General features: G+C 37.3%; 3 protein-coding genes across 5 annotated transcripts; 2 read left to right on the top strand and 1 right to left on the bottom strand.

The window, feature by feature from the left end:
* Nucleotides 33,976-43,831, top strand: TTC14 (tetratricopeptide repeat domain 14). Of its 3 annotated transcripts, none has more exons than XR_001918010.1 (12): nt 33,976-34,296; nt 34,756-34,880; nt 34,980-35,179; nt 36,090-36,174; nt 36,274-36,403; nt 36,730-36,885; nt 37,310-37,381; nt 37,792-37,911; nt 38,016-38,138; nt 40,357-40,938; nt 41,376-41,485; nt 42,293-42,702. XR_001918010.1 is itself a non-coding variant. In XM_018047524.1 (12 exons), the coding sequence occupies exons 1-12, from the start codon at nt 34,136-34,138 to the stop codon at nt 43,209-43,211; spliced, it is 2,319 nt and encodes a 772-aa protein (XP_017903013.1). In that variant the 5' UTR covers nt 33,976-34,135; the 3' UTR covers nt 43,212-43,831. The 3 variants fall into 3 exon arrangements, 2 of the variants coding, with proteins under 2 accessions (XP_017903013.1, XP_013819727.1); XM_018047524.1 differs by having other exon boundaries at nt 40,357-40,474; nt 42,293-43,831; XM_013964273.2 differs by lacking the exon at nt 33,976-34,296 and adding an exon at nt 34,309-34,409 and having other exon boundaries at nt 40,357-40,474; nt 42,293-43,831.
* Nucleotides 46,083-103,220, bottom strand: CCDC39 (coiled-coil domain containing 39). Its single transcript, XM_005675228.3, has 20 exons — nt 102,819-103,220; nt 93,768-93,887; nt 90,256-90,402; nt 88,803-88,961; nt 87,862-87,954; nt 87,637-87,765; nt 84,894-85,085; nt 82,068-82,171; nt 81,615-81,747; nt 78,965-79,159; nt 77,966-78,130; nt 74,866-75,003; nt 70,433-70,641; nt 66,055-66,178; nt 52,977-53,136; nt 52,423-52,529; nt 51,395-51,535; nt 51,075-51,254; nt 50,848-50,933; nt 46,083-46,997 (listed from the first exon to the last, which is right to left on the bottom strand). The coding sequence occupies exons 1-20, from the start codon at nt 102,906-102,908 to the stop codon at nt 46,844-46,846; spliced, it is 2,826 nt and encodes a 941-aa protein (XP_005675285.2). The 5' UTR covers nt 102,909-103,220; the 3' UTR covers nt 46,083-46,843.
* On the top strand, nt 120,674-121,645 carry LOC102174738 (S-phase kinase-associated protein 1). The gene has a single exon (XM_018047520.1). It carries the CDS (start codon nt 120,774-120,776, stop codon nt 121,263-121,265), a length of 492 nt encoding a protein of 163 aa, XP_017903009.1. The 5' UTR covers nt 120,674-120,773; the 3' UTR covers nt 121,266-121,645.

Raw genomic sequence — 144,179 nt, 5'->3', positions numbered from 1 at the left:
CAGCATGGGGTTCAATCTCATAGAGGCAGATGGCAAATGCCTTTGTTGTTCAGTCACTGGCAAGGCTCTTGGTAAGTGCCAATTTATAGTTGACAGCTCTAAAATGAGTCATTCACACTTCTGTTGTTAAAATGTGAAAGTGAAAGTGAAGTCGACTCTTTGTGACCCCATGGACTGTAGCCTATCAGGCTCCTCAGTCCATGGAATTTTGCAGCCAAGAGTACTGGAGTGGGTTGCAAAATTCACTCCTGGGGACACAGGGTGAAGGATAGAGGAGGGAAGGTTAACAAGAACATTATTATTATAAGTTACAAGTCTTATTCCAAAGGAAAAGGGTCAAAAGTTTTTAAAATCTTTTTATTTGCAAGAAATATACTCTGTGGATAATAGGGCCATATCTCTTTTAGTTGACACCCTTTGGTTCAGGGATATTTAATTTCTTGATATTCTTGCTTCTTTAGCTCAAGGCTAGACTTTCAGAACAGTTCTGCTAAGCCTCACCTCAGTTCCACTTGGGGCAATACAACTTTTACTAGCTTGTTTCCAAGACAAGATGCGAAAAGGAAGGAGTTCTCCCAACTGACAGTAATGCTTCCAGGTCATTAGCCCTCTGTGTACTTTGTTTTTATAAATACACAGGTAAAAACAGAACCCCAGGGATTTCCATGATAGTGCCAACATCAAGGTCTTAAAATCCAGGCCTAATGTGAGATATAAGACTTCCTTGGAAAATAAATAGGACCACTGATCTGTACTCAATAGCTTCAGAAACAGTTTTGGTCTATTTAAGAAAGATCCAATTCTTACGACTCTTATTTTAAACTGTTTTACTAAAGGCAGCATTACAGGTAATTTAGGTAAAAACAAAGTTTAAACAAAGCAATGAAAAAGAATGCTAATTACTTTAGGGAAATGTGTAAATTTCCTATTCATTGAATGCTCAATGGTTATTTGTTCTAATTGCTCTTTAGTGAGTATTTATTGTGTACACTGGCAAGCTGCTCATTAGAATTGCTGATTCAAAGATAAGAGGAAAACTGCAAAACTACCAATAAGTTCACCGGATCCTGAAATCCTTTAAGTCCTTAACTCTTCTGGCAGCACAAAGTTATCAAGGAACTTAAAGACCCAGTTCTGCCAATCCCAACCTGAAACTCTGATATGTACTCAGAACTTAACTTGCAAGTTTTATACAGATTGACCCAGCTTGCAAAGTTGAAAATGGTGGCTAAATTGTTTCTGACACTACAACAAGTCCTTGAAAAAGAGGTAATCTTGTCAAGCTGTGATGTTAGTTATGTCAGGGAAAAAAAAAAAATTAAGGAAAGAAAACTTTTTAAAATAAATGTGGAAGTGCTCATAAAGGAGAGAGCTGCTGCTTAAATTTAAACTGTCCTTTCTTTCTTTCTTTCTTTCTTTCTTCTTTCTTTTTTAGAGAAAAAAACACTCTAGTACTGGCAAAAAAAAAAAAAATTGTTTTGCCCTTTGGCCTAACTTACACAAGTTAACAAGGGGGGCTCTCAGAGGGCCCCCTTTCCATCTCTTCAGATTCTCCTGTTCTTCCAATTGCAGTGGAAGTCCTTCCCCTCCCAAATTCTGCCTGAGTAAGCTTCCAAAAGCTTCAGCCTATTTCTTTTCTTTCCTTTTTCACTAAAGCATCATTGTTTCTGCTGCTCATTATAGTTCTTGTTTCTTGGTTGCTTTACTGCTATTGAACTGTTCCTCTTCTCCATTATCAGAGTACAAACTCCAGGAGAGCTCGAAGAGTGCTTTATCTCCTTTCAAACTAGGAGAGGATGTTATGAGGAGCTACTGGTAGGGTGTTGTGACAGCACTAACACAGACTGGGGGCTTTGGAAAGACTGTCCAGAGGAGATACCCCAGTGCAACATTCCCTCATTTCTTAGGCCTCTGCTTAACCTAATGATCCAGCCGGAGCTCTGGTTTTATCTTCCTTCTGACTATATTTACCTCTCTTTTTGAAAGCACATCCACTTTATACTCAATCTTTTTGATTCTGCTTCAATTTTAAGTCTTTCTTCATTTCTTTTTCATAGAGGCTGAAAAGGCTGAGCTAGAAACAAGCTTGCTTCAGGTTTAATTGGGTACTCTGATTTATTTTTATTTTTCTCTTATACCTCTGTATTATGTATGCTCTGGTGCTACTACATGTGGATAGGTTCCAGGTCACTAGTTGGCAAACCTGTACTCCAGTTGCAGAGTGGCAATTCACTTGCAGACTGCACTGTCTGTTGAGCAAGCATGTTATTTGTGTCAGAACAGAAGATAAATAACATTGCAGCAGATTTTCCACCCCTGAATTTTTGTGTTCTGCAAGCAAGTGGTAGTATTATATCCACTCTATGAGTAGGTGTCTGAGGACAGAGAAAGTTTATGTATTTAAAAAGCATAGGAATAAACTCAGAAGTTCTTTTTCTAAGTTATAAAGGGGGTTTTTCCTTCAAAAACATATTTGTATAACAATGCTCATAGCAGCATTATTTAAAAGAGCCAAAATGTGGATGCACTCCAAATATCCATCAACAAATGAATGGTTAAACAAAATGTGGCATATACATATAGTGAATTACTGGAAGAAATGAAAGTCACTAAGTCGTTTCCGACTCTTTGCAATCCCATGGACTATACAGTCCATGAATTCTCCAGGCCAGAACACTGGAGTAGGTAGCCTTTCCCTTCTCCAGGGGATCTTCCCTTCTCCTGGGATCCAACCCAGGAATTGAACTCAGGTCTCCCGATTGTAGGTAGATTCTTTACCAGCTGAGCCATAAGGAAAGCCCAATGAAATATTATTCAGCCTTAAAAAGAAAAGAAATTCTGGCACATGCCACAACATAGATGAATCTTCAAGATATTATACCAAGCAAAATAAGCAATTCACTAAAGGACATATATTGTATGATTCCACTTATAGGTGGTACCTAGGGTAGTCAAATTCATAGAGAAAGAAAGTAGAATGGTGGTTGCCAAGGGGTAGGGGGAGCACAAGTGGGGTGTTAGTATTATTATCAATGGATACACAGTTTTGGTTGGGAAGCATAAAAAAGTTTCCAATATGGAAGGTGATGGTAACTGCACAACAGTGTGAATGTACCTAATGCCACAGAACTGTACACTTAAAAATGGTTAAAATGGTAAATTTTATATTATGCATATTTTGTGCTTGCGCTTAATCTCTGTTGTGTCTGGCCCTTTGCGACCCCATGGACTGTAGCCCACCAGGCTCCTCTATCCATGGGGATTCTCCAGGCAGGAATACTGGAGTGGGTTGCCTGCCCTCCTCCAGGTGATCTTCCCAGCGCAAGTCTCCTGCATTGCAGGAGGATTGTTTGCCATCTGAGCCACCAGGGAAGCCTTTTGGAATACTATTTCTCTCTTCCTTGAAAGTAACAAAACAATGAAAGAAACTAAAAATGGGATTCTGCCCATTTCTTCACTGGATTAACCCCAGTCTAGTGGTTTCAATAATGAGTTATACAAATAAGACTAACCTGACTGTTCTCTTTTAAAGATGTTTTATTAAAAAAAAGATATCTAGGGGAAATACATATTTTAAAACCATTTAAAAACTTTTCTTTAAATCACTTATCTTTCACATACCAGGTAGATTTTATTTATTCTGCCCCTAGATATTTCCCATACCTGAAATTCAATGTATAGGGACATAAAAATTGCATTCTACAATAGAAAATAGGAATTAATATGCACAGGTAACTTAGGAAAGGGAACACATTTTCTTAAATTAATTAAGCCAGTATTGCTGACAGTATGATCTTACAGCTCCTTGCATTACAATTAGAGAACCTATTAAAATTCTTATTCTAGATGTACTGAATCAGCATCTTTGGGACTGGTGACTTCTAACCTGCATTTTCAATTAGCTCCTCTAAGTTAAATTAATGTACACTGAAGTCTGAGAACCAGTAAACTAAAACAAAAGTAAATAATACCAATATCAGGAGTGTATCTCCTTAGACAAGCAGGCGTGAATCTGATCAGAGGGTAGAAATATGAGACTCTGTATACTGAAATCAAAATTACAATATCTTTATCTGTATTCACTGATTCTTCAACTATGATAGACATTAGAGTGATGTCACAGATTTAAATAACAAAACAACAAAGAAGCAAAGACTTTCATAGGGAGTTACAAGGAAAGGAACAGTTTGTTTTTGTGAAGTGTTTTATAGAACTTAAAAGAAAAGCCTAGTGTGTCATGTGTGTAAAAATAAATAAAACAGAAACTGCAACTAAGAGTCAGGAAGCCAGAAGGGGGAGCTCTCACAATCTATGACAACAGAGCCCAAAAGAAAGATGACTCTCATCTTGCCTGACAAGAGTTCAGCAAATGAGTTACTGCCACAGCTCAATTAAAAGCCACTATACTTTGAACTTTCAGTTCCTCTGATGGACTCACTTTATTATAGCCCTCCCAACTTCAATTATCCTCTCTTTGAGAGGGTTATCTCTTTGTTGTGCAGAGATTTGCACTGTGGTTCCCCATGGATGTAGATCCAAAATTGCAGTTCTTTGTTGATCCCAAATAAACCCATTTCGCTGAAAAAATATCTGGCAGTCTATTTGGGCACAGTCCCTTGGCATTTCCATCTTTGATCAGTCAGCCTGAACTCAGATATAACTTTGCATTATTATACAGCGCTGATATTTAATTTGAATTTCTAAGTAACTTCTAACCAGGGCCACCCAAGATATATATGCTTTTCTTCCCTGAAGATGTTTGTCTTATGTCTTTGAGAATGTAGAGTGTCTTCCTATGGACAAAAAAAAATGCTATATATGTAGAAAGTGTCAAAAGAATTAAAAGAATGCATGAAATGATTTTTGTCTCTCTAGGAACTATACTTCTGTCAAAAAATAAAAAGGAGAGGAGGAAAGAAGGCTTAAAATTGAAAGCAACAAAATATTAAATAGTTTAAAATATTTGTTAGTAATTCAAAAGGCTTGGTATTTACAAAGTCTTTTCCACAGTCCCAATATATATCCTATAAAAAGTACTTAATAACACTATGATTCGGATATGTTTCATAGTCAATGTGGCTTGAGTGATAAGGGTCATCTCTCTCCTCTTCCACTTCTCTAATGTCTATACTGTGCTTTCATCCTGTCTTTTCTGCCTGTATGTCTACATTTAACTCTTTACATCCAAATAAAGAACGCTGATTCTGATTGGAACTAATAAGAACAGTTCCTTTTTCAAAAACATTCTAGTTTCATAGATAAACTATATAATGATATCTGTTAGCACTTTTTTAAGTACTGTGAATAAATCTCTTTGAAATAATTATCTAGGAAATGGTCATTATCACTCCCCACCCCAGCCCTGGGTGTTTCATATCCATGCCATATTCCCAGGTGCTCTGGGTTCAGAAAGAAGCAGCTGCCTGAGAAGTATGGGAGTACATTCATCTGTAGCACCAGATGGAAAGAATGGATACAAGAAAATCCATGAGGGTAAAAGAGCTTTCTGGTCTTCCTGGATGAATGGACAGGAGAGGCTAGGGAGAGGTGGAAGAGTACAACTTGAATCAGAGGTTTCAAGCTGGATGATAAAGAAAATCATGACACCACCAGCAGAAATAGAAAAAATAAGAATTTTCGTTTTGAGAGAAAAATATTGCATTTCACTTGAGACAGAATCTTAAAACTGATGACTGGATATTCATATAGAAATGTCTAGCAGAAAACTGCTGATACAATAACACAGTTAAACAGAGGGCAGACCCAGAGAGGGTGATTTATCACTTTCATTTATGCAGTGGTTATGACATTTAAATGGATGAAACATCTCAAGAGAAGGAATAAAGAAACAAAGCAAAGCACATGGATGGAACTTTATGAAGAAGAAGAGAAGTCAGTGAAAGGGACAAAAGAATAGTAAACAAGGAAACTGGATAAGAATTTTAGTGACTCAGAGTTATAGAGGTCAAGGAAGGAAGAAAAGCAAGAAAGTGGGGATCTCAGTTTTGTGATACACAAGAAAAAGGACCAATGACCATAGAAAGATAATATGCACATATATAATTCAAAATTTTCTAGTAGCCACATTTTTAAAAAGTAAAAAGAAATAAATGAAATTAATTTTAAGAATACATTGTTTATCCTAATTTCAAAAGTAAATTTTAAAATGTCAATACATGATATAAAAATTAGTGAGAATTTAACACTCTTCTTATCTTTTGCCATCTTTTAAATTTATTGTGTATTTTACACTTACAACACATCTCAATCTGGTTGCTATATTTCAAGTGCTTAATAGCCATACATGAATACTGGCTTCCTTACTGGACAACTCAGGGTCAGAGAATGTAAATAGGCCCTAGGAAACACAGTGAAGACAGGAATGGGTTATGGAAGCCAATAACCAAAAGTGCAAGTGGAGATAAGATAACCAGATGGATTATCTGAACCTCAGATAAAAACTGGGATGAGAGTGGCAGTTAAAGGTCCTAGAAATGACACTGGGGAGTAAGGAGCACATCTCCGTCATGTCTAATACACTAGGAGGAAAATGAAAAATGAGGATGAGGTCACTATGAGACAGTCAAGGGGAAGGTAGTCCTATTGGGAGAGTTATATTTGAGTCATGTTGAAGGAAATATTTGATTATGAGGAACAGTGCTGCTGCTGCTGCTGCTGCTAAGTCACTTCAGTCGTGTCCAACTCTGTGCGACCCCACAGACAGCAGCCTACCAGGCTCCCCCGTCCCTGGGATTCTCCAGGCAAGAACACTGGAGTGGGTTGCCATTTCCTTCTCCAATGCATGAAAGTGAAAAGTGAAAGTGAAGTCACTCAGTCGTGTCTGACTCTTCACAACCCCGTGGGCTGCAGCCCACCAGGCTCCTCCATCCATGGGATTCTCCAGGCAAGAATACTGGAGTGGGGTTCCATTGCTTGCTGCTGCTAAGTCACTTCAGTCATGTCCGACTCTGTGCAACCCCATAGATGGCAGCCCAGCAGGATTCTCCAGGCAAGAATACTGGAGTGGGTTCCCATTTCCTTCTCCAATGAGGAAGAGTAGTGTGGAAATAAAGATCAACCAAATTAAAACAAGCAAAGCCTATTTATGCAGAACTTGCTATAAAAGAGTTAGCCACTATCACTTGCATTTTGGCAGAAACTCAAAGCAGGCAAAGGAATGGGGAAAGCTTTTCAGTGGAAAAAAGAAAAGGTTTCAGGTATTCCTTGAATGGAGGCTGTTAGTGTGGAGAAATTCCAGACTGGCTAACTAGAAGTGGGACATCCTATGCAATTAGTTAGAGGTACATATTTGGCTTTTTCTGGTTGGTCCTAAATAGGAATCTGGGACAAAAATTAGGGAAGCTGTTAATTATTAATTAAATCCTAATTTGGAGCAAATTGTAATAGGGTTATTATTTGGTTGAGTTTTTTTTTTTTTTAATTGTTACGTGAGGTAGACCCCTGACTTCCTACCAGTCAGATTTATAGCAAGCTGGACTCCTCAGCTGCTTACTATAGGCAATGAGTCAGTTTCCTGGGCAAGTTGCTACAAATTGTGGGCCAGAATTCTATTCATATACATGGTCTGGCCATTATCCATTTGTATATTTTGTCTCTCACTAGCCTTGCTTCTGTTATTCATTGTAAAACTGTACTTTTGAATTTAGTGTAGCTCAGGAATGTCACATGTTAGATGTCAAAAGACCTGAGTCATTATCTCCATTCTTTCACAATTAGTAGTAGAGAAGACAATGGCACCCCACTCCAGTACTCTTGCTTGGAAAATCCCATGGACTGAGGAGCCTGGTAGGCTACAGTCCATGGGGTTGCTAGGAGTTGGACATGACTGAGCGACTTCACTTTCACTTTCATGCATTGGAGAAGGAAATGGCAACCCACTCCAGTACTCTTGCCTGGAGAATCCCAGGGACGGCAGAGCCTGGTGGGCTGCTGTCTATGGGGTCGCACAGAGATGGACAAGACTGAAGTGACTTAGCAGCAGCAGTGTGACCCTAAACTCATCATTAAACTTTTCTGTACCTTAAATTTTCTCGTCCACAATCGAAGAGAAATCAAAAGTTTTAAGCTGCAAAAAATACAAAGAGAAGACAGAAAGGAAAATATGAAGGAAGATGGCAACCGCAGAACAGAGAAAATTAACAATGCTTCCATATAAATAAAATGTAATTAGACAATAAATTATAAATATAAAAATATTAAAACTCAATCTAGAAGTGAACAAGGAACAGAGAAATGAGAAGTCATAGTTAGCCAAACAATGGGAGAAATTAGAAAAAAATGTATGTCAACAATTAAGACTAAATTACAAAATGTCTATGTACCAACACAGGCAATAGGTGAGAATCAAACAGTGTCATCTGAAAGTCATAGACTAAACAAAGGCCTAAGTAAGAAAAAGTGGTACTGAAGGATATATGTAAAGAAAATTATTAGAATTAGTATAAAATAAAATACACTGGAATAAAAATACAAACCTTTCTAAACCAATATAAAAAAGAACAAAGGAAACATAATAAATGTGAATGACAAACACCAAAACATCAATAATATTAACTAGTTCAAACTCATATATTATAAGTACAACCCCCCTCTATACCATATATAAGAGAAATCCCTAAAACAAATTTATTCAGAAAATTTAAATATAAAGAGATGGACAAAGGTATACCAAAATAAAAGCAAACAAAAAAGAAGGAAGGAATAGTGATCTCAATACCTGACAAACTAGAGTTCAGTACCTTAAGCAATAAAATAAATGACAATAAATGACAATAAATGGCATGCCATTAGCAAAAGAATATATAATAGTTTTGAATACTTATGTGCTATCACCTCATAAAGCAAAAACTATAAGAAATATAGGGGCTTCCCTGGTGGCCCAGACAGTAAAGAATCTGCCTGCAATGCAGGAGACCAGGGTTCAATCCCTGGATCTGGAAGATCCCCTGAAGAAGGGAATGGCTACCCACTCCCTTGCCTGGAGAAGTATTCTTGCCTGGAGAAGTCCATGGACTGAGGAGCCTGGCAGGCTACAGTCCATGCGGTCGCAAAGAGTCAGACACAACTGAGCAACACAAGAAATGTAAGGAAAAATAGCCAGAAACACACAGTAATGCACAATTTTAATATTCTACTCTCAGTCCAAGACACTTGACAAAAAATAAAGATATAGAAATCCTAAACAACATAAGCAATAAAGTAAATTATATGAATATATATCAAACTTTGCATGCCAAATATATCTTCAAGATCCCATAAACATTCATGAAGACAGTCAATATATCATGGTTCAAAGAAAATCTCAATGAGCATAATAACAAAGTAGAACTGATACAAAAATAATTCTCTCATATTAAAAACACAGAAATCAATAACAAAATTAAAACATAAATAGACCTTTCCATACAAAGTTAAGTAATGATTAAACAACTCAAGGCAAAGGGGAACTGAAATTTCAGAATTATTTATCAATAAAAATAATGGAAATGAAGTATTATTTATCAGTATCAATGAGATACAATCAAAGTGAAGATCAGAGAAAAAAATCATAGCCTTAAATGGTTATACAGAAAAAAATGAAAGGATGGCAATAAATAAATATCCACTTGAATTGACAGACATTTCTTGTTCTTAAATAGGACTTATTTAATACAGAGATGTCAATTCTTCACCAGTATATAAAATTTCACTTGGGAGTAATTAAAAATAAACAGAAAATGAAAAAAGGCAATATTAAAAATAATGGCAAAATAATGAGTTATAAATATAAAAAAGAATAAATTAAAATGTTCAGTGTTGGAAAATATTAGCAAAATAAGAATCAGCTAGCTAATTAATCAAGCAAAAAAGGAACACAAATATATAAAAGTAACCATTAAACAGGAACTTTTTTAAAAAAATCATAAGACATTGCATGGTACAACTTTGCTAATAAACTGTAAAACCTAGATGAAATATATACATTCAGATATTGACCCTAGTGTATATAAAATGTCCAACAAACTAATTTTCATAAAAGAACTAAATATACTTTTTCACAACAGTAGCCCACAGAAGGCACAAGGCCAAAATGGTTTCATGAGGGAATTCTAGCAAACGTCCAAAAATCTGTCTATCCTCCTCCTAAATACCTCTTTAATTATGATCCATACCCAGAACCATTCATTGCCTGAGCTCAGAGCTTCATAATCTTTTGCCTGGATGGTCCATTCTTTTTCCTCTATTTTTTTCCTATAATCTGATGCTGGAGTGCTATTTTGAAAATGAAAATATGATCACAATTTTATTTACTTTTTCAACTTTAATGTACTGGTAATTGAAGTCATAGGAGTGAAAATTACAATGGGGCAAATTCTGCCATCATCTTAAACACACTCTAGGAAAAGAAAGGAAAGTGAAGTCGCTCAGTCGTGTCCAACTTTTTGGGACCCCATGGACTGTAGCCTACCAACCTCCTCTGTCCAGGGGACTGGAGTGGATTGCCATTTCCTTCTCCAGGGAATCTTCCCGACCCAGGGATCGAACCCAGGTCTCCCGCGTTGTAGACAGACACTTTATCTTCTGAGCCTCCGGGGAAGTCCTTAAACACACTGTAATAAATCTTATTATCAATATACTTTCTGAGTATGTGGACTTAAGGTACCTTTGGTATATTCAGACTGTTTCTTTGGAAGACATTAATAGTAAAGAATCCACCTGCAATGCAGAAGATGCAGGAGATGTGGGTTCAACCCCTGGCCTGAGAAGATCCCCTGGAGGAAAACAAGGCAACCCACTCCAGTATTCTCGCCTGGAGAATCCCATGGACAGAGGAGCCTGGTGGCTACAGTCCACAGGGTCGCAAAGAGTCGTACACAACTGAGCGACCGAGCACACTCACAGAATTGAAATCACAGGTAAAGATGGAGTTCTAGATAATATATCAAAGGAAACTAAAGGGAAAAAAAAAAAAGAGGATTTAGTAGGGAAAAGATGAGGGCATAAGACACATCTTTCCAGTGATTTTATGGCATAGTCAGGTAAGTAACCATTTCAATCTTAAGAACCTTGTCTCAGGATAGTCAGGGTCATATAACTAGCATGTGCTATAGCCAGGACTAAAGCCCAGATTGCAGCCATAGCCAGCATTCTGTAAATAACTGTCTTTCTTCATCTAACAGTCCTCCACATATCTATTCTTTGAAATGTCAAGACTTTTTATACTACCTGTATAAAAAGTATACTTTTTATACTTTTGATAACTCACTTCTCTTAAATTTTATTCTCCTTAAAAGCAAGAAACATATTTTATGGTACCCTTTAATCAACAAGGGTGCCTAGCATAGTGAAGCACCAATTCATGCTGCTTAACTCTTGTATATTAGTAACTATTATTCTAAAACATATTTTCTTAAATCTATTAGATTTCTGTGAAGACTGGTACATATTTTTAATACAGTTTTGAAAATGTCAAACAATAATCAGTATTGATGCTGCAAAAAACAAAGAGCTTTATTCGGGGGCCTTAGGAATTGCAATTTGGGGACTTCCCTTGTTGTGCAGTGGGGAAGAATTCTGCCAGTGCAGAGGACATGGCTCAATCCCTAGTCTGGGAAGATTCCACATGCTATGGAGCAACTAAAGCCCACGCACTGTAACTACTGAGTCTGAACTCTAGAGCCCATGAGGTGCAACTACTGAACCTGTGTGCCACAACTATTAAAGCCCGAACACCATAGAGCCTGAGCTTTGCAATGAGAAGCCATCACAACAAACCTGTGCACCGCTATGAAAAACAGCCTCTGCTTGTCACAAGTAGAGAAAGCCCATGCAAAACAACAGCAACAAAGACTCAGCACAGCCAAAAATAGATTAATTTTTAAAAAAAATTTAAAGAATTGCAATTTGGGACACACAGATTCAGGTGAAACCAAAAGACTGTTCTGAAGAAGAGAAAGAGGAGTTTAAAAAGACAAAAACCACAAGGATGTTAAATTGTGAGAGAATTGTGATAGATTCTGATGCAAATAGATGGGGAAACGATGAAAACAGTGAGAGACTTTATTTTATTGGGCTCCAAAATCATTGCAGATGGTGACTGCAGCCATGAAATTAAAAGACACTTACTCCTTGAAAGAAAAGCTATGACCAAACTAGATAGCATATTAAAAAGCAGAGACATTACTTTGCCAACAAAGGTCCATCTAGTCAAAGCTTTGGTTTTTCCAGTAGTTATGTATGGATGTGAGAGTTGGACTATGAAGGAAGCTGGGTGCCAAAGAATTGATGCTTTTGAACTGTGGTATTGGAGAAGATGTCTTCTGCAAGGAGATCCAACTACAAGGAGATCCAACCAGTCTATCCTAAAGGAAATCAGTCCTGATTATTCATTGGAAGGACTGATGCTGAAGCTGAAACTCGAATACACCTGATGTGAAGAACTGACTCATTGAAAAAGACCTTGATGCTGGGAAAGATTGAAGGCGGGAGAAAAAGGGGACAACAGAGGATGAGATGGTTGGATGGCATCACCGACTCCTTGCACATGAGTTTGAGTAAGCTCTGGGAGTTGGTGATGGACAAGGAAGCCTGGTGTGCTGCAGTCTATGGGGGTTGCAAAGAATGGACACGACTAAATGACTGAACTGAACTGATCTGACGCAAGTCAGGGGATATTTGTCCTTAAGGAATCACGAGTTGTTTTAGGGTAAGGATTCAGTAAGTAGATAGGCTGTCACAAATTTATATTAGGGTACATGATGGATAAGTATCTTGAGTAGGATGATAAGTGTTCAAAAGGTCAGATTCCATCTGGACTGAGAGGTACATAAGTCACATTTCCTCAGTAGCTTCTCAGTCTCCATTTTAGAAAGCTCTCTTAGCAATACTGACTCTACTTTGATTTTCACAAAAGAGATTAAGAGGAAATGTGTCATGCATAAAACCTGTACACATAGCAATCTTATGGCTTAGATATTTTTTCCTTAAACCAGAGACAATTTCAAATATTTTGGTCCATTATCACCATAAAAAGTTCTAAAAATTATAGCAGCCATATATTTATTATTAGTTTGAACTGCTGTTGCATGTAAAAATTGTGCTGTAAATGAAGTCAGGAAAATCTAATGACGTGGAAAAATATCTTGACTGATTTAATAAAGTATTCGCAACCTAACGTGTAAATAATACTCTGCTTAATCTTGACTACTGGATATACTTCACACCCTCAGGCTAATACTGAATATCTGAAAGAAGTATGAAAGTATTAGTCACTCAGTCATGTCCAACTCTTTGCAATCCCACGGACTATAGCCCACAAGGCTCCTCTCTGCATGAGATTTTCCAGGCAAGAATACTGGAGGGGGTTGCCATTTTCTTTTCCAGGGGATCTTCCCGATCAAGGGATTGAATTTAAGTCTCCCACATTGCAGGCTGAGCCACTAGCTGTTAATCCATTATGTACATTCAAAGGTTAATTTTTTAATATTATATCAGGAAAAATGCTCATCAGTGCTCATCATTCAGACTAACTGAAGTAAAGGCTAATGTGGTAAAAAGTTTGAAAGATGTATTAAAGTAAACTTACTACTTAAAATATACACAATAAATACATGATACTTAGTTAACTGCTTCAGTGAATAATTGGAAATTAGCATTTTACAACTATGTCTTTCTGAAGTATATAAAGACCCATGGAAAGTTTGCTCTCTTAAGTAGTTTTTAACATAAACATGCAAATTTTATTAACATTGTTAATTTTCTTAGGAAACCCTTTTTACATAGATGGACAAAAAAATTTTAAGCAAATTATCAGAGTGTAAATTCAGCAACTGAACTGAACTGAACTGAAATTCAATAGATGTAAATGAATATTTATGTGCATATAGATTGCTGCCATTTAATTTGGTGTGCATTTCTAAATTATTTATTCATTTTTATTCAAAGAAATTCAAGTCGCCTTCTTTTTACAACCTAAAGAAGTGAAAATGTAAGTTTGTAAGAGTATTGTGACTCTTACTTAGAGCTACTATGGATAACAAAGAAGATTCCCATCATGGTGGCACTAAAAGGTAGTTTCTAGAAGTGACAGACTAGAAAAGAATCCAAAAAATCTTAAATAAGCCCCAGCTCATATAGATGCCAACAGGCCTCAGTTCCCCTCACCAAAGACTTCCTAAAATTCTATGCATTGCAAAAAGTCTGAAGCCTTGTCTTGATACTCAATTGAGCATTCAATACCAAGCAATAAATTATTCAAATGGAAAGACTGATTGTCTTTAAACTACCACATATTTATGTGGTTTATGTTTTTTTTTTCCTTTATATTGAAAGTGAAAGTGTTACTCAGTAGTGTCTGACTCTTTGTGATCCTCTGTCCATGGTATTCTCCAGGCAAGAATATTGGAGTGGGTTGCAATTTCCTTCTCCAGGGGACCTTCCTGACCACAGGAAGCCAAGTCGAAGCCAGGTCTCCCGCATTGCAGGTGGATTCTTTACCATCCGAGCCACCTGGGAAGCCGAAATAAACAGAGTAGGAACCACTCAGGTCCTGACACAAAGAGATAACTCTGGATTAGCCTGAAATTGGATGACTGAGGATAATTTAATAGACTATAAAAGCATGGGAAGGGTTACAGGAAATCAATTAAGCACAATGCTTTAATCCAGGGCTAGCAGTTGTAGGGTGGTACTATTCCCCTACATCTGAGGGTATGAAGGGAGAAAATGGCTATTCAAACCTGGAGAGAGAAGGACACGACAGGATCTACATCTGCTGCAAGAAAGAGTAAGAACCCCTAAGAATAATAGGGAGTAACTGCCCTGACTTAAGCTTCCAGAGAGATTTCCATTGGCTGAACATAACCAGAAGCCAGAGAGTAATAGAACTCTCTGATGAAGTCCAGATAGGTTAGCCCTCTGGGGCATAGACAGAACGGAGAAGAGTAGGGAGTAAAGTTGGAGGGCAAATGGAACATATCTACTATAGTACTCTTTTGCAGATAACATAAAATCTAACTCAAGCTTATCTAAGTAAACAAGGGTATATATTCACCTAAGTATCGGAAAACTATAAAGGTAGCTCTATCTTCAGGCCCTTCTTCACTCAGCATTTCAAAGGATATCATGAGATTCAGTATCTTTCCATCTCTTAGCTGTGCTCCCTTCTGTGTAGATTTTATTCAAAGCTGCAAGATATTTGATAGCAGCTTCAGGTCGAAATTTTGAATTTCAAAAATTCTTTTTGAAAAATGTAAAAGAATAATATAATAAAAATAATAAAGTAAAAAAAACAAACAAACAAAAAAACACAAGATCCTTTCAACAAGTTTAAAGAGAGTTCCTGGGCTTAACTCGCAGTGGCCTAAGTCAAGTCATCTGCTCATTCCTAAAACAATCAGTTTAAACAGGAATGAAACATGACGGCCTATAATGAATCACATGCCTATTCTTAGACTCAATAGCATAAGCCACACAAAGCCCAAGTACAGAGGGTGGGGAAAAGGTGGGTAGTGTTACCAAAACTAGTAAAAAGATAGGCATCCGAAAGACAGCGAATGACCACAGAAGCCTATTTGGTAATCTAGTTCACATCTCAGCTCTAATTATCATGACCTTCAGGAATATATGAATTCACCAGTTTAGGCTGACCATGGAGCATTAGAAAAATATGGTAAAAACTTTCACTTTTCTTTTACTTCTACATTTGATGCCAATAAACCCATGGCACACTTATTAATATGTATATATTTATATGTACATATATGTAGATATCGCTATATATAAATATGTATATAAAACTTTTCATCTTGGAAATAATTTGATTTGATGTTGTATTAAACATTTATATTAGCTTTCTAGATCTAAAAGCAGTGTGCACATATAAGCATTCTCTTTAGGACACCAATTCGTGAAAAAAAAGGAGGCATTTCTTTTTTAGTTAGTGTCACTTCTTTCCAAACTATTGGCATAGAAAGATGAATTAGTGAGTCAATTTGGGGCTAATAATAATAAAATTACACTTTGGGATATTTTTCTCTGAAAAGGAAACATCTTTACTTTCAAACATAAAGGACACTGTCACAGAAATTTAAAGCCGGAAAGGCCTGGATTATTTCTCAGCTTCTAGCTGAGAACCAAACAAGTTCAAGTGACCTAAAAACTAGGTAACATTTTAAAATCAAATCCTGAAGAAAGGAAAGTCTGTGTCCCATATAAATTAGCCAGGGACACTATATGAACTTGCAGTCCACAGTAAATTAAACCATGTGAGTGGCAAGTGACTATAAAGGCTGAGCCTGGATGTATACTCCCCTTAAATCAACCCGTTAAAGAAAGAAAAGCTCAAAACAGGTAGACACAGAATTTAGTTCTCTCAGATCACATTTATAGGGTAAATGGAGTTTTTTTAACTGCAGCTGTGTATTTGCTGATAAGACAAAGAATGCAAGTACTTAATCATCACATCTCAAAAATGATACAGAAATTAATCTATTTTTAGCTGTATACTGTGCTTTTTTTACCCTTTCCTCTTAATAACGTACCTACATATTGTTTTGAAATTGCTTACCTACACAAAGCACATAGCTTCTCATAGGTTTATAGGCTGCTGCTGTTTATAGGCTGGCTTCATGTTTATTCCTCTACAGAAAGATCACATCTCTAAAATTATCCAGTAACAAATATAAAGCTAGATGATTAGAAAAGCAACTGGAGAGCAGGAAATCATTTTCTTTTAGACTGTTTAACAATAAACAAACTAAGATGTATCAAAATGAAGACTCATTCCTATTTAAGATTGCTTTCCCTTTCTCCTCTTCCTCCTCCCTGTTGAGCTGGGGGACTTAAATATGCCATAATGATATCCGGATACAAGAGCTATCCATTTTGCATTTTAATCAGTCTCATTTTTGGAAAATGGTATCCTTGGAGATCATGTTTCACCATTGCGTTGTTGATAATCCATTGAGATGTGGCAGCATCCTCTTACCTTCTCCCATCTCCCTAGGGTTCTTCTTACCCAGGCTGAGAGACTGGTAAACCTCCTGCCAAGTCTGCTGAGTCTTTCTTTCTCACTTATATTCTGGGCCCTTTCTTGTGAACACAGAGAAATGTTAACTGTTTGTTCATACATCTCTTGGACCACAAAGGTTCCATGGTTGCAGCAGGCACTTGCTGTGACATACCATCTCTAGAGAACACTCTGTTCCGTAATGTTCTCTTGTTGTCATAGTGTGGTAAACCTCAGCAAGTCTACCAAAGTCCCAGACAGAAACAGTGATACATAGAGAGCAAACCCATCAGAGCAAGAGGGGAAGGATTCACAACCATTCTCTCCTCTACCTATATGTGCTCCAGAATTTATTTCAAGGGTATTAGTTTCATTTACATAGAAAATAACAAAGTTATCTTTTCTCTATCTCCATTACCATTCTAAATCTTTATATATATTTATAATCACTGCTTTAAAAGTCCTTGTCTATTAATTCCATCATCTCTTCATTTCTTGGTCTATTTCTATTGATGGATTTTTTTTTCACCTGGCTATGGGTCACAGTTTCATGATTCTCCATATGTCTAGCAATTTTTTAATGAATGTTTAATATGAAGAATTTTATTGTTGAATGACTTTTGTGTTTCATTAAAGGGAGCTGAGTTTTGTTCTGGTAAGTAATTAATTTACAGGCATACGTTGTTTTACAGCATCTCACTTTATAGTGCTTCATAGATACTGTAGTTTGTTACCATTTGCATTGTCAGATGATGGTAAACATTTTTTCAGGAATATTTTTAATTAAGGTATGTAATTTTTAAGGGTTTTTTAGATTGCATTCTTTATAACAGACTCCAATATAGTATAAACATAACTTTCACATGCACTGGAAAACCCCAAAATGCATGTGACTCAATTTATTGTGATATTCACTTTAGTGCTGGGGTCTAGAATGGAACCCACAATATCTCTGAGGTATGCCTACACCTGAAGTATAACATGATCATTTTGAAGTTTCTATTTTAACTTTATTAAGGTTAGTCTAGAACAGATTTTACTCTAGAGATAGTTTTAGCCCTTCTTCTTAGAAGTAAAATGAATGGCATATCCATTTGGTATCTCTATTGAATTCCCTGAGCATGAACAAGCCTTTCCATCCAATTGGTCAGAACTCAAACATCTACCAACCCTGTGAAACTCTGATGGTTTTTCAGTTTATAGCTTTCTTATAGTTGCTCCTTTGCTGGTAGTCATTTGTCTTGTGGAGTCTCACCTCATATATATACAACTTGTGGAGTTCTTGTGGAGTCTCACCTCATATATGTACAGCGTAGTATTCAGTCAAAATGCTCAAAGGGACATCCATACAAATTTCTGGAGATCTTTCCCTACCTCCCTCCCTTGTTTTTGGCCCTCTGCCCCATAAATTACAGTTTCCTAAGCCTCTCTGTATGCAGGTCAGGAAGCAACAGTTAGAACTGGACATGGAACAACAGACTGGTTCCAAATAGGAAAAGGAGAATGTCAAGGCTGTATATTGTCACCCTGCTTATTTAACTTCTATGCAGAGTACATCATGAGAAACACTGGGCTGGAAGAAGCACAAGCTGGAATCAAGACTGCCGGGAGAAATATCAATCACCTCAGATATGCAGATGACACTACTCTTATGGCAGAAAGTGAAGAGGAGCTAAAAATCCTCTTAATGAAAGTAAAAGTGGAGACTGAAAAAATTGACTTAAAGCTCAACATTCAGAAAACTAAGATCATGGCATCCAGTTCCATAACTTCATGGGAAATAGATGGGGAAACAGTGGAAACAGTGTCAGACTTTATTTTTGGGGGGCTCCAAAATCACTGCAGATGCTGACTGCAGCCATGAAATTAAAACACGCTTACTCCTTGGAAGAAAAGTTATGACCAACCTAGATAGTATATTAAAAAGCAGAGACACTACTTTGCCGACTAAGGTCCATCTAGTCAAGGCTATGGTTTTTCCTGTAGTCATGTATGGATGTGAGAGTTGGACTGTGAAGAAGGCTGAGCACTGAAGAATTGATGCTTTTGAACTGTGGTGTTGAAGAAGACTGTTGAGAGTCCCTTGGACTGCAAGAAGATCCAACCAGTCCATTCTGAAGGAGATCAGCCCTGGGTGTTCTTTGGAAGGACTGATGCTGAAGCTGAAATGCCAGTACTTTGGCCACCTCATGTGAAGAGTTGACTCATTGGAAAAGACTCTGATGCTGGGAGGGATTAGGGGCAGGAGGAGAATAGGACGACAGAGGATGAGATAGCTGGATGGCATCACTGACTCGATGAATGTGAGTCTGAGTGAACTCTGGGAGTTGGTGATGGACAGGGTGGCCTGGCGTGCTGCAATTCATGGGGTCGCAAAGAGTCGGACATGACTGAGCAACTGAACTGAACTGAACTGAAGCCTCTCTGACTCTGTTATTTGTCTCCTCAGTTTAGAAAGCCTGCCATGTTTTGTCTGGGTCCCACATCTCTTCACAACTGTCTGTCTGTGAAGTGCCTCCAGCCAGAAAACTGGGAATCGTAGGACTAATCTAGCTTGATTCCCTTCTTTCAGACACTGTAGTTTTGCACTGCCCATTGTACGATCTCTGAAAACAGCTGTTTCATATACGTTGCCCAGTTTTATTTATTTATTTATTGTGGAAGGGTGAGTCAAGGCTTTTGATCATCTCATTTATACAAATATTATTGACAACCCCTAAAATAATGGATATCCTTTTATGTAGGTGCCAACTGAGAAGAGGATCACCATTTAATCATTTATGCTAGGAAAAAAATCAATTAATAATTCATAAATCACACTATCAAAACCCACCCTAAATTTCAATAGGTATATAAAATAGATTGTATAGTCAAAATTTATTACAACTGCAATAACTATAATTCAGATACACCATGTAGAGATATCAGCTAGTAGATTTATTCATAAAACAGAACAAAAGAAGTTATTGGAAGAGAAGAATATGGGAATTAAAAATGACTTCCTGGAGAACAAAGGAAAAGCAATTTCCTAGAGAACAAAGAAGGGATTAAGTTCTCCTCTTTCCTAATAAAATTGAAAAGTTTCAGAATTTAATAATATGAGTTTGCAGTAAATGACAGGATAGGGAACGGGTGTTTGTTCACTGCAAGGCCTTAGGATAACAAACCCATTAGAAGAGGACAAATAGGGATTTAAGTAAGGAATATCTAAGAGGATTTTCATGGTTCCCTCAAAAACTGAAAATGTGATAAGTTCAGACTATCCTTAGAGAAGACATTTTTAGAAAACTGAGAGAGTGTATGACCTAAATAGGACAAGCATGCCAAAAAGACATGTATCCCAATGTTCATCTCAGCACTGTTTATAATAGCCAGGACATGGAAGCAACCTAGACGTCCATCAGCAAAGGAATGGATAAGAAAGCTGTGGTACATATACACAATGGAATATTACTTGGCCATTAAAAAGGATACATTTAAATCAGTTCTAATGAGGTGGATGAAACTGGAGCCGATTATACAGAGTGAAATAAGCCAGAAAGAAAAACACCAATACAGTATACTAACACATATATATGGATTTTAGAAAGAAGGTAACAATAACCCTGTATGCGAGAGAGCAAAAGAGATACAGATGTATTGAACAGTCTCTTGGACTCTGTGGGAGAGGGCAAGAGCGGGATGATATGGGAGAATGGCATTGAAACATGTAAAATATCATATGTGAAACGAATCGCCAGTCCAGGTTTGATGCATGATACAGGGTGCTCAGGGCTGGTGCACTGGAATGACCCAGAGGGATGTGATGGGGAGAAAGGTGGGAGGGGGGTTCAGGATAGGGAACACATGTACACTCATGGCAGATTCAAGTCAATGTATGGCAAAACCAATACAACATTGTAAAGTTAAATTAATTAATTAATTAAAAAAATAAAAATAAAAAAAGAAGAGCTAAGGCATCAATGTTTGGAAAAAAAGTTGGCTTGTAAATAATGAGATTGCCCAGAAAATTTCAGCATTTATATGCTGTTAATTCACTTTGTATTTCTTATACAAAATGCATTTGCGTTTAATCATTTTAAATAGAATCTGTCATAAGAATACTTGCTCACAATTCAACATTCTCTATCTCCATGAATGCTGGGAAAGGGGATTATGTTAATTCAGAATATTCCATAAAACAAATTTCCTAGTAAATGGTATAAAAAATTCAATTCCAATAATTCAGTTCTTATCCACTAATTCCAAGGATCCTACAGATACTCTTTTGCTATATAATACAGGAAATGAATTATCCTTAATTTAATAAGAGCCAATGACAAAGACTTGGAAATATTTTAATTATACAGAAATAATCAATGTAATGACATGTTACTTTGAAATGATACTATACTATTGTGAGGTTTATTCATCTCTAAATCTTTAAATTTTAACAAGAGTGCTAGTCCTTTTATTCTGTATAACTGATAAAACCTATGGAAATAATTCACTTTTGTATCCAGAGCCATAGGTTTAGAATTAAGGAAGATTCATCAGGATGAAAGCAAAATACTAGCAATAACCATTCATGCTATCTTTTTCAAATGTGATGTTTCTATGACTTGTTCATCATTGAATTCCCAGCACCTCAAGATGCTTGGCACAAGTGGATATTCAGTAAACACTAGGTGAATGAATGAATAAGTTACAACTCTTACACCCATACTACTCACGATGATGCCAATAATGAGTATGACAAATTCATTCAATACAAAAAATGAATACAATAAATTCTGGACCAACAGCTAATGAAAGGTCTGTCACAGAAAAACAACAAAAAAACCCAAAATCAAAGACTTTTCCTAACATGATGGTTCTTGGTTTTGTTTGTTATTTCTGGGGATGGGGTTGAAATGTGCCCACAGAAATGAGCATGAGACAGTTTACAGTTAAGGCTATTACCATAAGAAGAGATGTTTTATTCCTGCAACGGGAATCACCTGGGGTCAATGATTCCCAGGCAGGGAATCAAAAGGCAGAAACACGTTTATGCAAAAGGCAGAAAATGTATTACTCAAGGCTCAACATGGAAGTTACTTTGCAGAAATCAGAAGACTGAATAAGAAATCTTCTTAAGTTCTAAATCTTGGAAATAGCAAAATAAAAAACTACAAGCGTAGAAATTTTGTTGATAAAGGCACTTAACTGAAATCAAAGTAATTTCAAGCCAAAGAACAGTGAAATGTCTACAGCTCATACTATAACTCTGACATAAGATGTGATGATTCAACTCAGAAAGATACTGGGTATAAACAAGTGTGGAACCCAGTAGGCCAAACAATGCAGAATTTCTAAACAACCCTGTCCCTTCAGTTGTTCTTCACATGACATTGTCTCTAGCTGCTTTGCCATCATGGGGTTGCACAGCTCCAAATAAGCATCATTGTCTTAAAATGTGGCATTGAAGTACAACACAAATGTGATAGTTAACTTTATGTGTCACTTTGGCTGGGACACGGTGCCTGGATATGTAGCCAAACATTCTGGGTATTTCTGTGAGGGTGCTTTGAGATAAAATTAATATTTAAGTTGGTGGATTCTAAATAAAGCAAAATGCACTCCATTATGTGGGTAGGTCTCATCCAATCAGTTGAAAGGCAGAATAGCACAATAGACTGACTTCCCTCAAGCAAGAGAAAATTCTGCATTTATACTTGAACTGCAACATCAGCACTTCCTGGATCTCCAGCCTGATGGCCTTCAGACTTGAACCGTAGCATCAGCTCTTTCTGCCTGCCCACCCTGCAGATCTTAGACTTTTCAGACTCTATAATCACATGAAGCAATTGCTTAAAATAAATCTCTTTATAAATATTTATTTATTTATAAATATATATATATATATGTTACACACAGAATACTGCAAAGAGATTATTCCTAGTCACACCTCAGAGAGGACAACCCTTAATCACAGATAAAATGAAATCAACAAAGATTAATGCAAGATAAAGAACAACCACCAAATGTAAACCAGGAGGAAGAGAAAAAATTACATTTGCTTTTTCAGTTATCAAACCATTTAACTCATAATTGAGCTAAAGGGGAAAAAAAAAACTCCTTTTAAGTGTTTTTAAAATAAGTCAATCCATCTGCTTTGGAGTATCCAGTTACCATGCTCCTCTTACCTGTCCAGAAAGCACTTTTATTCCACATTGAATAAATAATGTGAATCACTTTTTTGAAATACCACCTTTTCTTTGTTGCTATAACTCTGAGATGACATGTTTTGTTTGCCATGACTACCTTGCAAGGCAAGAGGTGGCATCACAGCCCAGAAGATGAAATTATGTCCAGGTCCTCTACATGGTTAATTAAGCCTCAGTTCAGTTCGGTCACTCAGTCGTGTCCAACTCTTTGCGCCTCCATGAATCGCAGCACACCAGGCCTCCCTGTCCATCACCAGCTCCCGGAGTTCATTCAGACTCACATTCATCAAGTCAGTGATGCCATCCAGCCATCTCATCCTCGGTCGTCCCCTTCTCCTCCTGCCACCAATCCCTCCCAGCATCAGTCTTTTCCAATGAGTCAAATCTTCGCATGAGGTGACCAAAGTACTGGAGTTTCAGCTTTAGCATCATTTCTTCCACAGAAATCCCAGGTCTGATCTCCTTCAGAATGGACTGGTTGGATCTCCTTGCAGTCCAAGGGACTCTCAAGAGTCTTCTCCAACACCGCAGTTCAAAAGCATCAATTCTTCGGCGTTCAGCCTTCTTCACAGTCCAACTCTCACATCCATACATGACCACAGGAAAAACCATAGCCTTGACTAGACGGACCTTAGTCGGCAAAGTAATGTCTCTGCTTTTGAATATGCTATCTAGGTTGGTCATAACTTTTCTTCCAAGGAGTAAGCATCTTTTAATCAAGCCTAGCTCAACCATGTATGTGACATGCTACATATATATGACATGCTACATCCTATCCCTTACTCTGAGTGGCTGTGATATCTACATGTAAATATTTCTTCATTGTTATTCATTCACTCTTGAGAAATCTATATGCAGGTCCGGAAGCAACAGTTAGAACTGGACATGGAACAAGAGACTGCTTCCAAATAGGAAAAGGAGTACGTCAAGTCTGTATATCATCACCCTGCTTATTTAACTTATATAACGAGCACATCATAAGAAATGCTGGGCTGGAAGAAGCACAAGCTGGAATCAAGATTTCCAGGAGAAATATCAATGACCTCAGATATGCAGATGACACCAACTTTATGGCAGAAAATGAAGAACTAAAGAGCCTCTAAATGAAAATGAAAGAAGAGAGTGAAAAAGTTGGCTTAAAGCTCAACATTCAGAAAACTAAGATCATGGCATCCAGTCCCATCACTTCATGGCAAATAGATGGGGATGCACCTGATGCAAAGAGCTGACTCATTTGAAAAGACCCTGATGTTGGGAAAGATTGAAGGCAGGAGAAGAAGGATACAACAGAGGATGAGATCGTTAGATGGCATCACTGACTCAATGGACATGAGTGGGTAGACTCCAGGAGTTGGTGATGGATAGGAGGACTGGCATGGTGCAGTTCATGGAGTCGCAAAGAGTCGGACACAACTGAGCAACTGAACTGAACTGAAGTGAACTACCACCTTCTATCATCTTACATTATTTACTGATTATGTTTATTGTTCTGTCTCCCTTCATCAGAATGTGAGCTCCATGAAAGCAGGAATCTTGGTGTATCTTTCCACTATTATATCCCTAATATCTGAAACACTGCCTAATTCTCAACAAATATCTGATGGATGAATTAAATCATTCATTCAATTAACTGTATTTGGAAAATTGACCACTTGATGTCTACCAATAATCAAATGTCACATTTAAAGTGAATAGGATCAAAGTTGAATCTTTACCAAGATATGCTGGCTCTTCCAACAGATTCCATTAAGAAGGGAATATCCTAAAGCAATAATACATTTCTAGTCTCTGAAATTATTCTGTAGTGTTGCCATTAATAAAATAAAAAAGGGTTGCTATTTAAAAATTAAAAGATGATCATCTCAAGGATTTACTGTATAGCACAAGGAACTATATTCAATATTTTGTAAAACTCTATTCAATATAATAGAAATGAATATGGCACTATACACCTGAAACTAACACAATATTGTAAATGAAATACAGTTAATGTTTTTTAGAAAGATGATAAATTACTTTTTTTCAAAGATGTCAAAATTGCATTAAAAATGAGTATCGAACCAACCCAAAATGTATTGACAAGAAATACTATTTCTTTAGCTTCAATTAAACTGTCAATTTTTCTTGGTTATAACCATGTTCTCTTGCATAACATTCTCAGAAACTGCCACAAAATGAGATTCCGAGAAGTGTATGTGTGTGTGTGTTGGTATCTTTATAAACAGTCATGACAAATTACACAAAGCTAAGCATACTGATATGTCCATTGCATGTAAGTATTGCACACATCTTTCAACTGGTTTGTTTTTTCAACAGTCATACTAGATTTGTTCTTAAATATCCTCATTCTATTTCCAAGCATTTTTTGTAAACAAACATGGATAAATGGCTAACTGAGAACAGCCCTGCAGGTGGCCACTGTGTGTGGTCAAGCATTACACATCTCTGGGAGTGCCATGTATATCATACATGGACTATGATCCTAATGTGTTACCACCACCCTTCTGGAGTCGCACAGTATTTACCCATGGGTCTGTTCAGTCTAACCAGCCCAGAGTGGATCTAAACTCAATGACCTTTTCTCTCATTGCTGTTCAGTCACTCAGTCATGTCCAACTCTTTGCCACACCATTGACAGCAGCACACCAGGCTTCCCTGTCCTTCACCATCTCCCAGAGCTTGCTCAAACTCATGTCAGAAAAAGTAATTCAAAATTACTGAGTTAATCAATCCTAGACAATGAGATATGAACTGATTTACATTAAAATAATATCCTCAAAACATTTATCAGTAAGTAAAAAAGAGAAGGTGTTAGAGACACAACTATCTTAAAATGACTTTATGTGACAGGTCAGTTTCCCATTCCTGAATTTTCATTTAATGGCAGTTGGTTTTCTGGCAAAGGATAGAGAATTTGATACTCATGATGATCTTATAGCACCCTCAAGTGGCAATGTTTTTCTTAGATGTTTTAGCTTTGATAGAAAATAAAATGAAAAAAGAAAGTGGTAGAAACAAATAATCCTGAATGAATGAAGATGTATGAACCCTTATCACAAGGGCTTGTAGCCATCAGCAGCTTATGCAGCTCAATACCAGAAAAACAAACAAATCAAAAAGTGGCCATAAGACTGAAATAGGCACTTCTCCAAAGAAGACATACAGATGGCTAACAAATATATGAAAAGATGCTCAACATCACCAGTCCATCCTAAAGGAGATTAGTCCTGGGTGTTCATTGGAAGGACTGATGTTGAAGCTGAAACTCCAATACTTTGGCCACCTGATGTGGAGAGCTGACTCATGTGAAAAGACCCTGATGCTGGGAAAGATTGAGGGCAGGAGGAGAAGGGGACAACAGAGGATGAGATGGTTGGATAGCATCACCGACACAATGGACATGGGTTTGGGTGGACTCTGGGAGTTGGTGATGGACAGGGAGGCCTGGCGTGCTGTGGTGGACAGGGGTCACAGAGTCGGACATGACTGAGCGACTCAACTGAACTGATCACTCATTATTAGAGAAATGCAAATCAAAATATGACGTATTACCTCACACTGGTTAGAATGGCGATCATCAAAAAATCCACAAAAAACAAATACTGGAGAGGGTGTGGAGAAAAGGGAGCCCTCCTGCACCATTGGTAGAGTCAGGGGAGTTTGCAGTTTCCTCGGTTCTGTCTCGTCACAACAAAAATTTGAAGCAATGGACAGACCAGTGTTACAGCCCTCAGACAGACCAGTGTTACAACCCTCAAATGGACCAGTGTTACAGCTCCATGTTATAGCTCAGTTTTTTTTTTTAATTAATTAATTTATTTCAATTGGAGGCTAATTACTTTATAATACTGTAGTGGTTTTTGCCATACATTGACATGAATCAGCCATGGGTGTACATGTGTCCCCCATCCTGAACACTCCTCCCACCTCCCCTGCCATCCCATCCCTTGGGGTCATCCCAGTGCACCAGCCCTGAGCACCCTGTCTCATGCATTGAACCTGGACTGGAGATCTGTTTCACATATGGTAATATACATGTTTCAATGCTATTCTCTCAAATCATCCCACCCTCAACTTCTCCCACAGAGTCCAAAAGACTGTTTTATACATCTGTGTCTCTTTTGCTGTCTCTCATATAGGGTCATTGTTACCATGTATATGCGCTAATATACTGTATTGGTGTTTTTCTTTCTGACTTACTTCACTCGGTATAATAGGCACCAGTTTCATCCACCTCATTAGAACTGATTCAAATCCATTCTTTTTAATAGCTGAGTAATATTCCATTATGTATATGTACCACAGCCTTCTTAGTTTTATTTAGAAAGTAAAGGAAAATACATCCTCGAGGCATGAGGGCATGCCAACTCAAAAGACGTCAAGAGAAGAGAGGCACCCCACCCCTGGCCCAATTTTGGCTCCTCTTTTTATATGTTTTTTCTCCTCCCCCTGGACCTGCCCTATGTAAACTGGGCTAGCTAGGAGTGCTGTTTGTTTTACCTGAGGTCCTCACTTAAGTCCTCAGACCTTCCTTTGTTCTATTTTCATGGGCTTTTCCCTTCCTTGTCTTTTAGCCACTGCCATTCTAGACTCCTTTTTCCTATTCTAACTGCCTAACAGTAGGAATCTAAACTGATACAGCCACTATGTAAGACAGTATGGAGATTCCTTTAAAAACTAGGAATAAAACTACAAAACGACCCAGGAATCCTACTACTAGGTATATACCCTGAGCAAACCAAAACGGAAAAGACACATGTACCCCAACGTTCACTGTAGGACAATTTACAGTAGCTAGGACATGGAATCAACCTACATATTCATCGACAATTGAATGCATAAAGAAGTTATGGTACATATATACAATGGAATATTACTCAGCCATAAAAAGGAATGAATTTGAGTCAGTTCTATGAGGTGGATGAACCTAGAGCCAATTATTATACAGGGTGAAGTAAGTCAAAAAAACAAATATTGTATATTAATGTATATATATATGAAATCTAGAAAGATGATACTGATGAACCAATTGCTAGGGCAGTCGGACACAACTACAGTGACTTAGCATGCAATGGAGATGCAGACATAGAGAAAAGACTTATGGACATGGGAGTGGGGAGGAAGGAGAGGGTGGCACAAATGAAGAGAGTAGCATGGAAATATATATACTACCATATGTAAAATAGATAGCCAATGGGAATTTGCTGTATAATTCAGGGAACTCAAACCAGGCTCTGTGACAACCTAGAGGGGGAGTTGGGGTGGAAGGTGGGAGGGTGGTTCAAGAGGGAGTGGACATATGTATATCTATGGCTTATTTATGTTGATATATGGCAGAAACCAACACAATATTGTGAAGCAATTATCCTCCAACTAAAAATAAATAAATAAATAAACAGCTTGTAGTTTGAATTATTTCTTTAATAATGAGGATGGATTTTGGCTGGTCTAAGCATACTTTCCATTTAATATTCTTCATTTTTTCTTGAGTCAATTTAGGAGGACTTTGAATAGAACTCTGAATAGACCAAAGCTACCCTACATGCAGAGTACATCATGAGAAATGCTGGACTGGAAGAAATACAAGCTGGAATCAAGATTGCTGGGAGAAATATCAATAACCTCAGATATGCAGATGACACCACCCTTATGGCAGGAAGTGAAGAGGAGCTAAAAAGCCTCTTGATGAAAGTGAAAGAGGAGAGCGAAAAAGTTGGCTTAAAGCTCAACATTCAGAAAACGAAGATCATGGCATCTGGTCCCATCACTTCATGGGAAATAGATGGGGAAACAGTGACTTTATTTTTGGGGGTTCCAAAATCACTGCAGATGGTGACTGCAGCCATGAAATTAAAAGACGCTTACTCCTTGGAAGAAAAGTTATGACCAACCTAGATAGCATATTCAAAAGCAGAGACATTACTTTGCCAACTAAGGTCTGTCTAGTCAAGGCTATGGTTTTTCCTGTGGTCATGTATGGATGTGAGAGTTGGACTGTGAAGAAGGCTGAGCACTGAAGAATTGATGCTTTTGAACTGTGGTGTTGGAGAAGACTCTTGAGAGTCCCTTGGACTGCAAGGAGATCCAACCAGTCCATTCTGAAGGAGATCAACCCTGGGATTTGTTTGGAAGGAATGATGCTAAAGCTGAAGCTCCAGTATTTTGTCCACCTCATGCGAAGAGTTGATTCACTGGAAAAGACTTTGATGCTGGGAGGGATTGGGGGCAGGAGGAGAAGGGGACGACAGAGGATGAGATGGCTGAATGGCATCACTGACTTGATGGATGTGAATCTGAGTGAACTCCGGGAGTTGGTGATGGACAGGGAGGCCGGGCGTGCTGTGATTCATGGGGTCGCAAAGAGTCGGACACGACTGAGCGACTGAACTGAACTGAACCCTATATGGTAAAGCGTTAGTCACTCAGTCACGTCTGACTCTTTGTGACCCCATCGACTGTAGCCCACCAGGCTCCTCTGTCCACGGAATCTTACAGGCAAAAATACTGGAGTGGGTTGCCATTCCCTTCTCCAGGGGATCTCCCTGACCCAGGGATCGAATCCAGGTCTCCTGCATTGCAGGCAGATTCTTTACCGTCTGAGCCACCAGGGAAGCCCATAAGGTAGCAAGTCATAATCTAAACCTCTTGTACCACATGCTTTTGAATGAAACCAAGTGTCCTCGTTACAGGAAAAAGTGTTCAAGATTATCTTTAGATGTTAAGATACAAGACCTGCTTTAAATAAGTTTGATATATATATACTTATAAATTACATCCTTAAGGAGCATAATTTCAGTCGACCCTATAAACGATACAGCATGGTAGAAAGAGCACCAGATATACAGTAAAATAATGTGTATTCTAAAATTATTTTTGAACAAATTATTAACCTCTCTGTATCTGTTTCTTCACACACACACACACAATTAGAGTAGAAACCAGAGCAGAGAGTAGTTGGTGGCTTCTTCATGTATTAGTCAAAGTTCTTCTGGTTCCAAACCCTAAATTTACTCAAGCTGGCTTAGGCAATAAAAAAGAACTTTTTTAACCAAAAAAAAAAAAAAGAGAGAGAGAGAGAGATGCTGAAAAATTAAAGGGAGGAGTAGTAACACATCACTAGGATGTTTTCAGTTCTATTCACTCTTTTCTGATATACACATCCCAACCTTGACCCCAGATGAGGAATGGGCTTTGCTGAAATAGTTTATATCAGTTCAAGAACCAGAAAGAACCTGTCTACAAATATTTCTTATAAAAGTCATAGATTAATCTGTGTAAATCTTTTCCAAATGGTAATATACAACTTTCTGAGATCCAGACAGACCTTATCCGCGGCATACAGTGTTACCAGTAACCACACATGTTATTTTGGGAAAATTGGGAGATCTAAGAAAAGCTACTTTGAAATATGCTGTTTCTTCCCCTACTTCATGTGGCTACCTTTTTTCAGCTAAGTTTTTGTGTTCTTTGCTAAATAAATCAGGAACTTAATCTGTGAGTTTGTGTGTGTGTGTGCATTCACACAGAGACAGAGGATCTCTTACCACCAATCTATAATTTGCCTGAAAACACTTAAATAATCAAAATGTCCATTCTTAAAATAAAAATAAAATATCCCTAATTCAATTTCAATCTTGCAATCGCCAGAAAGTATCTTGCTTTCATACATCTCTACTCCTTTAATTACGTTGTTCCTCATCCTAAAATACACATACTTGCCCCTCATCCTAAAATACACATACTTGCCCCCTCCTCTCCTCTCTTACCTTCATCAATTCCCACTACCTCATCCCCCAGAAACAAAAGGGGAAAGCAGATGCATAGCAGGTGTTCACAACAATAGTACTTACCATTGTGCCATATTTGTTTCTTTTTGTGTTTATTCTTTTGTTGAATGGTGTGCCAGAAAAGAGCCAGATGTATTTTTTTCATATTTAAATATCCAGAGCCTAGAGAGCATTTATTAAAAGCTGTAAATATGTATTTATTTAGAAATGGAATTTGACATAAAAATATGCCCAGGATTAAGACACCAAAGATCTAGTTGTCTTTAATGCTCTGCCCTCTCTTACCTCCCATATATTCACGCAATCACTCATACTGCTTAGTGTGGAAAAATTGCTTTGAAAATATTTTTAATGGTCAAGCAAACAACCAAACAAATTAAATCAAGAAATGAAAAAAAGGGTCAGCTTTCTATGCCCAACTCAAAAAGCCCCATATGTAGGACTAGTTTCTCCTAGAAGCAAAACTAGTTTCCCCATTTTCTCTCAGTTCCTCCAGTCCTACTTCAAAGATCCAGTACTTGGTCCCCTTCAAAGCCAAAAGCAGCCATCCCAGCAGAAAATGACTAGTTTCTCCTAGAAGCAAAACTAGTTTCCCCATTTTCTCTCAGTTCCTCCAGTCCTACTTCAAAGATCCAGTACTTGGTCCCCTTCAAAGCCAAAAGCAGCCATCCCAGCAGAAAATGACTAGTTTCTCCTAGAAGCAAAACTAGTTTCCCCATTTTCTTTCCTCACTCCCTCCAGTCCTGCTTCAAAGATCCAGTACTTGGTCCCCTTCAAAGCCAAAAGCATCCATCCCAGCAGAAAATGAATTGAAATACACTTGGAACTGTAAAAGGCTCAAACTCCTGCTGTAGGAGTGTTATTTGGAAAGTGAAGAACAATGTTGCCTCTACACTTAACTATCACTACTCCATTCAAGGCACTAACCAAAGATGGAAAACCCCAGCCTAAGCTTTGATTACCCCTGCTTGAAATTTATTAGCATTTGATAAATGTCACTTGACAACAATGTTTATCCTCTAAAAGCAGCTACTTTTTCCTATTTTCATGGCCATATCACAGCAGTTTTAGATGTTCAAAATATGGGGTAGTAACTCTGATGTTGGAATTAGGAAAAGGAGTGTTGCTGTTTAGTTGCTAAGTCCTATCCAACTCTTCTGCAAACCCATGGACTGTAGCACCCCTGGCTCCTCTGTCCATGGAATCTCCCAGGCAACAATACTGGAGTGGGTTGTTTCATCCTTCTCCAGGAGATCTTCCCCAACCAGGGATCCAACCCATGTGTCCTGCACTGGCAGGCCGATTATTTTACCGCTGAGCCACCAGGGAAGCCCAAGAAGAGTAGCCAGATCCAATAGCAATGTTACTCAAGAACGGCTTTATAAGGGGACATTCTCAGAGTAGGTGCCACATCTGCTTCTCAGCCACTAGCTTCTCAGTCTCTCCAGAGATAATTAGATCCTTAATAACAGATCAACTCTAACTAAAATCACATACCTTATTTATCAGAAGGTCCATATAGTTTCTTTTTAGAAATCGGTTTTCCTTTTCAGTGACAGCACCCTCTTTCCTAAAAATAGCTATTGTCTGAAGCTATCGCTTAACACAAGTCAGTCTGTACCACTGATTAAACTTTCCTGATGTGCTCCTCGTGCCTTGAAAGTTATTATCTTTTAAAGTTACACTCATTGTTTCATTTTCTGGAGTCTCAATAAACTGTTTACCTATTTGCCTGGGTTTTTCCCAAAATAGTGTGGAGGCATTCACTATATTCTGACTGGATCTTCTATCCAGGTGGTGAGAGGGCAAACTAAATTCCCCAATATACATAACTGAAGATGTGACAGAATAACCACCGCTATTTATTTTTGTTCAAGAGGACGATTCTAAACTACACGATTTAAGTAGTACAGATGTTTGATATATTTTAATAAAATAAAGTCACATTATTTTAATATTAAAGACAAGCCTTCTAAATGATAAAAAATACTTTCTCCAGCAACTCTGCCGGTGAAGATCTATTCAGTGGTAGGTTGAAATTCTAACTCTAGCATTTTGCCAGCTGGTGATATTGAGCAATATACTGAGAGTCTCTGGGCTTGTTTCCTCAGTAGAGCGGTTAGGATCCCAAGTCAGTAAGTGTGGGGGAGGAGGTGAGAGCCTGTCATAATTATCTTCGAAAAATCACTTGAATTACACAGTAAACCTTACGGGCACTAAATTTTGAGAAAACACTTAAACTAAAACAAATAAAAAGGAATGTATATATACATTTGGGGCTTTCTAGGTAGCTAGTGGGTAAAAAATCCGCCTGCCAACACAGGAGAGGGGGTTCGATCCCTGTGTGGGGAAGATCCCTGAAGAAGGAAATCGCAACCCACTCCAATATTCTTGCCTGGAAAATTCCATGTCCAGAGAAGCCCGGAGGGCTACCAGTCCCTTGGGTGGCAAAAAAAGTCCGACACGACTTAGCGACTAAAGAACAAAACAAAATATGCATATGTCTAGGCATTAAAGTCATTCTGGTTTTAACACTAAAATCACTAACAGTGAACAGGGTACGGCTAGAAAACACAGTTCCAGTGTTTAATAAATGTTAATGTTCTTCCTTTCTTCTGCCCTAAAGCCTAACAGAAAGTCTCCCAGAGCAGTCGTTTTAATGCGGTTATGCCTGAGGCATAGATACTTATCCAGCGATAAGGTAAGAAACTTTGTAACAGTTCAGGGTTCTTTTCCTGACACTGGCACTTAGAAGCGCCTCGCTAAACACAAGGATGAATTATTATTTACCACAGATTAGAACTTGGGCCATTTCAATGTAATAACACCTCAGAAATTTTAAAACGAAAACTTGTTACACACCTCACTACCTCAGAGCCACAACCGGCCCTAAACCGGCCCTGAAAAATCTTGCCCCAATCCTCCCGGCTTCCGTAATCTCGCTCAATTTCGCGATACCAAAACTGCGCTCCGCAGCACCACCGCTGGGGGCGGTTCCAGAACACTTCCGGGAGGCCACTCTGGAGGTGTCTGGGATGTGTGCTTCTGGCGGCTTCCAGGCCGCTTCCTCAGCCTCCTCGACCACGGCCTGAAGTAGTGGGCACCGAACCGGGGGCTAGCAGCCCACTGGCCTTTGGTCACGACAGTCTCTAGCCATGGACCGAGACCTCTTGCGGCAGTCACTAAATTTCCACGGCCCGTCTTTGCTCTCCCTGCTCCGGAGCGAACAGCAGGACAACCCGCACTTCCGGAGCCTCCTGGGGTCGGTGGCCGACCCTGCCCGGGGCCCGCCGGGCCAGCAGCAGTTCCCGGGCAGGTAATGGCACGGCGGCGCCGCTGCGAGACTGGAGAGGGGAAGCAGCTCCGGGCTTCATTACCGCAGTCCGGCTGCTGAGCCGAGGCTGTGAGCACGTGAGGACTGCGGCGCAGGTTTCGAGGGCAGGGTGCAGGAGGGTACCTTCTCCCTAATGTGGGCAACGCGGGATGTGGGTTGAACTTTTAAATCTAGTACTGCCACCAGAGGCGCGGATTCTTTAGCTAAAATCTTTGGGGCTTGTGTATATCTGGAACAGCACGGCTGTGTTTTTAAGTTTCCGCGCCCTCCATCTACAGACTGGCGTATGAGGGGATCCCTGGTTAAAACTTTTTCGGAGGATGTGTGGCCAACAGCTTAGGATGGTCACGATTGGGCGATGAAAGCAGAGAGCAGAAGCTTGTACGTACTAAAAAGTTATGCAGAAAAACCAGTTTTCATAAATTTTGTTTTCTTTTTAAGAAAAGAGAGGAGAGTTGACAACATTGAAATACAAAAATTCATTTCCAAAAAAGCGGATCTGCTTTTTGCACTTTCCTGGAAATCAGATGCACCTACAACTGCTGAAGTTAGTGAAGACAATGATGGTGTGTTTAGTCTTAAAATCGTTGCGTTTTGGTTTAACAGCACTTTGATGAAGCAGAACACAGAGCTGTTGTTAGTAATTTTGTTACTTATTTTTTCAGATTATTATGCAGTCATGCCACCGTTAGAGCAATTCATGGAGATACCTACTATGGACCGGAGAGAGCTGTTTTTCCGAGATATTGAACGTGGTGATATAGTGATTGGAAGAATTAGTTCCATTCGGGAATTTGGGTTTTTCATGGTGTTAATTTGTTTAGGCAGTGGCATTATGAGAGATATATCCCATTTAGAAATCACAGTAAGTTACTCACCTTTTAGTTATTTGATTGTTTTTGTTTTTGATAAAAATGTCATCTCAGTGCAAAAATTATATCTTTTCATCCAGCTGTAATTAAGTGTACTCTGCAGACCTAGTTTTGAGAATTAAATAAGTATTAATAGAAAAATTAAGTACTTTTTTACTTTTAAAAAAATTATTAGCTGTAATAGAATTACAGTTTCTGCCACTGTTTCTAGTTGGGGGATTTGGTCCTTTGGCTGGCAGAAGTGGGGTCCTGTTTTAAGTGCTCAGATATTACTGGACCTGGTGAGATTCATTAGTAGCCTGGGTTATCTCTTCTAGCTGAAAAGTCTTTAATTATTTAGTATTCAGCATTAGATACTTGCATGTGGATAATTTAGAAACAAATTCCTGTCTTTTCTGTATATTTCCAATAATTAAGTGATTTGTACATCATGATACTTTGCCCAGGGTGAATAGATCTAAATTTGAAATACACTATGTCGCTTTAATTTGAAAGGTTTGTTATTAAGACAGATAGGGAAGAAAACAGAAGATACCGCAAACTCAATAACACCGAAACCTAGAAGAATTCACGTTTCATATTCTTGGAAGTCTCCTACTTTCTGGACACATTTTAATTTTATATTTAAGAAGCACAAAATATCTTTTTGTTTCATCATACATACTTATACTCCGTTTCTAAAACTAATTGCAAGTTTCATGAGAGTTTAGCTTTGACCTGAACCAGAAAACTTTTTTTACTTATGTTTGGGCACAGAAATTTAAATTTAGACTCTAGGGTGCTAGTTGTTTTCTTAATGTTCCTTCCAAGTCTTAGCTATTTATACTGAACTGCTAGAATAAAAGAAGACAATTCTCTCTGAAGAATAGAATGTCTAGTGTTTTACAGTGCTTCTTGTTGCAGGCTCTATGTCCACTAAGAGACGTGCCTTCAATCAGTAACCATGGGGATCCTTTATCATATTACCAAACTGGCGACATCATTCGAGGTGATCAGTTTCCTCATATTAGTAAAAAAAGTAGCTGTGGTTATGTTTATGTTAGTTTGCATTGCTTTGCTAATCAACTTAATTTTCTTATTTTTTAAGCTGGAATCAAGGATATTGACAGATACCATGAAAAGCTTGCAGTGTCTCTATATAGCTCATCTCTTCCACCACACCTATCTGGTATTAAGTTAGGTGTAATTAGTTCTGAAGAACTTCCTTTGTACTACAGGTAATTTTATCCACATTGTCTCAAGTTAATTACAAAACAGTTTCTTGGCTAAAAAATTGCAAATTTTGCCCAACTTCTAACAAGAAGGTAGAATTCTAATTTCTCTTATTTCAAAATATGCTAATTTTATTTTTATAACCCATAAATCGGTTCAAACTTGGCAAAAGGAACCAAATCACAGTTGCCACACTTTCATGTACAAAAATAGACTGAGTATTTAAATCCCATATGTTATTTCCATAATTAAAATGGGATATGCTATTTAATTGTCTTAATCATCTTAATCATCTTTATATTTTGTGATTTTTTTTTTTTTTTTTTTTAAGGAAAAGCGTTGAACTAAATAGCAATTCTTTGGAATCCTATGAGAATATCATGCAGAGTTCTTTGGGATTTGTTAATCCAGGAGTAGTTGAATTCCTTTTAGGAAAACTAGGAATAGATGAATCTAATCCACCATCTTTAATGAGAGGCCTTCAAAGGTATAGTAAATCAGTATTTGTTCTGTTATGTGGTGAGGTCTGTGGTGCTGATGTGAGAAGCTGCATAACTGAAGAACATAATTGATTATCCTAAGCCTGGTGGCAGCAGTATGCCAAAGTTTGAATGAACTAGGTTATCCTTTCTCCTTCTGGAGTGGAGTCTTATCGGTGATTGATATGTGCCGTGTGACCAGGTACATGCAGAAAAAATTTATAAGATGCAGAAAATTTACAAGAATTTCATGTATATGCTAATGGAAAATACTTCCTAATAATAATAGTCATTCCTGAGAGTTCAAAAATTTCGCATTATAAATGGGAATACAAGTTTCTTGCTTGAGATTCAGTTTTTAATCTGTCAGGTAAAGTGAGATGTAGTTACCCAAAAAAGTATTTGCATTTTGACTTTTATTTTCTTTAATAGCAAAAATTTCTCTGAGGATGATTTTGCTTCTGCGTTAAGAAAGAAGCAGTCTGCATCATGGGCTTTAAAATGGTATGAAGATTTTGTCATTCAACAATTGCATTATTTAACCTAACAGGTTAAGTTAAGGCAAGCATGCGTATGTCATCTTTAAGACAAAATTTGTTTATAAATGAATTTAAATGATACCTTTTTGAGATTAGCTTTTTTATAGATATAAATGCTAGTATGTTGTAAACTTTAAAGATTTACATTTTAGCCAATATTTTTTTAATTCTGTTAAAAAGGAATTAGTATATTGATATCTGGATTTCATAAATATTTGTTACAAAATTATCTAAAGACTGTTTCTTAGTTATACTGAGAATATTAAAGACTAATAACTAATAAATTTGGTTTGCTTTAAAATTTTATTTACGCTAACATTTTGTTTGGATATTCTGTGAAATATTTGTTATATATGCTTTAAAATACATTTTTAGTGTGAAGATTGGAGTGGATTATTTTAAGGTTGGACGCCATGTGGATGCTATGAATGAATACAATAAGGCTCTGGAAATAGACAAACAAAATGTGGAAGCTTTGGTAGCTCGTGGTGCATTGTAAGTGGATCATGGGTTTTGAGGAATATTTACAAGATAAATGTATATAAGATTTATGAATAGCTCACAAGATAAATTCCTCTAATTTTGTCTCATATCTATAGATATGCAACAAAAGGAAGTCTAAACAAAGCAATAGAAGATTTTGAACTTGCACTGGAAAACTGTCCAACTCACAGAAATGCAAGAAAATACCTCTGCCAGACACTTGTAGAAAGAGGAGGGCAGTAAGTGTCAGATTTGCTTAATAGTAGAGATCTAATATTTAATAGCCAACTACTATAAAATCTTGAACTTAAATAACATCTTTGACTTAGTTCAGATACTCTTAGTTTCAGTTTTGATTGAAAATGTTTTTTAAATATAGTTCTTTTTACATTCTCTGGTCCTTTTAGTCTTCCTTATTAGTTACTTTCTTCATGATTGGAGATATTTTAGTGTCTTGAGTTCACTGTTCTGAGTATGTATTATAATACATAGAAAGTTAATAGGTAAATCTTATCCTGGACACACACCAAAAGCTTTTGTTTAATAGAGAGAAATTTCTAACTCATTTCATCATTCTAGTAATTATAATGCCAAAAATATAAATTGAGAACTCTGTAGTTCATTGTACATAAGATTTCACTGTTGTAGTCAACTTATTGCTCTACTTTGTCTAATAAAATCCATGAACTTAGATTAAATGAAGAGGAAAACATTAAGAACAAACCCTGTAACGTAACCTATATTATACTGTCCTGAAATACTGGCATAGTACTTGGCATAATGACTAACAGACTAGTCTAACTTATAAAATATTTTGAAGAAATATAGTACTTTTAACATAAATAATTTGGTAACATCCTGCTTTAATAATTAAGGGCCAGCATCTTCTTTGCTATCATTTTTTCTTAAATAGAATCATCCCCTTTCTGCCTCATGAATTTGCCAGATCATAACAGTTTGTATGATCATTTCAGAACTCCATATAAATGAAATTTTGCAATGTTTGTTTTTAACTGATAAGAACTTCTACTTGGACCCAAGTGATTGGAGCAGCTTTTTTCTTTCTTACATAGCTTACATAACTGTGCTTAGTCGTTCAGTTGTGTCTGACTCTTTGCGACCCAATGGACTGTAGCCTGCTAGGCTCCTCTGTCCATGGGGATTCTCCAGGCAAGAATACTGGTGTGGGTTGCCATGCCCTGCTCCAGGAGATCTTCCCAACCCAGGGATCAGACCCAGGTCTCCCGCATTGCTGGCAGATTCTTTACCGTCTGAGCCACCAGGGAAGCCCCTAGGTACATAGGTAGTGCCTCGTTAGATGTGGTTGTCTTACTATTCACATACTTGTGATTTTTAGCTCTGTGAATGGCAACACCATCTACTGGGTCATCCAGTCGAGAAATCTTGATCATCTTTGGCTTATTCCTTCCTCCCCTCATCCTATCTGACAGAAGTGATTGCATTGAAACTACTGGGTTTATTCATTTGTTTTACAGTGAATACCTTTTCTTGCTTTCTAAAAACTGAAAATATTGTGCAAAATCCTTTCACTGATCTGTCTAAACTTTCTAATTCTGATATTTCACCACATAGACTTGTGAGCATCATCTAATAATGATGATTATTATCCTTTCTGCAAGCTGGTTGTGATATGTGTGCCTTGGTATTTGTGATGTTAGCAGTGAATTTTCTGGAAAAATTGTTCTGTAGAAAGGAAAACTCTTCATAAACTACTAGGAGAAGCCAGCCTACATAATTCTGTGCTCAAGTTCAAGATCATAACTAAATTTCAGAGGTTGATAGTGTGTTTTCACAAATTATACTAAAATGCCACTGCTTGACCTACAATATGGCTTTAGTTATCAGTAATGAATTCCTGTTTGTTTTTTATTTGTTTAATTGAGATTTAGTTGACACATAACTTTATGTTAGTTTCAGGTTATGTTCAACACAGGATTCAGTTTATGTATATATTGTGAAGAGTTGACCATTGTGTCTGGTTAACATTCATCATCACACAGTTATGTTTGGTTTTTTTTCTTGTGATGAGAACTTTTAAGATGTACTCTTTTTGCAACTTTCAAATATACAGTATGGTACTAACTCTAATCACCATGCTGTATATTACATCCTCAGGACTTTATTTTATACCTGGAAGTTTATAAAATGAATCATTTTCACCCATTTTACCTGCCCCCAACCCCATCTCCAGCAACCACCAGTCTCTGTATCTTTGAGTTCAGTTTCTCTGATTGGTTTTATGTAGTTTTATATTGTCTTTTACAACAACACTAACAAAAAAATAGCAGAAGCACAGTATTTAAGTATTGTTCAATTTGGAAAAAAATTTGCTAAACATAGTTTTCCCTCATGAACTCACATAAGCTTCTGCCCTATATGCATATTTGAGAACTTCGAATTTTTACCAAAAAAGCTAAATTTTTCTTTCGAATTTAGGTTAGAAGAAGAAGAAAAGTTTTTAAATGCTGAAAGTTACTATAAGAAAGCTTTGGCTTTGGATGAAACTTTCAAAGATGCAGAGGATGCTTTGCAGAAGCTTCATGTATATATGCAGGTGATTCTTTATTTTCTCTTAGAAATGTAGTCATTTTTAAGATTAATGCCAAAACTTCTAGGGAAACTATTCTAGATCACTTAATTATGGCATTATGAAAAGTTTTTTAGATACAGCTTTTCTTAATTGGATTTGACATTACTTCATAGTTTTGTTGAGAAAATTTCCTTTGCCTGTTTGGTATGACGTTGTCCTTGTAGAATTGTCCTTGTAGTGAGCTTTCCTGATGGTTACAAAATTCAGTATTATTACTGTAATTGAGCTAATTATAAAAACCATTCTGAAAAATATTTTAAACTGTCTTTTCCTGTAATACTGATGATGATGTTTTCTCATGCATTTTCTTCTGAATTGGACCATTGCTGCTGTGTCTGACATCTGGTGCTGCTCATCCCCATCCTCAAACTGGAAAATGATTTCTTATGTAACCATGCATCCAACTGGGCTGTGCTATTTTTTAAATGGTTTGTATTTGAACATGGTGATTCCCCTCTCAACTCACCATATCGGGATTTCTTCCTTTGAATTTTGTTTATAAAATTTGTGTCCTGTTTCAATTTTTAATGGTTTTTAAAATATATATATTTTTTCATGTATTTTATTTTTTCTTTTTCTTGCACTCTGGGTCATGGGTATCAATGCAATGGCTTCCCTTTTTTTTCCATGGAATACCAACTGCAATATGGTCCTCAATACTGTTCTGGCTGTTTAATGATTAATGCCAAACACCTGTGATTAATTTTTATATGTTAAAAATACTTTTTTAATGCTGGATATATGGTGATTTGGGTATACCACATTTGGTTTCTGGTTGGGGGGTGGGTTGGTCTTTTGAAAACTGGATTTTATATATTCTGCTATTTTTAACGTGTGGTTTTTTCCGATATCTGGGTTCTAAAAGAAATCTTTGGAATTAAGAGAAAAACAAGCTGAAAAGGAAGAAAAGCAGAAAACAAAGAAAATAGAAACAAGTGCAGAAAAGTTGCGTAAGCTCTTAAAAGAGGAGAAAAGGTAAACTATAATATTCAGTATTTTTAAACTTAAAGCAAGTACTCAGTTCAACCAAAGTGCCATTTGGGAGATAAAGTAAGTAAAAAATTAAAGTGTTTCAAGTCATAATCAATGATTCTTAGCAAGTATATGTACCATAAATTTTTCTGTAAAAGAGATAGAGCAAAGTAGAATGGATGGCTAGAGTTCTGCAAAAAATAAAAAATATAGAGAGAATTAAAATGTTATTTTAATTATCTGTATTTTAGGGAGAAATGTTTCAAAATTAGAGCAGTAGTTCTCAACTGGGTGTGGTTTCCCATGGGACATTTTTGGTTTTCATAACTGGTAGGTGCTACTGGTATATAGTGGATAGAGATCAGAGATGCTGCTAAACTTAAACAATGATATAGAATTTCCCCACTGCCACCCTACCCTCCAAGCAAAGTTATTTGGCCAAAAATGTTTATAGTCCTGAGGTGATAAAACCATGAACTAGACATAGCCAAATGTAAAACTTCAGTTCTCCTTTATGTATTCAGATGCTCTTAAATTTTTAAGGTAATTTTAGAAATGTCACCGTGTATTTGAAAAATGATGGATTTGCTTACAGTGACAATTGTCTACACAAGTATTTTTTCCCAAAAGTCATGACTAATGGTAAAATTGGATATTATAGTAAAAACTAAACTTATTACTATAATTCTTATATAAGCTGCAAACTTTTATGAAATCTTTAAATAGAGAATAAAATAGAACTAAAATCTTTATGGGTAATTAAACATTTTTATACTCAACATATCTGATGAGTTAATTACATTTTTTTAGGCTAAAGAAAAAAAGAAGAAAATCAACTTCTTCTTCTTCAAGTGTTTCTTCTGCTGATGAATCAGTTTCTTCTTCATCCTCCTCTTCATCTTCTGGTCACAGAAGGCATAAGAAACATAAGAGGAACCGCTCAGAGTCTTCTCGAAGTTCTAAAAGGCATTCAGCTAAGGCATCCTCAAATCAGATAGATCAGAATAAGAAAGATGAGTGCTTCCCAGTTCCAGCTAATACGTCAGCATCTTTTCTTAACCAAAAACAAGAAGTGGAAAAACTATTGGAAAAGCAGGATAGGTTACCATATCAAAAGAAACAGGTAAAAGAAAAAGATAAATGTTCTTTCTCATCATCTTCTGTTGAAATTCCGGATGATTTTGGAGGTAGGTCTGAAGATCCAAGAGATTTTTATGATAGCTATAAAACTCAGGCAGGTAGTAGCAGAACAGAAAAGCCATATAAATCAGAAAGACATTTTTCCAGTAGAAGAGATTCCTCAGATTCTTTTTATAGGAATTCAGAGGATAAGGTAAAAATGTATGGTTATAGAAGATTTGAAAAAGATACAGAAGGAAGAAAAGAGCACTATAGAAAGTGGGAACCAGGTTCCACGAGACATGCTACTTCACCAGCAAGCTCAGACTACTCTTGGAAGTCAGGAGAAAAATATAAGAAATCCACTTACTCTGGATCACGTGATCTAAGTAGACATGAGCAAAGATATCAATTAAATAAAAATCAAGGAGAATGTGAAAGAGAGGGTAATTACGAGGAGGATATTAAAACAGAGATTCAGGGAGAGGGACTCAATAGCAAAGACCATTCAGAAGGTGGAGTTAAAAAAAATTTACCTCAAAATTTACTCAATATATTTAATCAGATAGCTGCATTTGAGAAAGAAAAAGGAAATAAGCCAAAAAACTAATATGCCAAGGGTATCCTCAACATTACACTAAAGACTTTTAATAAAATATTTGGATCTTTTAGTAATACAGTCCAGTGCAGAAATCTCTGCTCCCGTGGTTATTTTATTTGTAGACATTATGGAAATCAATTGCTTTTTATAGCAGTTCTCAAAGTATATTTGTTTCAGTTATAGGTCCTCTTTTCGTAGCTGACTTTTTTAATGTGTGTATGTTATGTACAGTTATTTCTTATTCTGATGATTTAAACTTCTTCACCTAAAGATAACTCTCAAAGTATTGTTCCTTCATTGTACTATGGTATGTTAGAATTCCTCAGGTTCACCTTATCCTGCTGTTTGACAAAATATTAAATTTGTGCATTGAACACTTGGATCATTTTTATGAAAAATTACTTCATTCTGTTAAAAGTTCTTGACTTTCTAAAGAGATTATTTGAATGTTAAATACCATTTTATAATCATTATTTGTTTAAAGGTGAATTTTCTTGCATAACATTTTTAAATGGTAGACAGATATGTGTCTTGTCTAATTGACCTCTAAAGCCTGATTTAATTAAAATGATTTATGTTCCAGATGTTTAAAAGTACTCTAGGAATAAAGCCATGAAAGTGGAATAGGGGCCCATTTTGCTCATCTCTCTTTTTTTTTTCCTTGCTAGCAGTGTAGCCATAAGAAATTTCTTTAAATACTGACAAGACCATACATTCCTGGCAAGAATAGATCAGAGTAGGAAAGAGTCCTGGCAAAAGCAGCAGTGGCAAGTGAAGCACACTATAAATCTGGTCTTCCACTAAGGGAAAGGAAGTTAGGAAACTGTCCTAGTACTGCAAATGTCCAGTTGAGTGTGTTTTTTGATAGCCTGGAGCTGGCTTCCATTTCTGCTTTTCTTCCTAGAGTCTGAATAAATGATTCAGCTGACAGAAGCTGGACTTACTCAGAATTAATTTCAGCAACTAGAGCTGAAGAAGGAAGGAACTTGGATCATAATGATTCTTCCCAAATTATTAAAAACAGTATAGATGAGAATAGAGATAATATACATAGGAGTCATAGGTGTTTAGAATCTCATAGGCTTTAGAATCTTTCCAATTCATGATGACACTGGATGGGTGGGTTGAAGGGTAGCAAGTATCCCCATCTACAAATATCTAAGTGACAGAGAATGCTGGGGAAGAAGACACTTAGTCCTTGTTCTGTCTCAGTTCTTGCCAGCAATAAAATACCAAAACTTAATATAACTTAGTTCAGTTCAGTTGCTCAGTCATGTCCGACTCTTTGTGACCCCATGAATCGCAGCACGCCAGGCCTCCCTGTCCATCACCAACTCCTGGAGTTCGCTCAAACTCATGTCCATCGAGTCGGTGATGCCATCCAGCCATCTCATCCTCTGTCGTCCCCTTCTGCCCCCAATCCCTCCCAGCATCAGTCTTTTTCCTGTGAGTCAACTCTTGGCATCAGGTGGCCAAAGTATTGGAGTTTCAGCTTTAGCATCAGTCCTTCCAATGAACACCCAGGACTGGTCTCCTTTAGGATGGACTGGTTGGATCTTGCAGTCCAAGGAACTCTCAAGAGTCTTCAACACCACAGTTCAAAAGCATCAATTCTTGGGCGCTCAGCTTTCTTCACAGTCCAACTCTCACATCCATACATGACCACTGGAAAACCAACCATAGCCTTGACTAGATGGACCTTTGTTGGCAAAGTAATGTCTCTGCTTTTTAATATGCTATCTAGATTGGTCATAACTTTCCTTCCAAGGAGTAAGCGTCTTTTAATTTCATGGCTGCAGTCACCATCTGCAGTGATTATGGAGCCCAAAAAAATAAAGTCTGACACTGTTTCCATTGTTTCCCCATCTATTTCCCATGAAGTGATGGGACCAGATGCCATGATCTTCATTTTCTGAATGTTGAGCTTTAAGCCAACTTTTTCACTCTCCTTTCACTTTCATCAAGAGGCTTTTTAGTTCCTCTTCACTTTCTGCCATAAGGGTGGTGTCATCTGCATATCTGAGGTTATTGCTATTTCTCCCGGCAATCTTGATTCCAGCTTGTGCTTCTTCCAGTCCAGCGTTTCTCATGATGTACTCTAACTTAACCATTCCACAAATACTGTGCTAGGCTTTGGTTGGTGGCTCAATGATAGGTAGAAGCTACTGTGCAATTCCAGGGCTTCCCTGATAGCTCAGTTAGTGAAGAATCCACCTGCAATGCAGGAGACTCCAGTTCAATTCCGGGGTAGGAAAGATCCGCTGGAAAAGGGATAGGCTACCCACTATGCTATTCTTGGCCTGGAGAATTCCATGGACTATATAGTCCGTGGGGTCACAAAGAGACATCACTGAGCGACTTTACATTTTTACTATGCAATTCCAGTGTGTTGGGCCCTGTGCCTTTATATAAATTATCTGATTTCAATAAACAACATAGATAACTTTTACTGTCTCCATATTATAAATGAGAAAAAAAGCATAGAGAAGTAACTTTCCCAAGGTCACAGTACTAGTCCCTGCCTGCTTGGAATATACTTCAACTTCCAGGTAATTTGCAAAGTAAAATAGGGCAAAGAATGAGAATTTTGGTGAACATTCAAAGTGATGGTAAGATTAATCAGTTTTTATATTTCACAAATCTCACTGGAATAATGTTTTACAAAAAAATCAGCTTTTTAGCCATCTTATTCATTGGACTTGGCTGTGCCTTTTGCTGCCTATTACAAGAAATGACAATACACCAGTGATCCAGAGAAACAGGTTTACTACCATTACTGCCTTTCAGAAGGAATTGCAAGTGACAGTTGTAAACAATGACAGTTTTTGTAAGAAATACTTTTTCCCAAGATTTGAAGGAGACAGTACTCATTTAAGTATATATATTCTGATACATTTATTTGAAAACCAGTTTTATAACATAGTCATACTTCACCCTCTATTCCAAAGTTCAAAGTGTTGGGCACATGTAATGAAAAAGGACTGACAGAAATAACTAATTCTTAATCTGGTAGTCTATCTTCACTGGAAATTTACAGAATTCCTATTGCAAATCTAATTATGCCTGGCTTTCTTTAAACTGTTCATTAAATCAAGGAAATATTGAAAACATTCTTGGTTGTATCTTGAGAGCAGAATCTTCACTATGTTTGACTTCTTTCAAGATCAGAGTGGCCTCCTCCTAGAAATTTAAGTTCCACTGTTGATACATAGTGGTTCTCTTTCCTTTCAGCTGTTTTCTGGTGGAGGGAGGGGGGAGGTAATGCTAAAAGAAGAAACTTAACAGATTTCTAATAAAGTCTGAGAAATATGTTTCTTGTTAATAAAACCTACTTTCAGGATCATCTAGGCTAAAAGAAAATTTTAATAGTGTTATAAACTATATAGTACAATAAATCTTTAGAGATTTCTTCCAAAAAGATCCTATTACATTAGAAGTGAGGAGTTTCATGGCTAGCATGAAGTTTTTACATTTTTCACTGGATAAAACTTTTCTCTGCTCATTTTGTATTTCTAACACTTATCTCATTAGGACTCTATATCAGTATAAGGCACCCAAAAATATAGGGTGTGATATACTATTTTAAAATTAGGAGACTTTTGGTTTTGTGTTTACAACTTGTTCAAGAGAGATTTAAAATTTTATTTGTTGGTCTTTCTGCTTTTACCGGTACTGGAGGCACTGCTAGCACTAGTTGGTCTGGAAGTGCTGCCAGTTAGCGGAGAGGCTGGGAAGTTCAGCTCTAATACTTTGATCGAAGTCTGAGAAGCAGAAGTGCTTGTACTCTTAGATGACCTAGAATAAAACCAGAATTACTGTAATTCAGAATTTTTATTTTAGTAGAGACCCCTCATTAATCGCAAAGATGCCATAATCCCACAAGTACTTAAAGAGATCAAAAAAGATAATCCTGTTAAGAGTGCTAATAATGAATTTTAAAAAGATGACCATTAATAGTATCAGGAAATTAAGAAAAAATGATAAAGCTTCAAATCAGTAGAAAAATAGTTCTGCAAATATATTTCTATTTAAAAAATGTTTCAACTATAACTAATTTAGAATCATTAGGTATTAAGTTTGCCAAAATCATTCAACAAAAGGTAGGAAAAGAGGCAAGAAAATTTGAGTGCTGGCAAGAGTGATTAAAATGATAGATTATATACTTTGAGCGAAAAAGAAAAAAATGAGGGACCTATTGACAGGATAATGTGGTGGGGTCATTTGAAAAGCATAACTATCCATACAATTCTGAATGCTAAGTTTTTAAAGTATGCTTTTATGAAAATACTAGGGTGGAATGGGTGAATTTAACTCAGATGACCATTATATCTACTACTGTGGGCAGGAATCCCTTAGAAGAAATGGAGTAGCCATCATAGGCAACATGAGTCTCAAATGCAGGACATGGATGCCGTCTCAAAAATGATAGAATGATCTCTGTTTGTTTCCAAGGCAAACCATTCAATATCACAGTAACCCAAATCTATGCCCTAACCAGTAATGCTGAAGAAGCTGAAGTTGAGTTCTATGAAGACCTACAAGACCTTTTAGAACTAACAGCCAAAAAAGATGTCCTTTTCATTATAGGGGACTGGAATGCAAAAGTAGGAAGTCAAGAAACAACTGGAGTAACAGGCAAATTTGGCCTTGGAGTACAGAATGAAGCAGGGCAAAGGCTAATAGAGTTCTGCCAAGAAAACGCATTGGTCGTAGCAAACACCCTTTTCCAACAACACAAGAGAAGACTACACATGGACATCACCAGATGGTCAACACCGAAATCAGATTGATTATATTCTTTGCAGCCAAAGATGGAGAAGCTCTTATACAGTCAGCAAAAACAAGACCAGGAGCAGCTCAGATCATGAACTTCTTAAAGCCAAATTCAGATTGAAATTGAAGAAAATGGGGGAAATCACTAAACCATTCAGGTCTGACCTATATCAAATCCCATATGATTATACAGTGGAAGTGAGAAATAGATTTAAGGGACTAGATCTAATAGAGTGCCAGATGAACTATGGACAGAGGTTCATGACATTGTACAGAAGACAGGAATCAAGACCATCCCTAAGAAAAAGAAATGCAAGAAAGCAAAATGGCTGGCTGAGTAGGCCTTACAAATAGCTGTGAAAAGAAGAGAAGCGAAAAGCAAAGGAGAAAAGTAAAGATATAAGCATGTGAATGCAGCGTTCCAAAGAATAGCAAGGAGAGATAAGAAAGCTTTCCTCAGCAATCAATGCAAAGAAATAGAAGAAAATAATAGAATGGGAAAGTCTAGAGATTGCTTCAAGAAAATTAGAGATACCCATGCAAAGATGGGCTCAATAAAGGACAGAAATGATATGGACCTGACAGAAGCAGAAGATATTAAGAAGAGGTGGCAAGAATACACAGAAGAACAAAAAAAGATCTTCATGACCCAGATAATCACGATGGTGTGACCACTCACCTAGAACCAGACATCTTAGAATGTGAAGTCAAGTGGGCCTTAGGAAGCATCACTATAAACAAAGATAGTGGAGGTGATGGAATTCCGGTTGAGCTATTTCAAATCCTAAAAGATGCTGCAAAAGTGTTGCACTCAATATGTCAACAAATTTGGAAAACTCAGCAGTGGCCACAGGACTGGAAAAGGTCAGTTTTCATTCCAATCCCAAAGAAAGGCAATGCCAAAGAATGCTCAAACTACTGCTCCATTGCACTCATCTCACACACTAGTAAAATAATGCTCAAAATTCTCCAAACCAGGCTTCAGCAACACATGAACCATGAACTTCCAGATGTTCAAGCTGGTTTTAGAAAAGGCAGAGAAACAAGAGATCAAATTGCCAACACCTGCTGGAAAACAAAGCAAGAAAGTTCCAGAAAAAATATCTATTTCTGCTTTCTTGACTATGCCAAAGCCTTTGACTGTGTGGATCACAATAAACTATGGAAAATTCTGAAAGAGATGGGAATACCAGACCACCTGACCTGCCTCTTGAGAAACCTATATGCAGGTCAGGAAGCAACAGTTAGAACTGGAAGTGGAACACCAGACTGGTTCCAAATAGGAAAAGGAGTGCATCAAGGCTGTATATTATCACCCTACTCATTTAACTTCTATGCAGATTACATCATGAGAAACACTGAGCTGGAAGAAGCACAAGCTGGAGTCAAGATTACTGGGAGAAATATTAACCTCAGATATGCAGATGACACCACCCTTTTGGCAGAAAGTGAAGAACTGAAGAGCCTCTTGACAAAGAGTGAAAAAGTTGGCTTAAAGCTCAACATTCAGAAAACTAAGATCATGGCATCCGGTCCCATCACTTCATTGGAAATGGATGGGAAACAGTGGCTAACTTTATTTTGCAATCACTACAGATGGTGATTGCAGCCGTGAAATTAAAAGACGCTTCTTGGAAGGAAAGTTATGACCAACCTAGATAGCATATTAAAAAGCAGAGACATTACTTGGTCAACAAAGGTTTGTCTAGTCAAGGCTATGGGTTTTCCAGTAGTCATGTATGGATGTGAGAGTAGGACTGTGAAGAAGGCTGAGCGCCAAAGAATTGATGGTTTTGAACCGTGGTTTTGGATAAGACTCTTGAGAGTCCCTTGGACTGCAAGGAGATCCAACCAGTCCATCCTAAGGGAGATCAGTCCTGGGTGTTCTTTGGAAGGACTGATGTTGAAGCTGAAACTCCAATACTTTGGCCAGCTGATGCAAAGAGCTGACTGATTTGAAAAGACCCCGATGCTGGGAAAGATTGAGGGCACGAGGAGAAGGGGATGACAGAAGATGAGATGGTTGGATGGCATCATTGACTCGATGAGCATGAGTTTGGGTAGACTCCAGGAGCTGGTGATGGACAGGGAGGCCTGGTGTGCTGTGGTTCATGTGGTCGCAAAGAGTCAGACACTACTGAGTGACTGAACTGAACTTAGGGTGTTCAAGTGGGTGCTCACCATGTTTACATAGAAAGTGTTTTTGTTTTACTTAAAAAATATCTTTTAGGAAATCCTTTCATGACATCTTGCTGTGGAGTAATGAAAAGTAATACGGTGCTGAATGTGGCAGATTGGGAATTTTAAGATGAGGATCATCTTTAATATTAATAATTATTATTTTGTCAGCAAGGCACAGGAATGTTGACTAAATGTCCACCTGATAGAATTCTGGATAAAACTAAACTGCAGAAGAAAGAATAATTTCCTTTTTAGCAAAACAAAGCAGCATAAATAAAATTCTGACTCCTCAGATTTTACAGCGGATTTTAATCTTATAAATCTTACTCAATATCTGTATACAGCTAAGTGGTCCTTTTATGGTTTAATCAATTCACCCCACACTCGGGATGACCATGCTATGTGTATCATCCAAAATTTCACCCTGCTTTATCCTACTGAAATATCTGATAGTCACAAAGCTCTACATGTCAAACTGGATAACTCCAGACAGAAGCCAGAAGGGAAGAGTCTTGTGCTGCTGGCTGGTTTCTGCCTCCGACACAAACATCAGAAGGTAGGGAAAGCTGGGGAGAGCGCTAGCAGTGCACTGGCAGGTCCAGCAGCTATGGCATATGAAGTGGCCGAATTTGCCTGGGATGGAAGCTGTAACTGAGTGAATCAGGAGATGGTGGTTTCTCCTTCCACTTACCTTGCTGATAACAGTGAAGTCTGGGAAGGAGATCTAGAACTGTGACGACTACCTCTAGTACTAGCTGTAGGTAGTTCTAAACCACTCTGGAAAAATATTCAAGAGCAATCATTAGTACCACGCCATTTCAGAACATTTTTCAGTAAATTTCATTTTATGTTGAATACCCTAAATTTTTCTTCATGAAATGTTTAAGAAATATTTGACTAGAAGATAAGTCTTATTACCTGTTGAAAGTATGTTTGAAGGATAACACCGATCTCAGCATTTTCTTGTGTGATATCAACTAACATTTCGTCAATGATCTTGTGAAGCTGTTTCACTTCACGAAGTTTAATATCTTGTTCTTCTAATGTTTCATCTTTTGTATCTTTCAAAAGACGGACTTCCTTGGTGAGTTTTGCACACTGTTGGTCAACAGCAGTCAGTTATTTAAACCTGTTTTCTAGAACTAAGTATTTGTTAATGGATGAAGGAAGATGTGAGGTTACCATTTGGAACTCCAAAATATAAATATGACAGGTCAGTTTTTTAAAGTTTCCAATACCTGTTTAGTTACTCTCTCTAATTTTGGCTTCTGTTCCTCAGTTTCTCTTTTTAATTGAAGTACATAAGCTTGCTTCCCTGTTACTTTTTCTTTGACATTATTTGTTAAGTGTTCTATAACTGTTAAAGTATTTTCCATGCTCTGCAGAAAATAAATATTAACAAATTTATTGGTTAGGTTCAGAAATAACTTTTATAGTTGCCGCTTGTCAAGTATTTAATTCTGATTCCTTTGTTTTTGTATATATGTGCTCAGTTGCTCAGTTGTGGCCAACTCTTTGCATATACAATGCACATTCTATTGGTAGATAATAAGTATAATGGTTTTATGGATTAAGTTTTATGTATAATTCCATTGGAAGGTTATTTTCATAGTATTTGGGAGAAAAACAATTCAAACAATGACTATTGAAAGCACACAGTTTTCAAAGATTCCCAACTCATATAATCTATTTCTACTTCTTTAATAAAAAAAAAAAAAATCTCTGTAAGTGCACTCAGTAATGTCCAGGTCTGTGACCCTTTCAACTGTAGCCTGCCAGGGCTCTTCTGTTCATTGTAAATTTTCAGGGAAGAATACTGGAGTGGGTTGCCATTTCCTCCTCCAGTGGATCTTCCCAACCCACAGACTGCACCCCTGTCTATTGTGTCTGCTGCATTGGCAGGTGGATTCTTTACCATCAGGGAAGCCCTTAAATATTTATATAGAGCCTGCTTATTACCAAACACATTGTTTTCTCATCTTTGAAATTTTTGTTTTAAGGAACAGTCTATTAAGGTGATTTTAAAGGATTTAACTGAAATAAAGATTAGGGGATGTCATAGTTAGCTAGCTATAATTTATCCACTGATTACCAAGTAATTGTCAGGGCTTAGCACTGGGATTTTAACTAGTTAATACTTTGATCACTTTTTTCTCATTTAAGTAACTGCTTCTCTAAAAAATTGTATATTAACAAGAGTATAATAATTATAATAGTGATAGTTAACTTTTACTAAGGGCTTATTATTATAGCCTATAGAATTTACCTGGATATCTTCCTGTAGTTCTCTGATTTGTCTTTGTTTGTGTCTGTATTTTTCATCAACAGCTCTTTTTTGTTCTTCTAGTTGAATTTTTACCTCATACTCAGCACCTAGAATTTAAAAGAATTTTTGCTTTAAATTTTTAACATGCTGTGTAGAAAGCAAATTTAAAATATTACACAATTTAAACTTTTAACATTTTTCATTATGAAAGGTCAACTTCTGTATGTCTAATTTTTGAAAAATAGGATGTGAAATAACTATTCTTATTTTGTCAACATACAGCATCCAGTATACTGCTGTTTTTTTCAGATTTGAAATGAACTCCGTAGAGGAGTACTATGCCACATCACTACAACTAGTAACAGGTGGAATTAACACCTTAGCACTTATTTTAAGTGGGGGAGAGAGGGGGGGGTTGTGGTGATTAGGTTTTCCAGCTGAATCAAATATGATGCATTTGTTTTCCTTATCGCATAGTGATCCTCTTTTTAAAATAACTCTGCAGCTTTCATTCCATGTACATTAATTTAAAAGTTTCAATAATTTCTACATACTAGATGGAGTCACTTTCTGAAAAGATTGTTTGTAATTGTTGTTGCAGCTGTTCAGCACTTGCAGGGTGTTTCCTAGAGCATAGATTTCTTTTTCAGCTTTGTTGATCTTAGCATCCAAACTGTCACCTTCCCTTTGAAGTTCTTCTTTTTCTTGAGCAGCCTATTTAAAACAGAAAAGAATAGATTGGTTAAAAATATTTATCATGATAGGGGGGCGCAGAAGAATGTCTGTGATCAGGGCAGGAAGTACTTCACTCACAACAATACCAATTTGCCTTGGGACGTACATGCAGCACCGAGCATTTATTTCTTGCACTTGATTTACCAAATCCTGAAGGCCTTCCAAATATAGCACTTAGGATACAAAACCATGATGGGAGTTAACTAAAACTTAACGTGAAAACTCAAACAAAAATGACCAAAAAATATAAACTTTACTGAGAAAAGAAAAGGTTAACTAGAAGAGGTTTCAAACTAGATATTAAATAAAAGGAATGTATGTTTCTTGCCCAGAAGAGGCTTGGCACACTTTGTCATTTTATCTTAGGAATAAAAGAGGTTAGCAAGCTAAACCCATGAAAGTAAAAGTGTTAGTTGCTCAGTTGTGTCCAACTCAGCAACCCCATGGAATGTAACCCGCCAGGCTCCTCTGTCCATGGAATTCTCCAGGAAGAATATTGGAGTGGCTTGCCATTTTACTCTCTAGGGGATCTTCCCACCCCAGAGATTGAATATTTTTAAGAGGAAAATATACTGCATGATTCTACTTCCATGAGGCACCTAGAGTAGTCAGATTCACAAAAGCAAAGTAGATTGGTGGTTGCCAGGGATTTCAGGGAGGAAGAAATGGGGAGTTACTGTTTAACAGGTACAGTTTCAGTTCTGAAAGATAAAGTTCTGGAGACGGCTATTGTGTTGACTGCATAACAATATGAATATACTTAATACTACTGAACTGTACACTTAAAAACTATTAAAACAGCAAATTTTGAGCCCAATTTCATGTATATATTCCTGGAGAAGGAAATGTTAACCCACTCCAGTATCCTTGCCTGGAAAATCCCATGGACAAAGGAGCCTGGTTGGCTACAGTCCGTGGGGTTGCAGAGTCATACAGAAGTGAGCAACTAACACTTCACTTCATGTATTTATTATCATATTTTAAAACAGCTTTAATTAAAGATAATTATGATAAATGTGGCCAGGAACAAGTGAAGTCTAAACTGCTAAAACCCAAAAATTCCTCAGTGAGCAGTCAGTGGACTTCTGGATTAGGCCTTCTAGAGTTGTACCAAAACAGTTCCAAAACACTTCTCCAATTAAAGACTGAGAGAGATAATATGCATATATATTTAAAAATGCCCCCATGAAAAGATGCTCATCACTATTCATTCAGTTCAGTTCAGTTCAGTCGCTCAGTTGTGTCCGACTCTTTGCAACTCCATGAATCGCAGCACGCCAGGCCTCCCTGTCCATCACCAACTCCCGGAGTTCACTCAGATTCACGTCCATCGAGTTAGTGATGCCATCCAGCCATCTCATCCTCGGTCGTCCCCTTCTCCTGCCCCCAGTCCCTCCCAGCATCAAAGTCTTTTCCAATGAGTTAACCCTTCGCATGAGGTGGCCAAAGTACTGGAGTTTCAGCTTCAGCATCATTCCTTCCAAACAAATCCCAGGGTTGACCTCCTTCAGAATGGACTGGTTGGATCTCCTTGCAGTCCAAGGGACTCTCAAGAGTCTTCTCCAACACCACAGTTCAAAAGCATCAATTCTTCGGCGCTCAGCCTTCTTCACCGTCCAACTCTCATATCCATACATAACTACTGGAAAAACCATAGGCTTGACTAGATGGACCTTAGTCAGCAAACTAATGTCTCTGCTTTTGAATATGCTGTCTAGGTTGGTCTTAACTTTTCTTCCAAGGAGTAAGCGTCTTTTAATTTCAGGGCTGTAGTCACCATCTGCAGTGATATTGGAGCCCAAAAATATAAAGTCAGCCACTGTTTCCACTGTTTCCCCATCTATTTCCCATGAAGTGATGGGACCAGATGCCATGATCTTCGTTTTCTGAATGTTGAGCTTTAAGCCAACTTTTTCACTCTCGTCTTTCACTTTCATCAAGAGGCTTTTTAGTTCCTCTTCACTTTCTGCCATAAGGGTGGTGTCATCTGCATATCTGAGGTTATTGGTATTTCTCCCAGCAATCTTGATTCCAGCTTGTGTTTCTTCCAGTCCAGTATTTCTCACTGATCATTACAGAAATTCAAATCAAAACTAACCCTAACCCTAACCTTACACCAGTCAGAACAGCCATTATCATAAAGTCTAAAAATAACACATGCTAGAGAAGATGTGAAGAAAAGGGAATCTTTCTACACTGTTGGTGGGAATGTAAATTGGTGCTGCCACTGTGGAAGACCTGTATGAAGGTTCCTGAAAAAACCAGAGTTGCCATATGATCCAACAATCCTACTCCTGGGCATATACCCATATAAAATGATAATTCAGAAAAGATACATGGACCCCTCTGTTCACAACATTATTCACAAGACATGGAAACAACTTATATGTCCATAGACAGATGAATGGATAGATGTGGTACATGTATACAATGGAATATTAACTCAGCTATAGAAAAGAATGAAATAATGCAATATGCAGCAACATGGTGGACCTAGAGGTTATCATACTAAGTGAAGTAAGAGAGACAAATATCATAATATCACTTACATGCAGACTCTAAAACAAGCCTATCTATGAAACAAACAGTCCCACAGACATATTAAACAGACTTGAAGTTGCAAAGGGTGGGGTAGAGGAGGGAAAGAGTGGGAGTTTGGGATTAGCAGATGCAAATTTAGCCACTAGTACACCAGGGAAGTCCAGAAGACTATTGGTTTTTAATGACCAACAAATTTGGAAAACTCAGCAGTGGCCATAGGACTGGAAAAGGTCAGTTTTCATTCCAATCTCAAAGAAAGGCAATGCCAAAGAATGCTCAAACTACTGCACAATTGCACTCATCTCACACGCTAGTGAAGTAATGCTCAAAATTCTCCAAGCCAGGCTTCAGCAATACGTGAACCATGAACTTCCTGATGTTCAAGCTGGTTTTAGAAAAGGCAGAGAAACAAGAGATCAAATTGCCAACATCCGTTGGATCATGAAAAAAAGCAAGAAAGTTCCAGAAAAAAAACATCTATTTCTGCTTTATTTACTATGCCAAAGCCTTTGACTGTGTGGATCACAATAAACTGTGGAAAATTCTGAGAGAGATGGGAATATCAGACCACCTGACCTGCCTCTTGAGAAACCTGTATGCAGGCCCGGAAGCCACAGTTAGAACTGGACATGGAACAATAGACTGGTTCCAAATAGGAAAAGGAGTACGTCAAGGCTGTATATTGTCACCCTGCTTATTTAACTTCTATGCAGAGTACATCATGAGAAACGCTGGACTGTAAGAAACACAAGCTGGAATCAAGATTTCCAGGAGAAATATCAATAACCTCAGATATGCAGATGACACCACCCTTATGGCAGAAAGTGAAGAGGAACTAAAAAGCCTCTTGATGAAATTAAAAGATGAGAGTGAAAAAGTTGGCTTAAATCTCAACACTGAGAAAACAAAGATCATAACATCTGGTCCCATCACTTCATGGGAAATAGATGGGGAAACAGTGGGAACAGTGTCAGGCTTTATATTTTTGGGCTCCAAAATCACTGCAGATGGTGACTGCAGCCATGAAATTATTTTTTTTTAATTTTATTTTTTTTTTATTTTTTAAATTTTAAAATCTTTAATTCTTACATGCATTCCCAAACAAGAACTCCTCTCCCACCTCCCTCCCCATAACATCTCTCTGGGTCATCCCCATGCACCAGCTCCAAGCATGCTGTATCCTGCATCAGACATAGACTGGCGATTCAATTCTTACATGATAGTATACATGTTAGAATGTCATTCTCCCATATCTCACCCTCTCCCTCCCTCTGAGTCCAAAAGTCCATTATACACATCTGTGTCTCTTTCCCTGTCTTGCATACAGGGTCGTCATTGCCATCTTCCTAAATTCCATATATATGTGTTAGTATACTGTATTGGTGTTTTTCTTTCTGGCTTACTTCACTCTGTATAATCAGCTCCAGTTTCATCCATCTCATCAGAACTGATTCAAATGAATTCTTTTTTACGGCTGAGTAATACTCCATTGTGTATATGTACCACAGCTTTCTTATCCATTCATCTGCTGATGGACATCTAGGTTGTTTCCATGTCCTAGCTATTATAAACAGTGCTGCGATGAACATTGGGGTACATGTGTCTCTTTCAATTCTGGTTTCCTCGGTGTGTATAAAAGACACTTACTCCTTGGAAGAAAAGTTATGACCAACCTAGATAGCATATTCAAAAGCAGAGACATTACTGTGCCGACTAAGGTCTGTCTAGTCAAGGCTATGGTTTTTCCTGTGGTCATGTATGGATATGAGAGTTGGACGGTGAAGAAGGCTGAGCGCCGAAGAATTGATGCTTTTGAACTGTGGTGTTGGAGAAGACTCTTGAGAGTCCCTTGGACTGCAAGGAGATCCAACCAGTCCATTCTGAAGGAGGTCAACCCTGGGATTTGTTTGGAAGGAATGATGCTGAAGCTGAAACTCCAGTATTTTGGCCACCTCATGCGAAGAGTTGACTCATTGGAAAAGACTTTGATGCTGGGAGGGATTGGGGGCAGGAGAAGAAGGGGAAGACAGAGGATGAGATGGCTGGATGGCATCACTGACTTGATGGATGCAAGTCTGAGTGAACTCCGGGAGTTGGTGATGGACAGGGAGGCCTGGCGTGCTGCGATTCATGGCGTTGCAAAGAGTCAGACACGACTGAGCAACTGAACTGAACTGATGGTAAAAGCAGGGTTCAGGAATCAAACCTCTAGTTCTCATTTATCCTAAGCAAGCAAAAAGTTCTCACAGTCAACATTACTGCCTCCTTCAAACCTGATCAAATTTTACATAACTTAAGATCTCCAGTTTTTCTTTTTAAAGTCCTTCTCAGGTTCACTATTGTGAAATTAACTATATTTTAGTTCTTTCCTAAAGTGTTAGATATTACAATTGGCTCAGTTACACGCAAATTTTGATAAAATATATTTCTAAAAATAAACTGATTGACATAGAGAACAGACGTGTGGTCACCAAGGGAGAGGAGGTGGGGGAGGGATGGGAGTTTGATATTAGCAGATGCAAACTAATATATACAGGCTGAATAAACAACAAGATCCTACTGAATAAACCATAATGGGAAAGAATATTGGAAAAAGAATATATGTATGTATAACTGAATCACCTTGCTGTACAGCAGAAATTTAACACTAAACAAATCAACTATACTTTAATAAAGTTTTTTTTAAAAAGTTCCAAGACCTATTTTAAGGCAAAATCAACCAATAGTTTCTTTGGTAAAGTTATTCAATCCAAAGTATCTATCTTTAAATCAAAATGTGGTCTCTGGAAGAGTTTTGGTAACATTTCGATTCTTAACATTTTCACTGTTAATTGTTTTATTATGCCTCAAGATATACATTTTATATCAAATAGTATGCAATAAAAAGCTTAGCAAAAAAAAAATTCTGAGATAAATTACATCTAATTCTTTCAAGTTGAGTTTAGAATTAGAAAACATTTCATTTAAAATATAGTGTAGTGGGGAAAAGAGCTAGAATGAGTCAAAACATTTCCCACTAGTAAGCTGAATAGCATGAAATAATTTACTTCACTACTCCAAGTTCAGTTTGTCAAATAAAGGCATTGGATTTGTTCATTTATACAAATTCCTGATCTAGTTCCATATATACCTTAAACTTCTAAACCTTTATGGTCCCATTTGCCTGTAAATCACCAATTATATAATGTTTACCTTTTATCCTGGATTAGAAGAGCAGTTATTTGGAAAAAATGTTTATACCTTTCTGTCAATATTTTCAAGTAATTTTATTGGGCTGTTTCATTAAATTTTGATCAGAATTGAACTGTTTCCTTATAAAGATAAAAGGGAACTTGGAAATGGGATTTGAAAGATGCTAGATAGCATATTGAAAAGCAGAGATATTACTTTGCCAACAAAAGTCTGTCGAGTCAAGGCTATGGTTTTTCCAGTGGTCAGGTATGGATGTGAGAGTTGGACTGTGAAGAAAGCTAAGCATTGAAGATTTGATGCTTTTAAAATGTGGTGTTGGAGAAGACTCTTGAGAGTCCCTTGGACTGCAAGGAGATCCAACAAATCCATCCTGAAGGAGATCAGCCCTTGGATTTCTTTGGAAGGAATGATGCTAAAGCTGAAACTCCAGTACTTTGACCACCTCATGTGAAGAGTTGACTTACTGGAAAAGACTCTGATGCTGGGAGCGACTGGGGGCAGGAGGAGAAGGGGATGACAGAGGATGAGATGGCTGGATGGCATCACTGACTCAATGCACATAAGTCTGAGTGAACTCCGGGAGTTGGTGATGGACAGGGAAGGAGGCCTGGCGTGCTGCGATTCATGGGGTCACAAAGAGTCAGACACGACTGAGCGACTGAACTGAACTAGACCTTCACTGATTGCTGATTATATTTTTTTCTGACTCTTTTAAGAGTCAGATATAGAAGCTGCTAAGGTGGGAAAGATTGAAAGCAGGAGAAGGGGACAGCGGGACAAGATGGTTGGATATCATCACCAACTCAAGGGACATGAGTTTAAGCAAGCTCCAGGAGATGGTGAAGGACAGGGAAGTCTCATGTGCTGTAGTCCATGGGGTCACAAAGAGTAAGACATGACTGACTGACTGAACAATACAAGGTGGGTAAAAGGGAACATGACCATGTGTGTAACATAGACAAGAGGATACTTGCAGGACCAAAAATGAGGACTGTGGGTTGAACTGTTAACCTAAAAAAAAAATACAAGAAGTCCCAACCCTCAGTACCTTAGAATGTGACCATATATGGAAATAGGGTCTTCGCAGATGTAGTCAAGTTATGATGAACTCATTAGGGTTGGCCCTAGTCCACTATCCCTAGTGTCCTTACAAAAATGGGAAATTTGAACACAAACACAGACAAAGAAGAAAGGCTGAAGAAACACAAGAAGAATGCCATGTGAAGATGAAGGCAGAGCTAATGATGATGCTTCCATAAGCTAAGGAATTCCAAAAACTGCCAGCAAACCACCAAAAACTAAGAGAGAGGCATATAACATATTGTCCCTCCCAACCCTTAGAAAGAACCAATCCTGCTGACACCTTCATCTTGGACTTCCAGCCACTACAACTGTGAGATGTCTATAGTATAAGCTACCTAATTGTGATACTTTCTTATAGCAGCTCTAACAAATTAATACAAGGGGTCACCAAACAGTATGGGAAAGAGTAAATATTTTAGGCTTTATGGGCCAGTCAGTCTCTAAACCACTAGTACTTAATATCACTGCTATTGTAGCATGAAAGCAGCCAGAGACAATAAATAAATGAATGAGTTTATGTATTGTGTGGTTCAGCGCTTATTTATAAAATGGTAGTGGGCAGCATTTAGCCCAGAGTCCTTGGTTTGCTTACCCCTGAAATAGAGTATGCAGAAAATAAGAGTGGTTTGCTCTATAACCAAACTCCTCTCCCCCTGTGCTATAAACATACATATATGCACCTATCAGGAAAGACCACCTCCAGGAGGAATGTAAAGGGTATAAGGAAGGGAAAGGAGCCTGAATTGAATGAATTTATATCCTAAGTCTACGACATTCAAAACTAGAAATGATGTTTAGCTTCTAAGTTTTTTCCAGCAGTACAACTGCTGAAATCATATTTTCAGAAAGTTAAATATTATGCTCATATGAACATAAACATGTCAAAGAGTTTATCCAATTCATTAGTGAAGGAACCAGTAAGACATTTAGACAAGTTCAAAAAGAGAATTAGAACAGATTTTACACACATACAGAGTCAGAAATGCTGAAATTAATTTTCTTATAGATATAAAACAGGCTAATATCTTTTCAATTCAGTTCAGTTCAGTCACTCTGTCATGTCCAACTCTTTGCGACCTCATGAATCACAGTACGCCAGGCCACCCTGTCCATCACCAACTCCCGGAGTTTACCCAAACTCTTGTCCATCGATTGGTGATGCCACCCAGCTATCTCATCCTGTCGTTCCCTTCTCCTCCTGCCCCCAATCCCTCCCAGCATCAGGGTCTTTTCCAATGAGTCAACTCTTCACATGAGGTGGCCAAAGTATTGGAGTTTCAGCTTCAGCATCAGTCCTTCCAATGAATACCCAGGACTGATCTCCTTTAAGATGGACTAGTTGGATCTCCTTGCAGTCCAAGGGACTCTCAAGAGTCTTCTCCAACACCACAGTTCAAAAGCATCAATTCTTTGGTGCTCAGCTTTCTTCACAGTCCAACTCTCACATCCATACATGACCACTGGAAAAACCATAGTCTTGACTAGACAGACCTTTGTTGATGAAGTAATGTCTCTGCTTATATGCTACCTAAGTTGGACATAACTTTCCTTCCCAGGAGTAAGCGTCTTTTAATTTCATGACTGCAATCACCATCTGCAGTGATCTTGGAGCCCAAAAATATAAAGCCTGACACTGTTCCCACTGTTTCTCCATCTATTTCCCATGAAGTGATGGAGCCAGATGCCATGATCTTCGTTTTCTGAATGTTGAGCTTTTCAACTTTTTCATTCTCCTCTTTCACTTTCATAAAGAGGCTCTTTAGTTCCTCTTCACTTTCTGCCATAAGAGTGATGTCATCTGCATATCTGAGGTTATTGATATTTCTCCCAGGAATCTTGATTCCAGCTTGTGCTTCTTCCAGCCCAGCGTTTCTCATGATGTACTCTGCATAGAAGTTAAATGAGCAGGGTGACAATATACACCCTTGATGTACTCCTTTTCCTATTTGGAACCAGTCTGTTGGTCCATGTCCAGTTCTAACTGTTGCTTCCTGACCTGCATACAGGTTTCTCAAGAGGCAGGTCAGGTGGTCTGATATTCCCATCTCTCTCAGAATTTTCCACAGTTTATTGTGATCCACACTGTCAAAGGCTTTGGTAATAAAATATAATGCTTGGGTTATCTTTCCTACAAGCATAAGTGAGTTGTATTACACTGGGCAAAATTCATTTGCATTGTTATGAGTGAGAATCATATGCATTACTATCATTTTTCCATAAGATAAAGTCTATCCCTCTAGAGAATGGTAAAATAGATTAGTCAACAGAAAATCAGTCAGAGGTGTGCATTCCTGTAGAATCAGATAATCCCTGGAGGGCCTGATAGAAAATGGCAAGCCTTCTTTGTCACCATGAAGTGGCATCATTGTACACCCACTGATTGCTTTTCCCCATTTTCAGACCATGGATGATTTTTCTCAACATAAGCCAGACTGACTTTAGTTATTAAAGAAAGTTTCAGTTTTATACATCTGGCACACATGAGGTATAGTGAGTAAAACATTTACTAACACATATATATGGAATTTAGAAAGATGGTAATGATGACCCTGTATGAGAGACAGCAAAAGAGACACAGATGTGTAGAGTGGACTTTTGAACTCTGAGGGAGACAGAGAGGGTGGGATGATTTGGGAGAATGGCATTGAAACATGTATACTATCATTTAAGAAACGAATCGCTAGTCTATGTTCGATGCAGGATACAGGATGCTTTGGGCTGGTGCACGGGGATGATCCAGAGAGATGATATGGGGTGGGAGGTGGGAGGGGGATTCATGTTTGGGAACGCATGCACACCCGTGGCGGATTCATGTCAACGTATGGCAAAACCAATACAGTATTGTAAAATAAAGTAAAAATAAAAATTAAAAAAAAAATGATTTTTAAACTAAAAAAAAAAAACATTTAAATGTGCTATAAACAGAACATGTAAATAACTGTGTGGCAAGCTATGAACCCTGGAGAAGATGGAAAGTGGAATGTGGCATCAGGAAATTGAGAACAACTGACAGCCTTGATTAATGTCACATATTAGTTATATTGGCGCAAAGGAATACTCCTCCTCATATGACCTGCCTGTTTTTTCCTAAAAAGTGGATACTTCCCATCAACATCATCATCATAACAGCAATAACAATAATTTCAGCTAACATTCATTGAGAGCTCATTTTGTTCCAGGCACTGCTTTAAGGGCTTTACATATATTTTCTCATTTACTTCTTACAACAAATGTAACAGTATCCTAATTTTGCAACTGAGGACACTGAGGCCCCAAATGGTTAAGTAACTTATTCAAGGTCACCTACCTAATCAGTGATAGAATTAAGACTCCGACAAAAGCACTGTAACACCAGTGCTTTTTATGTCACTCTCATCAGAGCCCTTGTTGGGAGAGAAACTTCGCTGCAATTGCAGCATCTATCTACTTCCCAAAGAATTAACAGAACAGAGCCTCCAATTCACCCCTTGGGAACCTTCAAAACCTGAGAGGAGGAAAATACTGCTAATAGTGGACAGAAGCCTGAGGTACTAAAGACTGATGAGGTAAGAAGCATTTGAGAGCTGGGACTCATTTCTCATACAGGTTGGATGGAATTTCCTGAGGCAAAGTGGCAGACATATAGTATGTGTTCAGGGCAGCCTAAAAGAAGGGCTACAGAAGGAAACTGAAGAATAAGTAGAAGTCAACCACAAGATGGCAATCAACTCTCAAAACATCAGGAAAAAAACAGTAAATTTATCTGATCTGTTTGTCTCCTAATATGAAGGCAAAGGAACAGCCCCCTTCCTCTTTGGATATCTGCCATACCAGGACAGCAATGGTAAACTGGAGTGTAAGATTCAGAGGTGGTGGAGCTCCAAGAGACAAAATCTAGGTTGTGGTCATATGAGTGGATACAGTGAAGTAAAGCTTTGAGCCTAAAGTGAATGGGTTGTCACAAGCATGTGATACTGAGAGTGATAGTAGGTTTTAGAGTAAAAGAGTTTATGAATTTTGAATAAATGGGGGGAACATAACATGACACAGATGTGAAGAACTGACTCACTAGAAAAGACCCTGATACTGAGAAAGATTGAAGGTAACAGAAGAGGACAACAGAGGATGAGATGGTTGGATGGATCACCGACTCAATGGACATGAGTTTGAGTAAATTCCGGGAGTTGATGGGCAGGGAAGCCTGGGAGGCTGCATGCAGTCCATGGGGTTGCAAAGAGACAGACACAACTGAGTGACTGAAGTGAACTGAATTGAACGTGACACAAATGATAGCCCCCCCCCCAAAAAAAAAAACCTGTGTCAGAATGGTCTAGGCTTTTCTTTGACCTCATGTGTATAAAACTAATAGCCCTTCAGTACCTCTATCTAGCAACTCATGTTCTATGACCCTAATTATGTGCAATAGCTACTGGAGTGCTATGAAATTTGATATTCCATAGCAAAAAAAGGCATTTTCATTGATAACAAAGAGCTTGGGATTCATTCCAATCCCAAAGAAAGGCAATGCCAAAGAATGCTCAAACTATCGCACAATTGCACTCATCTCACACGCTAGTAAAGTAATGCTCAAAATTCTCCAAGCCAGGCTTTAGCAATACGTGAACCGTGAACTTCCAGATGTTCAAGCTGGTTTAGAAAAGGCAGAGGAACTAGAGATCAAATTGCCAACATCTGCTGGATCATTGAAAAAGCAAGAGAGTTCCAGAAAAACATGTATTTCTGCTTTATTGACTATGCCAAAGCCTTTGACTGTATGGGTCACAATAAACTGAGGAAAATTCTGAAAGAGATGGGAATACCAGACCACCTGACCTGCCTCTTGAGAAATGTATATGCAGGTCAGGAAGCAACAGTTAGAACTGGACATGGAACAAGAGACTGGTTCCAAATAGGAAAAGGAGTACGTCAAGGTTGTATATTGTCACCCTGCTCATTTAACTTATATGCAGAGTACATCATGAGAAATGCTGGGCTGGAAGAAGCACAAGCTGGAGTCAAGATTGCTGGGAGAAATATCAATAACCTCAGATACGTAGATGACACCACCCTTATGGCAGAAAGTGAAGAGGAACTAAAGAGCCTCTTGATGAAAGTGAAAGAGGAGAGTGAAAAAGCTGGTTTAAAGCTCAACATTCAGAAAATGAAGATCATGGCATCTGGCTCCATCACTTCATGGGAAATAGATGGGGAAACAGTGGAAACAGTGGCTGACTTTATTTTTCTGGGCTCCAAAATCAGTGCATTGCAGCCATGAAATTAAAAGACACTTACTCCTTGGAAGGAAAGTTATGACCAACATAGACACCATATTAAAAAGCAGAGACATTACTTTGTCAACAAAGGTCTGTCTAGTCAAGGCTATAGTTTTCCCAGTGGTCATGTATGGATGTGAGAGTTGGACTGTGCAGAAAGCTGAGCACCGAAGATTTGATGCTTTTGAACTGTGGTGTTGGAGAAGACTCTTGAGAGTCTCTTGGACTGCAAGGAGATCCAACTAGTCCATCTTAAAGGAGATCAGTCCTGGGTGTTCATTGGAAGAACTGATGTTGATGCTGAAACTCCAATACTTTGGCCACCTGATGCAAAGAGCTGACTCATTTGAAAAGACCCTGATGCTGGGAAAGATTGAAGGTGGGAGGAGAAGGGGACAACAGAGGATGAGATGGTTGGATGGCATCACTGACTCAATGGACATGAGTCTGGGTGAACTCCAGGAGTTAGTGATGGACAGGGAGGCCTGCCGTGCTGCGGTTCATGGGGTCGCAATGTTGGACACGACTGAGTGATTGAACTGAACTGAACTGAACTGAATGGATACTTCATTTTACCACAACTGTAAATCCATTAGAAGTGTAAAGTGTAAGTCACTCAGTCATATCCACCTCTTTGAGACCCCACAGACTATAGCCCACCAGGCTCCTCTGTCTGTGGAATTCTCCAGACAAGAATACTGGAGTGGATAGCCATTCCCTTCTCCAGAGGATCTTCCAAACCCAGGGATCAAAGCCTGGTCTCCTGCACTGCAGATGGATAATTTACCATCAGAGCCACCAGGGAAGCCCATAAATCCATTAAGCTTACCTTTATTACATAGTAGGCCTGTGTTTTCTCCTCTTCTCCTTCAGGAGGCAGCATAACAACAGTAAGAATTTCATATCTATTCTTCAGCTTATCAATTTTACTTAGCCGCTCATGAAACTCAGCACTAACATGAAAAGAAAAGTTAAACACTGAAAAACAAACAATATACTTTTTTAAAAGACTATACTGTTCTTAGAGAAGACATCTGTATTTGTGTTACTACTGAAACAGTTTAAATAGGTTCTCATTTTGCAGTTTTACATTTCAGTTTGAAAATAGGAAATCAGTCCTGAATATTCTTTGGAAGGACTGATGCTAAAGCTGAAACTCCAATACTTTGGGCACCTGACGTGAAGAACCAACTCATTGGAGAAGACCCTGATGCTGGGAAAGATTGAAGGTGAGAAGAGAAGGGGACGACAGAGGATGAGATGGCTGGATGGCATTACTGATTCCTTGTATATGAGTTTGAGTAGGCTCCGGGAGTTGGTGATGGACAGGGAAGCCTGTCGTGCTGCAGTCCATGGGGTCGCAAAGAATCGGACACGACTGAGCAACTGAACTGAACTGAACTGAACTGTGAAAGGTCTCAGATTTCACCCTATTTAAAAGCTAGCAAGTTAGTCTGCCACTTTCATGGATGCTGGCAGAAAACACAATATATCTGGGTAACAGAAAAAGGACTTTACCACTCATTGGCATACCAAGTAGCATGAGCTGCCTATTTGCATTGGTTCCCCTTGCTCTTAAAGTCACATGCAAGTAAGGAGGGGCTCAAATGGATGCTGCACATACAGTAGGTTTATGTCACAACTGAAGAACTCAAGCTTAGCTAATTCAAATATTTCATAATGGGAAATAAGCAAACATACCTAACCTTTGCTCCAGAGGGAGATACTGTCTCTAGTTCCCAAGGCTACTCACTATCCAAATATCCTTTAAAAGAATATGCAAATCAAAACCACAATAAGATATCACCTCACACCCGCAAGAATGGCTACTATCAAAAAGAAAAAAAAATAAATATTGGTGTATAGAGAAACTGAACCTTTAAGAACTGTTGGTGGGACAGTAAAATGGTGCAACCACTATGAAAAATATGGCAGTTCCTCAAAAAGTTAAAAATAAAATAGCCGTATAACCCAGTCATCCTACTCCTGGGTATATATCCTAAAGAACTGAAAATGGTTTTCAAAGACATGTCTGCACATAGATGTTCATATATTATTCACAATAGTTCACAATAGGCAAGAAGTGGAAGCAAACCAAATGTCCATAGGCAGATGAATGGATAAAATGTGATACATACATACAATGAAGTATTATTCAGCCTTAGAGAGAAAATGTATCACATGCTACATGGGTGAGTCTTGCGGACATTATGCTAAATACAATAAGCCAGTCAAAAAAGACAAATATCAATACTACATGATCCACTTATGTGAGGCATCTAGTGTAGTCAGATTCATACAGGCAGAAAAAATAGTGGCTATCAAGGAATAGGGGAAGGGGAAAATGCAAAGCTAATATTTAATGGGTATAGAGTTTCAGTTTTACAAGATGAAAAAGTTCTAGAGATTTGTTGCTCAAAAACGTGAAAATACTAATACCACTAACTGTACATTTTTAAATGGTTAAGATAAATTTTAGGTGTTTTTCACCAAAAATTTTTTTAAATATGGTCCAGAACAGGATAGCTATTGCCTCTCCTCGCAAGCTATGCAGAAATATGAGAAACCTTTGGAGAATTATCTCTTGAGATTTACAGCCTTAAAATTGCTGGTTACTTTCTTCCTTTTATTCCAGTAAATTTATATTTTTAAATCATTTTAACTTTTTTGTAATAATACTAATAATGCTAATATATGTACAGCAACATGGAGACTCATTTGCCTGCTACAGCTTGATGAAAATCAGCCTTCTAACCATAGTGAAAAGAAATCTTCAACATACTAGGTTCCTACTCCTAAAGAAAGTTGATGGTAAAATATAGTAAGTATCAGAAGTTATAGCTTTGCTTATTTTTAAGTATTAATATTGTTTCATCAGAAAATATTTACTCATCCTTTATGTGATTGTAAAAAGATAAGCCTTGTTGGCCTTTCAGCTTAAGATGGTGGACCAAGCACAAACATGTCTCCTCCTTCCTAAAACAGAAAGTATTAAAAGGAAAAAAAAAAAAAAAACCTGCCACAGCTCTGGAAACAAGAAAGATAATTTTCTTTATGAATGAAAAAATGGAAAACAAATGTGATATGATTGAGAGGAGGGAAAAAAGGAGATACAGAAGATTATGCAGAAATTAGAGCCACTTTTCATGAAAGAAGTCTGTAGAAAATTTTTTCTAGAGAAAAATAAGAAATTTACTAAAACAGATGCAAGAAAAAATACAAGATCCACACTGTCCCATAACCAATAAATAAACTGAACCAACAGTTCAACTGAACTAAATCTTCCTCAAAAAACTCCAGATGTCCAAAGGCTTTACCGGTGAGGTATTCGAAAATTCAAGGTGTAATTCTGCTCTTTCACAAACTTACCTAGAGTATAGAAAAAAAAAAGAAACACAAAAATCATTTTATAAAAGTAGATGTAACCTTAATAACCTGATAATTTGACAAGGACAGGAAAGAAAGGAACTATAAGCATAGAATGTAAAAATTATATAAAAATATTAGCAAACAAAATCTAGATACATACAAAATATAATATGTGACAGTTACATTTACTACAAGAAGGTAAGTTAGTTTAACTTTGAAAAAGCAATCAATATACAGTTTCCAATTATACTAACAGATTGAAGAAGCTATATCATATCAATGACTGAAAAAAAATCACATAATAAAAGTCAACATTCATTTCTGATTAAACAAATTAAAACAACCTCTTAGCAAAGAATGAAAATAAATGGGATCTCTCTTAATATTGTAAAAAAAAATATCAAAAAACACTATAGTAAACTTGATACTTAATGATAAAACAATGAACACTTTCCCTTTGAGATCAAGCACCTGCAAGACAAGGGTACCTGCAATCACCATTACTATTTGGCATTGAACTGGAGGTTAAATAGCAAGGACAATAAAGAAAGAACAAGAAAAGTTATAGAGGTTGAAAAGGAAGACAGAAAACTGTAGTTTGCATATGATGTCAATTAAATACCTGGAAGGTAGAATCTACAGATCAACTGTTAAGATTAATAAACGTTTAAGCAAGGTTGCTGAATACTTAATGAAACCAACTGCATTTCTACATACCAGCAACAAATCAAATATGAAATGCTTTAAAAAGAGATAATATTGACAGTAACACTTAAAAAGTAGCATGTAATCCAGGAAGGTGAAGTCTCTCAGTCGTGTCCAACTTTTGCGACCCCGTGGACTATAGCCTACCAGGCTTCTCCATCCATGGGATTCTCCAGGCAAGAATACTGGAGTGGGTTACCATTTCCTTCTCCAGGGGATCTTCCTGACCCAGGGATCAAACCCAGGTCTCCCACATTGGAGGCAGATGCTTTAACCTCTGAGCCACCAAAATAAATCTTATACAAGATAGGTGAAATCTCTAGGGGAAAATTGCTTCAATAAATGCAGCTATTGGGTATCCATAAGGGAAAACATGTTATTGGACCCTTGGGCATGCATGCATACTCAGTTGCTTCAGTGATGATCGACTGTGCGACCCCACAGCCATAGCCCAATAGGCTTCTCTGTCCATGGGATTTTCCTGGAAAGAATACTGGAGTGGGTTGCCATGCTCTTTTCCAGGGGATCCTCCCAACCCAGGGGGGATCTTGGGTCCCCTTGCAGGATCCTGAACCCGCATCTCCTGCATCTCCTGCATTGCAGGCAGATCCATTAAGGGAAAGCATGTTATTGAACCCTTATCACGAACTATATATAAAAATCAATTCCAAGGGAACTGGTGATCTTAACGTAAAATTATAAATCTTCAGAACAAGGAGTTAGCCTAAGGAAAGAGAGAGAGAGAGAGAGAAGCATAGATTTGCTACTAAAATATGGCCTATGTATTATATTAATCTTCCCTGGTGGTTCAAACAGTAAAGATTCTGCCTGCAATGCTGGAAACACAGGTTCAATCCCTTGGTCGAGAAGATCCCTTGGAGAAGGAAATGGCTACCCACTCCAGTATTCTTGACTAGAGAATTCCATGGACAGAGGAGCCTGGCAGGCTACAGTTTATGGGGTCACAAAGAGTTGGACATGACTGAGCAGACACACACACATTATATTAATAGCCTTTTCAAACAAATAAGAAAAAGATGGACATCCAAGGTGGTGGAGGGAACAGTCAGTTCTTCTAACATTACTCATGTTTTCAAAATTCATTAGCAATATTTAAAAATTCTAATTATTACCTTATATTTTGCCGTTCTTGATCAACGTTTCTTATTTGTGATGCAAGCATTGTTTTGTGAACCTTAATTTCTTCGGTCCGTTCTTCCATAGCTGTGTGTAACTGTTGTTTTCTTTTTTCCAGAGAAAGAACTTCTTCTGCCTTACTGTGAAGCAGTTCTCGAGTACGTTTAACCTCAAGTTTTAAAAGATTGTCTTCTATCATCAAATCCTATCAACATAACAAAATCATCAAATATTGAAACAATTATTTGTATAACCAATCCAAAATATGTTTCTTTTTTATTGCTACAAAAGTCAAACTTAAAAATACAATTTTTTCTAATTTGACTATTTTCCAAGATATTAATTAGCGTTAAGTTTAGATTGCTCTGAGTCATATCTCTGCTTTCTCCTTTTAAGAGAAGGGTTTATGACTATTCCAACTTTTATTATAATGTAATTGTAAATTCAAGTTTTACTATTAATAAAAAAACAAAAATAAAATTGAAAGTTATAATATCCAGAAAATATATGATGCCCTATGGATAAGCATTTTTATATTTTAAACTAATTCTTACAAGATAATGTATAAATACACTTTTATTTTAAAATAGTTCATTCATAAGTAGAATCCTGAAGGAAAATCATGAGTAGAACAGAGTACAGAAGCAGAAGAGATTAAGAAGAGGTGGCAGGAATATAAAGAACTGTACAAAAAAAAGATCTTAATGACCTGAATAACCACAAGGTTGTGGTCACTCACCTAGACTTGGACATCCTGAAATGTGAAGTGGGCCTTAGGAAGCATTACTACAAACAAAGCTAGTGAAGGTGACTGAATTCCAGCTGAGCTATTTCAAATCCTAAAAGATTAAGACTTTAAAAGTACTGCACTCAATATGCCAGCAAATTTGGAAAACTTAGAAGTGACTACAGGACTGGAAAAGTCAGTTTTCATTGGAATCCCAAGGAAGGGCAATGCCAAAAAATGTTTAAACTACCATACAGTTGTAATCATTTCACATGCTATCAAAGTTATGCTCAAAATCCCTCAAGCTAGGCATTAATAGTATGTGAACCAAGAACGTCTCGATGTGCAAGCTGGGTTTCAAAGAGGCAGAGGAACCAGAGATCAAATTGCCAATATGTCTTGAATCATGGAGAAAGCAAAGGAGTTCCAAAAAAAAAAAAATCTGCTACATTAACTATGCTAAAGTTTACTGCGTGGTTCAAAACAAACTGGAAAATTCATAAAGAGATGGGAGTACCAGACCACCTTACATGCCTCTGAGAAACCTGGTATATAGGTTAAGAAGCAACAGTTAGAACCAGACATGGAACCGACTGGTTCAAAATTGGAAAAGGAGTATGACAAGGCTGTATATTGTCACCCTGCTTATTTAACTTATATGCAGAGTACATCATGTGAAATGCTGGGGTGGATGAATCACAAGCTGGAATCAAGACTGCTGGGAGAAATATCAACAACCTGAGATATACAGTTGATACCACTCTAATGGCAGAAAGTGAAGAGGAACTGAAGAGCCTCTTGATGATGTGAAAGAGCAGAGTGAAAAAGCTAGTTTGAAACTCAACATTCAAAAAAGTAAGATCATGGCATTCAGTCCCATCACTTCATGCCAAATAGAGGTGGAAAAAATGGAAGCAGTGACGGATCAGATTTTTCTTAGGCTCCAAAATCACTGAAGATAGTGACTGCAGCCATGAAATTAAAAGGGAAGCTATGACAAACCTTGCCTGGTGACTCAGTGGTAAAGAATCCGCCTGCCAATACAAAAGATGTAAATTCAATCTCTGGGTTGAGAAGATCCCCTGGAGAAGAAAATGGCAATCTGCTCCAGTTCATGCCTGGGAAATCCCATGGACAGAGGAGCCTAGTGGGCTATAGTCCATGGAATCACAAAGAGTCAGACATGACTTAGTAACTAAACAACAACAATGACAAACCTAGACAGTGTATGATAAAAGCAGAAACACCGCTTTGCCAACAAAGGTCCTTATAGTTACAACTGCGGTTTTTCCAGTAGTCATTATGGATATGAGAGTTGGACCATTAAAGAAGGTTGAGAGATGAAGAACTGATGCTTTTGAACTGTGGTATTGGAGAAGACTTTTGAGAGTCCCTTGGACTGCAAGGAGATCAAACCAGTCAATTCTAAAGGAAATCAACCCTGAATATTCATTGGTAGGATTCAGGCTGAAGCTGAAGCTCTAACACTTTTGCCACCTGATGCAAAGAGCCAACTTATTGGAAAAGACTTTGATGCTGGGAAAGATTGAAGGCAGGAGAAGAAGAGGATGACAGAGGATGAGACAGTCAGATAGCATCACCAACCAATGGACATGCATTTGAGCAAGCTCCAGAAGTTGGCGATGTATGAGGAAGCCTGGCTTGCCATAGTCCATGGGATTGCAAAGAGTCAGACATGGCTTAGTGACTAAACAATAACAGAGTACTGACATAAGATCACACTTAATAGATCAATTTTCAGAAGACAAAGCCCAGGAAAAAAAAATCCAGAATATAAGATTTTACTATTTCAAGACAAAGCTTGTTATTTAGAGCAAAGATTAAACCCCCATATCTCATATGTACCAGAAATAAATTCCAGTTGAACGAAAGAACTTAATGTAATAGATGAAACCAAATGCAGCCACTAAAAATATTTACTATTTATTGACTAAAAAGTTTCTAAACATAAAAATTACACAAGGAAAAACACTTAAACATATGACGTTTAAAAAAGAATTGAAAGAGACACATGTACCCCAATGTTCATCGCAGCACTGTTTATAATAGCCAGGACATGGAAACAACCTAGATGTCCATCAGCAGATGAATGGATAAGAAAGCTGTGGTACATATACACAATGGAGTATTACTCAGCCGTTAAAAAGAATTCATTGGAATCAGTTCTGATGAGATGGATGAAACTGGAGCCAATTATACAGAGTGAAGTAAGCCAGAAAGAAAAACACCAATACAGTATACTAACACATATATATGGAATTTAGGAAGATGGCAATGACGACCCTGTATGCAAGACAGGAAAAAAGACACAGATGTGTATAACGGACTTTTGGACTCAGAGGGAGAGGGAGAGGGTGGGACGATTTGGGAGAATGGGAATTCTAACATGTATACTGTCATGTAAGAATTGAATCGCCAGTCCATGTCTGACGTAGGGTGCAGCTTGCTTGGGGCAGGTGCATGGGGATGACCCAGAGAGATGTGGTGGGGAGGGAGGTGGGAGGGGGGTTCATGTTTGGGAACGCATGTAAGAATTTAAGATTTTAAAATTTAAAAAAAAAAATAAATAAATAAATAAAAAAGAAAAAAAAAAAGTTTTATGGAAAAAACTGAATAGAAGTTTAAAGACAATGAGACAAATACTTATGAGTTAATATATGAAGATCTTTTGCCAAGTGTTTTAAAAACATAAACCACCTAATGGAAATATATGCAAGAAAATGAACTAGAAATCTAAAAGAAAAATTATAGAAAATAACATAGCATAAAAAATGCTTAAACATTTTCAATGAAACATAAATATTTTAAATTTTATGCTTAAAATGTTTTAAAATGTCACTAACTTTAAAATGCAGGCTTCCCTGGTGGCTCAGATGGTAAAGTGTCTACCTGCAATGTAGGAGACCCGGGTACGATCCCTGGGTCGGGAAGATCCCCTGGAGAAGGAAATGGCAACCCACTCCAGTACTGTTGCCTGGAAAATTTCATGGATGGAGGACCCTGATAGGCTAGTCTGTGGGGTTGCAGAGAACCGGACACGACTGAGCAACTTCACTTCACTCACAACTTTAAAATGCAGACTAAAAACAATGAAATACCATGTTTGCCCATCAAACTAACAGTAATTTTATACATTATATTATCCAGGCTTGGTGGTGGAAAATAAAATAGAATGCTTATACATTGCTGGTGGGAGTATTAATTGAACCTTCTAAAAGGCAAATGGTTTGAAAATAGTTTCAAGATACTAGAAATATACATTCTAATTATACAGCTAGAAATTTATCCTAAGAAATTATATGAACAACTGTACAATGAAATATGTGCACAGTACATGAGAGTACTATCTATAATAGCCAAACACTGGAAAAAATACATATCCAAAAATAGATGGTCAAATAAATTATAGTAACTTCATGCAATGGGGTGTAGGAAGTCTTTAAAGATACTTAATGTTTAGAAAACATGTATCATATATTTTTAAATTTTTGAATACAATATATAAATCCATTTTCTTTAAAAAACTGAAAGACAATAATTTACTATAACACTGCTTATTATCTGTACAGTGATTATAGTGACTTTTTTCCTTTATAATTTGGTATATTAAAATTTTTTTTCTACAATTAGCATGAAAATATGTGGATTTTAATATTATATATAAACATGACTTTATTGCACCTGTTTTAAAGCTTTGGCTTTAGTAAGTTCTTTCTCTGATCTGTCATTGAAAAGGATTAGTTCATTTATTTTGGTCAAGAGGGACTGTTTTTCATCACGATATTTACTATTTGACTTCTTGGTAAAGTAAAGATCATTCTGTAAAGAGGAAAAAAGGTACATAAATACATATTTTAAATAACATTATATGCATGACACATTGAATCATATGCTCCATTAAATATTTATAATAATCAGATTTTTAAATCTCACCCCTTCATACTCTGACATCTCTAATAAGATATACATGAATATTCTCATAGAAACACTTTCATTTTTATTATATGTCGATGTTTGGGTTCAGTTTGATTTTAGTAATTCTAGGAAATATCATGTATGATTACCATTCAAACTGAATTATTAAGTGATTGCCCTTTATGGGAAGACATGGGAGGGCAGAGTTAAAGTTTTGTTTAAATACAGGGTTCACCTTCTGGATTTCATCATTTGATTCAACCCAAGCCCCAAAAGGTAAAAATGTTAACAGTGTGAGAAAGCAAAGGGTTTTGGTTAACTACAAGCTCTGGAATTAGACGGTCTTAATTACTTATCTGGAGAAGGCAATGGCAACCCACTCCAGTACTCTTGCCTGGAAAATCCCATGAACGGAGGAGTCTGGTAGGCTGCAGTCCATGGGGTCGCTAAAAGTCGGACACGACTGAGCCACTTCACTTTCACTTTTCACTTTCATGCATTGGAGAAGGAAATGGCAACCCACTCCAGTGTTCTCGCCTGAAGAATCCTAGGGATGGGGGAGCCTGGTGGGCTGCCGTCTATGGGGTCCCACAGAGTCGGACACGACTGAAGCGACTTAGCAGCAGCAGCAATTACTTATCAGCCATCCAACGCCAGTGGGCAACCTATTCTTCCTTAGTTTCCTCATCTCTAAAATGGAGATGATAACAACACCTACCTACCTGGGCTGCTGTGGAGGGTTAAAGAAGTTACTGTAATATGTGCAATAATGTTTGACACAGGAAAATGTTGTTATGATTATTATTATGTATATAATCACATATTGCTGAAGAGAAAAATGCTAGATAAGATCTAATTCCATCGACTGAATGAATGGGTCATACATACTCATCAGTCTTCCAGCTTTATACAAGTTTGCATCCTCCCTCCCACCCAGAACTAGAATGAGGTTTGCTCTCTTTGTCCTTATTAGTCCCTCTTAGGGGACCTAAAGCAAAAAGTTTCTAGTGCCAAGATCTCTCTCCCTTTCCCCTCGCTTCCTCTCTCCCTTGCTTCCTCCCTTCCCTACCCTTCTCACTGCCTGTATTTCTCTGAACAATCAGAACCTAGGATTGAAACAAGACAGTGAGAATTTTTTCTTTCACATAAAGATATGACTTCAAAAAATTAACTTTTAGAATTAAAATATTAATTTAAGGTAAGTTTCAACTATAGGAAATTCGTTTGTTATTCAAAATAAGAGATGGAGTGGCATGGGAAAGAGAATGTAGAATGACCACAATCTAACGCTACTATCAAGAAGATAAAACCTTCATTAGAAAGTTAACTAGCTTTAATATCTTTAAAAATTCACTTGTATGACTATTAATTTATTTACCTCTGTCAAAACCAGAGTTGTGATAGACATAAGTACTAGCCTACTGCATCATGGACAGAGCCCCACGGTAGTTAAAATGGGGAACACTAGAACCACTCTCACACAGCAAAACAGACACAACTGAGTTAGCATCAAAAAACACATCCAGATATGAATGTCATCCTCCTATCATTCTATAGCACTAATATTCTCATATTCTATATGATTAAAACAATACTATTTATTGAGAACATACTAAAGGCACTGTGTTAAGATACACATTGCTTCTAATTCTCCCAAATGTCCTAAAATAATATCAAATATTGTTTTCCTTTTAAAAATGAGTAAACTAAGACTCAGAAAAGTTAAAAAAGCAGTACTGTGCTGTGCTAAGTCACTTCAGTTGTGTCCAACTCTGTGTGACCCTAAGGACTGCAGCCTTCCAGGCTCCTCTGTCCGTGGGATTCTACAGGCAAGAATACTGGAGTGGGTTGCCATGCCTTCCTCCAGGGAATCTTCCCAACCCAGGTAGTTAGGTATAACCTTGACATTCAAAACCAGTTCGGATTCCAAAACATGTGCTCCTATTACTAATCCAAGGAAATAGTCTTTTAAAAATTTAATCAGGCTATAAACCACTCAAAACCAATATTTTGTCATATTGAATTTTTTTTCTCTCCTAATTTAAAAAAGTAATAGCTCCCTTTCACCTTTGTAGCCCTTAAGGAATTCAGGGCAATTTTTCATTTAACCACTAGAGGACATTCATCACTAGCCTTTCCAGCTGTTCAACATTTAAAATTGGAGTTCTCCTCCCATTCAGATCCATGCTTTTAACTGGCCTTCACTGTTGCCAGTTAAACATTAGCATAGGTTCTATATTACATAGGTTCCCCTAACACAGGTTTTATATTACCATAAACATATTAAAGTACCTAAGGATGAAGAACATTTTTAACGTTATTAACAAAATAGTCATATGAAATATGTAAGTAAATATTTATAAAATATTTTGTAATAACCAAAGAAGACCCATAAAAAAGCAGCTTCTTTTAGATGCCACTTCAGTGATAAAAAGCAATCAACTTATTATGGGAGACACATAATAGAAACTAGAACTTATCAATTTTTAAAATCATGTACCATTTAAGACTATTTTTAAGTCACATGGACCAAGGATCAAATCCTCTCTGTGAAATCATGAACAAATTACTTATCTGTAAAACAGGTAATAATATCTTCCTCACAAGATATTTATAAGGATTAAATGAAATAAAACACTAAAGACATAAACATAGCATACAGCAAATGCATAATCAATGGTAACGTTATTTTCATATTTCCATATGAGAATGTAAGCACAGAAATACGGGCATTAGTTCATACATTTATTACATATGTGGGTAGCTTGGCAATCATCCTATCCAAAGTCAGTCTTAGGAACATGTTAACGTAAAATGACTAATAATTAGGATATTTGAAGCATAAAAAGTATTTTAGCTAAGTTACATGAAGCTTCTTGATCTGTGTTTCCAAAAGGCAAAGTGCAGATTTTTTCTCTTCCAATGTCTTCTGAAGTTCAACTGTTTTTGCTTCAAGGGCTTGTTTTTCTTCTGAATTAATTTCTCCCTTTAAGCGCGACATTCGGCGTTCTACTTGTTGAATGTAAAAATCCTGTTACAGGTTTTAAAGAAAGTAGGGAGAAACAGTTAAAACCATTTTTGAATATGCAAACACACTGTAAATATGTTCATGAGTTTGGTCTGATTTCATCATTTACTAAAGTCACTTTAATTTTCTAGTGATGAAGTCCTTCTTACTCCAAGGGGAGAAACAGTAAACTATTCTTCAACAACCAGAGTATATGATAAAAACACACAACTAATCTGAAAATATAATAGAGCAGTTAGGTGGGTATTTATCATACTATCATCATAGAATATCAGTAAATCTACTAGGTTTACATGGACATGGATTTTGGAGGGTATTTTTCTACAGAGTACAAAAAAGTCACAGATTGTTAGCCATGAAAGGCTCAAATATGATGAACTTTTAAACAATATTTTGAAAATTATACTTCAGCATCTGTAATTCTGAGAAATTAAGAATATATAAGATGCAGAAATTAAGATGTAGAGAGGGAGGACATTAAACAATTAACACGGACAGAATATGTAAAGAGAACCAAAATGGAAAACTTTAAAAATACTTTTAACCTATTGGTCCAGGGACAGGGGTGGAGAGGCTCATGTATGCATAACATACAGTTCTGCAGGGGTTTTAGGAGTTCTTTTTGTTGTTGCTTTTTGGCTGCACCATGCAGCATATAGAATCTTAGTTCCCTGGCCAGAGATGGAACCCACACCCCCTGCAGTCTGTAGCATCTGTCTATGCCCCCCTCCCCAACCTCAAGAGTTCATAGAAATCTTTTTCTTAGGACACTGCGGTATCCTGACCATCACAATTATGACAAATCAATATAAAGACATTTATAAGAGTAACATCTACCTGAGTGTACATAATTTCTTGCTGCTGCAAGGTTTCAAAGTCCAGTTTACGTAACTGATGGTTGAGGTGCTTTAGAGAAGAACGGGTTCCTTCAATTTCAGATACGAGAGCTTTTTCTTTCATTGTTTCAGTCTGTAATTCCTGAACTTTCTTAAATAACACATCTTTCACTATGTTCAACTGAACTTCTACTTCCTGATAATAAGAATAACAATGATTAATGTAATATAATACCTTTAAATGTTTTACTGAATGAATATTATAATTTAGGGGTTCATCAATGAACCTTCATTTTAGCCCTAGAGAGTATAAAGCCCTTCTTACAATTTCAACACATTCCCAACATTGCTTGTAGTCTACTCTCATCCACTATTCCTATATCATATACCTTGATACGTCATCTACCCTGTGTCACCTTAGCCTTAGAACTTGACCATTTTCACTGGTTTCTTTGGAACATAAAATACATTGAAAACACACAGCTTATAAGTTCCCAAAGTTTACTAAAGTCTTGAAAATGTTAAGGGAAGAACTCTTCCACCTTCTTTTCAGCACTATTCAGTGGTGAGCAGATAAATGCTTAACCACCAGGTTTCTAGTAGATGGAAGGTTAGGAATAAGAGGCTGATTTCCATAATTATTTATATTCCCACTAAGGCCAATTTCAAGCTACTCACATGATTCCTCTATATTCAAAGCTGGGAAGAGATATGCAGTTGCAGATCATTACGCAGTATATCTACTATACAGATAGTATAATAGTCGGACACAACTTGGTGATTGAACAACACCACTACAGATATGATAGATGTTAGTAATTTTAAGTAACCTTAAAAGCATAGACAACAGGAAAGTGTAGAAAACTAATTAGAAGTGATATGTGCTGAGTACTTTTTACTTTGTTTTTAATATAATTTATTTAATTGTGAGTCTATATAGTTTGATTTTTAATAGTAGCTACATTTAGCAGCTGACTTATAAAATTCCAGAAAATTTAACTATCAGCTTTTGTGAGCTGGTAAGCACTGGCACTAACACACTACTGGCACTATTCCTTACTCACATTTTGCCTGCAGCTGACTTCCCTACCCATGCAGCCCACAAGGAAACAGAAACCAGTACCCAATTTTCACTTCTCCCGTCTCAGGAGGCAGGTCTGTCTTGACCTCAAAGTGTCACATTAATGTATTCTAGACTTCAAATAGATCTCACATGCCAAGATCTATTGAAAGCTCTCATTTTAGAATGTTGAAATAATTTCCTTCTGTGCTGTTATAGACAGGTAAGCATATTTCTCTTTGGCCTCCAATGAACCTCAATATGTAACAAAAGAAGTCTGTGATTGGTACATCTGAATTTTCACAAATGAAGAAACCTAATCTGATATACAAGCTTATAAAATATATTGCTTTTCATATAATAGAAAATTTCCACTGGGTTCAGGACCTTCTCAATGACTGCCTGGCTGAGTTTTAAAGTCAGGGCTTGGTGGTAAATAAGTCAGCAAAACATATAGGGCTGAGATTTTTCCCAAACAAACAAAACCCCAAGCACAGCCCTGCTCACACATGTGGCCAACCTTACTGTTTATTAATTCAGCTAATTTCTTTTTAAATATCACTAGTTTTTAATTCTTTCTTCAGAAGGTTTATTTCATATAAAATTCACAGTCTTTAAGATTTCTAATAAGCTCCAATACTGTCCCATTTCATGTGCTAACAGAAAATCATGCTTTCTGAGGGGAAAAAGTCATAACATTTTTTAAAATAATGTTGTATGATTTGGACTCAAATAATACTCAAATCAAGATTGTTGCATGACGTTGTTACTCAGGATTTTAAACATACAACAGCACACTAAGGAAGCTGGATTCTATCCAGATATAAATGAAACCATACTTGAAACAAGCCTCTGCAAATGGGAGATTCTACAAGCACCTTGAGCTGCCCTTCCTCTTCCCCCATTAGACAAAAAAGAGTAAAAGCAAGAAGTAGTGCCTACCCAGTTGCCTATGTGACAGGTCACACAAATCATTTGGAGTTTTCAAAGAGGAAATGGCCAACTAGCCTATTCCAGTTCCTCAAAAATTGGCTTTAATGCTACCAGAATGCTGAACGGATTATGGTAGAAAGGGGGTGCCAGGGAAGTTAGTAAGGTGTTAGCATTTATAAGCCCATTTACCAATAATGGTGCCAAGCTGGAAGAGGTTAAAGAGACAGCAGATGCTGAAGAAATATATGTAATGAATGCAGACTGCTGGGAGGGAATTGGATCACAAGCAAAAACTGATGGCAGGTAGAAATCAGCTGTAAAACAAGGGCATTTTTCAAGATACATTTGCAATTTAAGAAAATACATATGGATTGCAAACAGGGACAAGGACACAGTAGGCATTGGGAGGACATGGAATCTCAGAGGATCTACCTTTCAGAGATGACATCAAAGTTAAATGCTGAAAGTGAAGCACATGGAGAATTAAGAGCTTAAAATAAAAAGAGGTTCAACAACTCAACAGTCTAATTACAAATGTGATAACCTCAGAAATCACAGGTTTATTAAAAGACCTCCTGCTCGTCTGATCTCAAGACTCTAGTTTATTCACTATTACTAAATTTGCTGTAATTTTTTAAAAACTGAAACTAAACTTTACCTTCACACCTCTTTCTTCCTCCCTTAGCATGTCTTCCAAGTTGGTAGCTTTCTCCTCTACAGACATAGTTTTCTCAGTTATCTCCTTTAATTTTTTTCTTACAATCTGATTATGATTTTTAATTTTGTGTAACCTATAGAGAATTATGAGGAAAAAGCAGAAAACATGTATAAAAGATATTTAATGCAAACAAAGAAAGAACAGTTTATCCTAAGATTTCTTCATATAACGTGAAGCTTCTTGTGCCATAAACCTTTTAATACCAGCATATATTTAGTAGGTCACAAAAATATTGCTCCTAAAGCTTTGTATCGAAAAACTCAGTAAAAATTGTTTAGGTTTAATAAATTAGTAGCTATAATTTTATAGTTATTGAACCAAAAAACCAATATTCAATAATTTTTCTAGAAATATTAAAAAACTACAAACATTCTTAAATATCTTTTTTCTTACCTTGCTGTTTCTTCATTAATGTCCATCTTTATTTTGGAAATATTTTTCCTCAGAGCTTCTAAATCACTGGAACTTCTATTCACAGTGGCTTTTAAAGAATCCAGCTATTTATTAGTTAACAGACAGAAATTATATATTTACTCTATATCTTATAATTTCATTTCTGAGAATTTTTATTCTGAACACATTCATTTCTAACCTACATAACAGTGACAAACATAATAACCATGTTTCTGTAACATAGTTAACAATTTTTCTTTTTGATCTGATAATAAATTTCAAATGACTTATAAGAACTGACAAATTATAGAGATCTATATATGAGTTAAAAGCACATAGAACAAAAGCTTCACAATATTGCATTCGGCAATGATTTCTTGGATATGACACCAAGGCACAGACAATCAAAGAAAAATAGACAAGTTTGACTTCATTAAACTAAAAATTTTTGTACAGCAAAAGTAATATCAACAGAGCAAAAACGAAACACAAAGAATGAGGGGGAAATAACTACAAATTATATATCTGATAAGGGACTAATATCCAGGATATATAGGGAACTTCTAAAACTCAACAACAACAATAAACAAGCCTGATTCAAAAATGGTCAAAGATCTTGAATAGATATTTCTCCAGAGAAGAGATACAAAAGGTAAATAAGCACATGAAAAACTGCTCAACATCATTAATCATTAGGTAAACAAAAATCAAAACTACATTGAAATACCATTTCACAACCATTAATATAGCTACCATCAAAAAATCTCAACAAGTGTGGATGAGGATGTGGAGAAATTGGAACCCTTGTGCACTGTTAGTGCAAATATCAAATAGTACTACCATTGTGTGGTAATTCTTCCAAAAATTAAAAATGCAATTATTGTTTGATAAGGCAATTCTGAGATAATTCTACACCCATGCTCACAGCAGCATTATTCATTATAGCCAAAACAGGAATGCAGTCCAAGGTCATTGACAGGGGAATTGATAAGCAAAATATAGTATATACGTACAATGGAATACTATTCAGCCTTAAAAAGGAACAAAATTTTGACATATGCTGTGACATGGATGACCCTTGAGGACATTATGCTAAGAAAAATGAGTGAAATAGGCCAGCCAGAAAAAGACAAGTATTTTATGACTCCATTTATATGAGGTACTTAGAGTAGCTAAAATTATAGAGACAGAATGTAGAATGGTGGTTTCCAGGGGCTGGGAGGACAGGGAAATGGGAAATTATTGTTCGATGGGTACAGAGTTCCTGCTTTACAAGGAAAGAGTTATGAAGATGGTTGATAGTGGTGGTTGTACAACATTAGCGAGGTGTTTAACACTAAACTGTCCATCTGAAGACAGTTAAGATGGTAAATTGTGTATGTATTTCACCACAATAAAAAAATTTTGAGAAAAAATGAAGTACTTTTACATGTTACATCTTATAAGAACCTTGAAAACATTATGTAAGTAAAAAAAATCCTGACACAAAATGCATCATGTTGTATGATGACCAAAATAGGCAAATCCACCGAGACAAAGTAGATCAGGAGTTGCCAGGGCCTGGGTTGGAGGAGGAGAGGGACAGAAGGAAAGCCATTGCTAATGGGTATGCGGTTTCTTTTTGAAAGACCCAAAATACTCTAAAATTAGGTAGTGATAATGGTTTCACAATTCTGTAAAATACTAAAAAGTATTGAATTGTATGCTTTAAGAGAGTGTATTTGATATGTGAAGTCTATCTCAATAAATAAATTATAAATAAATGAATACCTACATTTTTTTCTACAACTGGTTTAAGCTTTAAAATTTTGGAGAATGAGCTATTAGCTGTGACATTTAATTTATGTAAGAAATTCACTTTTTTGCTTTTGCAAGATCTTACTTATTCTCTTCAGACAGAAAAAACTTTCCTTCTTTATCAGAAATATAAAGTATAACAACTTATAAAATGAAATGCTCTGCAATGTTTCAATTTCCCATCCAAATATCAGTAACTTCAGATAATTTGCTAACTATGGGAATTGCTAACTCTACCCATGGAATAATCTAGTTAACATGTATGCTCAAAAGAAGAACAGACCAAAGCAGAAGATTTTATTCTCTCTGTTTAAAGACATTATACCACTACATTGTCCCATTACTACACTGAAATGTTTTCCCTTAACAAGGTAAAACACTGAACTTCAACAGTAGTTTCTGCTAGAATTTGAGTGGTAAAACCACCATATGCATGTATTTCTGGAAAGACACTTCAAAATATCACCAATGTCAATAATTCATCTTCACATTTATCTATTTTCCTTTATCTTATGATTTCCAGCCTAGACTTTTCAGAAGTCTTTTGCCTTGAGTTAATAACAAAATACCACGTGTGATAGGAAAGTTGGGCACTGCACAACACCAGGGGAACCCTTTATACCACCTGAATGACAGCCCCCTGTTGCCTTTACCCAATCAAGGTTTCAACAGAAAGTGAAAGTGAAGTCACTTAGTTGTGTCCGGCTCTTTGCAACCCCATGGGCTGTAGCCAGGCTCCTCCATCCATGGGATTTTCCAGGCAAGAATACTGGAGTGGGTTGTTGACATTTCCTTCTCCAGGGGATCTTTCCGACCCAGAGATTGAACCCGGGTCTCCCGCATTGTAGGCAGACGCTTTACCGTCTGAGCTACCAGGAAAGCCCTAGTGTATCCTAAAAGTTCAAGTTTCACAATACGAAGGAATGTAACAAAAAGAACTAAAAGCAGGTCCTTAACAAAGGAAAGCCTTTATGCTTATCTGTATAGTTATTTGTTATAAACACAAACCAGTCCTTTTAATTGACATACCTCATCCTTCAGCTGAATTCTATTAGCTTCATGACGTTGATATTCTGTTCTACATTTTAAAACTTTACGATCAGCAACAGAAATTTTTTTTTCATACTCTGTGTTATTCCCAATTTCACTTTCCAAAAACTTGATTTTTTCCTTAACCAGATTTTCTTTTTCTCTTATTTCTTGCTTTATCCTTGCTAATGCCTAGAATTTGAAATACACATTAAATACATGTGTAATATGACAAATAAAACTAAAACTAAAAGGAATTCAGTTTTTATAGTACTTATTCTACCAAAATTTAAGGAGAGACTAATTTAAATGAATAAAATAAAATATTAGTATGCCACTAATATCTATAAGCTCATGTTTTTAAAGAACCCTATATTTTATTTCATCCATCTGGTACTTTGCTAAAGGGATAAGAAAAATGTCAGTCTTTTATCAAGAAAAGGTGACATCTAAAAAATAAAACAGTATTGAATAGCTTTCACATTTCAGTGCAGTTTTCCAAGACCAGTTTAACAAGACCAGTTTTTTTTCATTTTTTGAGAATATTATTTTTGCTATTTGTTTCAATAGGAATATCTTCATCACTCAGGCTTCCTGCTGGTCGTGGAGATACAAAATAACTGAATATGCAAAGTAGTAACTGTGGTGTGGACAAAGTACCATGGGAGCAAAGAGATGATGAAATCTACCCAAGATAAATCATTAAAAGCATTACCTAAGAGGCTTCATTTGAGTCGGGCCTAAAAAGGTAAGTGGGGATGCATAAATACTCTAACATGGTTAAAGTGTAGGGTGGGAGGGCAAAGATGGAATGGGGGGATGTTAAGAAAGAGTGGATACAGATGACAGAGATGAAGGGTGGAAGGCAGAGGTTAGGGCCAAATGGTGAAGAATTCAACTTTTCAATTGCCATGTTAAGGACAGTCAAGTTTTAAGCAGTATGGAATAAAGATCTTAGAGTTGGGGAATAAAAAGATCATATGTGGTTTTTCAGGTGATTCTGATGACAGTATGTTAGATGAGTTGGAGAGAGAAGGAAAATTTACCCTAAGATATATTTCTTTCAAGTTTTCTGAAATAGAGTCTCACCAAACAACTAATCTCAAGAGACTGGGTCAGAGGAGGCTATGTTTCTGAAGTTGGTAAGTTTTAGAAATGCTACATGTAATATTGTACATATTAGCATATTAAATCAATATACATCTGAAATTCACTGCATTTTAAAACACATTATAGATTTGTTTACTCAAGTATTCCCATATATATAACAATTAACATTTTATAATTGTAACATTCTATATCTCTACTGCGTCCATTCAACCAAAGGATAGGTTAAAACTTTCTAAATTTGTATGTGTCGAATAATTATTCTAGAATTCCCTGCTTTATATTAATTTTCTACCACTTACTCAGAAGCTTTAATTCCTACATTACAGGCATTAACAGGGCAATCTATTCACAGTTAAGTTTTCATGTAGGTGATGCCACAGATCAAAAATACCACAAATCAAGAGCTAGTTGTTAAACACTTAGAGGCATCCCACTACCTATGGAACCACTTCTGAGCACCCTTCCTAGTCTTTTTCAATACATATAGCCAGGAGATGTCACCCTGTGAATAAGGAATCACTGAGGATGTAACCAGAGAGCTGTAGGCTGTGGATTCCACCAAGTCAGCAGGCTGAGTAACTTCAGCTACAGGATTGTATGAGCATTCAGATTATGGATTTGCAGTCTTAGATCTTAGTCTTAGATGTGACCTACACAGAGGAAGCAGTCAGGACTTGATGTTTGAAACCAGTATAAAGCAAGAAAGAGAAACCAACATTAGTAGCAAGAAATAAGAGGAACTCATAGTTAAGACTGGTTCTTCCAACTCCCCTCTAAGGAGACATAAACCATTTTCTTGATAAAATGATTACGCACAGAAATTTAAAATACAGAAACAACATTTTCATATAAATTACACATAACAAGTAAACCACATCCAGTATCAGAATTCCAAACTTCAGTGACCTGAATTGCTTGCCAAATGCCTTTCCATGGAGTATATTCAGAATGGAAGTTCACACATTTCCTACGTGCCTTCTTTCCTCCTCAATTCCTTCTCCCTCCCCAACTTCCCTAATCTTCCCATTTTCACTCACCACTATTTCACTCTTTAATGACTTCCCCAAAAAGTTTTCCTAAATTACCTCTGAAAGGAGCAGAAGGTAACACTAGACCCGTGTTTAATCAGCATGGTGTTCCTCCCCTTCAGAACTTTTACCCCATTCTGAATGGTAACTCAGTTTCCAAAGGGACAATTTATTGCAGTCAAGGTTTCTTTCCTGCCTCTCCATCCTTCTTTCTTGGCTACCCATGAGGCTCATTTCCCTACACCTTTTGATTCACACAGAAACAGCACACATGTTAAATCCAAGGCATCGTGGACAACCACGTATATATGAGTCAAGGCATTGGCTTTGCTGCAATAAAGTTGTCTGTTGATTTTCTCTTGTTTCACATTTCAGAGATATTAGAACTCAGTCTTCGGCATTATATACCATAAGTAGATAACCTTCATAAAATCACATTTCCAAATAGATACAGAACCAGCTTTAGAAAACATTTACCCAAACTATTGGATCATGCTACAAAAGTGACTTTCAAATAATAGTGTGATTTAATTTGAAATGAATGAGTTAAATACAAAAAGAAATAAATACAGCTGAACGTTGAAAGAACCAAACAACCACTTTACCACAGCACAGTTATCGATGTCTTTATCTCTCTTCTGCATCTGTTCTATTGTGCTCTCCCACTGTAGAATGAGTTTTTGCCTTTCATTATGAATCTTTCGAAAATCTTGGGCAGCTTTATCCAATTCTAACTGTAAAATGAAGACCAAATAATATTTCTGTGAATTTAAGTGCTTTTATGAACATCATTTTGACAATTAAGAAATAAAAATTTTTACTAAACCAACCTGTACACTTAGAGTCTCTGCAAATTCATTGTCAAGTACCTTTCTTCTCTGATTACATTCCACAGTCAGTCTTTCTAATTGCAGGGTCAGGGCCTAGAATGTAGTTACATACAAAAATATTCATAATTATCATTTTACTAATATAAAAGCTGTTAGCATATCCCACATTAATATTATAACATATGCAAAGAGTTGGACACGACTGAGCGACTGAACTGAACTGAACTGATACATATACATATTATACATATTATAAGACACATATTCAGTTGACATCTAAAATAACTCCAAATAATATATATATTCTTTATCTTCTAACTTCAATGGAAACCCAATTGTTTCTAAAAAGACTTTTAATACTTTTTTAAATGAGTTAGAAAAAAAAATTAAACAATAAATTTTCATTTAAGGTTACTGTAACTAATGCATGCAGTTTTAACTTGTTAGAAAACAGAATGTTTCATGATACTAATATATCACCAGATTTAATCACAAGTAGATTTTTAAGTAGTGGTTATAATAATTATTATTTTATTTAATATATTATAATATATTAAATAATTAATAGCACTATAGTCTCAAATCAGCAAAAATTATCTGTAATATTCAAACCATTATACAAAATAAGTTAAAATATTAATACATAGTTCTAGTACAAAACTTTATTTTCTGAAATGCTTTTGAGAAACCTTCTCAATCAGGATTCTTAACCTGGAGTCCAAAGATCCTTAAATGGTCAAAGGGCTTTAGAGGAGCTATAAAAGTTGCATCAAGATTGTGTGAGTATTAGAGTACATTCATTTCTCTAGAGAGAGGATAATTGGCTTTATTAGACCCAAAATGTTTAAGCACTACTTTAAAATTATAAGTCCAATTTAAATTACAGGTTGCTTTACTATAGATTCAGAGAAAATCTAACACTACAATGTATAACATCTCACCCTAATCTTATTATCATCTTGCTGAGCATACTTCTGAAGAGTGAGAGCATCACTATCTTTATGAGCTGATTCTTCCAGCCAGGCCTCCAATGCTTGCTGGTCCCAGTTCATTTGACATTTCAAACCATCCAATTTTTGAGTAGTTTTAAATATGGAATTCTAATTTCCAAAGAGAGGGAACAGGGAGAAATAACAAAACACTATTTACTATGCAAACTAAAATAAAACATAACATTACATATTTAAAAGGAAGAAAGAAATCTTGTCTCTGCCCCCAGTCTCCAGATGTATACAACATATCATATTTAATTATATAACTATCATACTGTACTTCAGTTCTTTAGTTCTGAAATAGAGGGAAGTGATTATCAAATTGAGAACAATAGTTGAGTCAAAGTTTACTTAAAAAGACATTAGGGTATCTCCCCTAGAGCAATCTCATTAGTCACTCTACCAAAACTACCTAAGCAGATATGAAATTATAATAAAAATAATGTGCCTCATATGCTAACTCAAGCCCAAGGCAAGTTCTCTTCAGCCCCATTTCCAATCAGATTGCTGTCTCTAAAAGGTCTATTATATAGAAATTTTGGAAGCACATTTAATTAAAATGAATATAGTAATTAAGGAGATAAAATATTTTTCAATGTATTTAACAAATTTAGATTCATAAAAGAAAACAGATCAATACACAAACAAATACAAATTAACATGATAAAATAGGTATGTATGTGTATATATAGGATTCCCTGGTGGCTCAGATAGTAAAGAATATGCCTGCAATGCAGGAGACCCAGATGTATATATACAAATATATATGGATACATCCATATATATTTATATATGTGTGTATATACTTATTGTACGTATATATGTTTACGTTTAATATTATATTTATTATATATGTATAAGAATATATATATATTTCCATATATACAAATACATTTCCATAAGTATATACACATGTAAAGAGAAGAATTGAATTTGGAAAGCGCTCCCAACCAAGTAACTAAAAGCTAAGGAAAAGAGAAAAACAGGTTATAGTACTTTAATATTAGAGTCACAGGTTGATAATATGAAAGGTAAAAATTCTGACTGAAAAATGAAATTCAAAATTATAAGTGACTTTTTAAATGTAGATTTTTTAAATGTAGCACTTATAAATAAATTATGCCTAGTATGGTGTAATAGGCAGACAGCAGGGTACCTCACATATTGTAAGGCTCAATGACTATTTGGTAAGTGAACACTGAGAAAATAAATGTAATATTCTATCATTGTTGATTTAAATCACAGCTCCATGTGACTTTCATTGTCCAAAAAACAACATAAGTAAATGTCAGGAAACTAAATGTCTTTCCCATACAGAAAAAAAAAAAAAAAAATCAACGTTTATTTGGTGAAGGAAGAAGGAGCAATTGCACAAAATTTTAGGTAACAGTTCAACACATACTTCCTTATCATTTTTTTTTTCCCGTATTGAAGATATCTCATTTTCCAGTCGTTGAATTTCATCCTTCACTCGTCCCAGTTCTCTTTCAGCAATCATCTTAAAATGTTCTTCACTTTCAATCTCATGATCTCTGGCTTTGCAAAGAGACTACAGAATAACATACAAAAGAGAAAGACTTTTTACATTTTAAAATTATAAAATAACACTAAAACTAGACAAAAAATAACAAAGTTCCCACAAAATGCTTAGATGACCTATTATTAATTCCACTTCTCTGAAACTTGCACATTAGATTTTGTGATTCAGTGTAGGCAGTGCTGCTTACTAGTTGTGAGAAAGAAAGACAGCTCATTGAATGTGCAAGGAAAAAAATGTTTTCAGCAGATTTCAGTTTTGGTCTAGGGAAGCTGCTGGAAACCAAGTTTACTGAGACTTTAAAAGAGACATTCCATGTTCCTGGGTAGGAATAATCGATATTGTGAAAATGACGATACTACCAAATGCAATTTACAGATTCAATGCAATCCCTATCAAACTACCAATGGCATTTTTCACAATTCATATGGAAACACAAAAGACCCCAAACTGCCAAAGCAGTCTTGAGAAAGAAGAATGGAGCTGGAGGAATCAACCTTCCTGACTTCAGACTATATACGTTAGAAAGCTACAGTCATCAAAACAGTATGGTACTGGCACAAAAACAGAAATATAGACCAATGAAACAAGACAGAGAACCCAGAGATAAACCCAAGTACCTATGGATACCTTATTTTTGACAAAGGAGGCAAGAATATACAATGGAGCAAAGATAGCCTTTTCAATAAGTGGTGCTGGGAAAATTGGACAGTTACATGTAAAGGAATGAAATGAGAGCACTTCCTAATGCCATATAAAGATAAACTCAAAACGGATTAAAGACCTAAATGTAAGATCAGAAACTATAAAACTCTTAGAGGAAAGCATAGGTATAACACTCAATGATATAAATCAAAGCAAGATCTTCTTACCCACCTCCTGGAGTAATGAAATAAAAACAACAACAACAAAAAAAAAAAAAACAAGTGGGACCTAATTAAACTTAAAAGCTTTTGCACAGCAAAGGAAACTACAAACAAGGTCAAAAGACAACCCTCAGAATGGGAGAAAATAATAGCAAATTAAACAACTGATGAATAATTAATTCCCAAAATATACAAGCAGCTCATACAACTCAACACCAGAAAAACAAACAGCCCAATTGAAAAGTAGGGAAAATATCTAAAAAAGACATTTCTCTAAAGAAGACATATAGATGGCTAATAAACACAATAAAAGATATGCTCAACATCATTCATTATTAGAGAAATGCAAATCAAAACTATAATGAGATACTACCTCACACCAGTCAGAATGGCCATCATCAAAAAGTCTACAAACAATAAATGCTGGAGAGGGTGTGGAGAAAAGGAAGCCCACTTGCATTGCTGGTGGGATACAGCCACTATGGAAGAGAGTATGGAGATTCCTTAAAAAGCTAGGAATAAAACCACCATATGACCCAGCAATCCCACTCTTAGGCATATACCCTGAGGAAACCAAAATTGAAAAAGACACATGTACCCTAATGTTCATTTAAGCACTATTTACAACAGCCTGAACATGGAAGCAACCTAGATGTCCATCAACAGATGAATGGATAGGAAGCTGTAGTACATATATACAATGGAATACTGCTCAGCCATAAAAAGGAATGCATTTGATTCAGTTATAATGAAGTGGATGAACCTAGAGCCTATTAAACAGAGTGAAGTAGGTCAAAAAGAGAAATACAAATATCATACACTGATGTATATATATGGAGTCTAAAAAGATGGTACTGATGAATTTATATTCAGGGCAGTGATGGAGAAACAGAGAGAGAGAACAGACCTATGGACACAGGAGGAGGGGAGGAGGGAAAAAAAAAACTAGACAGAAAATAACAAAGTTCCCACAAAATGTTTAGATGACCTACTATTAATTCCACTTCCCTGAAACTTGCACATTAGATTTTGTGACTCAGTGTAGGCAGTGCTGCTTACTAGTTGTGAGAAAGACAGTTCATGGAATGTGCTAGGAAAAAATGTTGTCAGCAGTTTTCAGTTTTGGTCTAGGGAAACTGTTGAAAACCAAAGTTTATCTACTGAGACTTTAAAAGAGAAAATTCATTTATTTAAAACTAAGAAATTAAATTAATATTAAAATACTTAGGAAATGGTATGCTTATAAGAATTGACCACATATCCAATAAAGAGAAATAATTTTAAAATAATATGTAAACAGTGATGGTTGTAAATATGCCTTAGAGTATGTTAACATACAGTGATGCCTTTGTGTTAAGTTTTACTTAATAAAATTGTATTTGTTGCCTACTGATCCTATAGGACTTCAAAGTTATCACCAGTGGTATTGTTTTTACATTATTAAGGCTGTTAGTGTTGAAGGAAGTTTATTCTTTCATCTCTATTAGCCTACTTGAAGTTTGACTATAATGAAATACACCTAAAGAAGATCTCTCCTTCTGAAATCCCCAACTCAGTGGTATAATAACTTGAGGAAAAGATGTTATTCTAAACTGTTTATTAACTACTAAATCACATCAGGATTCCAAAATCTTGGGATTGTTTTTAAAAGTTCATTAAATTTATAGCTTTCTAATGAGACTTGTAAAAACCCATGAAATAGTTACTTATCTATATTAATTATAAACTGGTATTAGAAACATGATTGTTCAGTTTTAAGAATTACATATTTGTACTTAAAAAAAAAAAGTTTGAGAGAGAAGCTAGTAAAGTCTCCAATGCTGATTTACAGTGCTTTTGGATTTTCTGGGCATCATCAGGGAAAGAGATTCTTCACATGAACAGACTATCCATAAAACAGATGCTTACTTAATTAATTACTCTAAGTTTTAATTTTTATTGTTTGTACTAATATTTCTAAAATGCATTGTACTGTCCCTAGTCACCTTAACTTCCTGAGCATAAATTAACTTTTCTATTATCTCAGGATTGTTATTATAAAATTCAGTCCTTAAACTATGCTAAAATATTGTGGTGTCCTTAGGGCTATTGAAGTGTGTTGACAGTTTGCCTCCTCTCAAAATCACTCCAGGAAGTTGTGCTGAAAATTTTTAAAGTAGACAGAAACTCTATTATAATGTTTTAATAGATCTATTTCCACTTAGGCCATCATTTCTCTGCACTGCCATCACTGCACCCTTCTCATATAATCAGCTGCCTAATATTATATCAGGCTGTCTGAATGATGATATCTCCTGATGAATTAATTGTTCCTTGAATTTGGTGGCAGTAGAGTTCCTAAAAATCTTTTTTTCTACCTACTTTCAGGTTTAATGATTACGTTCATAATCATTTAGTTATGTGAAACTTTCTTATTATATCTCTAAAATCAAATCACAGATGTAAATGCAATGTGAAATGTTCCATGACTACACATGATACAATCAATGTAAATTTCAAACAGTATTTTACCTGGGTAAACAAGAACTCTTGCTTAACATTTTTGAAGTGAGAAGTCATAGCATTAATTCGATCTTCATAGTCACGTAGCTGATCTTGCATGGCTGACCTTTCATCTTGCAGCTTTGATAACTGTAAATAATAAATGCTATGATCAACCAAAGTCCTGCTAAGTTTTTACCATATTAAAAAATATAAAATCAAAAGAAAATTAAATTTTCATTTACTTTGCTTCTTTCAATATCCATTTGAATTTCTAAAATCTACTGATCTTTTAAATGTTATAAAATAGTGTTGTGATTTAGAGATAACTGTGGGAAAATTAGCACCATAATATCTGAACCATGAACTTCCAGATGTTCAAGCTGGTTTAAAAAAGGCAGAGGAACCAGAGATCAAATTGCCAATATCCGCTGGATCATCAAAAAAGCAAGAGAGTTCCAGAAAAACATCTATTTCTGCTTTATTGACTATGCCAAAGCCTTTGACTGTGTAGATCACAATAAACTGTGGAAATTCTGAAAGAGATGGGAATACCAGACCACCTGACCTGCCTCTTGAGAAATCTGTATGCAGGTCAGGAAGCAACAGTTGGAACTGGACATGGAACAACAGACTGGTTCCAAATAGGAAAAGAAGTACATCAGGGCTGTATATTGTCACCCTGCTTATTTAACTTCTATGCAGAGTACATCATGAGAAACACTAGGCTGGAAGAAGCACAAGCTGGAATCAAGATTGCCAGGAGAAATATCAATCACCTCAGATATGCAGATGACACCACCCTTATGGCAGAAAGTGAAGAGGAATTAAAGAGCCTCTTGATGCAAGTGAAAGAGGAGAATGAAAATGTTGGCTTAAAACTCAACACTCAGAAAACTAACATCATGGCATACGGCCCCATCACTTCATGAGAAATAGATGGGGAAATAGTGGAGACAGTGGCTGACTTTATTTTTGGGGGCTCCAAAATCACTGCAGATGGTGATTGCAGCCATGAAATTAAAAGACGCTTACTCCTTGGAAGGAAAGTTATGACCAACCTAGATAGTATCTTAAAAAGCAGAGACGTTACTTTGCCAACAAAGGTCCGTCTAGTCAAGGCTATGGTTTTTCCATTGGTCATGTATGGATGTGAGAGTTGGACTTTGAAGAAAGCTGAGCACTGAAGAATTGATGCTTTTGAACCGTGGTGTTGGAGAAGACTCTTGCGAGTCCCTTGGACTGCAAGGAGATCCAACCAGTCCATTCTAAAGGAGATCAGTCCTGGGTATTCATTGGAAGGACTGATGTTAAAGCTGAAACTCCAATACTTTGGCCACCTCATGCGAAGAGTTGACTCATTGGAAAAGACTCTGATGCTGGGAAGGATTGGGGGCAGGAGGAAAAGGGACGACAGAGGATGAGATGACTGGATGGCATCACCGACTTGATGGACATGAGTTTGAGTGAACTCCGGGAGTTGGTGATGGACAGGGAGGCCTGGTGTGCTGTGATTCATGGGGTCGCAAAGAGTCAGACACGACTGAGTGACAGAACTGAACTCAAGAAGAGTAAGAGAGACCAGAGCTCCCTCAGTCTTAGCCATGTGAGAACAGAGCCAGAAGGCAGCCATCTACAGGGCAGGAAGAGGGCTCTCACCCAATATGGCACCCTGATCTTGACTTCTAGCCTTCAAAATTTTGAGAAATAAATGTCTGTTTTTTATTGAGTCTATGTTATTTCAGTAAAGCAACCCAAGCTAAGACACTGATTTAAATATAAAGGAATTTAAAGCTACAAGTTTTCTGTAAGATTTTTGCTGTTTTTCATTCCATGGACAGAAGAGCCTGGTGGGCTACAGTCTATGAAGTCCAGAGAGCCGGACATGAATGAGAACACATGGGTGTGGGTACGAAGTAGTCTCCTTTTACTGTTTTCTAGAAGGCGATTTTTTTCTCCTTTCAATGTCTCTTTAATATAAAGCTATCCAGATGCTGAGGGGCAGGGAAGCTTGGTGTGCTACACTCCAAGGGGGGACAAAGAGTTGGACATGACTGGGTGACTGAACAACAACAACAATTCAGAATATATTTCTGAGAAACTTGCCTAAGCATTTAAGATGTCTATCTTAGCTCAGACTGCCATAACAAAAAATTATAGACTGGGTGGCTAAAACAATGGAAGTTTATTTCTCACAATTATGGAGGCTAGGAGGTCCAAGATCAAAGTGCCAGTCAATTTGGTTTCAGTGAAATTTTTCTTCCTGACTTGCAAATGACTGCTTCTCACTGTGCCCTCACATGACAGAAAGAGCCCTGGTCTCTCTTCCTCTTCTTACAAGAGCACTAATCCCAGTGCAACCCCCTCTCCCCTATATCTTGTTGTCCTTGTTCAGTGGCTCAGTTATGACCAACTCTTTGCAACCCCATGGACTGCAGCATGTCAGGCTTCCCTGTCCTTCACTATCTCCCAGAGCTTGCTCAAACTCAAGTCCTTTGAGTTGATGATGCCATCCAACCATCTCATCCTCTGTCGTCCCCTTCTCCTCCTGCCCTCAATCTTTCCCAGCATCAGGGCATCAGGGTCTTTTCCAATGAACTGGCTCTTTGCATCAGGTGACCAAAGTATTGGAGCCCCCCCGTCTAGAACTCCCAAAGGCCCTACCTCTAAAGACCACAGTCTCTCTTACTCTTCTGGTTGTTCAGTCATCCAGTTGTGTCCAACTGTTTGCAACTCCATGAACTGCAGCACACCAGGCTTCCCTGTCTCTCTTCATCTCCTGGAGTTTGCCCAAACTCATATTCATTGCATCGGTGATGCCATCCTGTCATTTCATGCTCTGATACCCTCTTCTCCTTCTGCCCTCAATCTTTCCCAGCAACAGGGACTTTTCCTACGAGTTGTCCGTTCACATGAGATGACCAAAATACTGGAGCTTCAGCTTCAGCAACAGTCCTTCCAGTGAATATTCAAGGTTGATCTCCCTTAAGATTGACTGGTTTAATCTCCTTCAGACTAAGGGACATATAAGAGTTTTCTCCAGTACCACAGTTTGAAAGTATCAATTCTTTGGCATTCTGCCTTCTTTTTTTTTTTTTTTTTTTTTTTTTGAGGTTTTTTTTTTTTTTTTTTTAATTTTATTTTTACTTTACTTTACAATACTGTATTGGTTTTGCCATACATTGACATGAATCCACCATGGGTGTATACGAGCTCCCAATCCTGAATCCCCCTCCCACCTCCCACCCCATATCATCCCTCTGGATCATCCCCATGCACCATCCCCAAGCATCCTGTATCCTGTATCGAACATAGACTGGCACTTCGTTTCTCACATGATAGTATACATGTTTCAATGCCATTCTCCCAAATCATCCCACCCTCTCCCTCTCCCTCTCCCTCAGAGTCCAAAAGTCTGTTCTATACATCTGTGTCTCTTTTGCTGTCTCGCATACAGGGTCATCATTACCATCTTTCTAAATTCCATATATATGTGTCAGTATACTGTATTGGTGTTTTTCTTTCTGGCTTACTTCACTCTGTATAATCGGCTCTAGTTTCATCCATCTCATTAGAACTGATTCAAATGTATTCTTTTTAATGGCTGAGTAATACTCCATTGTGTATATGTACCACAGCTTTCTTATCCATTCATCTGCTGATGGACATCTAGGTTGTTTCCATGTCCCCACTTGTAAAAGAATGAAACTAGATCACTTTCTAACACCACACACAAAAATAAACTCAAAATGGATTAAAGATCTAAATGTAAGACCAGAAACTATAAAACTCCTAGAGGATAACATAGGCAAAAGGCAAAACACTCTCCGACATAAATCACAGCAGGATCCTCTATGATCCATTCTGCCTTCTTTATGGTCCAGCTCTCACAACCGTATGTGACAACTGGAAAGACCATAGCCTTGACTATACAGACCTTTGTTGGCAGAGTAATGTCTGTTTTTCAACACACTGTCTAGGTTTGTCATTGCTTTTCTGCCAAAAAGCAAACGTCTTCTGATTTCATGGCTGCAGTCACCATCTGCAGTGATTTTGGAGCCCAGCAAGAGGAAATCTGTCACTACTTCCACATTCCCCCCCCACTCTATTTGCCAGGCAGTAATGGGGCCAGATGCCATGATCTTAGTTTTTTTAATATTTAGTCTTAAGCCAGCTTATCACTCTCCTCCTTCACCTTCATCAAGAGGCTCTTTAGTTCCTCTTTGCTTTCTGCCATTAGCACATATCTGAGGTTGTTGAGGTCCTGCTTATCTTGATTTCAGTTTGTAATTCACCCAGCCCAGCATTTCTCATGATATGCTCAGCATATAGGTTAAACAAACAGGTGACACCAGACAGCCCTGTTGTACTCCTTTCTCAATCTTGAACCAACCAGTTGTTCCATACAGGGTTCTAACTGTTGCTTCTTGACCTACATACAGATTCCTCAAGAAGTAGGTAAGATGGTCTGGTATTCCCATCTCTCTAAGAGCTTTCCACAGTTTGTCATGATCCAAACAGTCAAAGGCTTTAGCACGGTCAATGAAATAGAGATAAATGTTTTTCTGAAATTCCCTTGCTTTCTCTATAATCCAGCAAATGTTGGCAATTTGATTTCTAGTTCCTCTTCCTTTTCTAAACCCAACTTGGAAATCTGAAAGTTCTTGGTTTGCATAATGCTGAAGCCCAGCATGTAAGATTTTAAGCATGACCTTACTAGCCTGAGAGATGAGTGCAATTGCCCGATGGTTAGCAGATTCTTTGATACTACCCTTTGGTGGCTGGCATGAGGATCAACCTTTTCCAGGTTTCCTTCCTCTTTTTATAAGAACACTAATCCCAGTCCCCACCCCATCTAGATCGCATCTAAACCTAATTGACTCCCAAAGACCCCACCTCTAAAGACTATCACATTGGGAGTTAGGGCTTCAGTATATGAATTACTGGGAGAGGAACACAAACATTCAGTCCATAATAATGGAGAGTAATCTTTTAAACTGTTTATTATTAATTCTGTTGGCTTATGATCAGAAAATGTGACCTATAAAATTATCATTCATTTTTAATTGTTGTAAATACATATAGCATAAAATTTACCATTTTAAACATTTTTCAGTGTATATTAAATACAATGGCATTATGTATATCCACACATTGTACAACCATCACTAGCATCCATTTCCAAAAATTTTTCATCCTCCCAAACTGAAATTCTGAATCCATTAAATACTAATCCCACATCCTCCTTATCTCCAGCCCCTGGAAATCACCATTCTACTTTATGTCTATGAATTTGACTACTCTAGGTTACCTCATATAGGTGGAATCATACCTTTGGTAATCATACCTTACCAAATCATATCAAGTATTTGACCTTATGTGTCCAGCTTATTTCACTTAGCATACTGTATTTAAGGTTAATCATTCATTTTTAGGCTTTTGCTCTGGTCTAGTACACAATCTACCTTTGTAAGTGCTTTATGAACATATACTTAAAGAATGTATGTTCTCTTTGTTTTTACTTTTGTTGTATTATTCATATATTGCTTATCTTTATTTTTGCCGTGTGTGTGGGTGTGTGTGTGTGCGTGCGTGCACTCAGTCACTCAGTCATGTCCCACTCTTTGTGACCACATGGACTGTAGCACACCAGTCCCCATTGTCCACAGAATTTTTCCGGCAAGAATATTAGAACATGTTTTTATTCTCTACTCCGGGGATCTTCCCAACCCAGGGGTCAAATCTGGGCTTCTTGCATCTCCTGCACTGGCAGGCAGATCCCTTACGTCTGCGCCACCTGGGAAGTCCAGATATTGAAGTGCCTCACTGCATATTTTTGTCAAGGTCTACTAGCATTTATAATAGCTTTTACTTTTATGTATTTGGCTGTTGTGTTGTTTGGGACTTTATCACTTTTATTTTCTTTGTCAATTATGACTTTTATCACTGCATAATTAACCCAAAGCAAAAGAATCTGCTTTTTAAATTAAAGCATAATGATTAATTCTCCACAACTTGATAATTCCTTTCCCATAGAGCTCCCAAACAACATTTGACTGCCTCTTTCTTAAATATAAAAGGATATGCAAGGATCACCAGCTACTTATTGAAAACTTACATAATGTATGGGACATCAAGATAAAGAAATTCCAAAGAAAACAGATAATTCAGGACAAAAAAGACAAGAACTAAAGACACACACATACATACACACTCAGATTGTAATTGATAATATACTCCTAAAACAAGACCATGTGACACAAAAAAGCAACAAGCACATAACCTGAAAATTTTAAAATATGATTGATATAGTTGCCAAAATTAAAGCTGCTATATAAAGATGAAACAAAACTCTAAAGGCTTCCAGAAAATGAAAAAGTAACCTACAAAGAAATGGAAATCAATTAAAAAAAATAAGAACTGGAAATCATTTTAATGTAAGATTATTCACCATCAACACTGCTTGAAAGACAATAGGGCAAAATTCTTGATAAATTCTGTGGAAATTTTATTTTTAATCTAGGATTTTTTTTTATCCAGCCAAATTACCATCAAATGTGAAGATAAAAATATTTTCAGATTCAGAGTGTTTACCTCACATAGACGCTTCTTAGGGAGACACAAGAAAGTAGTTCATCAAAATAAGGGAATGACTCAAGAAAAAAAGAAGATATATATGTAGGAAATAGACCATCAACCAAGTAAAAGAATAAACTGAATTCACAGGTTAACAGCTCGGAAATAGGCTTCAGAAAAACAGTCCACTTTGGGAAACACAGGATTCCAGGAGGAAGTAGTAAGGCAGAGAGAAAGTATCTTGATGATCTGATACTATGATTTAAGGAATATAAAGTTAAAGCAGGCAGTGCAAGGAACCAGACTGGCAAAGCACAGTACTGTGGGCCCTTCTTGAAACAACCGCACATGAAAAGTATCCAACCAGTCAAAAGATGAATCAAAAGTGAAAACTTCAAAATAAGATAAACTTAGTAAAGTAGCTGTATAAAAGACCATTAAATCATATTAAATATAAAATTAAGACTAAACACTTATAGTAAATTAAGAGCATTGAATAGAATGCAAATAAAATAAACCTTGATAATATAAAAATAATAAAACCACTATTTTTAATGGTGAAAAGAAGGTAGCAGAAAGGGTAGGAGGGCTAATCTCTTCATTTCAAAGATGCAGAATGAAAGATCAGGGAGTCAACTCATACTGTCTACAAATGAAGCAAAGAATTTTTTTAGAAACACTTAATTTAACCATTTCATTTTTCTTATTTAGTTTTTCTTAAGGTTACAGAAATTTTTTCACAACCACTATCTCTTATAACCAAGTAACATTCACTGATAGTCAATAATTTCTTTCATCTTCTCCTCTTAAACACAAGTAAAATTAAATTTCTATGCTAAAAATAGCACATATAATAGGATCTTATTTTTATAATATTCCTGTCTATTTTGTCTATTACCTGTAGATCATGATATCTAGGATATTTGTTTAAAGCCATGATAGTCATATATATGGTTAACAGTGAGTATTCTGGGGAGAGAATATCTTGTATTTTTTTATTTTATACCCTTCTCTTCTGTTTGAATATTTTAAACTTTCAAGAGTTTCTTTTTTAATATCAGAGTTTATTAGGTGATGTGATTATGGTCCTCATTATTCTTTAATTGTTCTTCAATATTTTTTTAAATAGCTAATTCAAGTAAGTATATAAAATCCTGTAAGACATATTATGGCAATAATACCCAAAATGAACATTTTAATGGAACTTAACCTATATTAATGTCCTTAGAGCAGTATAACAACCTTGTGAAATGATTGTTTTACTTATCTCCAGTTTACTAAGAAGAAGAAACTGACTCAACGCTGATACACAGGATCTGAACCCAGGACTGGATACTTATTAACATTATTATTCCTCAGTATTCAGTGCTAGATCTCTTATATTTCCCAATGTAGTTCTTCACTTAAAAAGCAAAATCTAAAACCATCTAATTAGATATAAGTAAATAAGTAAGAATATTTTTAAAACTATATTTTCAAGAAGCAGAGCGGAGGATTTTCATTTTCATTTCTCAGAAGAGAGAAGACCTTGTCTTCCATTCTCTAAAGCAGTGTAAGCATCATAGGTTCTTCTTGGACTCTTCCACACAACACATTGTCATGTGATGGAACATTAGACTTAAGGTCTTTAAAAGTTTCCTGAGCTGGTTACAGTTTTTAACAACTGCCGTGCTTTGGTTGCATGCTGGTTAAAATACTCCTTTGTTGTTGTTTAGTCACAGTCCTGTCGGACTCTTTGCAACCCGCACGAACTACACCCACCAGGCTTCTCTGTCCACGGGAGGATTTCTCAGACAAGAATACTGGAGTGGATTGCTATTGCTTCTCCAGGGGATCTTCTGGACCCAGGGATGGAACCGCCTCTCCTCCATTGGCAGGCGAATTCTTTACCGCTGAGCCACCAGGGAATCCCCCAAATACTCCTTGCAACGTAAAATATTTTTATACTGTTCTATGACAACTTAATCTCACTTTGAAAAGCTGAAAACTGCACACTGAACATACTTACTAGAACATCCCTCTTGAAAACATTTCCTCGAGTCATTTCAAATATCATAGGAAGAAACTCAAAAAGAAAAGTCAACCATACGTGTTTCGTTTACAAACTTCCGCAAATAACTGTTGCTACGCAAATCTCAGAAGTCACTTTGCAAACCGCGCTTAATTCTGAGGCAGGAAAAAGCTGGCGCTTTTTTCCTCTACTACTCAGGAGGTTGCAAATGAGTGCAAGAAGTGGGAAGAGGAGGGAGTAAAGATTCAGACTTTATAGTCTTGTATACCAATTATCGTTTCAATTGGATTGACTGATATCAACGCTTACCAAGTACCGAGAAGGGCTAGCAGGTGAGCAAAGAGATGGTACCGAAAAGGTAAACCAAGAAAAGATGGCATTAGGGAAGGAACGAGAGAAATAAAAGTTTGGGTATTTCTGCCAACCAAAAGAGTTCCCCCAAAGGCCCCCTCTCCCTCGCCCGCCCCACCTCGCCTTCTTCACCTGATCCTTACCTGCTCTTCCAGTGTCTTGTTCTCCTCGTTCGCCACTGGGATAGCGAACCCATCCTCCCAGCGCAGCTCCGCCAGGAATTCACTACTCATGGTGACAAATAGATAGGGGACCTCAGAAAAAGTGCAGAAGAAAGAGCCACCTTCTCATTTCACCCGTGAGCGGCACCTGAGGCAACCCCAGGAACTCTCAAAGCTCCAGAGTAGTTGCTACCCGAGCTCTAGCAACCGTTTCGCGCCCTTAGTTACCAAACCGGAAGCGCTGAGGTCCTGAGGCAAAACTTCCGGTCGAAAACACTGTCACTGAATCCAGGGAAACTTTTTCTTCTTGAGCACCCAGGGAAGAGAATCAATTTAGTCTTCCAGAGGTTCCTTCGGAGAAGTCAATGGCACCCCACTCTAGCACTCTTGCCTGGAAAATCCCATGGCCGGAGGAGTCTGGTGGGCCGCAGTCCATGGGGTCGCTAAGAGTCGGACACGACTGAGCTACTTCACTTTCACTTTTCACTTTCATGCGTTGTAGAAGGAAATGGCAACCCACTCCAGTATTCTCGCCTGGAGAATCCCAGCGACGGGGGAACCTGGTGGGCTGCCGTCTATGGGGTCGCAGAGTTCCTTGGGGTTGCCAGGTGCGGGCGTAACAGTCCTTCAACGTGCAGCTCGGGATAATCCCCATCTGCGGTCCCGGGGGCTGTAAAATCCGGCGCCTGCGGTCTCCCGGGGGCCGCAAGGCACAGATCCGCACTGCGCCAGGCGGCAGATGAAAGCTGACGAAAAGAATGTTCAAGTGGCGTTTGAGTTTCATTAGTGGGTGAAATCTCGGTATGCTGAAGTAGACAGCGATTTTGAAGCAGAATTAACTCCCTGGAAACATTGCTGGATGTTTTGATCCTCGTCTGATTTAACTTCTGGTTCTTCCAGCTTACAATCTTAGCTAACCGCAGACGTGAACTGCGCAGAGGTGGCTGGCTGACTTGCAGCGCAGAGTTCCTACACCTTTATTTTCTTTACATTTTCATTTGTTAACATGTGTAAAATCTTTAACTCAGCACAAAAACTTGTATTGCTTCCTAATCTCTAAAAAGGAAATCTAGAATGGCAAACACATCAGTTAACTCATTTGGATTACCTACTTGGCACCGGTAGTTGTTTGAATTAATGCCCTGTGTTGTAGAGCTTCTCAGAACTGGAAAGGACAAAACAGTGAACTAATTTAATCCCTTCAGTTCCTAGATAATAAACTGAAGCTCCCTGAAGAGGGTAAGTGGACAGAACCAGACAGAACCTAAACTAAGATACAGGTCTCAAACTATGCTTTCTGCAATGAGGGGTGTTCTTGGCTGGAATACTCTCTACCACTGCATGTGAAAGTGGAAGTTGCTCAGTTGTGTCCAACTCTTTGCAACCCAATGGACTATAGCCTGTCAGGCTCCTCTGTCCATGGCATTCTCTAAGCCAGAATACTGGAATGGGTAGCCGGTCCCTTCTCCAGGGGATCTTCCCAACCCAGAGATCAAACCCAGATCTCCCGAATTGCAGGCAGATTCTTTACGGAGAGCCACCAGGGAAAACCCTACCATGGCATCCTGAGGATCAACTAATTTTGCTTATCCAATAGTTCACTCATCTGTTGCTTTTTTCCCCTTTTCTGAGTTTTATTTTAGCTGTTCGTAGTTAAACGTTTATAAAGTTTAAATATATATCCTCATATACTCAGGAACCAGAGATCAAATTGCCAAAATCCTCTGGATCCTCGAAAAAGCAAGAGAGTTCCAGAAAAACATCTATTTCTGCTTTATTGACTATGCCAAAGCCTTTGACTGTGTGGATCACAAGAAACTGGAAAATTCTGAAAGAGATGGGAATACCAGACCACCTGACCTGCCTCTTGAGAAACCCGTATGCATGTCAGGAAGCAACAGTTTAGAACTGGACATGGAACAACAGACTGGTTCCAAATAGGAAAAGGGGTACGTCAAGGCTGTATATTGTCACCCTGCTCATTTAACTTCTATGCAGAGTACATCATGAGAAACTCTGAGCTGGAAGAAACACAAGCTGGAGTCAAGATTGCTGGAAGAAATATCAATAACCTCAGATATGCAGATGACACTACCCTTATGACAGAAAGTGAAGAACTAAAGAGCCTCCTGATGAAAGTGAAAGAGAAGAATGAAAAAGTTGGCTGAAAGCTCAACATTCAGAAAACGAAGATCATGGATGGCATCTGGTCCCATCACTTCATGGCAAATAGATGGGGAAACAGTGGAGACAGTGGCTGACTTTATTTTTCTGGGCTCCAAAATCACTGCAGATGGTGACTGCAGCCATGAAATTAAAAGACGCTCACTACTTGGAAGGAAAGTTATGACCAACCTAGACAGCATATTAAAAAGCAGAGACATCACTTTGTCAACAAAGGTCCATCTAGTCAAGGCTATGGTTTTTCCATTGGTCATGTATGGATGTGAGAGTTGGACTATAAAGAAAGCTGAGTGCCAAAGAATTGATGCTTTTGAACTGTGGTATTGGAGAAGACTCTTGAGAGTCCCTTGGACTGCAAGGAGATCCAACCAGTCCATCCTAAAGGAGATCAGTCCTGGGTGTTCATTGGCAGGTCTGATGCTGAAGCTGAAACTCCAATACTTTGGCCACCTGATGTGAAGAGCTGACTCATTTGAAAAGACCCTGATGCTGGGAAAGATTGAAGGTGGGAGGAGAAGGGGACAACAGAGGATGAGATGGTTGGATGGCATCACCAACTCAATGGACATGGGTTTGGGTGGACTCCGGGAGTTGGTGATGGACAGAGAGGCCTGGCATGCTGCGGTTCATGGAGTCACAAAGAGTTGGACGCGACTGAGCGACTGAACTGAACTGAACTGACTTATCACCTTAACACTTTTTTTTTCTTGCCATATTAACTTCATCTGTATCTTTTGTTTAAGCATTTTAAAGTAAGACACAAATCTAACAGTTCACGCATAACTGCTTGAGTATACATTACCAACATTTAGCTTATTAATGTTTTATAACATAAACACAGTATCATTATCTCATCTAACAAAATTAACAGTATCAAAATATCTTAGTGATCAATATCTTTTCACATTTATATTTCCTCAAATGTCTTGAAAATGTTTTTTCCCTTGGTTTGTCACTATACTTTTGAAATCCTCTTTTCTAGCTTTGGCTCTTTGTGCTCACATGGTTTTCCATGTATTTAGTCATTCGGACTTAGAAGTAGTGACTTCAAAGACTAGAGTTAGTAAGGTATTTTAATCTCTATTTCTACAATGCCTAAGTTTCCAAAGTGGTTGCAAGAAAACAACTTGTAGAGGGAATATTGACCTATATGAAATAAAGGACTTTTACAGCTTAAATAACTTATAGCTTATAGAGATTATATTCCATTTCACAGTAGCTTAATCATCCATGCTAACGAAAATGTTAGTATCTAGCATGTATTAAGATGGCATAGTTTTTTATACTTGAAAATTGTTATAGCAGTGTCTTTTTTAAACAATTATTTTAAAATGTGAATACTGAGGCAGCTGCCTCGGCCTGTGCTGATCTGTTGATCCACCCCTCTCAGTGTCAGCTGTAGCTGCCAACTGCATGACTGCAGCTGTCTTTGCTGGGTACTCCTCTAGGCCCATGGACATAAAAAATTTGACAGCCAAATCCCTGCAAATAGTCCCATTTCCCATAACTCAAGGCTTCTGTTTCCTGAATTTCAGGATGATGATTGTATCCATGTTGAATTTTGGACAAAATATCCATGCATCCTCCAAATTCTACCTTTCCACCTTTAAATAATATCCCTACTTCTCCCCTTCATCACCACAGTATTTCTATCATCCATTTCCCACTTTTATAAATTCTACAGTTTCCAGATTATAACTGTATTCATTTGGATCTAGATTTAGAAACAAAACCCAAAGTTTTACAAGCCTTGTCACTGACCATGAAATAATCAATTTAATTCCCAAATGCTAAGGTAGATGTTACCCTTTTACTATTTCATTCCCAAGTAGATAACTTCATTCAAATTAGGTTGTTCTGGCTGAAATATTAAGAAATATTTGGTTTTGCAAAAAAATTTGTGATCTTTGTTTTAAAAAGAAAAATACACATAAGTATGAAGTATGCCAATCTCACTCTCAAAAGTTTGCCACATTTTGGCATTTATCCTACTGGCATTTTTTAAAATGAAGATATATATATATATATGTGTGTGTGTGTGTGTGTGTGTGTGTGTGTGTGTGTGTGTGTGTGTATATATAAATGAATCTATATATATATATTTTCTTATGGAAATAAAATGTTCTTTGCAAATTCATTTTTTCATTTAACAACAGTGGCCATGCTTCCACATCAGTACGCTACATCTTTGGTCTTTTAATGGCAGCTTAAAATTCAGTATTATCAATCAATTTTAACTTTATAAACAATGCTATAATGAATGTCTTTAAAATACTCTAGGTCATCAATTATAGAGTGTAATTATTTTCATATTTTAATATCTCCAAAATTGGAATCCAATTTCAATTAGTGTTTTATTTGGTGAATAACATATAACCTTACACACTTATGTGTGTCTGCATGACATTTTCTTAGAAGTAAAATTAATGGAAAACAGGTATAAGTGATTTTACTTTTATAGATAACACTAGATTTCTTTCAAAATGTCTTGGATACCCATAAAGTATGACAGTATTCTTGCATATTCTGGATGTTATGAAGTATCAAATATTTTATAATCTAAGGAGAAAAATATATTATCTCATTGTTTATTGACAATTCAATAATTATGAGTGCAACTGAAAATCACATTTCTTCTGCAAAGAATTTCTATAGCATATCTTTTGCCCATTTTTTTCCCATTAGGCTGTCTTCTCTTATTGAATTATGGCAGTGTTTTTCATGATATAGGTAGTTTCTTTGTGCATTTTTGTGTCTGTGTCTGCTGCTACTGCTGCTAAGTCACTTCAGTCGTGTCTGACTCTGTGCGACCCCATAGATGGCAGCCCACCAGGTTCCTCCGTCCCTGCGATTCTCCAGGCAAGAACACTGGAGTGGGTTGCCATTTCCTTCTCCAATGCATGAAAGTGAAAAGTGAAAGTGAAGTCGTTCAGTCATGTCCAACTCGTAGCAACCCCATGGACTGCACCCTACCAGGCTCCCCTGCCCGTAGAGTTTTCCAGGCGAGAGTACTGGAGTGGGTTGCCATTGCCTTCTCCGTCTGTGTCTAAGAAGAATATTTTTTCACCTAATCTTTTTTGTTTTTTAAAAATTTGTTTTTAGTGTATTTTGCTGTACACACCTCAGACACTGCTCATGTTGCCATCAATATCCTTCATATTCCAATTCCATATTCATCATTAACTTCTTTTGCTCTCTGGGCTGCATTCAGTTCAGCTATTCCTTCCCTATTAAAACATCTTCTTCTTTTGGCTTTTATGACTTCTCCCCCATCTCCACTGCCACCATTCCAATTTAGACTATCATCATCTCTTATTGCACCACTGTAATTGCATCCTCAACAATCTGCCCACTTCTACTCTTGTTCCCCTGAAATCCATTCTCCCTCAACAGCTAAGGTAATCTTTTACTTCCAGCATCTAATTCTGAAGTACTTCCCATACAGAAAATCTGAAATAATATTACACTGAGCACCACTATCCCCCAGATCTAGATGTTTCCTAGGTCCTACCATGAATGGTTGACTATTCTTGTTATCACATATCTATCTATCCATTTATCAATCCATGTTATTTACTGGTGCATTTCAAAGTAAATTGCAATAATCAATACACTTCTCTACTAAATACTTCACTATGCATATGTCAACTTTTGTTGACATTCTTCCCTCTATAGGTAAATTTATATACAAATACACAAATCTTGAGTTTTGACAGATGCATATACCAGGTTAACCTAGACTATGCTCAAGAAGTGGAACATCACCACTACTCCAAAAAGTTTCTTCTTGCTTTTCCACTCAGTCCCTGTTCTTACCCTCCTCTAACCTCCCAGAAGTAACTTACTGTTCTAGTATTTTCTCCAGCATAAATTAGTTTCCTCTCTTTTAAAACTTCAAATAAATAGAACAACATTGAAACTATATCATGGCATATTTACTATATTTACAATTTATTGCCTCTCAGCTTCAAATTCACCCATTTTGCCGCTCTGTGAAAACAGATAATGGCCCTTAAAATTCTCTCTTTCGACAGCTGGCACACCATCAAGCTTTATCAATTAGGGGCACAGGAGAGACATTGCAGGAGGAGAAAAGCCTTTTCTTTCTCCCTGGTTTCAGTGTGCTCAACTGGCAGGTTCCTGCAAGCATTCACAGTTTCTTCAGCACCCAGCTCCTGCATCTCAAGCAGTTTTTCCAGCATCAGGTTCCAGCAGTGCTTATGGCTTCTCCAAGTCCCAGCTCCTGCTGTGCACAGTAGCAGCTTTCCTAGGCATCCACCCCCACCCCCTACTTGAGAACTGGCAACGGAGTGCCCCCAGTGAGACATCACCCCTTTAATAGATTTCCCTGGCCCCAAAGAGAACAGATTTCCAACAAGTTCAACCAGCACAATGACTTTGCCATTCATTTAGCTGGGAGGGCTGAGTGAGGAGGTTCCTCCTGGGGCTCACTATCTCAGGTTTAAGGATAGTAACTGCTCTTATATCTGCTGTTTCTACATTCTTTACAGTTTTTCTTACTTCTTAACAGCTTGCCTCTTGTTACTCCATCCTCTGTTATAGTTGATAATTCTCTATATTGTGCCTTCTCTATAAAATCACTGTGTGATTTTTCACTCTCCTGATTGCACCCAGATGGATAAAAATATGTACTTTTGATGTTAGCCTTTTTTTCACTCAGATTCATGTTTTTTATATTCATCCATATTGCAGTATCAGTGGTTCATTTCTTTTTATTGCTGAATAATATTCCCTTATAATAAATATAACACATTCTGTTTATCTGTTCTCCTAATGATGAACACCTGGACTATAATAGCTCTATTATAAATATTCTTCTTTTTTAATACAATTTTTATTTTATTTTTAATTTTTAAACTTATTTTATATTGGAGTAGAGTTGATTAGAGAGAAAATTAGAGATACTGAGGGAACATTTCATGGAAAGATGGGCACAATAAAGGACAGAAATGGTAGGGACCTAACCAAAGCAGAAGATATTAAGAAGAGGTGGCAAGAATACACAGAAGAACTGTACAAAAAAAGATCTTCATGACCCAGATAATCACGATGGTGTGAGCACTCACCTACAGCCAGACATCCTGGAATGTGAAGTCAAGTGGGCCTTAGAAAGCATCACTACGAACAAAGCTAGTGGAGGTGATGGAATTCCAGTTGAGCTATTTCAAATCCTGGAAGATGATGCTGTGAAAGTGCTGCACTCAATATGCCAGCAAATTTGGAAAACTCAGCAGTGGCCACAGGACCAGAAAAGGTCAGTTTTCATTCCAATTCCAAAGAAAGGCACTGCCAAAGAAGGCTCAAACTACTGCACAATTGCACTCATCTCACATGCTAGTAAAGTAATGCTCAAAATTCTCCAAACCAGGCTCCAGCAATACGTGAACCGTGAACTTCCTGATGTTCAAGCTGGTTTTAGAAAAGGCAGAGGAACCAGAGATCAAATTGCCAAAATCTGCTGGCTCATGGAAAAAGCAAGAGAGTTCTAGAAAAACATCTATTTCTGCTTTATTGACTATGCCAAAGCCTTTGACTGTGTGGATCACAAGAAACTGTGGAAAATTCTGAAAGAGATGGGAATACCAGACCACCTGACCTGCCTCTTGAGAAACCTGTATGCAGGTCAGGAAGCAACAGTTAGAACTGGACATGGAACAAGAGACTGGTTCCAAATAGGAAAAGGAGTATGTCAAGGCTGTATATTGTCACCCTGCTCATTTAATTATGTGCAGAGTACATCATGAGAAATGCTGGGCTGGAAGAAGCACAAGCTAGAATCAAGATTGCTGGGAGAAATATCAGTTACCTCAGATATGCAGACGACACCACCCTTATGGCAGAAGATGAACTAAAGAGCCTCCTGATGCAAGTGAAAGAGGAGAGTGAAAAAGTTGGCTTAAAGCTCAACATTCAGAAAACTAAGATCATGGCATCTGGTCCCATCAGTTCATGGGAAATAGATGGGGAAACAGTGGAAACAGTGGCTGACTTTATTTTTGGGGGCTCCAAATCACTGCAGATGGTGATTCCAGCCATGAAATTAAAAGACACTTAACTCCTTGGAAGGAAAGTTATGACCATCCTAGACAGCATATTCAAAAGCAGAGACATTACTTTGCCAACAAAGGTCCGTTTAGTCGAGGCTATGGTTTTTCCAGTGGTCATGTATGGATGTGAGAGTTGGACTGTGAAGAAAGCTGAGCACCGAAGAATTGATGCTTTTGAACTGTGGTGTTGGAGAAGACTCTTGAGCGTCCCTTGGACTTCAAGGAGATCCAACCAGTCCATCCTAAAGGAGATCAGTCCTGGGTGTTCATTGGAAGGACTGATGCTGAAGCTGAAACTCCAATACTTTGGCCACTTGATGAGAAGAGTTGACTCATTGGAAAAGACTCTGATGCTGGGAGGGATTGGGGGCAGGAGAAGAAGGGGATGACAGAGGATGAAATAGCTGGATGGCATCACTGATTCGATGGACATGAGTTTGGGTAAACTCCGGGAGTTGGTGATGGACAGGGAGGCCTGGAGTGCTGCAATTCATGGGGTCGCAAAAAGTCAGACAGGACTGAGTGATTAACAATGTTGTGATGGTTTCAAGTGTACAAAGTGATACAGTTATGCATATACATATATCTATTATTTTTCAACTTCTTTTCCCATTTAGGTTTTTCCATAATATTGAGCAGAGCCTCCTGTGTTATACAGTAGTCCTTGTTGATTATCCATTTAATATGCTTTTTACTTCACAGTAACTTTGATTAACAGAAAACTTGCAAATATAATATACCCATATATCCCTCATACAGTTTCAGTTTCCTCTAACATTATCATCACACATTACCATGGTATGTATGACAAAAGTAAAAAGTCAGAAAGAAGTGAGAAGTCTATTACTATATAATAAACTCCAGATTTTCTAGTCTTTCCATTAATGTTCTTTTTCTGATTCAAGGATATAATCTAGCATGCCACGCTGAATTTTATTGTTATATCTCCTTAGTTTCCCCTGGTCTGTAACAAGTTTTTAGTTTTGTCTGTTTTTTGTAAGCTAGACAGTATTGAGAAGTCCTGGTCACATAATTATAGAATGTCTCGGAATGTCTCCTAATGGCTTAAATCTCTTGGCTTTCTCCTGAATAGCCTGGAGTTATGAACTTGGGGCAGAAAACCACAGAGATGAAATACACTTCTCATTACATCATATCAGAGGGCTCATGATGTTAAATTTCATGGCATTACTGATTATTTTAACTGTCATCCTTTTGTTTAAATAGCATTTTCCAGGTTTCTTCACTCTAAAGCTACTATTTCCCTCCCATACTCTGAATAATTCACTGAGCTCAGTCTGCCTTCAAGAAGAGAGATTACACTCTATCTCCCAAAAAGAGAGTATCTACATATATTATTTGAAATCCTTCTGTAAGTGAGATCATCTCTTCATTTACTTATTCAATTATTTATTTATATTACCATGGACTCATTTTACACTTTGGATTATAATTCAAACTATGCTATGTTGTTACTCAATTTGCTCCAGGTGCCGTTGACCCCTATTTCTTTGATATCCTTTCATCTTTTTGTTTTTTGAGTATCTCCCTTCTGGCCGGCAAAATGCTTTAGGTTTATCTTGTATTTTCCCTTCCACAACCCAAGAACTAACATTTCTCCAAGGAGCTCTGATTCTTTTTATTGGAGAATGGTATGTAGAAATCAAGATCTAGACTCTGGGCCTGTTTGCTGTTGCTGGGTTGTCATTGCTTCTGGGCCCTCTCAGCAGACCAAATTAGATATTATATTGATGTTTACTAACCCAGGAATTCATACATATCTGTAATTGTCTTGTGTCTATGTATCTGTATAAGCTGAACACTGGTACATACTGACGTCTCTGACTCCAATCCAGTACCACAAGTCCATTCTTGCCTTCCCTTCTTATTTATTTGAAACTTCCCTTCTAATAGCGAGAAATCTTGCTCCCACTATGCATCATACAATTACTTATTTGATCAACTCCAAAGTATTTAATTTTTTTTTCAGAATTGTTAATGTGTTCCCTGGTGGCTCTTGATGAAAGTGAAAGTGGAGAGTGAAAAAGTTGGCTTTTCATTCAGAAAACGAAGATCATGGCATCTGGTCCCATCACTTCATGGCAAATAGATGGGGAAACAGTGACAGACTTTATTTTTTAGGGGGCTCCAAAATCACTGCAGATGGTGACTGCAGCCATGAAATTAAAAGACGCTTACTCCTTGGAAGAAAAGTTATGAGCAACCTAGATAGCATATTCAAAAGCAGAGACATTACTTTGCTGACTAAGGTTCGTCTAGTCAAGGCTATGGTTTTTCCAGTGGTCATGTGAGAGTTGGACTGTGAAGAAGGCTGAGTGCCGAAGAATTGATGCTTTTGAACTGTGGTGTTGGAGAGACTGTTGAGAGTCCCTTGGACTACAAGGAGATCCAACCAGTCCATTCTGAAGGAGATCAGCCCTGGGATTTCTTTGGAAGGAATGATGCTAAAGCTGAAACTCCAGTACTTTGGCCACCTCATGCGAAAAGTTGACTCCCTGGAAAAGACTCTGATGCTGGGAGGGGTTGGGGGCAGGAGGAGAAGGGGACGACAGAGGATGAGATGGCTGGATGGCATCACGGACTCGATGGACGTGAGTCTGAGTGAACTCCAGGAGTTGGTGATGGACAGGGTGACCTGGCGTGCTGCGATTCATGGGGTTGCAAAGAGTCGGACACGACTGAGCGATGGAACTGAACTGAACTGAACTGGTGGCTCAGAGCCTGCAATGCAGGAGATCCAGGTTTGATTCCTGGGTTGGAAAGATAGCCTGGAGAAGGGAATGGCAACCCACTCCAGTATTCTTGCCTGGAGAATTCCATGGACAAAAGAGCCCGTCAAGCTACAGTCCATGAGATTGCAAAGAGTCAGACATGACTGAGCGACTAACACTTTGAATTTATCTTAGTACAAGCCTTTTCAAGGGCATATGTTTTTATTTCCTTTGGATAAAAACCAAGTAGTACAATTGCTGACCTTAGGATAGGTGCATTTTTAGTTTTATAAAACATGCCATACCTTTTCCAAAATAGTTGTACCATTTTAAGGACATTTAAAAAAATTAAATCAGATTTCTCCCAAGTTAAAACTCTTCGGTGGGTTGCTGGTTTAGTTGCAATTAAACCCAAACTTCTTAACCTGGTCTACAAAATCCTATGTGATCTTATCTCAGCTGATTTTTGTTTTTCCAACTTCATCTCTTGGCCTCTTTCCCCTTATTCACCATGTTTTAGCCACCTTGAATTTTTTAAAAGTCATTTCCTCAGAGCTTCAGAAACACCAAGGAGTCTCATAGCCTTTGAGTCTTCATATATGCTGATCCTCCAACCCTGAATATTTTCCTTCCATAATGCCTAGTTTTAGAGTATTCTTCAGGGCTCTACAGTCTTTAGTTTATATATAACCTTCTTAGGTCTTCCTTGTCCATTCAACTGAATATAGCTCTTACCAGTTACTCTCTCTTATAGTAGAATCTTCACATTTGGTAATTAAAATCTGACATTCACCTCAATGAGTACTTATGTTTTTATTTCCTTGTTAACTTATTTTTTTTTCTATCATTGCCACTAGACTGTAATATATAAGACAGTAGGAACCATATGCATTTTGTTAACCCTATATTCAGAGACTAGAACAATACCTGCATATGCTCAATAAAAATCTGCTGAGAGAAAAAATATATAAATGAAAAGAGGAGTTTTAAGTTTTTACATAGTTAAATCTGTCAGTCCTTTGCCTGATAACATTTATTTTACATCTCACCAAGGAAATAATTTCCCAGAGGAGTACAGAGATAATCTATTTTAGTATATTATTTATACACAAATATTATACATAGTATGTAATTTTAGTTATTAAATGTTTTAGTCAGTTCAGTTCAGTCATTCATTCGTGTCCAACTCTTTGCGACTCCATGGACTGCAGCACACCAGGCCTCCTTGTCCATCACCAACTCCCGGAGTTTATTCAAACTCATGTCCATTGAGCCAGTGATGCCATCCAACCATCTTATCCTCTGTCATTCCCTTCTCCTGCTTTCAATATTTCCCAGCATCAGAGTCTTTTCCAAGGAGTCAGTTCTTCCCATCAGGTGGCCAAAGTATTGGAGTTTCAGCTTCAGCATCAGTCCTTCCAATGAACGTTCAGGACTGATTTTCATTGGATTGACTGATTGGATCTCCTTGCTGTCCAAGGGACTCTCAAGAGTATTCTCCAACACCACAATTCAAAAGCATCAATTCTTCAGCACTCAGCTTTCTTTATAGTCCAACTCATGTTAAAATTATTATATTTAATATTAAATTTATATTAATTTTACAATTTAGTATTTAGTCATTAAAATGTATCATTGATTGTACATTAATGTATTTATATATAAATTATTTATATATTTTTCTAGTACTTTTTTTTCAGTACTTTTTTTCAGTACTTCCTGAGAACTTTTTTTTAACTGAAATATAGTTAATTTACAATGTTGTGTTAATTTCTGTTGTACAGCAAAGTGATTCTGTTATACATACATATACATTCTTTTTTATATATGTATCCTTTTCCATTATGGTTTACCATATAATATTGAATATAGTTCCATGTGCTATACAATGAGACCTTGTTCTTTATCCATTCTATATAAAATAGTTTGTATCTGCTAACACCAAGTTCCCAAGTAGTTTTATAATTATGTAATTACTTTTAAAATCATATATTTGACATTAAAATTTTAATGCACATAAAATTTATGTTTGTGTATGAGACAAAGTAGATTCATAGTTCTTTTCCAAAACAAATAGGAATTTTCCCAACACCGTTTTTTAAATAGCCTATGTTCTGTGGTTTGAAATGTGTCCTTTTTGTATACTAAATTCTCATATACACAATTTACATATTTCTGGATGTCTGGTATTTTATTGATTTATTTATCTATATGTACAAAAGTACCAAACTGTTTTGAGTAGCATAACTTCTTATTATGGTAGGGCCAAACACATCATCTATCACCACCATCACAACTACTCTTATTTTCAAACACTTCCTTGCAATCGAGTTATCAAGGTCATAAAAAGTTGAAGAACCCTAGGAATTTTCATTGAAATTCCTTGAATATACATGACAATTTAAGAAGAAATTAAACTTTTATTGTCTTCATATCCAGAAATTTGGTAAACATCTCCATTTTCTCAGATTTTCATTTTTACAATTTGTTCTTAATATAGCTGCATATGACTAGATTCAGAACATTTATATAACCTCAGGATTAGAAGAAAATTCTAAGATTGCCTCCAGCTACAACATGCACCTCAGCAACATGCAATGCTTTTACTTTGCTACTGTACTGTTTAGGTACTCACTCCCTCCTGAGGAAATGCGTTTTTTTAAGAAATAGAAAATGACTTGAATTATGAGATAACAATCTCATTGGAAGAAGGTCAGAGGGGTCTTTTAATTGTCCTGTTCCACAATTTCCCTCCCTATACGATATGTGTTTCTAGTACTGAATATCTTAACCAGTATCTATAACATTTTGTAAATCGGCACATTTTACAAGGGTCTGTTGGATGACTGGCTGCTCACTTAGTGAAACAAATGGATGTAAGTTTTTACAAAGGAACACTTACTTGAGCCAAATATTATACAATATTACTAAAATTATTGTTCCATTTTTTCAATGTTTTTATCATTGTTACTGAATATAGTAATCCCTTGATTAATACTTGCTGAATTCACAAATGGATCATTTTTAAGGATTTATTTCTCTTCATAACAGAGCCAGAGCTATTTTAAAAAAAAAAAAAAAAAAAAAACATTTTCTACTGCAGAGAAACAGTAGAGGAAAGACCTCCCTGATTATAGACTTTCTAATACCCTTTTCTATGAAATTACATTTACAAATTTAGTTTACCAATGGCAACCACTGCTTTGTAAAAAAAATTACACAATTTTATTTTTTGATGTGCCTCTGTGTGCATGTGTGTGTACATAAAAAATCAATTGCTGTAGATGGGTAACCTAAAATAATACCTACCAATTTTTTGGTGACTATTTCCTAAATGCAAGGACAAAGGGGAAAAGAAGGCCCTTTATAGCAAAGTAGGCTCATCTAATAGTAAAACAATCCTCAAAATCAAAAGAACTGGCTAAACCAATACTATAGGAAGCTTTAATATTCATAGTTTCATACTTTTGCTAGTGGAAACACTTGTTTTACAGATTTTATTCATTTATTCTAATCCAGTAGATGGTGCTACATGTCTGTCTATGTAAAGTACCACAAATGTCTCTTTTTTTCAATCTTTTCTTTCTTTTAGCTAGAACTCTCATCAAGGTCTACTATTATAATGAAGCTCATTATTCCTGACATCTGAGCCAAATCTCTGGGTGCAGCGTTAAGGATGTACTTAAGGAGAAAACCCCCAGAAATAATTTTGGCCCTAATACCAACCTAACAATCTCTTAACAATTTTTCCCCTCATCTCATTCTCACTCTAACGACAAAATCTTTGGTGTCACGCAGAACTCTGTGTCATTCCATTCAAAAACATCCAGATGCAAAATCATAGTCCATCTTATTCTTCTAAACACTGTTAGTTACTATTATTGTGAAGCAACCATAACAATGATAATAATTAACAGTGAAAGTTTAAATGTAAGATCATCATGGATAAATGGACACATAAATTAATCACTTGGAAGATAATGTATACTAAAAAATTTAGATATGTGAAATTTTATAAACAAAGTTTGTTGTTGAATCTGATTACATGAACCATGAAAATTAATGTTTCATTGTGAATCATAAAAGGCTGAAAGCTGTAGAAAAGTAGGGATTCTAGTTAGGAATTAGCAAAAATAATCCATGTCACCCAGGAACCTACAAATAGTTAATTTATGTTACTCATTTACTGGAAACACAATAATGAAACACTGTATGATCTGAATCAGAAATCATCAAGTTTTTTGTCTTTTTTATCTTTGTAGATTTGAAATGTGTTATTAGTTCACAGCTTTATGATGATTTGAAAGTATCATTGTATCATAAAATAGGGAGAAAAAGATGTAACTACTAACATAAAAATTAGAACAGTTTTATTATTGCATTAGTTTATTATTAAGTTAACTGTGATGTGATTTCACAAAGTCTTTTCACATACTTCAAAAATTCTTTTTCACTTTTTCATTGTATTGAAAGAAAAATGAGAGCTGTAATCACTAATTTTAGATGAGTTCTATACATAATATAGGTATTAATAATCTGCTGACCAAAGGCTTAATAAAATGAATTTATTCAGTAAATTATATCACTTTAATGACTAGATTCTAATACAAATACAGGGAAGTCAGTAGAAACCTTTCAGATGTCTATTTCATCATTTGTACTTTCCTTCATTTGTATCTTCATTAACTCACTAGTCTTTGAATAAACACAAAGAGGCAGAATTGCATAGATTATTCTTGGGTAGGTTGTGCAACATGGAAAAGCCATGATATTAATCCAGCAATGACATCTTGATGAAAAAGCAAAAAAAAAAATACAATTTAACTGGTCAGCTGTAATACAGGCAAGGTAAGGTGAGATAAATCAACTTAGGGATATAAGAGGAGCCACCAGATCAGGGCAGAGTTGCCACTAAATCTTCTTTGTGTAACTAGATTACCTGGAGGGAGTTCAGTTCAGTTCAGTTCAGTTCAGTTCAGTTGCTTAGTCGTGTCCAAGTCTTTGCAACCCCATGGATGCAACACGCCAGGCCTCCTTGTCTATCACCAATTCCCAGAGTTTACTCAAACTCATGTCCACTAGGTTGGATATATCATCCAACCATCTCATCCTCTGCTGTCCCCTTCTCCTCTTGCCTTCAATCTTTCCCAGCATCAGGGTCTTTTCCAAGGAGTCAGTTCTTCCCATCAGGTGGCCAAAGTATTGGAGTTTCAGCTTCAACATCAGTACTTTCAATGAATATTCAAGACTGATTTTCGTTAGGATTGACTGGTTGGATCTCCTTGCTCTCCAAGGGACTCTCAAGAGTCTTCTCCAACACCACAGTTCAAAAGCATCAATTTTCGGCTCTCAGCTTTCTTCATAGTCCAACTCTCACATCCATACATGACTACTGGAAAAACCTTGACTAGATGGACCTTAGTTGGGAAAGTAATGTCTCTGCTTTTGAATATGTTGTCTAGGTTTCTCATAACTTTTCTTCTAAGGAGTAAGCGTCTTTTAATTTCATGGCTGCAGTCACCATCTGCAGGGATTTTGGAGCTCAAAAATATAAAGTCTGTCACTGTTTCCACCATTTCCCCATCTATTCCCCACTAAATCTCCTTTGTGTAACTAGATTACCTGGAGGGAGTTACATTCATCCAAAGACCAGATGAGCCACAAGGAAAATGGCTTTTTTTCTTTTTAATTTTTTGGCCGTATCATGTTGCATGTGTGATCTTAGTTCCCTGACTAGGGATTGAATCTATGGCCCTAGCAGTGCAAGCATGGAATCCTAACCACTGGACCACCAGGGAAGTCCCCAGAAGTGGACATTTATTCATTCATTCATTGTATAGTCACTGAGCACCTATTATGTGACATGCTCTCTGTAGTAAGTGATAGGGACATGTATCATTGAGCAAAACTAGAGTAGGATGCTGCCTTCCAGAACTTTTATTAACTAAGCTAAAGCATACCAAATGCACACATTTTGGCAAAAGTCTCAGAACTCATCAGGGAAGCATGTCTGTCTCTAGGTGGGAGAGGATCAGGGGCACCGCTGTCACACTATTAAAATAAGGTCTTAAAAGAGAGGGTGAGATGATTCATGTTGATATATGACAGAAACCAATGTAATATTGTAAAGCAATTATCCTTCAATTAAAAATAAATAATTTTTTTAAATGAGGTCTTACCTTCTAAATTTAAGGCCAGATACTATAAAACTCTTAGAGGAAAACATAGGCAGAACACTTTTTGACATAAAATGCAACAAAAATCTTATCTGTCTCCCAGAGTAATGAAAATAAAAACAAAAACAAACAAATGGGACTAATTAAACTCAAAAGCTTTTGCACAGAAAAGGAAATCATAAACAAAATAAAAAAAACAACCCACAGAATGGGAGAAAATATTTGCAAACAATGCAACAAGGGATTAATCTCCAAAATTTACAAATAGCTCATGTGGCTCAATATCAGAAAAACAAACAACCGAATCAGAAAATGTGGGAAGATCTAAATAGACATTTCTCCAAAGAAGACAGAGAGATGGACCAAAGGAACATGAAAAGATGCTCAACACCACTAATTATTAGAGAAATGCAGATCAAAACTACAATGAGGTGTCACTTCACACTAGTCACAATGACCATCATCAAAAAGTCTATAAAGCAATAAGAGCTGGAGAGTGTGTGGAAAAAAGGGAACCCTCCTTTACCATTGGTGGGACTGTAGATTGGTATAGTCACAATGGAGTACATTACAGAGGTTCCTTAAAACGTGAACACTAGAGCTACCATATGACCCAACAAGCCCACTCCTGGGTGTATATCCAGAGAAAACTATGGTTCAAAAAGATGCATGCAGGCGCTGTAGTGGCCTTGTTCTCCGCTCTTCAGTTTTGCTGATTGACGACGTCGCCCTGCTCACTTCAGCCTGCGGCCCGCCATCTCCTTGAGACCTAACACCATGCCTTCAATTAAGTTGCAGAGTTCTGATGGAGAGATATTTGAAGTTGATGTTGAAATTGCAAAACAGTCTGTGACCATCAAGACTATGTTGGAAGATTTGGGAATGGATGATGAAGGAGATGATGATCCAGTCCCCTTGCCAAATGTTAATGCAGCAATATTAAAAAAGGTCATTCAGTGGTGCACCCACCACAAGGATGATCCTCCTCCTCCTGAGGATGATGAGAACAAAGAAAAACGAACAGATGATATACCTGTTTGGGATCAAGAATTCCTGAAAGTTGACCAAGGGACACTCTTTGAGCTTATATTGGCAGCAAACTACTTAGACATCAAAGGTTTGCTTGACGTTACCTGCAAGACTGTTGCTAATATGATCAAGGGCAAAACTCCTGAGGAGATTCGAAAGACATTCAATATCAAAAATGATTTTACTGAAGAAGAGGAAGCCCAGGTACGCAAAGAGAACCAGTGGTGTGAGGAGAAGTGAAATTTCATGTCTAACGCTGTAACACTGTAAGGATTATTCCAAATACTAGTTGCACTGCTTTGTTTATAATTGTTAATATTAGAAAAACAGTCAACAAATGCAGCAGCAAGTCAATTGTATTAGCAGAATGTTGTCCTCATTGCATGTGTAGTTTCAGTACAGTTCCCAAACTTAAGGCCCAGTTTCTTCTAGTATGATTGAAAGTTTCTTTTCTTTGCTCTGAATAAAATTGAACTGTGGGTTCCCTATAGAAAGTGGCATTTTGGGCTTTCCCTTTTTGTAAAGCAATTTCTGCCTAGTTTATTGTCCAGTTAATTTTAGTTCAGTGACTTTTAAAGTTGGTGTTGTAAATAAAGCAACTTGCAAAAAACCTTCTGAAATAGAAAAAAAAAAAAAAAAAAGATGCATGCAGCCCAATGTTCATTGCTATACTGTTTACAATAGCCAAGATATGGAAGCAATCTAATGAATGAATAAGGAAGATGTGGTATACATATATGCAATGGGTTACTTAGCCTTTAAAAAGAACAAAATAAGTCCACTCGCAGCAACGTGAGTGGACCTGATGACTATCATACTAAATGAACTAAGACAGACAGAGAAAGACAAATATCATATGATTTTGCTTATATGAGAAATCTAACAAAAATGATGCAAATGAATTTATTTGCAAAACAGAAATGTTCACAGACTTAGACCATGAATTTATGGTTACTGGGGAAAGTGAGGGAGGAGGAATAGTCTGGGAGTTTGGGATTGGCATGTACACACTATCATACTTAAAGCAGAAAAGCAACAAGGACCTACTATATAGCACAGGGAACTTGGCTCAATATTCTGGGTTAAACGAAATAGGAAAAGAGTTAGAAAAAGAAAAGAAACTTGTATGGGTATAACTGAATCGCTTTGCTGTAACACCTGTAACTAATAAATCATTACTAATCGACTATACTCCAATATAATATAAAAATTCAAATAAATAATGTGGCCAATGAGAAAACAAAATATATACACTCTATAAAAAATAATAAGGTCTTATTTGAAACCTCAGAGATGGCGATACAAAGGTTCCTGGTGAAAAGCTGAGATGAAAGTGTATACCAGGTAGAGAGAATAATAATAGTGCAATAATGTGGAAAATTTTGAGCCTAGGAGGTGGAGAGCAGCAAGAAATTACAAGCAGTTCAGTACTGCTGAACGGGGAAGGGAGTGATTTTTGAGGGTAGCATTTGCCTAGGAGAGTAATATGAGATGAGTTATAGAGTTAGTCGTTAAGTCGTCTCCAAATCTTTGCGACCCCATGGACTGTAGCCCACTAGGCTCCTCTGTCCATGGAATTCTCCAGACAAGAATACTGGAGTGAGTTGCCATTTCCTTCTCCAAATATGAGATGAGGCAAGGAGAACTGAAAGGTCACAAAAAAATTTTCATATAGACAATAAGGATACACTGAGTAATTTTAAATGGGGGAGATGAATGGAAAAGAGATAAGTAATGAGGATGCAAAATAGGGAAAGAGAAAAAGGCAGAAGATGAGACTTTGTGACTGTTTAAAAGTGGGACCAACCAAGAGGATGGTCCTTCATTCCATGGGAAATATTGGGACTGAGTGGGCTTGGGATAAGAAAAGCTAGTTCCAAAACCTGTCAACAATATTGTGCCACACATAGAAGTGTTTTCAAAATATCCTTAAGACTGCAAGGAGATCCAACCAGTCCATTCTGAAGGAGATCAGCCTTGGGATTTCTTTGGAAGGAATGATGCTGAAACTGAAACTCCAGTACTTTGGCCACCTCATGCGAAAAGTTGACTCATTGGAAAAGACTCTGATGCTGGGAGGGACTGGGGGCAGGAGCAGGGGACGACAGAGGATGAGATAGCTGGATGACATCACTGACTCGATGGACATGAGACTGAGTGAACTCCGGGAGTTGCTGATGCACAGAGAGGCCTGGCATGCCACGATTCATGGGGTCGCAAAGAGTCGAACACGACTGAGCAACTGAACTGAATGTGGTTTTGCTTAGCCTTTCAAACCCTCTATATTCTCCCACTTGCTTGACAATGTCACTCTACATTATCAGAATATATAGCATCACCTTCTTGTACCTGTATGTTTGTGTATATCATTGGAGTGTTATTCTCTTGGTCCATGATAGACACAGAAAAATAGAGAAAGAAAACAAGCAGGAAACAATGTCCTGCATTTTATGCTATCCTAGCAGTTAATAAAAAAAAATGTATATTGGTATCAGCTTTCTTTGCTTCCAGTACTGTTCTTCAAAACATAGAGATTGTTTTATATCCTTCTTCGCGCCTTTGTGAACTCTTTCATATTCTATACAAGCCTGAATTATTTTTATGACCAAAAGAAAAATACGTTTAACAACAATACCACCCAAAAAAAGTCCTTGAGAGGTAACAGGGAGTGGTGAAACTGCAAACAAAAATGCACACCCACCATACAACTACTGTATAGAAAAAGGTAGGGTAAATATACTAGGAAATGTGTGTTATGATATGCACACACCATCCATGTGAACAAAATATAAAAACAAGTCTAGTGGAACAGGGCTGTGGCTTCCACGCTGCTACATGGACAAAGCACCATTCCGCTAGGCTAAGAAACATGGCTTTTTTATAGTTGTGGCTTTAAGAAATATGACAGAGTGGTGGCCTGCATTAATTCAGTGAGCTATAGCTCTCCACATAATATACAGGTAAGTTTACTCAAAGCACTTTTTATGAGCTATCAATCTGTTTTCCAGCCTGCATTTGGCTATAGTTCAGGTAGCAAAGGAGAAAGGAGGAATTGTTCTATGGTTTTTGCGCTAGGGGAAATAACTGTTACCCATTACTTTAGTGAATTGTATGTGAAGTAATTGCTGTTCTCCTGCTGTTTTGTAGTTTTATTCACCTAAACCTATGTAAAGCTAGGTCTCTATGCCATCTACTCAGTTTAGCCAAAAGTGGATGTCTGTATACATGTGCCTGGATAGTTGGAAGTACTAGTTTTGTCATCTCATGTTGAGACATCTGTGAAGGTATATTGAGTCCTTCTTCTTGAAATCTGTTCAGTGTGTCTACCCACACTATAAGAAATTTGTGCCATCATTGTTCTTCTTATCTACACATTGAATGATGATTTCATGTTAATCCTCTAGCGTTACCTTACTCCAAAATCTTTTGTGAATGAGTTTCTTAAGTTTCAGTGAGGATGCTGAAAATACAAACTATCCTACCCTCTTTCTCATCTTCTTTTAACTCTCTCACTGAGGTTCATGTAAGTGTGGCTAGTAATGTGAGGAGAGAGAGAATGAAAGAGAGACAGGTGGGGGAGAGAGGGAAAAAGATGCACACATTAACCAACAGTTTTCTTTTATGAACAAGAAAATTGGCCGTTTTCCTATTAGCATATGAGGAACCTAAGAATGTCCCTTGTTGTCAAGGCAACAGCTGTTCCTTGGGTAGCTGCAATAGAAAAGAAGCCATAGCAATCTTTACAGGATCAAGTCTTTTTTATCATCAAATCATAGAAAGGAACCTTGAGAGTGTACCCAGTCTATTCTCCTGCCTTTAGTTAAGGCCTACTTAAATAATTTGAAGCTAATACAAAAAAAGTCTAAATTTAAATAATTCTACAAATGTTGCATAGTATTAATTAGTAATCATTTGCAATGTTTTACAGTTCACATTACTTAGAAGTTTTTTTTTTCCAATCATCCTAACTTAAATCTTCCGTCCTGCAGTTTGAAAGCCACTTCCTATTATTCTAATATCAGTGGAAATAAACAACTGTAGACTTTCCTCTCTAAGAGAATCTTGCCTGTACTGGAAAAAAAAAAAAAAAAGTCTGACATATTCCTTAGAGTGAATAACGCTAAGTTCTTTCATCTTTTCAGCCATTTGTATTCCAGGTCTCCTCTGATGACATCATATACTCTGTAAGACCATACCTATTCAGGAAACCCATTCCTATCTTGTTACTTATCTGAAAACCTGATCAATGGTGCCCAAAAGTGGAGGACACTACCCAGTTCTCAGTCTATCTATTCAAGTCTTTTAGAGTACAGTAATCTTTAGATTTACATTCATGATACACTGTTTTGCACAGACTGGTTGATAGAGCTTTTGCTTCTTGGTTTGATCATAATCATTCATTCCTCACCAGATTCTTGGGCAACTGATTTTCCTTCTCCAAATAGACTACCATCACTTTTCGTGGTAAAAGCGTATTTTCTTGCTTCTTTCCTTCAAGGAAAAGCTCATGCTCTCCCTGCCTCACACTGGCAGGCTTAATAAGCATACTTTCTGCGCCACTGTCCAGGTTACTAATTTATAAATGCTGAGCGCTAGCCACAGGAAAGCATCATGGAAGTATATTCTAAGAGATATCCACATTGTTCAGTCACACAAAAAAATTTATCACCTAGAACCATAAATATCCTCCTCACTGTATTTCCTGTATTATTTTTGCTTATGGGAGGTTAGTTCTTCAGCCATAGATGACATACTTTCTGGCCCTAATTTTTCTTATCTCTAAAATGGAGGGACTGCAAACACAGACTAATAGTTAGCATTTATTGATTCCTTCCTCTATGAGAGACTCTATTGTGAATCGTCTCATTTCAATTTCACAGCAATCCTAAAATGTAGATATTTTAATTTTCATTCCTATTTTATATAAAACCAAAGTGAAATTTGGCATGGTCAAGTCACTTTTCCAAAGTAACATGGCTATCAGACAATGGAGCCAGAATTTGGCCTGACCTCTCATAGCTCAGTTGGTAAAGAATCCTCCTGCAATGCAGAAGACCCCAATTTGATTCCTGGGTCAGGAAGATCCTCTGGAAAAGGGAAAGGCTGCCAACTCCAGCATTCTGGCCTGGAGAATCCCATGGACTGTATAGTGCATGGACTCACAAAGAGTTGGACACAACTAAGTGACTTTCACTTCACTTCATGTCCTATACTTTTAACTAGTCTGCCATGGGAGCAGGAAAATGGGTACTCCACTCACATGCTGCTTTAATTGGTAGGATCTTTCTGAAAGGTAACTTGGTAGTATCAGAATCCTTTAAAAGATGTGCATCCTTTTCTCTGGGATTTATTTTTTATTTAACAAAAATCTATATAATACTTACTATTTGCCATTAACTGCCCTAAGCACTTTTTCATATATTAAAAATAAACTTTCATGCCAACTTTATAATATCTCTATTTTACAAAAAAGCAAATTGAGGCACTTGGAAACTAAACAATTTTCCTAAAGTTTCACAGTTTGTAAGATGTGAAGCTGTGTTGTGGCTAGCTCCTGAATCATATATTGATAAGAGACAGTAAGTGAAACACTATTATGGTATATATAATTTTTATTTAGAAAATAGACATTTATATTCATATATGGACACACAAAAAACTAGAATACAAGAACAACAAAATTAAACTGTGATGAGGCTATATATGGGTGATTTTTTCTTGAATATATCTATGTTTTTCTTCTTTATACATCTATATTTCATATAGATATATGAAAGTGAAATTGTTAGTCACTTAGTCATATCTGATTCTTTTCAATCCCATGCACTGTAGTCCGTCAGGCTCCTCTGTCCATGAAATTCTCCAGGCAAGAATATTGGAGTGGGTTGCCATTCCCTTCTCCAGGGTATCTTCCCAACCCAGGGACTGAACCTGGCTCTCTTGCATTGCAGGCAGATTCTTTACTGTCTGAGCCATCAGGGAAGCCTATATACATAGCAATTCTTAGTTTAAAAGTAAGCTAAAGAGATGTAATAAGGTTTCTCTGGAGTCTTTTTGGCAGTGTATGATGCTTATATTGCACAAATATATGTGAACAGCCATGCTTGGAACAAACTTTGACTGGAAATCTATCTCAGTAGTCCATCCTTTATTAATATTAGCCTTGCAAGCAAGGAGGATTATTTTATTTGCTTTAATTAAGTTATGTGATCTAGTGAACAACCCTAATTTATGAATTTGGAAAACCTCATCCTAGATCCATCAATACGACAAACCATTTAACTCCTCTTGCTACCTCTCTGGGTCATGTTGAAGTTATTTGTGGTTCTGGGATAGAGTGATGGTTAAGAGCCAGTTTGGAGGGCTGTAGTTCCATTCCTGATTCCACCACATATTTTAGCTGTGTGGACTTGAACTCTATAGGATTCATTTCCCTTATCAATAAAATGAGGATACTAATAGCATTGAGCATTAAACCCTAAGGCTTTTGAAAGTATTAATTGAGATAATCTGTGTAAAATACCACTATGTCAGGTACAGAGTAGTAACTCAGTATAGGATAGCTGTTTTATTATAACTACTTATTATTGCTTAATGTTCATCTTTAAAGTACTTTTGAGATTCTCTAGTAAAAGTTACCATGCACTTTCTTCAGGTATATTCATCTGAGGGATTTAAATTTTTCTTTAGTAAGGAGACGAGAAAAACCAAGGCATCATCTATGATCTGATATACTTAAACACTTGTTAAACTTCAGTATTTTAAATGATCCCTATGGTTTTCTAAGATCAGTTTTTATAATGAATTTGATTACTACATCTATAATGATTAGTAATTATTTTATGAACTAGTCAGGATCGAGAACAGAATGGCAACCCACTCCAGTATGCTTGCCTGGAGAATCTCCTGGACTGAGGAGTCTGGCGGGCTGCAGTCCATGGGGGCACAAAGAGCTGGACACGACTGAGCGACTGACACTTCCACACTTTCAGAATCTACAGTCAATTTGTACTTGTTTTGGCTATGCCACAAACTATTTGCTTTTGCGTATAGTCTCAGATAAAGCTGTGGACCCTCATGCATGCTAATCTTAATCAAACACCCGTGCTATATTGTTTGACTATTGCCAGTTTCTATGGGAAAGGAACATCAGATTAAATTCTGTGTGTTATAGAAAATAGCAATGAAATAGCTTCATCCTGTAGCACTCTATGGCCTTGTCCAAGAGAGACTTCTTCCATGTTTCTATGTCAGTGCAGGGAAGAATGAATGAGTGCACACATGTACACACGCACAAACACACACACACCCCTAAACCTCTTTCAATAAAACAAATTAAGAGAGTAGTATTTGCATCCTTCTAGCACTGTTTCTTCTGAATTCTGAAGAAACAGCTTGAGGAAAACCATTGCTGTCTTTTGCAAATAGAGTCATTGCACCAAAATCTGAATTGTCTTTTCAACTGGATTCGGTCTGTGAGTCAAAGCAGAGCTTGTGTTGTTATATGTCTCCCTACCCCTCTCCACTCCCCACATTAGTTGAGCCTCACTGCGCTTCCCTGTAATCCTCCTCGCCCCACTCTCCAGGTTGGTTGAGGCTCACTGCTCCAACAAGTAATGCACTCCTGACACAAAGGGGGACAGGAGGGGCAGTGTGGGGGAAATCAGATAATGCACACACCAGCTTGACAGACTTGCTTCCCTTCAAGTGTCACATTATAAACTGGCCAAGTGAAACAGAAAGGTATTATTCTGTCTTATCTCGCGGTTGAAAGGGGTTGCAGCCTCCTTATTGGTAAGGTTTTGGTCTTGTTGCCAGAGGATTCTCCCTTTCAACTGCTTCCCGTGTTCACCCAGAGCACTGTCTCCTCCTCTCTGTGAGCTGTTTTGACTTGAACTTGCTCCAGGATGAGAGATCATGACCTGTCAGGACCAGCTGATGTCACTGCTACACAGGTTTTATGAAGAATAGGTCAATTCTGAAGTCAAATTAGAAATGTCTACAACTGGAGGGAGAGTTTAGGGACTCCAGGACACCTCAGAGATAACCTAGATTTCTTACAGTTTCTCACTCCCTCCCCTGGACCGGCTTTAGTTTTCTCCCAGGGAAACCTTTGCTCTGGCATCACTGTCTTCCTATCTCAGAGAAGAGCGTGTAAACATATACACACATATACACACACTTCAGAGTCAGAATCTGCTTCTAGTGGCTCCAGAGTTGTTTTTTTTAAGCTTCACAAGCGAATCTGATGCCTAATCTGAACTTTGAGTGAGAATGACTGCCCATAGCACTCCTATAGTCCCAACTAGAGTCAAATTCAAGGACTAACTTTTAAAATTTATGAGCCATTCTAATAGAGCAAAATGCCCTGCAGCTCAAAGTTCCTCTTATTGCTGATAATCAATAAGAAAATGTACAGCACTACTTTTGAAAAAATATCCGAACACATACCTAGTTTTTACTCGGTGTTATGAGTAAATGGCTTAGTATGCCAGAACCAAATACATAGCCTTTTTGCAGCATAATTAATTCTACAGAGATCAGCACAAGATCGTCATCCAATTGTTGTTTGGTGACCTTGAAGAAAATTATCTGAGGTATCTGAAGTTTGGTCTCATTATGGGTAAAATGTATTCTCTATTTCATACAATTTTCTAAAGATTAAAGATAAGTAAATACCCTTGCTCAACATGCGTTTGGTAGATAGGACCATCCAGTTCCAAAGGGAAAGTTGGGTTCCTTCCCTTTTATATTTCTGTATCTCCCTTACAAACAGTTAGACTTTGTTTTCCACTGAACCAAAGACCTTAATTTACCCATTTGTCTCTGATGCTAAATAGCTACTCTATGCAAGGACTTAGGAAAGTAATGCACACTATCCTAGGAATTCAAAGGCATATATAGGTAATATTTCATTAAACCACATAGAAGTCTGATGTTGAAGGAAGCAAAGATTCTCATTTTCATTTTACAGGCACTTGAATTTTTTGAGGTTGTATGCTTCCAAGAAAACAACCAATCTGTGACCAAGATGTAATTAAGACCCACGATTTCTAATTCTCAGGCTTTGACTCCAACCTCTGAAAATGCTTCAATTCAATGAAACTAATGGCACTTCGGTCTCTGGAATTAGATCCTGTTATCAATGACTTCCACATGGAAAGATCATTCCAAAATGTGTAATTAACCAAGAAAATGCAAATAAACCAATCTGTACCTGCTATTTAGAGGTAAGACACAGAAGTGGCTTGAGTTCATTATTTGAAAACTACTCTTTTTCTACTTTGAATGTAGCTTATGTTCTTCACTTGTTCACATATTTTTCAAAAATTACATTTTCAGTGAAATATTGTAGATCATTAGTGATTCTATTACCAGCACAGGGCTTGGAACAGAGAGAGAAATACATGTCATCAGGCACAATCAAAGAAAACCCTTCTTTGAACAATCTTAACAATTCAATGTAATAAATGTTTCTTTAAATTCTATTGTGTACTAGGCTCTGTGCTGAGTGAGTTATGAGTCAAGCTTCCAGTCTAGTCCAGTGGGAAACATGGTAACACTTGGCAAATATTACTAAATGATTGAACCTATTGGAATAGGAAAATAATTAGCTATACCTTCAGAAAAAGCAGCTGGCAATTGCATAATAAAGCAGATCTGTAAGGTTACAGTCTAGAAAGGCTTCATAGAGAAAGAAATATTTAATGTGGATGGACCTGGAGGACTATTTATTTTAAGTTACAGATTCAATTCTAAAAAAAAGAAGAAGAAAAAGAAGATTATGATTTGGCACTGTTAGATCAAGGTCTGGAACACCCTGACTCTCTCAGTCTCCCCAACTCTCTTTTCTTATTCTCTTTGCATGTTGGCCTCAGAACATCCTACTACACGTGAGCTTTCACCTTGTCTTAGGAAACATGGTCACCAGCAGCTTTGGGCTAAATGTCACTCCAAAGTAATGATTCAGAAGACAAGGGTACCTCTCAAGTACCAGCAATCTTGGAAGGACTCCAACTGGCCCATTTTGGATTAGTTGCTCACACTTTGGTCAGTTATTGTGACCACAAGCATGATGATGTATATGGCCTCGGTTGGTGGGCAAGGCTTTCGGAAACACATCATTCCAAAGTGAGAGAAGCAAGTTTTCCCAGAAATAGGAGTTCTGGGTGGGTCAAAAGAAATCCACTGCAGTCCAGAAAAAATAAATTGGCTACTCCTGTGCTAAGATGGAAAGAAGAGTCATTCTGAGCAGATAGTTTGAGCAAAGGCTAAAAGATGGATAACACTGGATGGTATTGATGGTAGTAAGGTAAGGTTAGACTGAAGTAAGGTAAGGCTAAAGAGCCTCTTGATGAAAGTGAAAGAGTAAAGTGAAAAAGTTGGCTTAAATCTCAACAGTCAGAAACTAAGATTACGGCATCTGGTCCCATCAATTCATGGCAAATAGATGGGGAAACGGTGGAAGCAGTGGCAGACTTTATTTTGGGGGCTCCAAAATCACTGCAGATGGTGACTGTAGCCATGAAATTAAAAGATGCTTACCCCTTGGAAGAAAAGTTATGAACAACCTGCTGCTGCTGCTGCTAAGTTGCTTCAGTCGTGTCCGACTCTGTGTGACCCCATAGACGGCAGCCCACCAGGCTTCCGCATCCCTGGGATTCTCCAGGCAAGAACACTGGAGTGGGAAACTTAGACAGCATATTAAAAAGCAGAGACATTACTTTGCCCACTAAGGTCCCTCTAGTCAAGGCTGTGGTTTTTCCAGTAGTCATGTATGAATGTGAGAGTCAAACTATAAAGAAAGCTGAGTGCCAAAGAATTTATGTTTTTGAACTGTGGTGTTGGAGAAGACTCTTGAGAGTCCCTTGGACTGCAAGGAGATCCAACCAGTCAATCCTAAAGGAAATCAGTCCTGAATATTCATTGGAAGGATTGATGCTGAAGCTGAAACTCCAATATTTTGGCCACCTGCTGTGAAGAACTGACTCATTTGAAAAGACCCTGATGCTGGGAAAGATTGAAGGCAGGAGGAGAAGGGAACGACAGAGGATGAGATGGTTGGATGGCATCACCGACTCAATGGACATGAGTTTGAGGAAACTCTGGGAGTTGGTGATGGACAGGGAGGCCTGGCGTGCTGCAGTCCATGGGGTCACAAAGAGTCGGACACGACTGAGCAACTGAACTGACTGAAGGTAAGTTTACTTACCTTACCTTACCTTAATGGGAAAGAATGGAAGGTTGGTTGAGGTCAACAATGTGCATATTTGAAGCCCTATAAAGAAGTTGGTGTTCCTAAGCAGGATACAGGTTTTTACGGTTTTGAGAATTACATAATACAGTCTGTATTTCACAAAAATACTTTTCTTATATCACGGAGGATATGCTAGACAGAAATACTAGAGACAAGATTGGGTAGAAAGGTATGGTGGGCATGCTGTTTTGTCTGAAAGCCTTCATTTCCTAGTGAGAACTTCCTCCCCACTCTCTGCAGTCTTAGTGAGACTGTCTGTCAATCAGTGTCTCACAGAACTAAAAGGTTGGGTCAATTTTAATGCTGTATTTCCTGAAACACACAATCGGTTCATGGACAAACATGTGACTCAAGCAAAGCCAATCTGAGTTCTTTCCTAAAGTTAACTCATAGTTCCTTTCAGAAAAATAGTCTAAAGGTACAGGCTAAGAGCTCCCATCCCATGGACAGAGGAGCCTGGTGGGCTTATAGTCCATGGGGTCACAAAGAGTCCGACACAGCTGAGTAACTAAGCACACACATGCACATCCTGTCATTACACAGGTGTAAAATAGAATCTAACATAAAAGAAAAAAATATGTGAAAGGAGAAAAAAAGCTCTACAGACATTGTGTCAACCCTGGGTGAGGGTGAAATTCCCAGTTGCTTGTGTCAGTATCATTCATCTTTCATTTGTCTCTTAATTGCATTTACCTCAAAAAGTACTTGTCATTTATTGAACACCTATTAGGTACTAGGCATGGTACTGGATACTTTATGTACATTAAAATATTAAGTCTTTACAATAATCTCAAAAATAAATATTATGATTCCCTGTTTCATAGGAGGGAAAACCATAGGTTTGAGACTAATCCATCTATACTAGTGTTTGCCTCTAGAGTGGATGAGACGGTTCACAGACAACCTGTGCAAGCGAGCTCAGTCACTTTAGTCACGTCCAACTCTTTGCAACCCTATGGACTATAGCTCGCCAGGCTCCTGTGTCATGGGATTCTCCAGACAAGAATACTGGAGTGGATTGCCATGCCCTCCTCCAGAGGGTCTTCCTGACACCGGGATCGAAACTGAGTTTCCTGCATCTGTTGCATTGCAAGCGGATTATTTACCACTGAACCACCAGGGAAGCCCCACAGACAGCCCATAAAATGAGAAAAAAAAAGATGGCAGAAAATGACTCTTCTAGATTTGAAAACATCAGCATTTAAAGTGTAAGCCTTTGTTCCTGCCCCTCTAAAGTGCTCTTCTCCTTGTCTACCTTGTGTATGGATAGACATTTGTAATGACATTACACAAGCAGGATACCTCTTCCATTCTTCATCTTCCAATGGAACTGAACGCTTCAACCTTTGTGCTAGGCCCCTGGAACTTTGCACAGTAATATTCTTATCACAGTTCTTATAATACTTTTATTCTATAGCATCAAGAACAAGAGCACAGAGATCAGATTTAGACAAACCTGCATTGAATTTCCACTCTATGATTCACAAATTATGTGGCCTTTAGCAAATTATCTATCTTTTGAGTCATGATTTTCTCCTACATGAAAAGAGGATGAAAATATCTCTTTTTGAGAATAAAGGAGATAGCTGTAAAACTCAGGTACAGAAGCTAGCACACAGAAAACGCAGGACTAGGAGTAGACATGCTTTGTGTATGAATCTATTTCTACTTTTCATATCTTATTTCTCTGTTCTCTGACAAAGCATGTGGTACCTGACGACCACTCAGGAAATATGTGCTTAATTCACACAGGACTAGATACGAGTCAGAGAAACAAGAGGACAATCCGGAGAGAGAAGTCACATGAAAAGAAGTAGGAAGAGCATTTCAAGAAATAGGAGCAATGAACAGTACCAAACACTCTAGAGGGATCTGAGAGAACAAGGTCTGCAAATATGGCATGAGATTCCACAGGCAGGAATTCGATCATTTAGTGATTCTAGTGAAATGTTGAGTTTCAAAGGAGATTACACTGCCTGAGGCATAAATGGAATGAGGAGATCAGAAGACAGAAAGTCTAGATAACTTTTGCCATAAGTTGACTAATAAAGGGAAAGAAAGAAACTTGGAGGTAGTTTGAAAGTGAAACAAGAAGGACAATTTTTGCACAGTAGGAAAAAAATGTTAAATGTATTTAACCAAAAGGGAGGACATGATTGGGTCAGAAAAAGTATCTGATACATGTGTGTGTGTGTGTTCTTACTAGCTCAGTGGTGTCTGACTCTTTGCGACCACATGGACTGTAGCTTACCAGGCTCCTCTGTCCATGGGGATTCTCCAGGAAAAAATATAGAAGTGAGTTGCCATGCCCTCCTCCAGGGGATCTCCCCAACCCAGGGATTGAACCCAGGTCTCCCGCATTGCAGGCAGATGCTTCACCATCTGAGCCACCAGAGAAGCCCCATCTGATACTTCAGTTTAGTTCAGTTCAGTTCAGCTGCTCAGTCGTGTCTGACTCTTTGCGATCCCATGAATTGTAGCACGCCAGGCCTCTCTATCCGTCACCAACTCCCAGAGTTCACTCAAACTCATGTCCATCGAGTCAGTGATGCCATTCAGACATCTCATCCTCTGTTGTCCCCTTCTCCTCCTGCCCCCAATCCCTCCCAGCATCAGAGTCTTTTACAATGAGTCAACTCTTTGCATGAGGTGGCCAAAGTACTGGAGTTTCAGCTTTAGCATCAGTCCTTCCAAACAACACTCAGGACTGATCTCCTTTAGGATGGACTGGTTGGATCTCCTTGCAGTCCAAGGGACTCTCAAGAGTCTTCTCCAACACCACAGTTCAAAAGCATCAATTCTTCAGCGCTCAGCTTTCTTCACAGTCCAATTCTCACATCCATATATGACTATTGGAAAAAACATGGCCTTGACTAGACGGACTTTGTTAACAAAGTAAAGTCTCTGCTTTTTAAGATATTATCCAGGTTGGTCATAACTTTCCTTCCAAGGAGTAAGCGTCTTTTAATTTCATGGCTGCAGTCACCATCTGCAGTGATTTTGGAGCCCCCAAAAGTAAAGTCTGACTCTGTTTCCACTGTTTCCCCATCTATTTCCCATGAAGTGATGGGACTGGATGCCATGATCTTAGTTTTCTGAATGTTGAGCTTTAAGCCAACTTTTTCACTCTCCGCTTTCACTTTCATCAAGAGGCTTTTTAGTTCCTCTTCACTTTCTGCCATAAGGGTGGTGTCATCTGGATATCTGAGGTTATTGATATTTCTCCCGGGAATCTTGATTCCAGCTTGTGCTTCATCCAGCCCAGCATCTCTCATGATGTACTCTGCATAGAAGTTAAATAAGCAGGGTGACAATATACAGCCTTGATGTACTCCTTTTCCTATTTGGAACCAGGCTGTTGTTCCATGTCTAGTTCTAACTGTTGCTTCCTGACCTGCATATAGGTTTCTCAAGAGGCAAGTCTGGTATTCCTACCTCTTTCAGAATTTTCCACAGTTTATTGTGATCCACACAGTCAAAGGCTTTGGCATAGTCAATAAAGCAGAAATAGATGTTTTCTGGAACTCTCTCGCTTTTTCCATGATCCAGCGGATGTTGGCAATTTGATCTCTGGTTCCTCTGCCTTTTCTATAACCAGCTTAAACATCTGGAAGTTCACGGTTCACATATTGCTGAAGCCTGGCTTGGAGAATTTTGAGCATTACTTTACTACCTAGAAATGGGCAAAAACAATTATTGAATGTCCTACTGGGCCCCCCTAAGTGTTTTCCAACTATGTGGAGGTGGAAGTTAACTTGTTTAAAAAAAAAAAGAAGAAGAAGAAGAAACCTGGGTAGTATTGCAAATTATTCTTGGCAATAGCTGCAAATGGATTTTGTCCAAAAGAGATAAAATTGATTTTTGCCCTATAGAAAAGATAAACCCAAACATACCATTTGGATGATATCCTAAAAGATACAACCAGTTTCCTATCTATTAGTAAGTTTGTTTCAGCATTCCCAACTACTCTGTTTCAAACTCTCCTTCTCCAGGCGTAATTATTTCAATAGCATTCTTTCATTCATTAATGACCTGAATAAACTTTTTGCCAAATGTTTGTTTTATATTGTATTAGAGTCATTTGTATGAGTGGATGAAATTTATATATTAACACTGAAAATTATGATTTAGCGGTGGAAGGCACTGTTGAAGGACAGAGAGTAGAGAGTTGACTGCACAAGATCCTGGAAAACAAATTCAGTTCAAGACTGGTTTTGGGTGAAGCATCTCCTCTTTAGGAAGAAGGGAAAGACAAAGAACTTTTTTTTCTCCTTTTTGTATGTTTAAGAAGTATTTTATTTTTAATTAATTTTTTAATTTAAAAATGTCTACAATTTTTAAAGGTTACTTTCTATTTATAGTTATTACAAAATATTGTTATATTCCCCATGTTGTACCTTTGAGCCTCTCTTATACCCAGTGGTTTATACCTCCAGCTCCACCAGCACTATATTCTCCCTTCTCCCCTCTCCGCACTGGTAACCACTAGTTCATTCTCTATATCTGTGAGTCTGCTTGTTTTTTGTTATATTCATGACTTAGTTTTATTTTTTAGGTTCCACATATAAGTGTTATCATGCAGTATTTGTCTTTCTCTGTCTGACATACCTTGATGGAAGTATAAGTCAAAATCTTGATCATGTATTGTCTAATTTACTCTCCACTGACTGTATAACAAAATGATGAGCTCCCTTCATACTAGATCGCTTTCATTGTCCCCTGTTTTGTGAGGCCATGGTAAATGCAGTGCATTCAGTTGGTATGAAGAGACACTAAGTACTTTTTTTTTTTATGGCAGGTATCTGTACTGCTGCTTTTCAAGAAAATAACAAAACACATTTTCCCGCAACTCAAATAGCTGTTATGTTCTCCTGATTTAAAGACATTACCTGAAATGTTGCTGCTTTCTGGGAACACTCAAACACGGTGTTCCAGGAACACAGGGAACACTCAAAACATTGTTATCAAGTATAAGGTCAATTTGGCATTATCTATTAAGAGACTTTAAGATGTAAATTCTGATTTAGCAATACCACTTCAAGGAATGTATCCTAAATAAACAATCAAAGGCTAATATTGCATTTAAAAATGTTCATTGTCACAGGGTTTATTATGGAGAAAAAAATAAATTACTGTTTTTCAGTAGGGAAATAGATCAAAAAATTTTAGTACAGTAGATTACTGTCCTATCAGTACAATTACATTTTTAAAAATTATATGATGACACAGGATAAATGTAAGCAACAAAATGCTAAATTAAAAAATTGAGACAATTACACATGCATTTGAAGCCAATTCTGTGGAATGTACACATAAAAATAGTGAAAAGAAATGCAAATATCAAAATTTATTTCCTGAAATTAGATAATAAGCTTTCAGACAGAAACATTTGTATGTTAAAGTAGTAACCATCTCTGAGTTAGAAATGACATTATTTTATTCACCTACTTTTGCAGATTATGCACATTAACTAAATTAAAATACTTCCTTTTTAGTTAAAAAGTTGTTAAGATACAAATATTTCTATTGTTACAATAAGAAGAGATTAAAAGCATTTTTCTTTTAACCTCAGCTTTTAGGAGGTCACTGCAACTCTGGGATTCTATATCATTTCAAATCTAAGTTAAGGTACTTTCTTTTTCTTTGCTGTCAAGTGGTTAAAATGTATATACACTGCTATATTTAAAATAGATAACCAGGAAGAACCTACTGTATAGCACAAGGAACTCTGTCCAGTATTCTATAATAACCTAAATTGGAAAAAAACTTGAAAAAGAAGGTACATGTATATGTATAACTGAATCATGTTGCTGTGCACCTGAACTATCACTATATTGTTAACTATATTTCAATATAAAATGAAAATTAAAAAAAATAATCAAAATCAGATATAACTAAGTAAAGCAACCTATCAATGCCCCAAACTTGTGAATCACCTAGAGTTATCTCTCTTTCCAGTCTACACACATCATCTAGCCTCAAGAATGGTATATGTTTCCCCCTTAACAGTCTTCAGTCTACTTCTTTTTATCACCACCACTATTGTGTTCAGTACACCACCATCTTTTTTCCTAGGTTTTTTTCACAGCTTTTTAAATTGTCTGTGTACTTTCAGCTTTGCCCCCTCCCCTTCAGCCCAGCTAGTAAGCATAGTGATTAGCCTGAATTTCAAATCTGACAAAGTATCAATAAAATCCTTCAGAGGCTTCCCATACCCAGTATTCAGGAGACAAAGTCTCAACTCTTTAACACAGTTCATGATAGCCTCATCTTTTGGAGTCTACTTAATTCTCCAGCCTTATGTCTTCTAGCCTCCTTGTCACACTCTATCCCCCAGCACTTGCAAACACTAGCACCAGAACCTTTAGAATATGCCATGTCCTTAGTCATGTCCTCTTGATCTTGGAACAGTCTGGTCTCTATGCCTTGAATGTTTTCTTCTTTCTCCCCTTCTCATTGTGCCTGGTTATCTCCAGGTCTTAGTTGAGACATCTTTTTCTGCAGGAGGCTTTCCTTGACCTCTTTGTTTATGTGATATGCCTTTCCACTTGCATCCATGTCATCTTGTTCAGAAAACTAAGATCATAGCATCTGGTCCCATCAGTTAGGTCAGCTCAGTTCAGTCACTCAGTTGTGTCCGACTCTTTGTGACCCCATGAATAGCAGCACGCCAGGCCTCCCTGTCCATCACCAACTCTCAGAGTTCACTCAGACTCACATCCATCGAGTCAGTGATGCCATTCAGACATCTCATCCTCTGTCGTCCCCTTCTCCTCCTGCCCCCAATACCTCCCAGCGTCAGAGTCTTTTCCAATGAGTCAACTCTTCTCATGAGGTGGCCAAAGTACTGGAGTTTCAGCTTCAGCATCATTCCTTCCAAAGAAATCCCAAGGCTGATCTCCTTCAGAATGGACTGGTTGGATCTCCTTGCAGAGTCCAAGGGACTCTCAAGAGTCTTCTCCAACACCACAGTTCAAAAGCATCAATTCTTCGGCACTCAGCTTTCTTCACAGTCCAACTCTCACATCCATACATGACCACTGGAAAAACCATAGTCTTGACTAGACAGACCTTTGTTGGCAAAGTAACATCTCTGCTTTTGAATTTGCTATCTAGGTTGGTCATAACTTTTCTTCCAAGGAGTAAGCGTCTTTTAATTTCATGGCTGCAGTCACCATCTGCAGTGATTTTGGAGCCCCAAAAAATAAAGTCTGACACTCTTTCCACTGTTTCCCCATCTATTTCCCATGAAGTGATGGGACCAGATGCCATGATCTTCGTTTTATGAATGTTGAGCTTTAAGCCAACTTTTTCACTCTCCGCTTTCACTTTCATCAAGAGGCTTTTTAGTTCCTCTTCACTTTCTGCCATAAGGGTGGTGTCATCTGGATATCTGAGGTTATTGATATTTCTCCCAGGAATCTTGATTCCAGCTTGTCCTTCATCCAGCCCAGCGTTTCTCATGATGTACTCTGCATATCAGTTAAATAAGCAGGGTGACAATATACAGCCTTGATGTACTCCTTTTCCCATTTGGAACCAGTCTGTTGTTCCATGTCCAGTTCTAACTGTTGCTTCCTGACCTGCACACAGGTTTCTCAAGAGGCAGGTCAGGTGGTCTGGTATTTCCATCTCTTTCAGAATTTTCCACAGTTTATTGTGATCCACACAGTCAAAGGCTTTGGCATAGCCAATAAAGCAGAAATAGTTGTTTTTCTGGAACTCTCTTGCTTCTTCACTTCATGGCAAATAGATGGGGAGACAGTGGCTGACTTTATTTTTCTGGGCTCCAAAATCACTGCAGATGGTGATTGCAGCCATGAAATTAAAAGACACTTACTCCTTGGAAGAAAGGTTATGACCAACCTAGATAGCATATTAAAAAGCAGAGACATTACTTTGTCTACAAAGGTCCATCTAAAGGCTATGGTTTTTCCAGTGGTCATGGATAGATGTGAGAGTTGGACTATAAAGAAAGCTGAGCACTGGAGAATTGATACTTTTGAACTGTGGTGCTGGAGAAGACTGAGAGTCCCTTGGACTGCAAGGAGATCTAATCAGTCCATCCTAAAGGAGATCAATCCTGGGTGTTCATTGGAAGGACTGATGTTGAAGCTGAAACTGCAATACTTTGGTCACCTGATGCGAAGAGCTGACTCATTTGAAAAGACCCTGATGCTGGGAAGGATTGAGTGCAGGAGGAGAAGGGGATAACAAAGGATGAGATGGCTGGATGGCATCACCAACTCTACGGACATGGGTTTGGTTAGACTCCGGGAGTTGGTGATGGACAGGGAGGCCCGGCGTGCTGTGGTTCATGGGGTCACAGAGAGTCGGACACTACTGAACGACTGATCTGAACTGAACTGAACTGTATTGAACATCCTGTTATAAGCACTTTTGTGTGTTATAGTATCAGAAAGAATAAGATGTGGTATGGAGTATAGTGTAGCATGTTTTATTGTAATTGGTTTTTCTTTGTATGTTTGTTCACTTGATTACATATATTTATTTGTTTGTTATTTGGAGGAGAAGTGCTCTACTTATTTACTTCTGTACTCTCAATATCTAGCACAGTTCCTAATAGGAGCACTGATAGGAGTAGGAGCTCAATTATATCCTTCCGTGATTAAATGGGCAAATGAATGAGAGAGTCTCAAAGCCAGATAAAAATGTCTCTTGGGCTACCCACTAGATCCTGAATTAATGTAGACAGAAGGCAGCCACTATTCCACTATCAGCATGGACAGACACTTTTTAAATATAAGACATAGAGAATAACATGGAAAGCAGAGGCTTGCTTAAGACACGAAATAAATAAATGTTAACTGATCAAAAATGTCTAGCTATATTTAAATATATCACTCGTTTTTAATTGAACCGAATACCTTTATTTTATCTTTATCAGAATTTTGATGTCATTCATGATTTTTTCCCTTGTGATTTCTTTAAATTTGCTCTATGTCTTTTCACTCTAAAAAAGGAAAAAGGAGATGTAATACTCCATTGCTGCAATTCCCAAAAGAACATTGTATACAAGTGACCTTTTGTATGTATTGTGGAAAATGGGAGTCTGGGCCAGGAAACTTTGAGAAATGCTGCTTATTATTTCCTGCTCTTAGAAGGATACAGCACAGATAGCATACTAAAGGCTGAGAAAAATTTGTTAGCTTCACTTTTTTAATGCTTGAATTATCAAACCTGTCTAAGTTTGTAGCCCAACTAAAACATTTTAGAAATTGGTGAAATGTGGATAGATGATTGGATTCAAGGTCAGGAGACCAGGCTTCGGTTCTGTCTGCACCAGTTCCTACAACTCACTTCAGTTCCAACTCACTTTAATCACTAAGTTGCCTGATTTATGAAATAAGGAAATCGGTCTAGATAGTATCAAAGATCATTTTCAGATATAAAATTCCATTTCAGTCATGCCAAATAATTTGTTGATCTACTTCGCATGGGAGATACTTAAGAAAAAAATATATGTCACAGATTATTTAATGTAATCATAGAGAATTGAATTTTACTACACTTATATTCTGCTTTCTAATTTTGCATCATCATCTAGACCTCTAGATGGACATTCACATAACTGAAACCTATTTGATCCTCACTCATGAAAATAAAAAATCGTTAATTTGGCCCTCTCAGCAATGGTCCTCTTAAATATATAGTACCATTTTCTTCTTTTCCCTCCTGATAAATAACTGAAATAAAATTAATGGATATACAAGTACAAAGATATCAGAAGGTTGGGACCTCAAAGTCTGACAAACAAAAAGCCGATTCCACGTCTGCAGCATGCTGTAGACACATCTGGCTTACTTTAGCTCACAATGGAGTAATATGAATTGTGCTAAAAACCACTATTTGTGCAAATGCAAATAATATTCCATCTGCTCAGGATTTTTTTTTCTTATATAGCTTTTGTTCCAGTGTGGTAAAAGGCTGTTTCTTTACCCTGAAGTGCTCCTGCTGATGAAGAGTGAAGTACATGACAATGAACGAAAATCCATTATCAAACAAATACAGTGAGCTTTTCAGCAAGTCATCACAGGAAATGTTGCCTTTTTCTCTGGCATTAAGTTGAAAGCGATTTGTGCTCATGCAAATAAGACAAAGTGGTGGGGTTTAAAAAAAAAAAAATATATATATATATATATATTCCATACACTGTAGTTTGCTTTGTAACTCATCCATTTTTATATCTCTCTTGGTAAGGGAGGGCAACAGAGAAGTGTTTTGGCAGCCTTCTTTAAATTTCCTTTTGGTTTGAGTACAGTGATAAGTTCTCAACAGAAGAATTTGAGCTCTGCCTTATGCTGTCTTGAATAACTTCCTTGGGAATTGGGAGAACTGCCTTCCCAGCTCCTGAGAAAACGTAGGGCAAATTGGAAGAAAATTTAACCCCTGTACTGCTGAAATCATAGTAAGTTTCAAGAGCTCCAACTTCAGGACTTCTGATGATGACAGTCAAAGGTAGTGGCTGAAGTTCAATCTTAAACATTTCTGAGTGTTCAGACATTCTTTTCAATGCCCTGTGCCTTAATCTGAGGACTTTGTGAAAGTTAGACTCTTCCTGAAATTAATAGACTATTTCTCTGTTTTCAGGAAGCGTGTCTATATGAGTGACAATGACGCCACTTCTGCTATTATTACTGCTACTACACAAGACGTTGATAAGCCAACTCCAGAGAACAGTCAGATTCGAGTAAATGTATGCAGCCTTCTTTTCAGTCCACTTCTCCCTTAGCTTTGCCCTTTGTTTCGCTTTCTTGTCCCCTTCTCCTAAGATCTGTGATTTCTATTTTGACAAAACAGAGAAAAAAAGCAAAAGAACTTGATCCTTTCTTCCTGAGATCAGAGAAGTGGGGCAGAAGAAGATTATAAGCTTGTATAAGCATAAAAACACACTTTCATTTTTACACAAAAACTGAAGGCTTATTTTACAGCATTTCTGGCTGTTTTATTTATGCCTGATGATTTTATTCAATATTAGTTGGATTTTAAATAATCCAACTAATATTTTCATCTTTGTGAAATTTTAAGGATTTTTTTTTAAACAGAGCATTTTTGGAGGTTTTTCCTCTTTTATAATTTTTAGAGTTCATAAATATCAGACTATGCATTTTTCTTTTAAGTTTCAATTTTATAATGCCATTTTCAATTAACATTGATTTGTGAGTTTGAAATATAATAAAACACATATAGTGATGTTAACATACAATGAAATAATAAATGTAAAAACACTTGAATTTTTAGAGAAAAGGTTGCTTTGAACATATAAGATGGTAATGCTGTAATGCACATAATTTATAATTCTGGGGGAAAATAATTGCCAAAAAAAATAGTATTTCCTTTCTAGAGCATATTGTAAATATCAGCAGATGGTTATTTTCTTACAGCTTATTTTCTAGGACATACATTAAACTATTTTTTACAGCCAAGTAAAAACTGAAATTAAGCACTTTGAATACAGAATTACGTTATATCAACAATTTTGCAATAAACTCCCTGAAAATATTAACATTATTCCCCAAAGAGTTCAATTTCAGAACTAAAAACATGATCTAAATGAATAAGCAATTTAGAATTCAAACTTATTAAACTAAGCAGTTATGTTGGTATAGTGTCTATAATTATATTTACAATTTTGTGGTATGTTTTAGAGCTACTGAGAATTGTAAAGAGATAAAATAATATTTGCCCTATTAAGGCCACTTCTATCAAAGGTGATTTTTCTTTTATGTTAAGGCTAGATAACTTTTCACTCCTCCTGACTTCAAAGGAAAACACATTATTCCAAATATGTTTTAAACTTTTCACATAAAATCCTTACACATTAAACCATTAATATATGGTTGGTCAGTAAAATGTCTCATTCCACTCACCATAAT

Source organism: Capra hircus, chromosome 1, assembly GCF_001704415.2.
Source record: "Capra hircus breed San Clemente chromosome 1, ASM170441v1, whole genome shotgun sequence".
Lineage (NCBI taxonomy): Eukaryota > Metazoa > Chordata > Mammalia > Artiodactyla > Bovidae > Capra > Capra hircus.
This window is presented reverse-complemented; position numbering and strand designations above follow the sequence as displayed.

What these genes read in the sequence shown, in the direction of transcription:
- TTC14 (XM_018047524.1), top strand. Translation starts at nt 34,136, where the DNA reads ATGGACCGAGACCTCTTGCGGCAGTCACTAAATTTCCACGGCCCGTCT. An exon ending in AGTTAGTGAAGACAATGATG is followed by an intron (nt 34,881 to 34,979) that starts GTGTGTTTAGTC and finishes TTATTTTTTCAG; the next exon opens with ATTATTATGCAGTCATGCCA. An exon ending in GCATCATGGGCTTTAAAATG is followed by an intron (nt 37,382 to 37,791) that starts GTATGAAGATTT and finishes ATACATTTTTAG; the next exon opens with TGTGAAGATTGGAGTGGATT.
- CCDC39 (XM_005675228.3), bottom strand. Translation starts at nt 102,908, where the DNA reads ATGAGTAGTGAATTCCTGGCGGAGCTGCGCTGGGAGGATGGGTTCGCT. An exon ending in ACAAGACACTGGAAGAGCAG is followed by an intron (nt 93,888 to 102,818) that starts GTAAGGATCAGG and finishes TATTATTTACAG; the next exon opens with TTATCAAAGCTGCAAGATGA. An exon ending in CAGAGACTCTAAGTGTACAG is followed by an intron (nt 87,766 to 87,861) that starts GTTGGTTTAGTA and finishes TTCATTTTACAG; the next exon opens with TTAGAATTGGATAAAGCTGC.
- LOC102174738 (XM_018047520.1), top strand. Translation starts at nt 120,774, where the DNA reads ATGCCTTCAATTAAGTTGCAGAGTTCTGATGGAGAGATATTTGAAGTT.